Raw genomic sequence first — 144,179 nt, 5'->3', positions numbered from 1 at the left:
ATGAATGCACCCCTGATCACATGCAAACAGTTCACTTTCACAGCAACATACAAACAAGTTGTTGTATTCCTTCCCGCATCTTGCACTCACCTTTTCCCTCTGCTTTATATTCAATGCACAACACATCAGCTGTCTGTGACCAGGTGAAATAACCTTTCCAAGCCGAACCTTCATATCATAATCGCTACACACAGAATACATTGTTATCACCATATGAGCTAAAGTAACATCATAGTCAACATAGCTAATAGAACTAACGCGTTAGTAAATCTGCTACAATCATGCAGTACAGTCAGTAAGCAGTTTAGCAGTTACACCAGCCTCCCGATGTTTTAGCCGGGTGTTTGAGTAGGCTAAACTAGCTAACTGCATTTGCCAGCTAAGCGAGTGAAAGTAAAATAAAAAATTTAAAAATACCAAATATAATTAGCTCTCTTGCGCCTCCATTTTTTAAGAAATAGATTTGTTAAACTGTTCAACTATTGTCTTTCTCTCTCTTTGAGTCAATTACTGACCACATTTGATGCACTGCACTGCTAGCTAGCTGCAGCTTATGCTTTCAGTACTAGATTCATTCTCTGATCCTTTGATTATTGGGTGGACAACATGTCAGTTCATGCTGCAAGAGCTCTGATAGGTTGAGGGATGTCATCCGGAAGTTGTCATAATTATTCTGTAAGCCTATGGAACGGGCTGAAAACCATGAAGTTAATGTACCCAGAGGAGGACGGAAGCTAGATGTCCTCCGGCTACATCATGGTGCTACCCTACAGAGTGCTGCTGAGGCTACTGTAGACCTTCATTGCAAAACAATGTGTTTCAATAAATTATGTCGTAACGTAAATATATTTAGTATAGTTTTATCTAAAAAAAAGTATGTTTCACCTATTTTTATTATTATGAAATTCACTGAGGAGTATGGTCCTCTCCTTCCTCTGAGATATATATATATATATATATATATATATATATATATATATATATATATATATATATATATATATATATATATATATATATACACACACACTACATGCTCGTTGAACATCTCATTCCAAAATCACGGGCATTAATATGGAGTTGGTCCCCCCTTTGCTGTTATAACATCCTCCACTCATCTGGGAAGGCTTTCCACTAGATGTTGGAACATTGCTGCAGAGACTTGCTTTCATTCAGCCACATGAGCATTAGTGAGGTTGGGCACTGATGTTGGGCGATTAGGTCTGGCTTGCAGTCGACGTTCCAAAGGTGTTTGATGGGGTTGAGGTCAGAGCTCTGTGCAGACCAGTCAAGTTCTTCCACACTGATCTCAACAAACCATTTATGTATGGACCTTGCTTTGTGCACAGGGATATTGTCACGCTGGAACAGGAAAAGGCCTTCCCGGAACTGGTGCCACAAAGTTGGAAGCACAGAATCATCTAGAATGTCATTGTATGCTGTAGCATTAAGATTTCCCTTCATTGGAACTAAGGAGCCTGAACCATTATTCCTCCTCCACCAAACTTTACAGTTGACACTACGCATTTCGGCAGGTAGCATTCTCCTGGCATTCGCCAAATCCAGATTAGTCCGTCAGACTGCCAGCTGGTGAAGCGTGATTCATCACTCCAGAGAACGCATTTCCACTGCTCCAGAGTCTAATGGCGGCGAGCTTTACACCACTCCAGCCAATGCTTGGCATTGTGCATAGTCAACTTAGGCTTGTGTGCGTGCGGCTGCTCGGACATAAAAAAAAACATTTCATGTAGCTCCTAAAGAACAGTTCTTCTGCTGACGTTGCTTCCAGATGCAGTTTGGAACTTAGTGAGAGAGTTGTAACCGAGGACAGACTATTTTTAAGCGCTTCAGCACTCAGCGGCCCTGTTCTGTGAGCTTGTGTGGCTTATCACTTCGCGGCTGAGCTGATGTTGCTCCTAGATGTTTCCACTTCACAATAACAGCTCTTACAGTTGACCGGGCTGCTATAGCAGGGAAGACATTTGACGAACTGACTTGTTGGAAGTTGGCATCCTATGACGATGCCACATTGAAAGTCACTGAGCTCTTCAGAACGGGCCAATGTTTGTCTATGGCGATTGCATGGCTGTGTGCTCGATTTTATACCTCTGTCAGCAATGGGTGTTGCTGAAATAGCCGATTCCACTAACTTGAAGGGGTGTCCACCTACTTTTGACCATGTAGAGTATATATAAAATGTATAGTTTGTCCCATACAACTGCCTGAATGGCACTACAGCGCTACATTGTAACAATCAAAGTAGTGTTAAAAAATAGTATCAAAAGGCTGGTCCACACACAGCATTATCACTGTTGCTATCACATTATCACTGTAAGGATATGTTGTCAATCAAAATAACTCATTTGCTTCTGTCTATGTGACGGAGTGGAAATACCGCCCCATCCAGGTCGCTAAACTCACAGCCCTATGCACCGTAACAAAACATATCAAGAAGCACCATCAATACCACTGATTCAAAGAAAGCAAAGGCATTTCTAGATCCAAGGCTACAGTACCTCAAGGTCTCAGTAAGGCAGGGCAATATACTTAGCCATCCGCTTCATATAGACCATGTATGGTGGACTGTGATGTCATTTTTGCCTCATTCCTGTAGACCAGTGCTCATTTATAGATGTGAATCTATCGATCTCAATTGTTATGCAGATAAAGGCATGTAAACTCATTTTAATGTATGTAGTTCTGTCCTTGAGCTGTTCTTGTCTATTGATGTTCTGCATTATGTATTGTTTTGTGTGGACCCCAGGAAGAGTAACTGCTGCTTTTGCAACAGCTTATGGTGATCCTAATAAAATACCAGATAAGATGTACGCCTGCAAAATAACTGAGTAAGGCAGGTAGCCTAGAGGTTAGGTACTTTGGGCCAATAACCGAAAGGTCTCTGGTTTGAATCGCCGACCAGGTGAAAAATCTGTCGATGTGTCCTTGAGCAAGGCACTTAATCCTAATTGCTGCAGGGTCGCTGTCAATAATGGCTTATCCCTGACCGTGACACCACTCTCAGGGGGAGAGTGGGATATGCAAAAAAATTCTAATTCACATGCATATAATACACAGTTGTACATGTGTGAAATAGGACAAATGTAAGCACTCACCTATTATAATGAAAAAAAAGAAACATACATGGATATGATTTTTGTCAAACACCATTTATTTCCTCCGTCACTGATTAACTTTGGTTTTATCAAAGGGCGACAGAATGTCTTGCTTTCTAAGTACAAACCCTTATCAGCGATGGCCATACAGCCTGCGACCTTCCCACACCTCGGCCTTTCAACTCAAACGGTTTGTTTCATGTCTATCAGATACTGAGTTCTGTCCCCAAGTTCTGTCCCCTCCTCAAACACCTGACATTATTCACAAGGCCCTACGTAGCACAACTCTGCTGAGATACAACTTACAACCCTTTCTACCCTTTCTATTCGCCATCTATCATACGCATATTGGCAAATATGATACATAGGCAATTTTTGGGGCAATATTGTCAATCAATGACGTGAAAATAAATCTTCCATTGAAAACTAGTAACTTTAGATATCCATCTCCCAATGAAAATTGCTGTCACATGGCCCCCCTGCTTTATGCAATGGCTTGGTACTAATGTGAAGGGATGTACTAAGCCGGTACATCCATGTATCAGATACAAGTAAAAACGACTCTCTGTATTGGTCCTGGTGAACTGTGCTGAACAAGCAAGCACTTACATCATCCGATGTGCCACCTATCAGGAGTGCATTATTATAGGTGTCTAGTATTATCTGCGAGGCCACCGAATATTGCTGATCGTGTTTACTTTCTAGTATGAAAAACAGGCCACATCACAGCAAACTGCAGTAAGGAAGGAAGACAAGCCACCATTTTTATGATTATGTTGAATAACACCACACCCCTAAGGCCTATTATTGGTGCTCAGAATAAAGAAACAAACAGTTTTTAACCTATGAGATTATGAGGTAAACGATTGTGTTAATGTTCAATATTTGTATTAATAAGCTTCCATTTAGTCTCGGGACCATTTAAATTAAAGTGGTAATCGGCAGTAGAAACAATAAGAAAAGCAGACTCCCCGCACCGGTAAAAAACTGAGGGATGGGGCTAGAGAATTATAACCACTCAAATTCATAGACAGAGCTATGGATGACCATCCATGATATCAAAATTATATTTTAACCATGTTTTGAAGCTATATAGTGTTTGTTTACATTTAATTTGTTGACAAACATTTGATTAAATCAAGTTTATATTTTGGGTCCTGATGGGTTACGACAGTTGAACTTAGCTTATGAGGCATTTATGTTATATTCTTCAAGAATCAATGGGTACATATCATTCATTTAAGTTAAAACAATTGATGTAGCTGATTTCACTTTTAAGGATACAAGATACAGGAGGTCATCCTATGGCAAAAGTGGTCACATGACAGAAACCACAATAAGAACCGCATCGCACTTTCACGAACATTCAGTATGAAAGTAATATAATTTCATTGAGTAAGAAATGTTATCATAACATTACAGAAACACAATCGCATCACCAATTAGGAATCGGTGGCAGCAGCACACGCGGGTTGTGTGATAAGGATTGATGGAGAAATGGAGGGCTGGATAGAATGATTGATTGAGGGACCCCCGCTCCAATCCTTTTTTGGGTGACCTTGCCCTCTTGGGGGTTAAACTAATTAGCCTCTGCCTCTCTGTGACCCCTGGTGACCTTTGGCTTGAAAGGCAGTAGAATTGAAAGATGACCACAGGCCTGGTATCAGTGGCCTTCTGTTGACCAAACACACACACACACACACACACACACACACACTCCACAGCTATTAACTGGTCAATACAAGGGAACTGGAAATAGGCGGACGACACCCAGGTGTTAGGGCACGATGTTTGAGCTGTTTGCCCTCCCTTTAATTGGTTGGTGAAGAAGTGTGCCGTGTAGTTTTTTTTTATGGTGAGATTGAGACTGTCAAGATCTCTTATAGAATATTGCTCTAAAACATTAACCTAAAATGAGTACGAGCACTTTTTTTAAATTTCACTTTAAGCTCTGAATTCGACCAACACCTTCAGCCTGCTGAGTAGGGCCTGGGTTTTTCCTTTCCACTCTAGGTCATTGAAGGCACTGTCTCTTCCCACAAAACAAAGGCTTAAGCCATACTGATCAACACATTCCCGTCAGGTTAAAATAAAACATTGTGTGCCAAGAGATTGACTGCAATCCTATCCTCCGGTCCTGTTTGTGCCTCTGCATGCTTCACTGCACTGTAACTCACTTTAAATCCGCCTGTAACTCACTGTAAATCCGCCTGTAACTCACTGTAAATCAGCCTGTAACTCACTGTAAATCAGCCTGTAACTCACTGTAAATCAGCCTGTAACTCACTGTAAATCCGCCTGTAACTCACTGTAAATCAGCCTGTAACTCACTGTAAATCAGCCTGTAACTCACTTTAAATCCGCCTGTAACTCACTGTAAATCCGCCTGTAACTCACTGTTAATCAGCCTGTAACTCACTGTAAATCAGCCTGTAACTCACTGTAAATCAGCCTGTAACTGCCATAGCTCCTAGTGGAGCAAATGGCCCCTTAAACAACACAGCCAAACTACAAACCCTGGGCCAGATCTTGAAAAGCTGGTCCATTCTGTTGCTGTATTTCCTCCGGAACGGCTTCTGTGGTGCCTGTCATGGTCATTACAAAGAGGCCTGCCTATATCACTATTTGAGGCACCAGGCATTAACCATAACAGATTCACTATCACTTCCAATTGAAACTATCAATTACATTTTTTCAGTTGGCATTTCGATTTTTCAGTTTTACTCTGGTCCCTTCAGTCTCAATGAGCTTGTATCCCCTCAATAGTCAACTTGTCTGCTCTACTCAACCAGGCAACGGTTTCTTGTGCCCAAGATACTGCATTTACTATGTGGTCCTGTGTGGCTCAGTTGGTAGAGCACGGCACTTTCAAAAACAGGACTGTTGGTTTGATTCCCACCAAGGCCTCCCATACTTAAACGTATGCACGCACTACTGTAAGTCGCTTTGGATAAAAGCATCTGCATGTATGTTATAATACTTTGATGAATGGCAGACAATAGGCATTTCCATCTGTTAGCCCTCTATAACTGGAACAGCATCCATTTCTCTTACCTCAGTTCAAACTGGAATGGTAGGTTGGTGAAAAGAATTTCCAAGTATTCCATTCTATCTGAACCTTTGTACTCTGTATGGCCGAAATAAAAACACTATAGCTTTAAAAAAAAAATGGGGTGTGACGCCTGGCTTTTGCGATAGCTCTAGTTTAGCCAAAAAATGTTTACCCCACTGACACAATTACTACTTTTTTTCATCCATGCTAATTTGGTAAATGTATGTTTATGCTGGTTGGAAAAGTTTTTTTTGGAATTGTTAGTTAGATTACTTGCTCGTTATTACTGCATTGTCGGAACTAGAAGCACAAGCATTTCGCTACACTCGCATTAACATCTGCTAACCATGTGTATGTGACAAATAAAATTTGATTTGATTTGATTTGAAAAGATAATAATTGACTTGTTCCATCTTTTTTGAAGGACTACATCCATAACACCTCTCTCATGCATTGTGCATATAATCATCCAATAATTTCATAGCATATTAAACCAACCCATTGATTTATGTGAAATTAGGTACTGTATCGAATTCAGGGGGTAGCCTGAACATCTTGACCACGTTGTAAATTGTTGTGCCAATTTAGCAGGAATGAGGTAGATACCACATTTATCAGTAAATAACGTATTGTAAGTCAAAGTCTGCTGTCAAATAAAATGCTACCTAGAAATGTCCTAAACATTTTAGTGTCACATTTGCGACTGACCACTTTATGTTATATCAACGGGTTAATATTTTGTAAGTTGTTCGTTACTTTGATTTACGTATAGTATTACATCAGCGAGATTCAGTACATTTTCATTTGACCTAGTATTACAGTATATATTACAGCCAAAGAGAACTGGAATTATCTTCACAAGTCAAATAATTGTAATATCAAGGCATGATAAGACTATGAAGATTCAAATATGTGTCATTTTACAATTGTAACTGGCTGCAATTAGAAGTGTTCATATTGATTTGAAAAAGAACCCATGTAAACCTAAAAAAATATACACAAATCAGATTGACACACTAATGAACTATATTGTTGAGGGATTATCAATTAAAGAGAGAATCACAACTACTTCAGTTAACCTTTTGGCATGAGGTAAGCAATACCACATGCCAGCCATTCATACAGTATATCATTGAAAAGTTTCCATTAAATTAGCAAACATTTACGAGATGAAAGAAAGTGGGGAGAATAGAGATGGAAAGAGGGAGAGATGGAGGAGGAAAAAAATAGAAAGGGGGTACCTCTTGCATGCATTGCAGTGGAGTGGTGTGGCAACAGCCCGGACAGGTGTATTGCTCCAGTACTCCATGGCAACACTGATTCAGACAACGAGAAAGAGACAGAGGGATAGAGAGAGGGGTAGGGAGCTAGAGGAAGGGAGGATGAGAGAGGACGAGAGAGGACAAGATATACAGAGAAGAAGGGGGAAAAAACAAGAAGTCTTCCAGCCGCGGTCCTTGATGCTTCTTCTCTACTGGCAGCTTGGCTGAGAGGGAGTGGTGGGCAGTACCGTAAGCTCCCCCCTCCTCCTCCTATCTCCTCCATTGGCTGAAACCCATTGCCTGTCTGTGTGTTATAGTGCAGCAGCGACTGAGAGCAGCCTCCTCCTCTCATCTCCCTCCAACTCCTGAGAGGGTGAAATGGCAGGAGGGCTGGGAGGTAGTGACTAGTGACTACTGTCTGGGCAGTAAGCCTGCTAATATCAGCCCTATCCCTTTCTCTATTATTGGTGCTCTCTCATTAATATCTGTTCCTTGGCCACCCTCTGAATGGACATAGTACTGTACTGACTAGATACACTATGTATGTATGGAGGCATTTCGGTGTGTGTGTGTGTGTGTGTGTGTGTGTGTGTGTGTGTGTGTGTGTGTGTGTGTGTGTGTGTGCACGCACATGTGTGCATGTGACTGTGAATGCCAGTTAAAAAAGAGGAAGAGATAATTTGTATCATTTGAAATGTCACTTCATGCAAGGTCTCCACTCTCTCTCTTTTCACTCTTTCTCTCTCCCTCCTTGCACCCAGGCCCAACTGATCTATCCTTACATTAATCTTTCTCCTGCTTTATTGGATACATGCCGCAGGATGGGTATTGATTTCCCCCTGCTTTCTTTTCATCTCTCCTCTTCTCTCTGAAGAGTTCATAGTGTGAGAGGGACACTAAAAAAAATACATGATTACAAAATTACAGAATGGATGGGACGCAAGAGAGAACATTCCTTTTTCTTCAAAGTACTGTAAGATGAGTACTGTAACCACGGGGCACCTTAAGAACTCCACTGGCATCATTATAAAAGCTACCAGAGTAGACAACAGTCCTAACCTAAAGAGATGCTGTAATTGAACTTAACCAAAGAAGACAAACAATATTTGGAGTTGTTGCAGAACTGACCTGTACGTGGGTCAATAGGTAAAAAACATGGTCTCCCTAAAAAAAATCTTTCACTAATATTACTGTATAAAATCAGTGATTTCCTCAAGGAATGGTTGTAGACGTGTCCCCAGAAATCAATCCTAACTGACATAACACACCCACGTCAAACCGCACCCCCAAGAAGCAATATCTTGTTTTTCATAATGAGTAGCAGAAAAGCCCAGGCAAAACCGGTCAGTTCAGCCCCCCTTTAAAGTATTCAAACAGGGCCCACCTGCAGGGCACAAACTGGTTGAATCAACGTTGTTTCAATGTCATTTGTCAAAATATTGTGACTTGGAATCTACGTAGAAAATGCATTCGATTGGAAAAAGTAATTATTGTAAACTGTTGTTTTGAGGGTGACATTTTCAACCACAGGATTATATCATCATGGTAACCAAATGTCAACATAAACAAACCTATGTAAAATTTGGACCTTAAAAACATCAGATTTTGTCTGTATATACACTAGCAGAAAAAAAACTAAAGGCTGGGCAACAGCTCCTACTTGAGAAGTGATCTATCTACAGCTACCCTTTGGTCTCCCATCCAAGGTTTTAAACAAGCCCTGCTCATCTATGATATTTTTTTACTGACTTTTACCGATGTGCTATCGTGAGAATGCTCGACGAGAGAGCTCCACTTAAACACGGAATAGATTCACTGTTGCTATTGAAGTCATTCCAAAGGGTAGGTTTATCAACAGAGCAAATTACATTTGACCATACTTTATCAATCATCAAACTTTATTTAAAAAGGCCCAGTGCAAGTCAAAACTGTGATTTTCTGTGCTTTGTATATACACTGCTCAAAAAAATAAAGGGAACACTTAAACAACACAATGTAACTCCAAGTCAATCACACTTCTGTGAAATCAAACTGTCCACTTAGGAAGCAACACTGATTGACAATAAATTTCACATGCTGTTGTGCAAATTGAATATAAAATTATAGGCAATTAGCAAGACACCCCCAATAAAGGAGTGGTTCTGCAGGTGGTGACCACAGACCACTTCTCAGTTCCTATGCTTCCTGGCTGATGTTTTGGTCACTTTTGAATGCTGGTGCTTTCACTCTAGTGGTAGCATGAGACGGAGTCTACAGCCCACACAAGTGGCTCAGGTAGTGCAGCTCATCCAGGATGACACATCAATGCGAGCTGTGGCAAGAAGGTTTGCTGTGTCTGTCAGTGTAGTGTCCAGAGCATGGAGGCGCTATCAGGAGACAGGCCAGTACATCAGGAGACGTGGGGGAGGTCGTAGGAGGGCAACATCTCAGCAGCAGGACCGCTACCTCCGCCTTTGTGCAAGGAGGAGCAGGAGGAGCACTGCCAGAGCCCTGCAAAATGACCTCCAGCAGGCCACAAATGTGCATGTGTCTGCTCAAATGGTCAGAAATAGACTCCATGAGGGTGGTATGAGGGCCCGACGTCCACAGGTGGGGGTTGTGCTTACAGCCCAACACCATGCAGGACGTTTGCCATTTGCCAGAGAACACCAAGATTGGCAAATTCGCCAATTCACCCTGTGCTCTTCACAGATGAAAGCAGGTTCACACTGAGCACATGTGACAGACGTGACCGAGTCTGGAGACGCCATGGAGAATGTTCTGCTGCCTGCAACATCCTCCAGCATGACCGGTTTGGCGGTGGGTCAGTCATGGTGTGGGGGTGGCATTTCTTTGGGGGCCGCACAGCCCTCCATGTGCTCGCCAGAGGTAGCCTGACTGCCATTAGGTACCGAGATGAGATCCTCAGACCCCTTGTGAGACCATATGCTGATGCGGATGGCCCTGGGTTCCTCTTAATGCAAGACAATGCTAGACCTCATGTGGCTGGAGTGTGTCAGCAGTTCCTGCAAGAGGAAGGCATTGATGCTATGGACTGGCCCGCTCGTTCCCCAGACCTGAATCCAATTGAGCACATCTGGGACATCATGTCTCGCTCCATCCACCAACGCCACGTTGCACCACCGACTGTCCAGGAGTTGGCGGATGCTTTAGGTCTGGGAGGAGATCCCTCAGGAGACCATCCACCACCTCATCAGGAGCATGCCCAGGCGTTGTAGGGAGGTCATACAGGCACATGGAGGCCACACACACTACTGAGCCTCATTTTGACTTGTTTTAAGGACATTACATCAAAGTTGGATCAGCCTGTAGTGTGGTTTTCCACTTTAATTTTGAGTGTGACTCCAAATCCAGACCTCCATGGGTTGATAAATTTGATTTCCATTGATAATTTTTGTGTGATTTTGTTGTCAGCACATTCAACTATGTAAAGAAAAAAGTATTTAATAAGAATATTTAATTATTTCAGATCTAGGATGTGTTATTTTAGTGTTCCCTTTATTTTTTTGAGCAGTGTATTTCCACACTATGAGTTTGGAATAATACTGTGAAATCGTGAAAATGATGATAACGCCCTTTTCGTGTAAGAGCTGTTTGAAAAGACTGCCTGAAACCTGTTTTGGTGGGATGGACTGCCTGGTGACATCACCAGGTGCTAAATTAGTTAATAGACCAATAAGAAAGTTCCAAACCTCTTTGCCAATATTAGCTAGTTTTCATTTCTCCTCCTCAATCAGACTACTCCCAGACTGTCCTAACTACATTTTTGTTTGAGAAATTGCTCTTTGCTAAAAATATATTTTTGTTTCTTTTCGACCATTTTAATTGAAAACAATCACAGTAAGGTACTTAAGTTTTACCCCTGAAATTATTTGGTATTGAGATCAAAACAGCTACATTGGACCTTTTTAAAGTACATTTAAAGTTTGATTTGATTTAGTCCTATTCTTTAACTTTCTTTAACGTGAATTATTAATTTGTAAACAAACTGGAGTCAGACTGAGTCAGTGGCACAGAACTTATCCAAGCAAAATAAAGATATCCTTCAAATGTGGATATGACGCTGAATCAACGTGGAAAACTGATTAGATTTGCTAAAAGTCATCAACGTAAGGGGATTTTGTATTTTTTTAAACCAACTTTTATCCTAAATTCAATAACAGGGTGAATTTTCTTTGTTGAATTCACGTTAGTTGAAAACTCAACCAAATGTTAATGAAAGCTAGACGTTGAACTGACGTCTGTGCTCAGTGGGTTGGTTCTACTATTAGATGAAGCACAATGATAACACAGTAATATGTTGTATAAATAATTAAAATATCTGACATTGTATTCCCGTTTTAACTTCACTGTGCTTTTAAATGGTTGGAAGTGCAGTGACGGACATTTGGGTGACAACTAAACCAAAAATCAGAAATTGTTTTTGGAATTTGGTTGTGCTTTTAGATGGTTGAAAGCATTATGATAACACATTGGAAATGCAACTATCTTTTTGAGTGGGTGAATATAGGTTGCAATATCATTGATCAACTTCTCAACCAAATATTACACAATTATCCACGTTGAAATGACCTGATGTGCCCAGTGGGCAGATTTATCAAATGTGTTGTCAAATCTGGCACCATCATCAGTGGTGTAGTGGAGGGTAAACGCATATATACTCTGTTTATGCACCTTTTTGATTTTGCACAACCAATTGTTTTTACCACTACATCACTGACCACAACACTGTGTGGTCGGGCGAATCTGGCAATAGCATCAAATAACCAGTCCCCTTGCATGGTAATAGGATGTAAATGTAATCCACTTTGAGAACTGACCCCTTCACATTTTGGCCCTTCATCCTATCCTAACTCCCTCTCCCCCAGCTGAGGGTCCCAGTTGTCCGGTGACCCCCAGCGCTCTTGGCCCTGCCCCCAGGACCCAAGGGTCGTCCACTGAGAGGGCACGTGTGCCGGGGATCCCCAGGGACCCCACCCTGGGTCATATGGAAATCACTGCAGGGACCTCCAAGTCCCATGGCTGTTACATAACAGTCGTGACAGTGCAAAACAAATGCTGCATTCCGCCATTTTATTTTGGTCACCATGTTTGCTCTGTGTCGTATTTTGATGTATGGAGGAATCTGGAAATAGTGCCTCTGATGTACAGATGAAATGTTGTCATTTCAGGACATGATACTAACAATATTTGGAGTTACTGCAAACATTAATGCCATTTTGATGAAGGAAAAGTAATAGTGTGAGAGCACAATGATAATGGTTCCCCTTTTAAAGGTCCATAGTCTATATTGTAGATGTGACATGGTGGTACATGACTGCATTTGTCCGTCTCATACATCCTATAAGGTGATGGTCACTGCTCTCAATATCATTTCAAAGGTATCAAAGGTAACCATAGTCTTATATTTTGGATTGGCATTTTAAGCGCTTTGTGTGTTTTTGTGCTCAGTTGGCATAGCCTAGTGTTTTTCTTGGACAATCACCAACATTTGATTTGCAGCTTTTAGGAAAGCAAGCTGTATATCATTGCTTTGGCTATGTTGGGGATTTTCAGGTAAACTGGTGAAATATTTTGGGACACACATCAGGTAAATAGGTCTTTCCAGCCCCAAACCCAACAACTACTTCTGTCGCACCACAGAGCAACTGAAAAGTGCCAGCTACACAATCCCTTTTGGAGATTTTGGGATGACCCTCGGCATGAAATGTAAAACATGCCAATATCGGGAACATTGACTTCCAATCGTTTTTGGTTACAAAATGCTAAAGTTAGCAGGTGGTGACTGTCTCTAGGTAAACAAACTCAAGGTGATTGCGTTGTGTCCATGTCTGTATATAGACTGCTTTCAGGGAGAGGAAACAAATAAGTAATTTTGTAAATTCAGTGAACTATCGCTTTAAAGTGAAACAGGGACAGAGAGGTTGAAGAACAGAACAGGGGGCCGCTGGTGGACGTGACACAACACCACCGCCTGGAACGCATAAACGGCTTCCTCGATTCCCCCCTTGACAGGCGCATTAGGACACCTGACTGCACCCCTTTTTAGTAGCCCACGCAACAATGGCTACAGAGATAGAGGCAGGGAAGGGGGTGTTGGCTGTTGTTGGAGGACCCCTGAGCACGGTGAGGAGCACAAAAGAGAAGGCGGGGGGGATTACACGCTGCGCACACTCCACCATCTGCCGCCAAGCTGGTTGGGGATTGTGGGGTGGAAGGCAGGGTTGCGTGTGTGTGTTTATTGGGGTCGCTCTGCCCTGTACGTGTTAGCCCGGGCCAGCGACAATACCTTAGTCTCCTCCAAATTAGACAGGACCCCTCGCGGGGTAATCTGCGGGAGACAGCCAATTCGTTCTTATTTCCTTGTGTTTGCTTAGTGCCCTTTTGGTAATTAGTGAAATTACTTTGTCTGGGCCAGATTAGGCGGCACATGTAGCACGCTTCTTCTTCTGACTATGACCTAAATGGAATCCTATTCCCTAGATAGTGTACTACTTTTCACCAGGGCCAGGGAATAGAGTGCAATTTGGGACGAACTACTCTGTTTCTCTCGTCTCTCCCTGAGACTCATTGTCCAGTTAGTCTGATTAAGATGCTTCATCAAGGGTTAACAACTGTTTTGTTAAAAATTCATCTCTGTAATCTGTAAATTAGGGTCACTACCACCGGACTTGCAGGTTTTCTTTGAAACATTAGACTTCAAATGGTTAAATCATCAATTGGACTTCTGTGTTTTTTACACCAATATTGAACATAACAAGTTAGCGTTGGCATTGCTACAACGCCAATGGAAGGCAACACACAATCAAAACGTATTGAAAGAGAGAATTCCTGCCACTTTTGGACACTGTGTAAAGACAAGCAGCAGATAGTAATTGACTACCCCCATTAAAATATACTATAGTTTACTATGATCTAAATAATGTAGTATTAATATATATATATATATATATATATATATATATATACACAATATATTGTTTACTGTTTTAGCAGACATGACTGTAATATACTATAGTATTCACTGTAGTGTTTTAGCGTACATGACTGTAGTATACTGTAAAGAGCAGGAATAGGCTTTTGTAGGCTACAGTCCAAGCTATGTCTTCCAATGGTGTGATTGCTGTTGGCATCCAAAGATTATCCCATTTGAATAAACGCTTGGAGGTAAGGATGACAGCAGTTGTGTAGTTTACGGCGATATGGATATCCCTTATTATTGATATCTACATAGCGCATTGATATGAATGACACTGCTGCTCTCTCATTTAGCTATTTGCGCCTTACAGATTGTGGTTGTTGTGGATGGCTGTTTACAAATCCTAAATGTACACTACCATTCAAAAGTTTGGGGTCACTTAGAAATGTCCTTGTTTTCCATTAAAACATGCATGAAATTAGTTGCAAATGAATAGGAAATATAGTCAAGATATTGACAAGGTTATAAATAATGATTTTTAATTTAAATAATAATTGTGTCCTTCTAACTTTGCTTTTGTCAAAGAATCCTCCATTTGCAGCAATTACATCCTTACAGACCTTCAAATCAAATCAAATCTTTGGCATTCTAGTTGTCAATTTGTTGAGGTAATCTGAAGAGATTCACCCCATGCTTCCTGCAGCACCTCCCACAAGTTTGATTGGTTTGATGGGCACTTCTTACGTACCATATGGTTAAGCTGCTCCACAACCGCTCAATAGGGTTGAGATCCGATGACTGTGCTGACCACTCCATTATAGACAGAATACCAGTTGACTGCTTCTTCCCTCAATAGTTCTTGCATAGTTTGGAGTTGTGCTTTGGGTCATTGTCCTGTTGTAGGAGGAAATTGGCTCCAATTAAACGCAGTCCACAGGGTATGGCATGGCCTTGCAAAATAGGGTGATAACCTTCCTTTTTCAAGATCCCTTTTACCCTGTACAAACCTCCCACTTTACCACCACCAAAGCAACCCCAGACCATCACATTGCACCATGCTTGACAAATGGCGTCAAGCACTCCTCCCGTATCTTTTCATATTTTCTGCCTCTCACAAATGTTCTTCTTTGTGATCCGAACACCTCAAACTTCGTTTGTCCATAATACTATTTCCCAATCTTCCTCTGTTCAGTCTGTGTTCTTTTGACCATCTTAATATTTTATTTTTATTGGCCAGTTTGAGATATGGCTTTTTCTTTGCAACTCTGCCTAGAAGGCCAGCATCCCAGAGTCGTCTCTTTACTGTTGACATTGAGACTGGTGTTTTGCGGGTACTTTTTAATGAAGCTGTCAGTTTAGGACTTGTGAGGTGTCTGTTTTTCAAACTAGACACTATAATGTACTTGTCCTCTTGCTCAGTTGTGCACCGGGGCCTCCCACTCCTCTTTCTATTCTGGTTAGAGAAAGTTTACACTGTTCTGTGAAGGGAGTAGTTCACAGCGTTGTACGAGATCTTCAGTTTCTTGGCAATTTCTCGCATGGAATATCCTTCATTTCTCTGAACAAGAATAGTCTACGAGTTTCAGAAGAAAGTACTTTGTTTCTGGCCATTTTGAGCCTGTAATCGAACCCACAAATGCTGATGCTCCAGATACTCAACTAGTCTAAAGAAGGCCAGTTATATTGCTTCTTTAATCAGGACTACAGTTTTCTGCTGTGCTAACATAATTGCAAAATTTTGTTCTAATGATCAATTAGCCATTTAAAATGATAAACTTGGATTAGCTAACAAAACATGCCATTGGAACACAGGAGTGATGGTTGCTGATAATGGGCCTCTGTACGCCTATGTAGATATTTCATAAAAAATCTGCCGCTTCCAGCTACAATAGTAATTTACAACATTAACAATGTCTACACTGTATTTCTGATCAATTTGATGTTATTTTAAATGGACAAAAAAAGTGACTCCAAACTTTTGAAAGGTATTGTATATTTGATAATGGTTGAATTCAAGAAGTTTAAGCTGCCTATCAATTATTGTTTTTGAAACCAGGGGACAGACAGTGAAAAATGTGCTCTTGCATCAGCTGCATAGTGCAGATCCGAATGGAATAAAAGTAGGGCTTTTATTACTCCTTCTAATTCATGCTGATAAAAAAATAATACATCCATAGGCCTAGTGGACACATGCTCAAACTCATACACTTTTGATAGACTTAAAAGGGGCAATCTGTAGTTGCTACATCCAGTTTTGGACTTATAAATTATATATATTTAATGTAAAGATATAACTTAATCATATTATTATAGGTAGTAGAAAGCGATGGGTTAGAAGAAGCCTACATAAGCAACCCATAAAGTAAAATTTAACATCCATGTGTGGCCAGCTATGTACATTTTAACAGTGACTTATCCTGCAATAGATGTAACATACATTTTTGTCTTCTTCTAATGCCTCTTTTAAGGGGAAAGTAATCTAAAAGTAACTCAATGTAATCAGATTACATTACTGAGTTTGGGTAATCTAAAAGTTCCGTTACTGATTACAATTTTGGACAGGTAACTGTAACGGATTACATTTAGAAACTAACCTATCCAACCCTGACTGTAGTATACTATAGTTTTCACTGTAGTGTTTTTGTGGACTTTACTGTAATATTTACTGTAGTGATTTAGTGGACATGACTGTAGTTAGTATACAAGGTTATTATAGTAAATTAAAACAAAAATTGGAAAAACTATTTTGTAACTGTCACGCCCTGACCTTAGATATCTGTTTTTCTATATATTTTGGTTAGGCCAGGGTGTGAATAGGGTGGGTACTCTATTTTTTTGTATGTCTAGGGTTTTTGTATGTCTAGGGGGTTTTGTATGTCTGTTGGCCTGATATGGTTCCCAATCAGAGACAGCTGTTTATCGTTGTCTCTGATTGGGGATCATATTTAGGTAGCCATTTTCCTCATTTGTGTTGTGGGATCTTGTCTATGTGTAGTTGCCTTAGTGCACATCAGTAACTTCACGTTTCGTTTGGTTGTTGTTTTGTTCAGTGAGTTTCGATTTATTAAAATTAAGTGGAACTCTACTCACGCTGCGCCTTGGTCCGATCCTTACGACGAACGTGACAGTAACCTAAAAAAACATTTGAACAACTAAAACAATACTAAAACTATTATATTTGACAGCAAATCTAACAAATAAAACATATAATAAATTATGTTCAGTTTTAAATCTAATGCGGTTTTCTAACTTTTTTGTAACGGGGTTTTCGAACTTCTGATTCTGGCGAGTAAATGCTGCCAGTTGATGGCAAATAGACCTAGTGTGTGCATCACTATCACTAGCTATCACCAGAGAGGAAGAGGCAAAGCAAGATTATTACCTGTGCCCAAAATCTTTCCCCTTGAGATAAGCAGACCTTTTTGCATGGAGTTCCATGAGTGTGAAATTACGTAAGGCTTATTTGAGTAAGGTTAGCATGTTACAAACATACTGATATAACTGATGAAGAGGATATGTGTCTGCACCAGGTACTCTCACTACTGGTGTCCCCCAGGGCTAGATTCTAGGCCTTCTCCTCTTCTCTCTATACATCAAGTCACTTGGCTCCGTCATATCCTCACATTGTCATCGCATAGCATTGATAGGAGAGACACTCTACTTTTCTCCTTCCCCCTTCTGACACCCAGGTGGCGACACGCTTCTCTGCGTGCCTGGCAGATATCTCAGCTTAGATGTGGGCCCATCACCTCAAGCTCAACCTTGACAAGACGGAGCTGCTCTTCCTCCCGGGGAAGGCCTGCCCACACCAAGACCTCTCCATCACAGTTGACAACTCCACTATGTTCCCCTCCCAGAGTGCAAAGAAACTTGGTGTGACCCTGGACAACACCCTGTCGTTCTCTGCAAACATCAAAGAAGTGACTTGATCCTGCAGGTTCATGCTCTAAATCAAATCAAATCAAATTGATTTATATAGCCCTTCGTACATCAGCTGATATCTCAAAGTGCTGTACAGAAACCCAGCCTAAAACCCCAAACAGCAAGCAATGCAGGTGTAGAAGCACGGTGGCTAGGAAAAACTCCCTAGAAAGGCCAGAACCTAGGAAGAAACCTAGAGAGGAACCAGGCTATGTGGGGTGGCCAGTCCTCTTCTGGCTGTGCCGGGTGGAGATTATAACAGAACATGGCCAAGATGTTCAAATGTTCATAAATGCCAGCATGGTCGAATAATAATAAGGCAGAACATTTGAAACTGGAGCAGCAGCACAGTCAGGTGGAAGTTGAAACTGGAGCAGCAGCATGGCCAGGTGGACTGGGGACAGCAAGGAGTCATCATGTCAGGTAGTCCTGGGGCATGGTCCTAGGGCTCAGGTCAGTTGAAACTGGAACAGCAGCATGGCCAGATGGACTGGGGACAGCAAGGAGTCATCATGTCAGGTAGTCCTGGGGCATGGTCCTAGGGCTCAGGTCCTCCGAGAGAGAGAAAGAAAGAGAGAAGGAGAGAATTAGAGAACGCACACTTAGATTCACACAGGACACCGAATAGGACAGGAGAAGTACTCCAGATATAACAAACTGACCCCAGCCCCCCGACACATAAACTACTGCAGCATAAATACTGGAGGCTGAGACAGGAGGGGTCAGGAGACACTGTGGCCCCATCCGAGGACACCCCGGACAGGGCCAAACAGGAAGGATATAACCCCACCCACTTTGCCAAAGCACAGCCCCCACACCACTAGAGGGATATCTTCAACCACCAACTTACCATCCTGAGACAAGGCCGAGTATAGCCCACAAAGATCTCCGCCACGGCACAACCCAAGGGGGGCGCCAACCCAGACAGGATGACCACAACAGTGAATCAACCCACTCAGGTGACGCACCCCCTCCAGGGACGGCATGAGAGAGCCCCAGCAAGCCAGTGACTCAGCCCCTGTAATAGGGTTAGAGGCAGAGAATCCCAGTGGAAAGAGGGGAACCGGCCAGGCAGAGACAGCAAGGGCGGTTCGTTGCTCCAGAGCCTTTCCGTTCACCTTCCCACTCCTGGGCCAGACTACACTCAATCATATGACCCACTGAAGAGATGAGTCTTCAGTAAAGACTTAAAGGTTGAGACCGAGTTTGCATCTCTGACATGGGTAGGCAGACCGTTCCATAAAAATGGAGCTCTATAGGAGAAAGCCCTGCCTCCAGCTGTTTGCTTAGAAATTCTAGGGACAATTAGGAGGCCTGCGTCTTGTGACCGTAGCGCACGTGTAGGTATGTACGGCAGGACCAAATCAGAGAGATAGGTAGGAGCAAGCCCATGTAATGCTTTGTAGGTTAGCAGTAAAACCTTGAAATCAGCCCTTGCTTTGACAGGAAGCCAGTGTAGAGAGGCTAGCACTGGAGTAATATGATCAAATTTTTTGGTTCTAGTCAGGATTCTAGCAGCCGTATTTAGCACTAACTGAAGTTTATTTAGTGCTTTATCCGGGTAGCCGGAAAATAGAGCATTGCAGTAGTCTAACCTAGAAGTGACAAAAGCATGGATTAATTTTTCTGCATCATTTTTGGACAGAAAGTTTCTGATTTTTGCAATGCTACGTAGATGGAAAAAAGCTGTCCTCGAAATGGTCTTGATATGTTCTTCAAAAGAGAGATCAGGGTCCAGAGTAACGCCAAGGTCCTTCACAGTTTTATTTGAGACGACTGTACAACCATTAAGATTAATTGTCAGATTCAACAGAAGATCTCTTTGTTTCTTGGGACCTAGAACAAGCATCTCTGTTTTGTCCGAGTTTAATAGTAGAAAGTTTGCAGCCATCCACTTCCTTATGTCTGAAACACATGCTTCTAGCGAGGGCAATTTTGGGGCTTCACCATGTTTCATTGAAATGTACAGCTGTGTGTCATCCGCATAGCAGTGAAAGTTAACATTATGTTTTCGAATAACATCCCCAAGAGGTAAAATATATAGTGAAAACAATAGTGGTCCTAAAACGGAACCTTGAGGAACACCGAAATTTACAGTTGATTTGTCAGAGGACAAACCATTCACAGAGACAAACTGATATCTTTCCGACAGATAAGATCTAAACCAGGCCAGAACATGTCCGTGTAGACCAATTTGGGTTTCCAATCTCTCCAAAAGAATGTGGTGATCGATGGTATCAAAAGCAGCACTAAGGTCTAGGAGCATGAGGACAGATGCAGAGCCTCGGTCCGATGCCATTAAAATGTCATTTACCACCTTCACAAGTGCCGTCTCAGTGCTATGATGGGGTCTAAAACCAGACTGAAGCATTTCGTATACATTGTTTGTCTTCAGGAAGGCAGTGAGTTACTGAGCAACAGCCTTCTCTAAAATTTTTGAGAGGAATGGAAGATTCGATATAGGCCGATAGTTTTTTATATTTTCTGGGTCAAGGTTTGGCTTTTTCAAGAGAGGCTTTATTACTGCCACTTTTAGTGAGTTTGGTACACATCCAGTGGATAGAGAGCCGTTTATTATGTTCAACATAGGAGGGCCAAGCACAGGAAGCAGCTCTTTCAGTAGTTTAGTTGGAATAGGGTCCAGTATGCAGCTTGAAGGTTTAAAGGCCATGATTATTTTCATCATTGTGTCAAGAGATATAGTACTAAAACACTTGAGCGTCTCTCTTGATCCTAGGTCCTGGCAGAGTTGTGCAGACTCAGGACAACTGAGGTTTGGAGGAATACGCAGGTTTAAAGAGGAGTCCGTAATTTGCTTTCTAATAATCATAATCTTTTCCTCAAAGAAGTTCATGAATTTATCACTGCTAAAGTGAAAGTCATCCTCTCTTGGGGAATGCTGCTTTTTAGTTAGCTTTGCGACAGTATCAAAAAGGAATTTCGGATTGTTCTTATTTTCCTCAATTAAGTTAGAAAAATAGGATGATCGAGCAGCAGTAAGGGCTCTTCGGTACTGCACGGTACCGTCCTTCCAAGCGAGTCGGAAGACTTCCAGTTTGGTGTGGCGCCATTTCCGTTCCAATTTTCTGGAAGCTTGCTTCAGAGCTCGGGTATTTTCTGTGTACCAGGGAGCTAGTTCTTAATGAGAATTTTTTTTAGTTTTTAGGGGTGCAACTGCATCTAGGGTATTGCGCAAGGTTAAATTGAGATCCTCCGTTAGGTGGTTAACTGATTTTTGTCCTCTGGCGTCCTTGGGTAGGCAGAGGAAGGGCATCAAGGAATCTTTGTGTTGTCTGTGAATTTATAGCACGACTTTTGATGTTCCTTGGTTGGGGTCTGAGCAGATTATTTGTTGCAATTGCAAACGTAATAAAATGGTGGTCCGATAGTCCAGGATTATGAGGAAAAACATTAAGATCCACCACATTTATTCCATGGGACAAAACTAGGTCCAGCGTATGACTGTGACAGTGAGTGGGTCCAGAGACATGTTGGACAAAACCCACTGAGTCGATGATGGCTCCAAAAGCCTTTTGGAGTGGGTCTGTGGACTTTTCCATGTGAATATTAAAGTCACCAAAGATTAGAATATTATCTGCTATGACTACAAGGTCCGATAGGAATTCAGGGAACTCAGTGAGAAACGCTGTATATGGCCCAGGAGGCCTGTAAACAGTAGCTATAAAAAGTGATTGAGTAGGCTGCATAGATTTCATGACTAGAAGCTCAAAAGACGAAAACGTCATTTTTTTTTTTGTAAATTGAAATTTGCTATCGTAAATGTTAGCAAATGTTAGCAAATGGTCACTAGTGTAGCCAGGAGGTGAGGCCTCATTTAAAACAGTAAATTCATCAGGCTTAAGCCATGTTTCAGTCAGGCCAATCACATCAAGATTATGATCAGTGATTAGTTCATTGACTATAATTGCCTTTGAAGTAAGGGATCTAACATTAAGTAGCCCTATTTTGAGATGTGAGGTATCATGATCTCTTTCAGTAATGACAGGAATGGAGGTGGTCTTTATCCTAGTGAGATTGCTAAGGCGAACACCGCCATGTTTAGTTTTGCCCAACCTAGGTCGAGGCACAGACACGGTCTCATTGGTGATAGCTGAGCTGACTACACTGACTGTGCTAGTGGCAGACTCCACTATGCTGGCAGGCTGGCTAACAGCCTGCTGCCTGGCCTGCACCCTATTTCATTGTGGAGCTAGAGGAGTTAGAGCCCTGTCTATGTTGGTAGATAAGATGAGAGCACCCCTCCAGCTAGGATGGAGTCCGTCACTCCTCAGCAGGTCAGGCTTGGTCCTGTTTGTGGGTGAGTCCCAGAAAGAGGGCCAATTATCTACAAAGTCTATCTTTTGGGAGGGGCAGAAAACAGTTTTCAACCAGCGATTGAGTTGTGAGACTCTGCTGTAGAGCTCATCACTCCCCTAACTGGGAGGGGGCCAGAGACAATTACTCGATGCCGACACATCTTTCTAGCGGATATGCACGCAGAAGCTATGTTGCGCTTGGTGATCTCTGACTGTTTCATCCTAACATCGTTGGTGCCGACGTGGATAACAATATCTCTATACTCTCTACACTCGCCAGTTTTAGCTTTAGCCAGCACCATCTTCAGATTAGCCTTAACGTCGGTAGCCCTGCCCCGGGTAAACAGTGTATGATCGCTGGATGATTCGCTTTAAGTCTAATACTGCGGGTAATGGAGTCGCCAATGACTAGAGTTTTCAATTTGTCAGAGCTAATGGTGGGAAGCTTCGGCGTCTCAGACCCCGTAACGGGAGGAGTAGAGACCAGAGAAGACTCGGCCTCTGACTCCGACTCGCTGCTTAATGGGGAAAACCGGTTGAAAGTTTCTGTCGGCTGAATGAGCGACACCGGTTGAGCGTTCCTACAGCATTTCCTTCCAGAAACCGTGAGAAAGTTGTCCGGCTGCGGGGACTGTGCCAGGGGATTTATACTACTATCTGTACTTACTGGTGGCACAGACGCGGTTTCATCCTTTCCTACACTGAAATTACCCTTGCCTAACGATTGCGTCTGAAGCTGGGCTTGCAGCACAGCTATCCTCGCCATAAGGCGAGTACAGCGGCTGCAATTAGAAGGCATCATGTTAATGTTACTACTTAGATTCGGCTGTTGGAGGTCCTGACGAATCGTGTCCAGATAAAGCGTCCGGAGTGAAAAAGTTGAGGAAAAAATAAATAAATATATGAACGGTAATTAAAAAGTGAAAACCGTAAAGTTGTCAGGTAGCAAAACAGGTTGGCAACAAAACGCACAGCAACTCGAAAACAAGCCTGCAAGTTGTGACCGGAAATGACGTCCTATATCTACAACAGTGGTCACCAACCTTTGAGTCGAGATCACTTTCTGAGTCAAAATGCAAACCAATATCTATTGCTTAGATATTTTTTTAAACTTTAGCCTATGCATCATTAACCTATTAAAAACAGTTCTGTAGCAATAAAGTTTGTAGTAGGCTATATGCCCAATACATTATCACTGCATATCTGCTATGCTTGAATTTCCCTGCCAGTGTTGTTCTTCTCAGATCATTTTGAAATGATTATTTAAAAAATGTAGGTAGCCTATATGATCTTACTTGTAATAGATAATTTGTTGTATTACTTTTCAGGCACAGCTGAATAAACATAATCATTTGCTATTTGTATTATTTTACTGGACTGATCTGACGGCCAGTTTGAGAGAAGGGAGAGAGCAGGGGCGAGGCTGCACCCGACTTAGTCTCTTCACTCTACCTCCATCCGCATAGAAAAAGGGGACACTGTCTTCCAGCTGATGGCAAAATTCACATCGCACTGCATTATTTCTGCCTCATGCACCAATTCATGTTGTTAATCCGATGTCCAGATAAAGTGAAATATTACTCAATATAAAAGAGACGAGCACCTAATAATAACATCGCAATATCAAAACACTTTGCTATAGGCTACTCATTCATTGCAGCTGCAGTGCTGATTGTAGTGCATTTTATGGCTTACAAAAGTTTTGAACAACGTGTTGACAGTGCTGAAAAACAATTTACATGAACTTACTCATAAAAACAGCAGTGTTTGCTGTATTTGTTCAGTCTCTCTCTAGTCATGGTTTTAAATCATTTGAAATCTCACATTATCGACTTTGCTGTGCGCTCAAGCCTTATTTTTAGAGTCTACGGCTCTAGGAAGCTGTGGATACATTGTGATCTGAGCTATCTGATTAGCCAGCAGAGGGCCTGTAGGTGCACTTGATTTACTCTCTGTACCTGCTGGGTAGGCAGAGTTCTACCTTCAGACATATGAAATGGTTCAAAATGGGAACACTTTGCCTTCCCGGCACTAGGGCTACTGAATCAAGTGCACCTACAACTATTTAAAAAATAGGAAAGCAAGGCTTTATTCATCGTTGTTTGTTTTTTACATAAATGTTTGGTGATCGACTAGGAATGCCTTGGAGATCGACCAGTTGATCAGTTGACCATTCTCCGGAAGAAAGGCTGCCTGGAAGCTACTCCAGCTTCGGCAGGACTCCCTCAGTGTGGCAGAATATGCAGTGGATTTCCGCACATTGGCAGCTGAGAGTGCCTGGAACCAGGAAGTGCTGTTTGACATGTTCCTACATGCAGTCTTGGAGGAGGTCAAGGACGAGCTTGCAGCCCAGGAATTATCGATGGATTTCGATTCCCTCATCGCCTTGACCATCAGGATCGATGTGTGCCTACGGGAACAACAGAGGGAGAGGAAATTTGATTTTGCTCGCCCGTCCAAGGATTCCACCTCACCTCCGAGGCATCCCAGACGTCCCCAACGGCCCCGTTGCTGAGAGAACCCGAGAATACCCGAGGTTCACAGAGTCGCTGAAGATGGCTGAGTCACAGTTTCCCGAGCCTGTGCAACTAGGCAGAGAAGGGTTGTCTCCAGCGGAACGGCTATACAGGCTCAACACTAAGAGTTTTGTGTCCATGCTAACCGGTAGGAGCGAGTACTCTGATGCGCCATATGGACAACTTTTCTGATTCCCTTACTTTCACTCCGTTTCATGTCATTCTGCTGTGTGGAAACCAGTCGAAATCTCTCCGGGTTCTCATCGACTCTGGGGCAGATCAGAGCTTTTTGGACTCTACACTGGTTTCCGAGCTGGGCATCCCCACTCAGCCCCTCTCCATTCCCATGGATGTTTGCGTGTTTGACGGGCACTCTATAGGCCGGTGTCAGGGAACACAGGGAACACAGGGAAGGAACAGGGAACACAGCAAGGATATCCAGTACCTGCTCATTAAGTTTCCTCAGATTCCCATGGTATTGGGATTCTCCTGGCTACAGCGACAAAATCCCCTCATTAAACTGGTCTACTGGTGCCATCATGGGCTGAAGCCCATTCTGCCACGCCCATTGCCTGAAGTCAGCACAACCTGCCCCAGGACGTCTTCCTGGGGGCTCAGAAGGTGCACTCGCTGCCATTCCCGCAGAGTACCAGGACCTCCGGGAGGTGTTCAACAAGGCCCGGGCCACTTCACTTCCGCCGCACCGACCATATGACTGCGGGATTGACCTTCTCCCTAGCACTACTCCGCCCTGGGGACGACTGTACTTTCTGTCGGGACCAGAGACCAAGGCAATGGCGATCTACATTGGGGAGTCCATAGCTGCACCCGTGCATCAACTACCGAGGTCTCAAAGGCATAACAGTGAAAAACCGCTACGCTCTACCCCTCATCTCCTCAGCCTTCGAGCCGCTCCAGGGGGCCACCGTGTTTTCCAAGCTGGATCTATGGAACACTTACCACCTGGTGTGGATATGGGAAGGGAAAGAGTGGAAGACCGCCTTCAACATGGCCAGCGGTCACTACAAGTATCTGGTCATGCCATTTGGCCTTACCAACGTCCCTGCTGTTTTCCAGGCTCTGGTTAATGATGTTCTCCGCGACATGTTGAACTGGTTCGTCTTTGTCTACCTAGATGACATCCTCATCTTCTCCTGCTCCACCCAATTACATGCGTTCCACGTCCGACAGGTTCTCCAACACCTCCTGGAGAACCAGCTGTTTGTAAAAGCAGAGAAGTTCGAGTTCCATCGCTCCACCATCCCTTTTCTGGGTTACATCATCGTTGCAGGGAGTGTACAAATGGATCCCGGGATGGTGAGAGCAGTGGTGGATTGGCCCCAGCCTACTTCCAGGGTGCAGCGACAACATTTCCTGGGGTTTGCTAACTTCTATCGCCGCTTTATCCGGGTTAACAGCACCCTGGCTTCCCCCATCAGCACACCTCACCCAAGGTTCCGTTCACGTGGTCCCCAGCTACTGACCGGGCGTTCCTGGAACTCAAACATCGCTTCACCACAGACAGCTCCCATCTTGGTTCACCCTGACCCATCCCATCAGTTTGTGGTGGTGGCCGACGCTTCGGAAGTCGGAGTGGGGGCTGTCCTGTCCCAGCATTCTGCCCTGGACCTCAAGCTACATCCCTGTGCCTTCTTCTCCCATCACCTCAACTCCACGGAGAAGAACTACGATGTGGAGAATCGTGAGCTTCTCGTGGTGAAGATGGCATTGGAGGAATGGAGGCACTGGCTGGAGGAGGGGGGGACATCCGTTCATCGTGTGGACCAACCACAAGAACCTGGGGTATCCGCTCTGCCAATTGCCTCAATTCCTGGCAAGCACAGTTGTTCACACGGTTCAAGTTCTCCCTGTCGTACCGGCCGGGATCCAAGAATGTCACGCAGGATGCACTGTCACGCCGCTACAGCCCCAAGACTACTACCCCGGAACCCGAGACCATCCTTCCCATTTCGTGCCTGGCGACGGCACTCAGCTGGGGAATAGGGAAGCAGGTCCCTGAGGCACAGCATTCCCAGCCGAACCCCACGGGGGGCCCTGATAACCGGATGTTCGTTCCAGAGGCCGTCCGCCCCGTGGTCCTGGAGTGGGCTCACTCCTCCAGGCTTGCCTGCCACCCGGGTTCCCGTTGGACCCTGCCTCTTGTACGGCAGCGCTTTTGGTGGCCTACCATGGTCCCTGACGTGTCCGCATTCGTCGCCGCTTGCACGGTTTGTGCACAGAACAAGACTCCTCTGCAAGCTCCAGCTGGTCTCCTCCAACCTCGACCTGTCCCTCAACCTCCCTGGTCTCATATCTCCCTGGACTTTGTCATGGTCTTTCCCCATCTGATGGCAACACCGCCATCCTGATCGTGGTGGATAGGTTTTCCAAAGCTGCCCTCTTCATTCCTCTCCCCAAACTAGCTTCTGCCAAAGAGACAGCCCAGCTTCTGGATCCATGGTATACCAATAAATATGGTCTCCGACCGGGGTCCTCAGTTCTGGTTCCAATTCTGGAAGGTGTTCTGCACCCTCATTTGTTCGTTGGCCAGCCTGTCCTCTGGATTCCACCGCCAGTCCAATGGCCAGTCGAAGCGAGCCAACCAGGACCTAGAGACTAATCGGTGCTGACTGGTCTCCGCCCACACCACCACCTGAAGCCAGCAGCTTGTATGGGTTGAATACGCCCGCAACACCCTTCCCTGCTCTGTCACAGGCCTATCACCTTTTGAGTGTTTCCTGGGATATAAGCCCCTGCTCTTCCAGAGTAGGAAGAAAAGGTTGGCATACCTTCTGCCCAGATGTTTGTCTGCTGTTGTCGTCGTACTTGGAGGAGAGCCCGGTCAGCCCTCCTCAAGAACACCTGCAGGTATCGATAACAAGCAGATCGCCACCAGACCTTGGATCCGCTGTATCGGCTACGGCAGAAGGTATGGCTGTCCACCCGGGATCTGCCCCTCCGGGTGGAATCTCGCAAACTCTCCGGACAGTTTATCGGCCCGTTTCCCATCTCCAAAGTCATTAGCCCCTCTGCTGTTCGTCTTCTGTTGCCCCATACCCTTCGTATACATGCTACCTTGAAATGTTCCAGATTGACTGACCTTCATGTTTAAAAGTCATGATGACTGTCGTTTCTCAAATCAAATCAGACTTTGTCACATGCACCAAATACAATAAGTGTAGACCTTACCATGAAATGCTTACTTATAAGCCCTTAACCAATAGTGCAGTTCAAGAAGATTTAAGAAAATATTTACCAAATAAACTAAAGTCAAAAGTAATACAAATTAACACATAACAATAACGAGGCTATATACAGGTTAGTTGAGGTAATTTGTACATGTAGGTAGGCGTGAAGCGACTATGCATAGATAATAAACAGCGAGTAGCAGCAGTGTACAAAACAAATGGGGGGGCATTTGATTAATCTATTTGCTTATTTGAGCTATTCTTGCCATAATATGGAGTTAGCCCTATTTGGTAAAAGACCATCTTCTGTATACCACCCCTACCTTGTCACAACACAATTGATTGGCTCAAACACATTAAGAAGGAAAGAAATTCCACAAATTAACTTAACAAGGCACACCTGTTAATTGAAATGCATTCCAGGTGACTACCTCATGAAGCTGGTTGAGAGAATGCCAAGAGTGTGCAGAGATGTATTGCTCACATACACATGGTTAGCAGATGTTTTTGCGAGTGTAGCTTGTGCTTCTAGTTCCGACAGTGCAGCAATATCAATAAGTAATCTAACAATTCCACAACTACCTAATACACACAAATCGAAGTAAAGGGATGGAATAAGAATATGCACATATAAATATATGGATGAGCAATGACCGAGCAGCATAGACAAGATGCAATAGATGGTATAAAATACAAAATATACATATGGGATGAGTAATGCAAGATATGTAAACATCATTATTAAAGTGGCATTAATAAAGTGACCAGTGATCCATTTGTTAGAGTGGCCAATGATTTCAAGTCTGTATGTAGGCAGCATCCTCTCTGTGTTAGTGATGGCTGTTTAATAACAGTCTGATGGCCTTGAGATAGTCTCTCGGTCACAGCTTGATGCACCTGTACTGAACTCGCCTTCTGGAGGGTAGCGGGATGAACAGGCAGTGGCTCGGTTGGTTGTTGTCCTTGATGATCTTTTTGGCCTTCCTGTGACTGCTGTAGGTGTCCTGGAGGGCAGGTAGTTTGCCCCCGGTGATGCGTTGTGAAGACCGCACTATCCTCTGGAGAGCCCTGCGATTGTGGGCGGTGCAGTTGCGCTACCAGGCTGTGATATAGCCCGACAGGATGCTCTCAATTGTGCATCTTTAAAAGTTTGAGGATTTTATGTGACAAGTAAAATTTCTTCAGCCTCCTGAGGTTGAAGAGGCGCTGTTGAGCCTTCTTCACCACACTTTCTTTGTGAGTGGACCATTTCGGTGGACCACACTACGAGTGCCCTCACCTCCTCCCAAAAGGTTGTCTCGTCGTTGTTGGTGATTAAGCTTACTACTGTTTTTTTTCGTCTGCAAACTTGATGATCGAGTTGGATGTGTACATGGCCACGCAGTCATTGGTGAACCGGGAGTACATGAGGGGTCTGAGCACACACCCTTGTGGGGCCCCAGTGTTGAGAATCAGCGAAGTGGAGATTTTGTTTCCTACCTTCACCACCTGGGGGAGGCCCGCCAGGAAGACCAGGACCCAATCGCACAGGGCGGGGTTGAGACCCAGGACCTCAAGCTTAATGATTATCTTGGAGGGTACTATGGTGCTGAATGCTGAGCTGTAGTCAATGTACAGCATTCTTGCATATGTATTGCTCTTGTCCAAATGTGATAGGGCAGTGTGCACTGTGATGGCGATTGCATCGTCTGTGGACCTTTTGGGGCGGTATGCAAATTGCAGTGGGTCTAGGGTGACAGGTAAGGTGGAGGTGATATGATCCTTGACTAGTCTCTAAAAGCACTTCATGATGACAGAAGTGAGTGCTACGGGGGCGATAGTCATTCAGTTACCTTTGCCTTCTTGGGTACAGGAACAATGGTGGTCATCTTGAAGCATGTGAGGACAGCAGACTGGGGTGGGGACAGCAGACTGGGATAGGGAGAGATTGAATATGTCCATAAACACGCCAGCCAGCTAGTCTGCTAGTCTGGGCCAGCAGCCTTGCGAGGGTTAACACGTTTAAATGTCTTACTCACATCGGCCACGGAGAAGGAGAGCCCACAGTCCTTGGTAGCAGACACGCAATGGCACTGTGTTATCCTCAAAGCGGGCAAAGAAGGTGTTTAGTTTGTCTGGAAGCAAGATGTCTGTGTCTGTGATGTTACTGATTTTGTTTTTGTAGTCTGTGATTGTCTGTATACCCTGTCACATACGTCTTGAGTCTGAGCCGTTGAATTGTGACTCCACTTTGTCCCTATACTGACATTTCACTTGTTTGATTGCCTTGCGGAGGGAATAACTACACTGTTTGTATTCGGCCATATTCCCTGTCATCTTTCCATGGTTAAATGAGGTGGTTCGCGCTTTAAGTTTTGCGCGAATGCAGCCATCTAGCCACAGTTTCTGGTTAGGGTAGGTTTTAATAGTCACAGTGGGTACAACATCTCCTATGCACTTCCTTATAAACTCACTCACCGGATCAGTGTATAAATGTATATTATTCTCTGAGGCTACGCAGAACGTGTCCCAGTCTGCATGATCAAAACAATCTTGAAGTGTGGATTCCGATTGGTCAGACCAGCATTGCATGGTCCTTGTCACGGGTACATCCTGTTTGAGTTTCTGACTATAGGAGGGGAGAAGAAAAATGGAGTCGTGGTCAGATTTGCTGAACGGAGGGCGGGGGAGGGCTTTGTATGCATCGCGGAAGTTAAGAGTAGCAATGATCCAGTGTTTTGCCAGCCCGGGTACTACAATCAATATGCTTATAGAAGTTAGGTAGCCTTGTTCTCAAATATGCGTTGTTAAAATCCCCAGCAACAATAAATGCAGCCTCAGGATATATGGTTTCCAGTTTGCATAGAGTCCAGGGGAGTTCCTTGAGGGCTGTCGTGGTATTGGCTTGAGGGGGGATATACACGGCTGTGACAATAATCAATGAGAATTCTCATGAGATTATAGGGTTAGCATTTGATTGTGAGGAATTTTAGGTCAGGTGAACAGAAGGACTTCAGTTCCTGTATGTTGTTACAATTAGACCATGAGTCGTTAATCATGAAACATACAGTCCCGCCCTTCTTCTTCCCGGACAGCATATCCTCAGAGAGCCACGTTTGTGTGAAACCGAGTATGTTACAATCCCGGATGTCTTTCTGGAGAGCATCCCTTGCCTTAATTTCGTCTATCTTGTTATCTAGAGACTGGACATTAGCGGGTAATATACTCGTAAGCAGTGGGTGGTGTGAGCACCTCCGAAGTCTGACCAGAAGGCTGCTCCGTCTACCTCTTCTGCGGTGACAATGTTTTGGGTCAGCCTCTAGAATCAGTTTGAATGCCTTGGTTGGTTTGAGCACGCCCAACAGTCATGTATGCTTAAACGTACTTGTATGCTAATTGATTATGTTTCTTAAAGTGACAATCAGCAGTTGAAACAATAATAAAGCGTTCTCCTCACCCCTGTTTCGTAAAAAGCTGGGGACAGGTCTGGAGAAATGTAACCACTCTCAAATTCATAGACAGAGCTATGGATACAAGGACTGACCGTCAAGCCTCCTCCTAAAACCCAATTGTAGGAGATGACCCAAGGTTCCTCGCCTAAGACCCCCTCCGATGGATTTTGCGAAGGATGCGACAGGAAGTTAGGAGTTGAGCAGAGATAATGATAATGGCGATGGAGGGGATGGCTGCCGTTCTACAGGCTCCTAACCAACTGTGCTATTTTTTGTCTTATTTTTTTTGCATTGTTCGTAACTTATTTTGTACCTAATGTTGCTGCTACCGTCTCCTATGACCGAAAAGAGCTTCTGGACATCTGAACAGTTATTACTCACTTCGAACTGGATGAAGATGAGCCGAGATAATGATAATGTCCCTAGACCCACTGCAATTCGCATACCACCCCAACAGATCCACAGATGACACAATCTCAATCGCACTCCACATTGTCCTTTCCCACCTGGACAAAAGGAACACTTATGTGAGAATGCTGTTCATTGACTACAGCTCAGCATTCAACACCATAGTGCCCACAAAGCTCATCATTAAGCTAAGGACCATGGGACTAAACACCTCCCTCTGCAACTGGATCCTGGACTACCTGACAGGCCGCTCCAAGGTGGCAAGGGTAGGCAACAACACATATGTCACGCTGATCCTCAACACTGGGGCTCCTCAGGGAGTGCGTGCTTAGTCGCCTCCTGTACACCCTGTTCACCCACGACTGCATGGCCAAACACGACTCCAACACCATCATTAAGTTTGTTGATGACACAACAGTGGTAGGCCTGATCAGCAACAGCAATGAGATAGGGAGGAGGTCAGAGACCTGGTAGTGTGGTGCCAGGACAACAACCTGTCCCTCAATGTGAGCAAGACAAAGGAGCTGATCGTGGACTACAGGAAAAGGCGAGCCGAACAGGCCCCCATTAACATTGACAGGGATGTAGTGGAGCGGGTAGAGAGTTTCAAGTTCCTAGGTGTCTACATCACTAACAAACTATCATGGTCCAAACACACCAAGACAGTCGTGAAGAGGGCATGACAAAATCTTTTCCCCCTCAGGAGACTGAAAAGATGGGTCCCCAGATCCTCAAAAGGTTTTACAGCTGCACCATCGAGAGCATCCTGGGTCATCATAACTAGCTAGCCATTTCATATCGGTTACACTCACCCCCCTTTTGACCTCCTACTTTTCCGCAGCAACCAGTGATCCGGGTCATGACACCAATGTAACAGTATAAATTTAGTCCGTCCCCTCGCCGGGCTCGAACCAGGGACCCTCAGCACACATCAACAACTGACACTCACAAAGCATCGTTACACATCGCTCCACAAAAGCCACGGCCCATGCAGAGCAAGGGTAACCACTACTTCAAGGTCTCAAAGCGAGTGACGTCACCGATTGAAACACTATTAGCGCGCACCACCGCTAACTAGCTAGCCATTTCAAATCGGTTACATTTGCACTGCATTTTTCAACAGACTGACACTCACAAAGGCCACCATTGTTCCTGTTCCCAAGAAAGCTAAGGTAACTGAGCTAAACGACTACCGCCCCGTAGCACTCACATCCGTCATCATGAAGTGCTTTGAGAGACTAGTCAAGGACCATATCACCTCCACCCTACCTGACACCCTAGACCCACTCCAATTTGCTTACCGCCCAAATAGGTCCACAGACGATGCAATCTCAACCACACTGCACACTGCCCTAACCCATCTGGACAAGAGGAATACCTATGTGAGAATGCTGTTCATCGACTACAGCTCGGCATTCAACACCATAGTAACCTCCAAGCTCGAGACCCTGGGTCTTGACCCCGCCCTGTGCAACTGGGTACTGGACTTCCTGACGGGCCGCCCCCAGGTGGTGAGGGTAGGCAACAACATCTCCTCCCCGCTGATCCTCAACACTGGGGCCCTACAAGGGTGCGTTCTGAGCCCTCTCCTGTACTCCCTGTTCACCCACGACTGCGTGGCCACGCACGCCTCCAACTCAATCATCAAGTTTGCGGACGACACAACAGTGGTAGGCTTGATTACCAACAACGACGAGACGGCCTACAGGGAGGAGGTGAGGGCCCTCGGAGTGTGGTGTCAGGAAAATAACCTCACACTCAACGTCAACAAAACTAAGGAGATGATTGTGGACTTCAGGAAACAGCAGAGGGAACACCCCTATCCACATTGATGGAACAGTAGTGGAGAGGGTAGCAAGTTTTAAGTTCCTCGGCATACACATCACAGACAAACTGAATTGGTCCACTCACACAGACAGCATCGTGAAGAAGGCGCAGCAGCGCCTCTTCAACCTCAGGAGGCTGAAGAAATTCGGCTTGTCACCAAAAGCACTCACAAACTTCTACAGATGCACAATCGAGAGCATCCTGGCGGGCTGTATCACCGCCTGGCACGGCAACTGCTCCACCCTCAACCGTAAGGCTCTCCAGAGGGTAGTGAGGTCTGCACAACGCATCACCGGGGGCAAACTACCTGCCCTCCAGGACACCAACACCACCCGATGTTACAGGAAGGCCATAAAGATCATCAAGGACATCAACCACCCGAGCCACTGCCTGTTCACCCCGCTATCATCCAGAAGGCGAGGTCAGTACAGGTGCATCAAAGCTGGGACCGAGAGACTGAAAAACAGCTTCTATCTCAAGGCCATCAGACTGTTAAACAGCCACCACTAACATTGAGTGGCTGCTGCCAACACACTGACAATGACACTGACTCAACTCCAGCCACTTTAATAATGGGAATTGATGGGAAATGATGTAAATATATAAACAATGCTACCTTATATAATGTTACTTACCCTACATTATTCATCTCATATGCATACGTATATACTGTACTCTATATCATCGACTGCATCCTTATGTAATACATGTATCACTCGCCACTTTAACTATGCCACTTTGTTTACATACTCATCTCATATGTATGTACTGTACTCGATATCAGCTACTGTATCTTGCCTATGCTGCTCTGTACCATCACTCATTCATATATCCTTATGTACATATTCTTTATCCCCTTACACTGTGTATAAGACAGTAGTTTTGGAATTGTTAGTTAGGTTACTTGTTGGTTATTACTGCATTGTCGGAACTAGAAGCACAAGCATTTCGCTACCCTCGCATTAACATCTGCTAACCATGTGTATGTGACAAATAAAATTTGATTTGATTTGACTATGCACCCTGCACTATCATCCCAAAACTGCACATTGCTCTTTGCACATCTCTTATATGCATAATTTAGCTTATTTGTTTACATTTTTTGTAATTTAGCAGACACTTTTATCCAGAACAATTTACATGGGCAATTAGGGTAAAGTGCCTTGCTCAAGGACTTGACAGATTTTTCACATTTGGCTTGGTTACTGGCCCTACACCCTTTCGGTTACTTAACCAACGCTCTTAATCACTAGGCTACCTGCCGCTCATAGTGTTCATAGTGTATACACATACCATATGTGGTTCTGTGGAAATTCTGCATCTATATATACTTTTTGTCTATATATTGTGTTTATCGTCTGTATATTCTGTTTATTGTGGCAGCACCATTTCACAGTGAAATTCCTGTACATGCAAATTTATTAGGTGAATGAAGATGATTCTGACAACCTGTGATTAGCTCGTTTATCATATGTCAGTTTATATTTTTATTTTGGACTGGTTATGTACTGGATTAACGGTAGCAGGTAGCAGATTCTCCCTTTTGTGTCTTCATATAATTCAAAATCTCCAGTTTGCTGCGCGTGGGTTTCATCCCCTAAATATTGGCTCCTGCCTGCAATTAGTGGACTCGTTTTATGGTGTTTTCTAGAGCTGACTGTCTACTTTTCGTTTTGCTGGCTAACCAAGTAAAATAAACTAGCTAAGTTTAGCAAGTACATTCCACTCAACACAAGGTATAGTATCAAGCTGCTGGGTTTCACAAGTCGTTCTACGCTTATTGCTCAACCCAGCTAGCTAGATAAACTTGAAACACAGAAGGCTCTTAATAGCCAATCGCAACACTAGACTGGTCAATGGCAGGATTTTTTTAGTTCGTCCATCACTCCAGTAAAAGTGACTAATCGTAGGTTTCTAGACACGCAAACGCCTGTATACCCACCATCTGCCTGAAATCCAAACCCAAAGGTTCTAAGACTTGAGAGAGAGCAATTTGAGAAATTGAGAGCTTGACAATGACAGTGACTATAGCTGGTGGACAATGTAATGTGTTCCAATTTTTTGGGAACAAGTTTGAATCATATTGCTTACAGTTCTATATGTACTGTTTAAGACATTTTTATTTTGGATCTGTGACAATGATCCTCTGCTCAATCAAAGCCACACTTGCAAGCTCCCAAATGTAATTTGCGCTCTTGACTGAGGCGGGACCAATCCTCTGCTCGCTCGACTGTTTTCTTCTCTCTCTCTCGACTGAATGTTTGCTCGCGCAATGATGTCTCATCTTGCTGGCGCGCGCCATCTAGTGCACGTTCAACTTCTGGATCGGATTTGACACCATAACGGAGCAGCAAGAAGAACTGCCCCTCCCTACCGTTAGGCTATGCTCAAACCCGACACCCCAACCCGAGCACTCCGTTCTGCCACCTATGGTCTCTTGGCCCGAAATAAAAAATTCAATATAATATATATATTTTTAAGTCTTTCATGAACGAACAATCACACTCCCCCCCCTTACTAGCTCTGACTTTTCTGATAGGTACTTTATTGAGGAAAAATGTACTTACTATTACTGATATGTGGTTGTCTCACCTAGCTATCTTAAGATGAATGCCCCAACTGTCGCTCTGGAGAAGAGCATCTGCTAAATGACTAAAATGTAAATAAGTGGACACACGTGGTATTCTGCAACTTTGAGAAAAACAACTTAATTGCGCCTATTGTTCACACATCTGCCCTCTCATTGGCTAGAATGGTCCCACCTGATCATGTCTCCTCCCGAAATCCGAGGCAGAGATAGTAGAGAAAGCGAGACACCCGCAAAAAACTTTTTGAACGGGCCCACTCTGGTTTGCTTATTGCCCTCGCCCCGAGGATGGGGTGCCCCAGTGCAAAACATCTCACTGGCTATTCTTTTCTGGTCGGTGCGGGGGCAATAAGCAGACCAGAAATCGGGTTGAAACTAAACTGATTTTCAAACAAAAATCTAAAAATGAAGAGAAATAAAAACTAACAGAAAATTACAAAACGAGAACCTTGGTAGTATTTACTGTAGTGTTTTTGCAGACTTTACTGCAGTATTCACTGTAATATACAATAGTGTTCATTGCAGTGTTTCTGCAGACATGACTATTATACTATGGTATTCACTGGAGGCTTTTTGCAGAATTTACTGTATTATACTATAGTATTCATTGGCACAACCTGTTCTAGTTGAGGTGTTCCCACTCATCTAACAGTAACTGGCGTAGTCGGGTAGTTGTGTCATTTGAGCTAACCCTAGTCTGTAGGTGTACAATATACTACAGTCATGGCTGCAAAAACACTACAGTGAATACTATAATAAAAAATATAGTAATACTTCAGTATTTGGACCATAGTATACTATAGTATTTATTTTTACATGTGGGTTAGCTGTAAATGTGTAACATGTTTTAAACTAGGACCACAATGGAAATAAATTGTTATTCCCAACAAATATTCGAAATGTATTATCCAGATGTGGATGAATTCTTTTTTTAAATGGTCAAATGAAATCAATCAATCAATCAAGGGATACTACAGTGTGAAGTTAAGTATAGTATACTACAAAATTCTATAGTACACACTACACGATCGAGGGGGAACCTCAGAGGAAATCCCCAACATGAGCTCCCCAAGGACAGCACATTTAAATCGAAACGGCATCAACAAAGACAGTAGTAAATCGATAAAAAAATTCTAAAGTAAGCACTATGTGATCAAGGAATGTTACAGTGTGTAGTATATAGTATTCTATAGTATGCTACAACTTATTATAGTAAGCACTACACAATCGAGGGATACTACAGTGTTTAGTATTCTATAAAATTATAAAGTAAGTACTACACATGATCAAGGAATAGGACAGTGTGTGGTGTAGTATTCTATAGTTTACTACAAAAGTCTATAGTAAGCACTACATGATCGAGGGATACTACAGTGTAGAGTATAGGATTCTACAGTTTACTACAGAATTCTATAGTAAGTACTATAGTAAACTAGTATTTTTTTTGTGGGCTTTCTCGCATGGCCATGAAGTTCTCTACTGTAATGGACAGTCTCTCCACAGCAGCGGTGACCTCACCATTATTGTTACACTCAACACACACACGCACTCACAATGGACTTAGGGTCAGGGGCTCTGAGAGTCACAGCATGATACCTCAGCCATGGGGAAGAGCGTATTCTCTTGGGAGTGTATGGTTTTGAGCCCCCAGCGGCCCTGTCACGCAAGGGTGGGATTTGGCTCTTCTGATTTAGGAGAAACAATTGAGGCAAGACAGTCTAAAATAAACAACCTTTTTTACCATCACTGACTTGTTGCCAGATGGTTGTGGTATTTGTTCCAATACACCCCACAGAAACAAAAAATGTTTTAATAATTAAAATGAAATTACTATTTTACTATGTAAAAAAACATTTCTAATTTTTATGAATGCAAAGAAAAATTGAACATCAAAATGTGTTGGAAAATACACTACATGACCAAAAGTATGTGCTCACCTGCTCGTCAAACATCTCATTCCAAAATCATGGGCATTAATATGGAGTTGGTCCCCCTTTGCTGCTATAACAGCCTCCACTCTTCTGGGAAGGCTTTCCACTAGATGTTGGAACATTGCTGCAGGGACTTGCTTCCACAAGAAAAGGAATGTGGTCGGGCACTGATGTTGGGCGATTAGGCCTGGCTCACAGTCGGCGTTCCAATCCCTCCCAAAGGTGTTAGATGAGGTTGAGGTCAGAGCTCTGTGCAGGCCAGTCAAGTTCTTCCACACCGATCTCAACAAACGATTTCTGAATGGAGAATCGTCTAGAATGTCATTGTACGATATATATTTAAGATTTCTCTTCACTGAAACTAAGGGGCCTAGCCCAAACCATAAACAGCCCCAGACCATTATTCATCCTCCCACCAAACTGTACAGTTGTAACTATGCATAGAGACATGTAGCGTTCTCAGATTCGTCCGTCGGACTGCCAGATGGTGAAGTGTGATTCATCACTCCAGAAAACGCATTTCCACTGCTCCAGAGTCCAATGGCTTTACACCACTCCAGCTGACGCTTGGCATTGCACAAGGTGATCTTAGGCTCGTGCAGCTGCTCGGCCATGGAAACCCATTTCATGAAACTCCCGACAAACAGTTGTTGTGCTGACTTTGCTTCCAGAGGCAGTTTGGAACTCGGTAGTGAGTGTTGCGATTCAGCACTCGGCAGTCCCGTTCTGTGAACTTGGCTCAGCAATTGTTAATCCTAGTCATTTCCACTTCACAATAACAGCACTTACAGTTGACTGGGGCATAGACATTTTACGACTGATGTTGTAAAGGTTTATTTTTACTGCTCTAATTATGAAGGAAACCAGTTTATAATAGCAATGAGGCACATCGGGGGGTTTTGATATACGGTGTCCCGTCAGAAGGAATGGACCAAGGCGCAGTGTGCATAGAGTTCCACATATTTTAATAAATAGAAACTCATCAAACAAAACTAAACAAGCACAAACAAAACTTGACATTCTGGACTACTCACAGGCAGCTACACAAACACAAGATCCCCCAAAGCACAAAGGGGAAATGGCTACCTAAATATGATCCCCAATCAGAGACAACGATAAACAGCTGCCTCTGATTGGGAACCATAACAGGCCAACATCGACATATAAACGCCTAGATGACCCACCCTAAATCACACCCCGACCTAACCAACATAGAGAGCTTTTATTCTCTATGGTCAGGGAGTGACATACGGCCAATATACCACGGCTAAGGGCTGTGTCCAGGCACTCTGCGATACGTCGTTCATAAGATAACAGCCCGTGGTATATTGGCCATATACCACACCTCCTCGGGCCTTATTGCTTAAATATACACTACCGTTCAAAAGTTTGGGGTCACTTAGAAATGTCCTTGTTTTCCATGAAAACATACATGAAATGAGGACAAGGACATTTCTAAGTGACCCCAAACTTTTGAACGGTAGTGTATATGTTAAACAAAACAAATAACTGCAAAGTTAAACAATCCATATAACTCTATGCACAAGGACTACTTTTAACAATTCCTACTGAAAATATTGCACAACACATTTACTTGAAGAACAGTGCCGATGCAAAGATTGGTAACATAATGACGGTTTGTGCTGTCTTTCTGTTACCAAACTTTGCACCTGCACAGTTCTTCAAGTAAATATGTCTTGCAATATTTTCAGTAAATATTTTCACTTTTCAGTGGAAATTGTTAAAAGTAGTCATTGTGCATAGAGTTGTATGGTTTGTTCAACTTTGCAATCATTGTTTTTTGTATACATTTTAAAGAGAAAAATCTGAGTCTCAGTGTCACTGTTATCATGGAGTTTTATTCGATTCTTGTTTGTTTTTCACTTTTTCAAGCGCTTTTGAGAATTTTTGCAATGAAAAGTGCTATAGAAGTTGAATAAATGATTAGTATTATTATTTGGGTGAAAAAATATTCTGCCCCAACTGTGTCTGTAGGGACATTTGACACTTGCCTTCTTTGCATCTGCACAGTTCAAGTAAATATGTTTTGCAATATTCTTCAGTGAGGCCGGAAACAGGCAAGCAGCAATACACTGCCCTCTGCTGGACAGTTTAGGGATGGGAAACTTTGATGGGGTGAGGGCCCCAAAAAATCTGAATTTATCATGAGGGGCCGCAGTGGCTCACAGGTCTGCATGTCCACAACTATAGAGAGAAATAGTAATGGTGTCTTTTTGTAGGCACTATCTCTGCCATGGTTAGTTGGACAAGCCTATTGGGAAATTAATGGCATTATTGTAGGGTTTTTTGATAAACATTGAAAATAAGGTCTGTGGAAAATACAGGCGTAGGAGATCTTATACGTTTTGTCTTATGAGAATCTTCATTAGCTAACGTCACTTTTTGTGAATTTTGAAGCATTTATGTAATTTTAAAAAGCACCTAAAGGCTTAATAATTATAATTCATAAAGGTGATGTTAACTGACTGATGTCATCTCACAAATCTCCTAAGCCTGTGTTAACCACAGACCCTATTTTTGGCGTTTATCCCAAAACCCTATTTTTTTCCCCATTCATTTTCCCCATATGAATAGCTGAACGAACCAGAGGTATATCTGAACTCAGGATAAGACCTAGATGCAGACAGCTAGAGTCACAGATGTGTATTGCCCCAAACAGGAGGCAGGAAAAGACAGGTCAAGGCAGGCAGAGGTCCGTAATCCAGGGCAGAGTCAATAAGGTACAGAACAGCAGGCAGGCTCGGGGTCAGGACAGGCAGAGGTTCGTAAACGGGTCAGAGTCAGACAGGTACAGAATGGCAGGCAGGCTCGGGATCAGGGCAGGCAGAATGGTCAGAACCGGGGAAACTAGGGAACAGAACTAGAGCACGACAGGCACATGGGAAAACTGCTGGCAGGCTTGATGAAACAAAACGAACTGGCAACAGACAAACAGAGAATACAGGTATAAATACACTGGGGATAATGAGGAAGATGGGCGACACCTGGAGGGGGGTGGAGACAAGCACAAAGAAAGGTGAAAGAGACCTTGTCACACCCTGATAACTCATTTCTGTTTTTTTAGGACTACAAGCTGACGAGCTCTATAACCACACATGCAGTCAGAGGTTTTTGGGGGCCCTAAGTGTTTCTCAGTATTGTATTTTTCAGAAGAAAACAATTGACGTTTTAGAGTTAATTTCATGCAATTCTATACATTTTGGCATGAGGCAGAGAGAAAATGTTGCAGTTTTAAAGTTTTACACATTATGTAATTCACTCATATATACACTACCGGTCAAAAGTTTTAGAACACCTATTTTTACTATTTTCTACAATGTAGAATAATAGTGAAGACATCAAAACTCTGAAATAACACATATGGAATCACGTAGTAACTAAAAAAATGTTAAACAAATTAAAACATATTTTATATTTGAGATTCTGCAAATAGCCACCCTTTGCCTCTATGACAGCTTTGCCCCACCGCCCTGAATGACGGGACAACACTGTGGCCAATATACCACGGGTAAGGGCTGTTCTTTGTGGTATCTGGCCAACAAGACAGCCCTTAGCTGTGGTATGTTGGCCAGATACCACAAAGAACAGCCCTTAGCTGTGGTGTAAGAACAGACCTTTGTTTGGTGGAGGGGGGCTTACCTGTTTTGCATGTCATTCTGGCATTAATGCGTGTCACATATACAATGTAAAAAAAAAAAAATGGCACTAAAGCTGCATACAAACATGGTCTCTTTTTTGCTTTCTTGAGTAAGGCAGCTCCAAAAGGCAGGTGTTTCAGCTTAGCTCTGTGCTTTCTGTGGTGGTGGCGCAGCCAGCGGAAAATACAGAGCATAGGGGTTGGTAAAGTTATTTTGTTGCGCCGTGATTGGCTCAGTGTTCTGTCACTCATGGGGACACTACTTCACCGCAAAATCTACGGGGAGAGCTCGAAAATTCAAGCGTCTTGAGTGCTGCTATAGTGTTACATTAGAAGGACCCATCCAAGAAGGCTCAAGGTCATTGGCCACAGATAAAATTACGTCAAATCACGTTATCTACCGTAGCTTGATTGGACTGATCATGTCAACATCATACTTTCAAAATCTCAGCTAGCAAGCTAGACAAGCAGTCATCATCACGAATCACGTCGACAATCTACTGGCAAATCCTTTTCAATCCTTGTCATATGAAGATAAATTATAGCTAAAACGTATCAGTGTTCATCTGCCATTGGACATAAACATTACACAACAAGTTGGAAATTGCAAATTCAACAATGAGTGGTTTGGAAGGAATCATTGGCTAACTGCAAGAGTTGCAAACCAATCACTAGCCTGCTATTCAGTGGGGTGGGTGTGTGATCGAAGTCTGGGTTTAAGGGTCTCTTTTTCCAAGCTTAAAAGGATAAACACTCAACACCATGTGCCAGAGAAGGTTGAATACATTGGCCATGCTGTCAATCCAGTGAAGGAAAAGCAGTCAGCAAGTGCTCAGCATATGTGGGAACTCCTTTAAGACTTTTGGAAAAGCATTCCAGGTGAAGCTGGTTGAGGGAATGCCAAGAGTGTGCAAAGCTGTCATCAACGCAAAGGGTAGCTATTTGAAGAATCTCAAATATAAAATATATTTTGATTTGTTTAACACTTTTTTTGGTGCCAACGTGATTCCATATGTGTTATTTCATAGTTTTGATGTCTTCACTATTATTCTACAATGTAGAAAATAGTAAAAATAAAGAAAAACCCTTGAATGAGTAGGTGGTCCAAAACTTTTGACCGGTAGTGTATACTGTAGCTGAAAAAAAAGTAATACTAAGTGTATCTTGTGTAGTAAGCTGTTAGTAGCCCATGTGCCTCACCCTAATAAGTTGGTCACTTTCCCCCTCATACCTTAGCCTATTGTTCTGATTTGGTGGAACATATGTAGCCTCTAGCCTGTTTTAGAGAAATGTAATCATCAAATATTGTAAGAGCTTTCAGTGTCTGCTTGTATGGCCCCTTTATTAATCCTACGTTTCTGACTTGGTGTACTGGGAGAACACTGTAAGAACGGTCCATGTTCTGAATTCTGTCACTGTACATTTCAAAAGTGCTGAAAAAATTGTTATATTGACTAAGCCCATCCAAGCTCACTCATTCATGTTTTAATCGAAATTACAGATTGCCTCTTATCCACTCGTTGTCCCGTTATGCCATAGTTGGTACATCTAAATTGTCAGTAGAAACCACATTTGTTTAAACAAGTCAGCCATATCAGCTATACCAAGCAATGATAAGGATTCATTCCATGGTGCTGAAAAGAAAGCTCTGCTGTTGGGACAGTTTTATGTAGGCCCTGGGCACCGTTTGTCACTGTTATAGTGCAATTCCTATATTGTGTTGTTTAGTGGCTTTGCTGCCATGCATCAAAAAAAGGGGATTTTGCCCCACCGACATTTACATGCTAAAATCACCACTGTATTAGTGAGATGTGCTATTCCATTTTGTTTCATTATTTTAATGAAAATAAGATACCTGTACTTTCGCTTTTAAGAGTTAATTACAAAAAATATATAAAATAGATTTGAACATACTAATCTATGGGGGGGACTGTAGCTACTTATTTCCCTTCATGGTAATGTTTAGGCAAACAAACTATCATCCACATACCAATTTTTTTTTAAAACCAAAATGTGCTTTTTTGTGTGTCAGCAATTGGTCATTTCTCTTTTTTTTTTTTGGAGGGAGGGGGGGGCTAGTTACCCCATATTACTCTATATTACCCTATATTAATCTGACTATCCACAGTCACATGCACATATTATGGTGTGCATGTAACCGTGCTCACTTACTGTGTAGCCCTGTAGCAGTAGCTTGTTAAAATGGCCAATGAAGAAAACGTATTGAAGTTGAACAATTTCAGACAGCGGTACTAATTAAAATATAATTTAAACTTTTATTCAAAGCAGCGCTTTTATTTTGAAGGCACAAAACCGGAAGTCATTGTTTTATTACTACCAGCAGCAGGCAGTAAACGTTTAGAAAATTCGAATCATTTCAGCAAGAACAGTAGAGGGGCAAAGTCAACTCCGAGATCTCTGAGCTAGTAACTAACTATATTTTCATTTCGAGACGGTAAGAAATATTGATTATGTTGCGTTTTATACATGTTCTAAAGGGTTTTAGAAGAACAGTAACGTTAAGACAGGCCGTGCTATATCAATAATATAGTCACAGGAAAATGGCGTCGGGCCATCCATTTACCTGTGACTATATTCATCATATTGCACGGTCATATGTGTACTACTATGAAATGTGAACAACATCTACCTTAAAGATAACAATTTTAAAAAACGAAGATTCTTTTTATTTTATTAATCTGCCCACTGGAGAGCGCGTTTTGCTAGACCTAGAACTGTTCAAAACAAAGACCTTGTTGCTATGCTACAAAAGCATGGAATGTTTTCACTAGGAACCAAACGGGAGGGGCCTACCTGAATTCGTCCAATAGAAACTCTAGTTTTTGTTGCAAAACGTTTCCCGTTGCAAAATGTTTTTTTTCAGTTATGACTGCTGAATAGACTCCAAATGTTGCTGGCTGCTAGCAGTCTTCTTCATTTTTCGTTTGTTTGACATTTTTTCCATTGCCATTTATTAGGATATCCTATCCTATGTGATGTGTACCTTTGCCTGGTTCAGTTGGATGACAGTGCTCTGCCCAGCTATCTAATTTGTAGTTTTATATTTGCTAATTAGCTGACGTTCCCCTGGACTGAAGTTAGAACCCCCTGCCCAGTTACTGTGTTGCCTTTTACAGTATTTACATGGCTTGTTAGCTAGATGTCTAACTATCTAGCTAATTGTGGTAGTTGGCATGACTAAACTGCTTATCATTTCTCTCTCCAGATTTTAAAAGGGATTAAATGTCAGGATCACTGTGTATACAGTGTCAGACACAAACCACTGTGTTTAGTAAGACCTGCAACAGTTGTTTCTTTAACCACCCAAAAGAGAAGAAGTTGTTACAAGCAATGAAGAAGTATGATTACGAATGGGGACACAATGATTGCGCCCACTATAATAATAGCTCTCAGATATTGACTTCCACAAAAGTATTGGTAAGTGTTCCCCCTCCCCATATAACAATGTTAAACAATAATAATAATAATATTTTTTCAATTCTAGGCTAGCTACTACTTTAAATCTGAATGTCTGATTCTGTGTTTCAGCTCTACAAATTACACACTCTAGGATTTGTTCCCCTTCTCCTGCTTGGAAAAAGGAGACAGGGAACAAAACATATCGATATGGATTCATTTTGCCCTCACCCCCAAGTCATAAAAGAAACGGGCTCTATTGAAACATTGAGAAACATTTATTTAGGTCTTCTGAATGGTAAGTGTACCTCATGTTCTATGTTTTTTTTATTTTTTAAATATTTTATTTTAGAAGGATTTTCTTTTACAATTTATTACTCAAACTCCGCTGCCAGACATAAAGTAGAATATTGCATCAAGGAAAGATTCACCCATGTTGAATGTTATTTTGTATTTGTGCATCTGAATGCTGTTTTATCAATTCCCGGGGTCATTTCATGTTTTTCATGTGTATCTGAGCTATGCAATATGATGATATAACGTTAGAAATCTGTGAATATTTTCTTTAAGTGACAACTATGACAGTTACAATAACCATTCATACCTCTATCCAGAAACGGAAACTAAATCTTGATTTGATTTATTAGGATCCCCCCCATTAGCCGATGCCAATGGGGACAACTATTCTTACTGGGATCCGACACACAACAAAAAAGACATTACAGACAAAATACTTTACAATTTACATACGTTTATTGAGAAATCTGTTGGGGGAATAGTCTTGTAAAAACAAATATTTTCCATGTTTATGGTGGTAATAATTTTTGATAGCCATCTTTGGAAGCAAGGGGGGTGACTTGCGTTTTGTGATTTTTTTTTTTTTTGGGGGGGGCAGCCACCATACCAAACATCAGAGCCTGTTGTTTCTCCGTAGGATGATTTTAAAACAGTCTCTGAGCCGCCGACGAGTGCAAGTTCTGGGTTAGGTTCGGTTCAATGGCCCTCTTCTATACCTTCTGAATACCACAAAAGTCATGGACCCTCTGAGGCTTTACATCTGTCACACAGTGGGAAGACCTGGGGTTAAATTCTATGTAGTTTGGTTTTGCAAAGTATGTGCTACTTTGTATCAATTTATATCTGACATTGAGGGAACAAGAGTGAAATTCTAGACAGGGCTTCTCCCCAGATATTGTCTGAGATCTCAATATTTAACTCTTTAGCTACCCTAGGTCTCCTTGGGGTGACTAGTAGAGGCCTCTGTATAGTTTGAGAAAAAGGAAACGGACTGTGAGACGAGGTGTTTTGAGTTGAGAGGGAACTTTAGCGGGTAACCAAAATAAATGTTGTACAGGGAGGGGAGAGTTTCAAAATGTTTATTCTTCCCTTAGTGTCTTATGTGTAAATAGCATAAGAAATGGCAGAGTTCAAATGTGTTCTGTAAATGGTTGAATGATGCAAATTGTTTATATGTTATAATATGGCCAGTCCCTTCTCCCCCCCCACTCAACAAATACCTTATCAGACCTGGATGGAACAAAATAATAATAAAAACATATTGATGTGTATACAGAGGTGTTTATGGTGCCTAATACGTTTCTCAAACGAAAGGTATTGCCTGTCAGTTTGTTTAGGCACTCTGCTTTGCTCCCGGGTGGCGCAGCGGTCTAAGGCACTTCATCTTAGTGCTAGAGGCATCACTACAGACCCTGGTTCGATTCTTGGTTCAATCCCGGGCTGTATCACAACTGACCGTGATTGGGAGTCCCATAGGGCGGCGCACAATTGGCCCAGCGTCGTCCGGGTTAAGGGAGGTGTCTGGCTGGGGTAGGCCGGCATTTTAAATAAGAATTTGTTCTGACTTGCCTAGTTTAAATTATTTTTATTTTTTTAAATGCATGGCTTGGAAGAGAGGATTTTGTTGCGGTCTTGACATCAATATTTTGCCACAGGGGGGCATTGGTGTCCAATTTATCGGGGAAATTTATCAGCCCAGTATTAATGTTTTAAAGATTGGTAGTCCTAGGCCGACATTTTCCTTGGGCTTTTGTAAGTGAGCTTTACAAATACGATGGGATTTATTACACCAGGCAAATTACATGCTTGTGGAGTCCAATGTTTAAAATGTAAAAAATGAAGAGGTAAGAAAAGATTAAAGGAACCTGGGAAGAAAAACCATTTTTATGGCATTAATGAACCCCATGTATAGTCAGTATTTTCCAGATCTCTATGTTTTGTTTAGTCTTTGTAACCATCTCACTGTAGTTAAGCTTGAAGATGAGCTTTGGGTTTCTCGGTAGTGTACCTCATGTTTCTTTATTTGACATGGAAATAAAAGCTTCTGATGCTCATTGTAGTGATTATTTGAATAACTATCATTCTTTATAATGCAGTCACACTCGGCACCGAGTCCCAATGTCAGTGCTCCCCAGTGTCTCCAGAGCCAGATGGGACCCCCGCACCAGCCGAGGTAGAGGGAACACCTACAACTGTCGATCCAGTGGGAACCTCAGCATCGACAGAGCTACACAGAATACCCACACTAATCAATCCAGTGGGAACCCCTACAACTATCAAACCAGTGGGAACCCCTACAACTATCAAACCAGTGGGAACCCCTACAACTATCAAACCAGTGGGAACCCCTACAACTATCAAACCAGTGGGAACCCCTACAACTATCAAACCAGTGGGAACCCCTACAACTATCAAACCAGTGGAAACCCCTACAACTATCAAACCAGTGGGAACCCCTACAACTATCAATCCAGTGGGATTCCCTGCACCAACCAATAGAGACCGAATCCCCATATCTTTACAACTGAACCTAATCCCCACACCAACAGAGCCAGGCAAATCCTGCACACCAGCCATTCCAGTGGGAATCCCTACACCAACCAATCTAGTGGGAACTCCTACAGCAATTGATCCATCAGGAACCCCTGCACCAACTATGCCAGACGGAATTCCCACATCCATCAGCCTGTACAACATCACCACACTAACTAAGCCAGGCAAACACTCCACATCAACCAAAACATTGGGAACCCCTTCACCAATTAATTCAGTGGGAACCCCTGCACCAGCCGAGCTAGACGGACTCCCCACACCGACAGACCCAGGCAAACCCTCCACACCAACCAAGCTAGATGGAATCCCCACATACATCTGCCTGAACGGAATCCCCACATCCATCTGCATGAACGGAACCCCCACACCAATACAGCCCAAAATCCCCAGACCAATACAGCCCAAAATCCCCAGACCAATACAGCCCAAAATCCCCTCACCAACACAGCCAGGCAAACCCACACAAAACAATCCAGTGGGAACCCCTACACCAATGGATGAAACCTCTGACTCCTCTGAGCCCCAGGACCAAGAAATGCAAAGGCCAAAAAGAAAAATGTGGAGAGGTAAGCATTAGGAGCCGGTTACCCTGACAGAGTAATCCGGACCTAAAAGCATGCTCCCTTGGGAATCTCTAATGAAAGTGCTTTTTAGTCCCGGATAAGGAAAGAGGCTTGATTTATTATTTTTTTGGGGGGGAAAGTGTCACATTGTATATTTGCAGTTCTCACCCGTGTGCCATTTATCACACAGATGGAGATCTAATCGGAGCTGAAGCTGCAACCACTCAAGCACAAAAGAGAATAAAAACGACAGGTATAACTAATATATTTAAATTGATTTAGGCTTAAGGTTCTGTACAATCAAAATCTACAGTTTTGTACAGTTTTGTATTGTGGTGATGTGCCACATCATCATGATGCATTTTACAACACACTTTGCTATATTTTGACAACTTGATTGCTGACATGCAAAACAATTTGGAACTATCCACAGTGCACCAATGAAGAAGAAAAAAAGCAACTAAATATTTTTGAATAATCCACTCAATTAATACTATAACTGGAGCTGAAACATAAAATAAGGATTGTATCAATAATTTGCTATCATATAGCTTTGACATGTAGATTATAAAATTGACATTTTCATTTACAACAATATTAAATAGTTTTACGGTCCTGTGTTTTTAAGCTTTCAAATGATATTTAAAACAAACGTATTATCTTTATTAGTGACAGAGAGAGTGGTATTTCATGATAGACTAGGGAGTCCAAAATGGGAAAACTGAGCACCTCTATCCACTGTGGTTGGTCATTCAGGTCCAATATTCACATCCTCATCATTTCTACTATGAGCATGTGCATATAAAGTTTGATTTCAATACAAAAAGGTGATTAAGTTAATATGGAATAACCTCAAGGCTACTTCATCACTTTCACTCTCAAAAGTATCACCACAGACAAAATATATCAGATGCGTCACTGGTGGTATAAATCTGAAGCATCCGTTTAGAACTTCCACTCACCACCAATATGTTGAGAAGAACATGCAGTATCTTGAGCGCAGAATTTGTTTTGCACTCGCTGCAGACTGCTATATCACTCTGCTAATACATGACTATTAAAGGGCCGTGCACACTTTTTAAAAACCTTTCATTTCGATTGAAAATATTTGCTTTATTCAGATTTTTCAGGGGATGCTGTCTGACAGACTCCATGACAGGATGACAATTTAGTTTTTTTGGTTTGGTTTCCTAGAAACAAGGGTGGCTCATAGTATCGATTTGGCTCAACTTACCCCACTCTCCTCTGCACTAAATGTTGTAGACTTGATGCTTTGCCAAAGTTTCAAAAAACGTTGTTTAGAAGGAGTCCAAGGGCGAATTGAGTTCTTGCGCGCACACACACACACACACACACTTCCCTAACAGAAATATGCAAATACATGACAAACTGTGCTAATAGTATCTTGCTAGCTCGTGCTTAGCTCTGCCCATCTCCTTGCTTGTTCTGCCCACTGTGCTTCATTTACTCTCATTGTAACTAATGCAGATGAAGAGTCTTGTGTTAGTTAAAAGTATATTTGGTATCACTGTGCATTATTTACATTCTGTAACATCGCAACTAACATTGTAACGGCTACCCAATAGATGAATATGCAAACATAACATTTTATTTATTTGATCTGTTTGTAGAAGAGTGGCTGAACATGGATACGGAGAGGCCCACGGTGTCAAGACATGCAGAGGTAGACACTGAAGTATTAGATCAGCTAGAAAAACACAAAGGTAATTGATTTCACTCTAAAAGGTATCACTGTGTGCATTTTCTACGTTCTGCAACATTGTAAAGGCGTCCGCATGCTTCCCAGTCAAAACAGTTCGGAAGAGTTTGACATTTTTGTTTGATTTGAACTTCGGTGAGGGTTTTTTCAGCTGTTCGGGGGCGCAATTTTTCTTTTTGTTTTTCCTTAATTAAGGCAAGCCGAAGTTTGTAGCTGAAGTCTACGCCCCTTCGGTGATTGGTCAACAATAGGGATTCTTCAATAAAGTATTTTTTTAGTCATTCACCGAGAGACGACTCGTTTTGATGCAAACCTTTCATGAAGAAATACTGCACCAAACGTCTTAGTTAGATGTAAAATTGTGAGACTAAGATCTCTGCAAAAACATCAAAATGAATGAGATTTCTTGAGTTATTTTAGATTCACTGACTGTTTTGAGGAAGCGTATACTGGCTGTGGCATCTCAAAATGGACAAACTGTACTGTCGCCAAACAGTACTTTTGCCGTGTTTTCTCGGTTTTCAAGCAAAGGTCATTTTAAGGGAGTATGCGAGCACTCTAGTTCGCCTAGCCACCAGCCGAACTGAAGCATGCTGATGCCTTAACAAAACATTGTCAGAGTTATCTCATGGATGAATTTGCGAACATAACATTTGATTAATTTGATCTGTTCATAGAAGAGTGTCTGAACATGGATACGGATAGGCCCACGGTGTCAAGACATGCAGAGGTAGACACTGAAGTATTAGATCAACTAGAAAAGAGCAGCATTGTCCAAGCAACCAACAAGCAAACTTTGTGGGCTATAAACTGCTTCAAAGACTGGCTGGCAGAGAAACAGATGATAGTGGATTTTTCAACCATTGAGAAATCTGAAATGAATGTGCTCTTGCGAGATTTTTACTGTTCTGTTCGAAGGGGTAAAGGTGGGGAGTATTGTATCCCGAGCTATATCGGAATCCGGGCTGGCGTGAACAGATTCATTAACCTCCCTCCCCTTAGCAGAGCCTGGTGCTTGATGAAGGACAGTGAGTTTACCTCCTCTAATAATGTATTTATTGGGGTACTAAAGAAAATCAGACGAGAGGGCAGGGACAAAACTACCCATCCTAAGGTGATTAAAGCACAAGACCTTGAGATTCTTCAAAACTCTCCTGTGCTAAGCCCCTACACACCAAGAGGGCTAGTCAACAAAGTGTGGTTTGATATCCAGTTACACTTTGGCCCCAGAGGAAAGGAGGGCAATAGGCGGCTAACGCCACAGTCGTTTGTAATAAAGTACGATGAAAACGGAGCAAAATATGCAACGATGACTTCCAGCGAGGAAAGACAGAATCATAAAGATGCAGAAGAGCAGAACTGGCAGAATCGCTGTGGAATCATGTTTCAGAACCCTGGTAGTCACCTCTGTCCAGTCGCCTCCTTGGAGAAGTATCTGAGCAAGATCCCATCAGATGCCACCGCCCTCTACCTCCATCCTAAGAAGATGGTCATCACCAGTGACAGAATATGGTATAGCCAGGAGCCAATGGGATTCAATTACCTTTCATCAATGCTGCCCCGACTGTGCCAGGTTTGCTTTTTTTCCCCCGTAACATAATTACGTAACATTTTAATATTTGCTAAATAGCTAAGTTGTACTCATAACTCAACCTGTTGTTGATACTTGGCTTACTTTTCTCTATCACTCGCTCTCTTTTTCTCTCTCTCTAGGAGGCTGGTACATTGGAAAAGTACACAAACAACTGCTTACGATCTTTGCGCGAGATCATGTCTGTCAGCACACTGATAGTTCCTTGAAAAGTTATTGAAAACCTTCAATGGACAGAAAGAGATGTCAAATAGGCTCACTGAGTCAAGGCAGTGACACACTTCAGTTTTACTTCCTACCAGCGACATTGTTTTGGTCTTATACGCAAACGGAGAGCTTGCCAAGATATACAGTCCTCACCATATCTATATGGACTATGTTTTTTGAGGCTAAGATTTAAATTTTTTTGCTCTATATTCCAGCATTTTGTATTTAAGATGAATGAGGCGACAGTCCAGAATTTAACTTTTTGAATTCAGATTATGTTTTAAGGTATAGATTTTGTTTTGCGCTGAGACTTCACTTTTCAGAATTGTAAAGCATTTTAAGCTTTCTTTTCACCAACAAGTTTTACTCTACTGGAAACTGTTTAACCATAATCATCCATTTAGGAAATCTTAAGTTTAGGGGGGGATCGCAGCAATCGCAGGATAATAGGGCGGATAGATTTTTGTATGTATGAAATATATATTTTTTTTGGTGACTGGAAGCAATTTGATGTGATACTTCCTAGATCTGTTTTTACATGTGTAGAAATTTTTTTCTACCACACTATGTCTACACCACTTTGTAGACCATCTGTTTTGGCAAATGGTCATACAGCGGTTTTAACTAATTTAATTGTACCCTTCACATAGAAGTGATATTTCCCTTATTTACTAGATCTATTATTTAAAGGTTATGTACCAACTATCTAAAATTACCCGTATCCCCTTAAATTCAAGATTTTGAACTATGTATGCCTCTTTCTCAGAAAGAAATGGAACTTGCAAAACAATTTTGCAAGCTATAATGATAGTGCAGCAGAACCTGTTAAGGGTGCTTGAGAGTTAAGGTAGTAACAAGAAGTGTGGAAAGCCAGATGAGCCAAACATATGTTGCGGGAAGGGACAAAAGGCCCAAGAGACGTTGTAAACCATAGGGAACCAGGAGTAAGACTGCACCGAGAGAACATACGGGGTGAAACAACTTCATCTGAGGGCTGAGAGCATTTTAATGTCGAATATGAGTAATAACAAGTACATGTATCCTAAAGTCTGTAGGCATAGTGAACTTGATTACATTATAATGTTGGCCTACATGCATAATTGTAGCCCACTTTTCCTTCCCGGCACTAGGGCTGCTGAATCAAGTGCACCTACCGCTAACGGCGCAAAACAAATCAAATAAATAGGAACGCAAGGCTTTATCAGAATTTTTAAACCAAACTGTACTGTCTTGGGCTTTATCGTTGTTGTTTTTTTACAGAAATGCTTGGAGATCACGATCGACCTGTTGGTAGCCACTGTTGTAGCCTTTTATTTGCGAGGCACAAAGGAGCATAAATTGAAATAACTTGCCCCGCTATAGATTTACCGTTTCTCAGTAAGGTAGGGCAAAGACCTGCAAACTACTAAACCTGATAATCTTCCAAATGTAGCACACTGATGAGAAGAATCCGTAGTAAAACCCGGACTCGAGGATAAACTGTCTAACAAAATGAATAATTAGACATTCGAAACCACCTGTAACCATGAACAAAATTGTTGGAATGACCACACAAACTGAAATTATCATTCATGGGCTACAGGCAACCATAACTTGAAGTTGAAAACCACGAATCAGAATTTATATATTCCAGTTGCTACTGGGAGGAGAATAACCATTACGTGTTGAACACACCGACAGTGTATTTGCATTTTGGTACACCAGAATTACATTAATTTCCAATGAAACGCTGCGTTTGCGTTGCAGTGCAGTTTTGTTTATGAGAATGAATGAAATACCTAGAGTGATGAGTTCGGCAGTCAGGTCTACTGAGTTTATAAAGCATGGATGAAACTTTTCTTTCATCACCGAAGAACCCTTTAATAAAATGGCAGTGCTATTGCAAAGTAGCCTACATGCATAATTGTAGCCTAACGTTAGAATGTAAAATCTGAATGGCTATGCCTGGAGACTTCAGGATGCATGTTTTACTGATTGCTATACAATACTGATCCATGCTTGCCGGCAATGGAGTGTCAGGAAATGTAGAAACGGAAGATCCAAGTTCAAGTGTAAATATCCATCTGGTTAGCTTTAGGCTTTTGCACTCAACATGGAAATATAATTGTTGTGATTTGAAGTTGTATTGAAGAATTTATTCATGTAACACACCGACAGTGTTATATTACGATGAGCTATAATATAATCACTAGGCCTATGCTTTGCATGCAGACTGTTAAAGAATGTGACGATGAGTAACAATGAATGTTGTCAGATCGATATAAGCATTAATTAATTACCTAAAGATTTGGATGTATCTCTGTGCACTTCCTGCAAAAGAAAGGTTGACACTAGACAACATTTTGTTTTACTTTTTATTATATAATTAAAACCAAAAACATAATTGAAAATTAAAACATATAATCTACTAGCAGTGAAGCCACTCAACATTTTACATTACATTCAGCCATCTAGAGCGACTCACAGAAGCAGCCTGGGTCAAGGCCCTGCTCAAGTTCAAAAACTGGGACCCGAACCAGCGACCGATCAGCCACTGGCCCAAGCTCCCAACTGCCAGGCCACCAGCCCTCCAAGATCCCCCACAGTTCCCCCGAGAGCTGCTCCTAAAACCATCTGAACCCCCCTTATTTACATGTGTGTGTGGGTTTGAATCCAAGTGTGTGTATATGCATGTGTACACGCGTACAAAACCTGCGTAGCATCAGCCTCAGGCAACCAGGCATTACATGTAACAACGTTGCCCCTCACTGTCATTCAAACATCCATTTTTTTTTTTATTTTAATCTTTAACCGTCATTCTATCCCCCACCCAGCAACTCTACCACTTGTCTCCAAATTCACATCCCAACCCTCGGCTTCCCACAGTCCATCCCACCTATCTGTGCTGGCCAACCTCTTCTGATTTCTACGCATCATATGTATTTCAACTATGCTGTGATGTTTAACATACAATTTGAATCTATGTAATAGAATAAAATCTACAGATTGCGCGTTGAAGATAAATACTTTTACTAAGAGTATTAGTAATTGTCTGACCAGGTCTCTCCAGATCTCCCAACAATGATATTTCTAGGGCCAATTTTAGATTGCTATGCTTTTTCGCCCATTCCTGATACCAGAAACGGGCTACTTGAGGATAATACCAAAACAAATGGTCTATTGATTCTGTATCCTCTGCGGTGCTGCGATTGATTGTATGCCCCAAATATTCAACATTTTGTTGTTGGCAAGAATTTATATAATAATTGTAACTGAAAAGCATGACGTGTCTAATCTTGTAGTTTTATGTATCAACTCATACACCCTGTACCATGAAGTCGGTACATCAAAAATCTCTTCCCAGCTATTTTGCTGTCTTTAAGGCACATGATTTGATGATTTCTATTGAGCAGACAGACTATTTCCCTACCTCCTCCCCCTGCCACCTCAATCTTTTGGGGAAATGCTGTAATCAATTGGTTGTAATCTTGGATTGAGCAGACCTTCCCATACAGTTCTGAAAACTCCATGAAAGACATTACTCTACTATTCCAATTTACAATATAATTTAAAAATAACCTTTTCCATAAATACAGGTATTTTATCAACCAAAACAATTGAGTTCAGCCATAATATTTGTTGTGAGAACAACTATCTTTTCAGGGGGATGAAATTGTAACCAGCTTTGCAATGCTTGTTTGAAAAAGAGACATACTTTGAAAGGATGAAATTTTCAATTAATCAAAAATGAGAAATGGCAATCTGCACAAAAGGCATTTTTTAAACTATGGATAAGCTTTTCATAGTAATCTACTTGAACTATTTAGGGTTCAAGTAAAACTTGTAAGTGAAACTTTTAGATTGTGGTTTCGTGCTTTTATATTTAATCATCTCAACCCACCCAGTTCATATTTATTATATAGATAGGCACGCTTTATCTTGCCTCAGATAAAGCAAAATATTTTTTTTGCTCAAATGATTTGAATTTATTGTACACTTAACTTTTCTGGACTAAAACTTATCTAGATCTTCAATGAGTCATTGCAGGGATCTAGCTTGCGGACTTAATATAAAACTTGAGTCATCGGCATACATGGACTCTTTTGTTTTTCATTCTTATTTCTAATCATCTGTTATTTGATCTGATTTTAATAGCTAGCATTTTAAATGGCCATAATGAATACATATGGTGACAGCGGACACCCTAGTTTAACTCCTCTTGACAATTCAAAACTTTGAGAAGTAGCTGCTATACACTACTTTTACCCATCTTACAAGAGACTTATCAAAGGCCTTTTCAAAATCTGCTATAAATACCTTGCCTGGCTTCTTAGATGTTTCATGTTCTATTATTTCTAGTAGTTGTTGTATATTATCTCTAATGTATTGTCAATGTAAAAAAAAAAAATGCCTGATCAGCAATGAACAATACCTGGTAAAATCTTTTTCAATTCTGAGTGCTATACATTTCGCTAGTATTTTTGCATCATAACATTGACGTGTAAGAGGCCTCCAGTTTCTATAGATGGACTGGATCTTTATTTTTGCCACCTGGGTCTTGTTTTAATAATAGTGAAATCAGACCTTCCTGCTGAGTACCTGACAGACTACCATTTCTATAGGAATAGTTAAAACAAGCTAATAAGAGATTTGTGTGTGTTTGTATATACAGTGTGGCAAAAAAGTATTTCGTCAAAAAGATGAGCGAGGCCTGTAATTTTCATCATAGGTACACTTCAACTATGACAGACACGATGAGAAAAAAATCCAGAAAATCACATTGTAGGATTTTTTATAAATTTATTTGCAATTGATGGTGGAAAATAAGTATTTGGTCAATAACAAAAGTTTATCTCAATACTTTGTTATATACTCTTTGTTGGCAATGACAGAGGTCAAACGTTTTCTGGAAGGTCTTCACAAGGTTTTCACACACTGTTGCTGGTATTTTGGCCCATTCCTCCATGCAGATCTCCTCTAGAGCAGTGATGTTTTGGGGCTGTTGCTGGGCAACACGGACTTTCAACTCCCTCCAAAGATTTTCTATGGGGTTGAGATCTGGAGACTGGCTAGGCCACTCCAGGACCTTGAAATGCTTCTTACGAAGCCACTCCTTCGTTGCCCGGGCGGTGTGTTTGGGATTATTGTCATGCTGAAAGACCCAGCAACGTTTAATCTTCAATGCCCTTGCTGATGGAAGGAGGTTTTCACTCAAAATCTCTCGATACATGGCCCCATTCATTCTTCCATTTACACGGATCATGTCCTGGTCCCTTTGCAGAAAAACACCCCCAAAGCATGATGTTTCCACCCCCATGCTTCACAGTGGGTATGGTGTTCTTTAGATGCAACTCAGCATTCTTTGTCCTCCAAACACGACGAGTTGAGTTTTTACCAAAAAGTTATATTTTGGTTTCATCTGACCATATGACATTCTCCCAATCTTCTTCTGGATCATCCAAATGCTCTCTAGCAAACTTCAGATGGGCCTGGACATGTACGGGCTTAAGCAGGGGGACACGTCTGGCACTGCAGGATTTGAGTCCCTGGCGGCGTAGTGTGTTTCTGATGGTAGGCTTTGTTACTTTGGTCCCAGCACTCTGCAGGTCATTCACTAGGTCCCCCTGTGTGTTTCTGGGATTTTTGCTCACCGTTCTTGTGATCATTTTGACCCCACGGGGTGAGATCTTGCGTGGAGCCCCAGATCGAGGGAGATTATCAGATGTCTTGTATGTCTTCCATTTCCTAATAATTGCTCCCACAGTTGATTTCTTCAAACCAAGCTGCTTACCTATTGCAGATTCAGTCTTCTGAGCCTGGTGCAGGTCTACAATTTTGTTTCTGGTGTCCTTTGACGGCTCTTTGGTCTTGGCCCTAGTGGAGTTTGGAGTGTGACTGTTTTGAGGTTGTGGACAGTTCAAACAGGTGCCATTAATACAGGTAACGAGTGGAGAATAGGGGAGCCTCTTAAAGAAGAAGTTACAGGTCTGTGAGAGCCAGAATTCTTGCTTGTTTGTAGGTGACCAAATACTTATTTTCCACCATAATTTGCAAATAAATTCATTAAAAAAAAATTTTCTTCTCATTTTGTCTGTCATAGTTGAAGAAGTGTACCTATGATAAATTACAGGCCTCTCATATTTTTAAGTGGGAGAACTTGCACAATTGGTGGCTGACTAAATACTTTTTTGCCCCACTGTATGTGTATATAACTCAACAAAAAAAGAGAAGTTCCTTTTTCAGGACACTGTCTTTCAAAGATAATTTGTAAAAATCCAAATAACTTCACAGATCTTCATTGTAAAGGGTTTAAACACTTTCCCATGCTTGTTCAATGAACCATAAACAACATGCACCTGTGGAACGGTCGTTAAGACACTAACAGCTTACAGATGGTAGGCAATTAAGGTCACAGTTATGAACACTTAGAATATTAAAAGAGGCCTTTCTACTGACTCTAAAAAACACCAAAGGAAAGATGCCCAGGGTCCCTACTCATCTACGTGAACGTGCCTTAGGCATGCTGCAAGGAGGCATGAGTACTGCAGATGTGGCCAGGACAATAAATTGCAATGTCCGTACTGTGAGACGCCTAAGACGGCGCTACAGGGAAACAGGACAGACAGCTGATTGTCCTCGCAGTGGCTGAGAGAGGCTGGACTGAGGGATTGTAGGCCTGTTGTAGGCAGGTGCTCACCAGACAACCGGCAACAACGTCGCGTATGTGCACAAACCCGCCGTCGCAGGAACAGACAGGACTGGCAAAAAGTGCTCTTCACTGACGAGTTGCAGTTTTTCGTCGAAGAAATTAGCGATACACCGAGAGCCTGTACTCTGGAGTGGAATCGATTTTGGAGGTGGAGGGTCCATCATGGTCTGGGGCGGTGTGTCACAGCATCATCGGACTGAGCTGGGACACATTATTCAATTTCTGTTAGTCACATGTCTGTGGAATTTGTCCAGTTTGTCTCAGTTGTTGAATCTTGTTATGTTCATACAAATATTTCCACCTGTTAAATTGGCTGTAGTATCATTTCTATTGCTATCTACAGTACCTGTACTATTAGTTCATGTATTTCCCTTGTTAGTCTCGTCTCTTTAGACAGAAACTGCTTTTTATTATTGATGAATATTGAATGGAATGACCTCCTGAAGGTACATTTTAAAGGTATCCCAAACAATAAGTGGATTTGCTGAATCTCTACTGTACTGGGAAAAATTCAGTTAGTAATGATTTTGTCTTAGTTAAGAACATATTGTCCTCCAGTAGACTTTGATTAAATGTCCAATATCCCCGTCCATGTGGAAATTCTGTAAGAGTTATGTGAAGGCCAATTAGATGATGATCCGATTCTCTCTCCTATCAATACTAATTTAACGTTTGATTGATGCAAAATCGAAAGAGACAAGAACGTAGTCAAGATGACTAGCTTGATTAAGTCTCCTCCATGTGTATCTCATTAGGTAAGTAAGGGTTTCTTAGTTTCCAAATATCCCCTCTTTCTTAATGTGTCCATAATATTTGTGATATCCTTGAGAGCACGGTGATGATAGTTAGTACAGTGATTTCCTTTACGGTCCATTGAGTCTCCCACCATAATGATTTGGTGTAAATATTTTCAAAGAATTATAGATCATCCTGATTTGGACCATATAGATTATATGAGCCAAATCTATTTTTCATTGACTTTAATTTTTAAAAGGATCCATCTTCCTTGCGAATCATTCCTGACTATTTGCACATTCGGATCAACATTTTTGTTAATTAATATCACACCTTTTGAGCTCCTTTGTCCATGACAGAAAATGTTCACCACCCTGTTCCTTTTTCCACGCAACTTCATCTAAGTATGTAGAGTGAGTTCCCTGTAAACAGTATGTTATATTCCTTTTAGCTACGTAAAGACTGATCTTTTTTCTTATGTGCTAAGCCTTTACAATTATAACTGGCTATACTTATTTCACACCTTACCATAACTAGGTACTATTCTCAGTCTACATTTACCATAATTAGTGCTTGTAAAGTTACTGCCATTAGAGGTATGATATTTTTTTTATTTTACCTTTATTTTACTAGGCAAGTCAGTTAAGAACAAATTCTTATTTTCAATGACGGCCTAGGAACTGGGTTAACTGCCTGTTCGGGGGCAGAACGACAGATTTGTACCTTGTCAGCTCGGGGATTCGAACTTGCAACCTTCCGGTTACTAGTCCAACGCTCTAACCACTAGGCTACCCTGCCGCCCCATTTCAAATGTCAGATGTTTAGAATTCAAGAAAGAGGTTCTAGCTATATATTTTTTTATTCCCTTGCCTGTGAGCCAATGCCACAGATGTTAGAAAATTAAGTCAAGATATTATGTGTGTAGTAGTTGTGATATTGGATGTGAGAGTGTGTATGAATTCTGGATAAGAGTAAGAATATATAATGTGTGATGTCTGAATAAATAATAACCCGGCCAATTTCTGTGGCTGAGTGTATGTGTGTAACATGAAGTGAGTATTGCCTTAATATTCAGGATAATAATTGTAATCTATATCATATCACCAGCATAGTTGCATCATTATACAGCATTTCCATAGCAATTGCCGTTTCACATGATTATGAGAGACCTTTGCTTTGCTATAGAGACGGCTTCACTACATTACAAATGCTTTTCACTGTAAGGTCTACCTACACCTATTGTATTCTGTGCATGTGACAAATAAAATTTGATTTGAACTCAAATCTTTGAAGTTGTTGCGTTTTATATTTTTGTTCAGTGTACTGTAAATGAACGAGACGATGTGGATGACAGCAAGTAAGAGAACATGGGTAAGCTTGTTATCAAGGCAAAGGGTGGCTACTTTGAATAATCTCAAATATAAAATATATGTTGATTTTTAACTTTTTGTTTTGTTTACTACATGATTCCATATGTGTTATTTCATAGTTTTGATGCTCACTTATTCTACAATGTAGAACATAGTAAAAATAAAGAGAACCCATGGAGTGAGTAGGTGTGTCCAAACTTTTGACTGGTACTGTATATACTGTATATACGTGCTTTTGACTGGTACTGTATATACGTGCCGTGTCCAACCAGTCCAACCATTTCAGAGTTTCCTAGTTCCAACTAGCACACGAATGCCGCATGACATTAAGCGAGGGGAGAGATATGACACTATAGAGTACCACAGCGTGAGTCATATCCATAAAAATCACCTTGTCTGAGAGACATTTCCATGGTTATCAGGACGACACGCCAGGGTAAGCCTACACGAAACACAGCACTTATTTTAAGTTTCTCTAAAATCCCCTATGGAAAAAATCAATGGTGGAACCATTTCCCTGTTTCACCTCTAGCTTTTGTGGGTATTATGACACCACTGGGGCTCTATGCTGATAACGTTTGTAACCTCTAGCATATACATTCCCACTATGCATGTATAATAGGAAACAAAGTAAATTATATTGTGCTAACTGTATTAAGTTAAAGCAAGCATTCAGACCAGCCTTTTTGATTGAACTTCCCTAAACTACATTACATTGTACCTGGATTTCGATGCTACTGTGGACATCCCTCTTTTCAATATGCTGTCAGGGGGGTGGTAGAAGCCACATCCCAGCACGGTGAAACAAGGAGGAGTTTATTGTTGCCAGGTGGGATTAAGCTGCGGTCACAATTTTGTGGGAAATTGGTATTTAACATATGATTGGATGAATCCATTTGAAAGGCCCTCCAACTGGTAATTACTGGGAAACTCGTTTATCATCGCCAATGGGTGGGTGGATGCTTATGCCTCTCATATTCTAGTCGGAACTAGGAAACGCTGAAATTTACGATTTGCTAACTGGTTGTAGTTATACATATGCTGCTTTCACCGAATTAGCAACTCGGAAATGTCCGTGTTTTCTAGTTCCGACTAGCATGTGAACGCGCCTTAAGCACCCACTTCTATCACATGCCTAGTTAAATAAAATAAAAAATTAACATGCTCAACTCTGTTGTTGACAAAGGAAAATGACCTCTATAACCAACCTGCACTCAGGGGTAGTAAATGTAAATCCGGAACATTCCAATTATTATATGTTACGTTTAGTATGTAATCTATTAATTTGTGGATGTCCATCATCAATTTCGTATGATATATTACAAATTACAATTCATATGATATGTTACGTTTCACAAAACATATATGTTACGAATTCTGATTTGTTGTTGATAACCTTAGCTAGGTGGCCGGTGTGGCTAATGCTAACATTAGCTAGGTGGCTAACGTTAGCTAGGCTAGAGGTTAAAAGGTTACGAGTTAGGTTAAAGGGTTAGCTAACATGCTAAGTAGCTAAAAAAGTTGTTGCAAAGTTGCTAATTAGTTCAAATGTTAAAGTTTTCCGTGATGATATTTGAACGGTTGCGAGACTTTCGCGGTATACGCCTACCCATCCACCCTACTTTAGTTTTTGCCTTAAAGGTGCAATATGCAGAAATCGCTCTGCCTTTACCTGGATGCTAAAATTCTAATAGTTCGTCTAATTTCAGTTTGTGACAAAACAAGCAATGTAGAGAATCATTTGACATCTAAACCACTGTGAAATATCTTTTCAAAAACCCCAAATATAGTATTTTCACCTTTTTGAAGCTGGTGTATAAAAACTGAAAGTAAATGATACAAAAAATTATGAACGGGAAGCATTGAAATAGCGCACTTAAAACCCATCTACCTCTTCTTAGACTTGTTTTCAATGAGAATGACAGATCTATAACTCATATTACGTGGATGTGTACACAGAGCATGTGTTGACCAAAAATGCAATCACTGACATTTTCAACCTGTCCCTGACCCAGTCTGTAACACCTACATGTTTCAAGCAGACCACCATAGTCCCTGTGCCCAAGAACACCAAGGTAACCTGCCCAAATGACTACCAACCTGTTGCACTTTGAAAGGCTTGGTCATGGCTCACATCAATGCCATCATCACAGAAACCCTAGACCCACTCCAAGTCTCCCCTATTTTCCTCTCTGTTTCCCTATTTTTGTTCTCCTTTATCCTTGCCATTATGTTCCTTTTTTGGTTAATTTTTTTTCCCAGTTTCAAACTTGCACAATACCAAAAGTTTTCAGAAATCCAACAGATCCACAGATGACGCAATCTCTACTGCACTCCACACTGCCCTTTCCCACTTGAAAAAAAGGAACACCTATGTGAAAATTCTGTTCATTGACTACAGCTCAGCATTCAACACCATAGTGCCCTCAAAGCTCATCACTAAGCTAAGGACCCTGAAACTAAACACCTCCCACTGCAATTGGATCCTGGACTTTCTGACGGGACGTCCCAGGTGGTAAGGGTAGGCAACAACACATCTGCCATGCTGATCCTCAACACAGGGGCCCCTCAGGAGTGCGTGCTTAGTCCCCTCCTGTACTCCCTGTTCACCCACGACTGCGTAGCCAAGCACGACACGAGCACCATCATTACATTTTCTGACAACACAACGGTGGTAGGCCTGATCACCTACAACTATTAGATAGCCTATAAGGAGGAGGTCAGAGACCTGGCAGTGTGGTGCCAGGACAACAATCTCTTCAACGTTATCAAGACAAAGGAGACGACTGTGGATTACAGGAAAAGGAAGGCAGAGCACGCCCCCATTCTCATCGATTGGGCTGTAGTGGAGCAAGGTCGAGAGCTTCAAGTTACTTGGAGTCCACATCACCAACAAACTATCATGGTCCAAACACACCAAGACAGTCATGAAGTGGGCACGACAATGCCTATTCCCCCTCAGGAGACTGAAAAGATCTGGCATGGGTCCTCAGATTCTCAAAAAGTTTTACATCTGCACCATCAAGAACATGGTTGCATCACAGTTTGTTATGCCAACTGCTTGGCATCAGACCGCTAGGTGCTACAGAGGGTAGTGCGCACGAACCAGTACATCACTGGGGCCAAGCTTCCTGCCATCCAGGACCTTTATACCAGGCGGTGTCAGAAGAAGGCCCTAATAATTGCCAATGACTCCAGCCCCCCTAGTCATAGACTGTTCTCTCTGCTACCGCACGGCTAGTGGTACCGGAGCGCCAAGTCTAGGTCCAAAAGGCTCTTTGGAAGCTTCTACTCCCAAGCCATAAGACTCCTTAACAGCTAATCAAATGCTACCGAGACTATTTGTATTGACACCCCTTTTTCTTTTTACGCTGCTGCTACTCGCTGTTTATTATCTATGCATAGTCACCCCCGCACATTGACTCGGTATCGGCCCGCTGTATATATCGCCTCGTTATTGTTATTTTATTGTGTTACTTTAAAATATATATATATATATTTAGTGAATATTTTCTTAACCAACAATGCAGTTTTAAGAAAAATAAGAGTTAAGGGCTTGTAAGTAAACATTTCACAGTATTTGCCACGTGAAAAATCGGAATTTGGTCGCCCAAAAAGTTTACAATGTTACGGATAGTTTAATAAGACCGGGCCACTATAATAGCATGTTCGGCAGTTACATGCAACAACAAATGAGTATTCATAAAAACGAATCTGTTCATATATTTTTTGTAGTCCAATGTGCATGATAGCTCTAGTTTTAAATTATGGTTGACGCAGCTTGTTTGCCATTAGCCAATCAGCGTTTCTCAACGAGTTGAACGCATGTGAACGCACACAACTCCTATATACCGCTTCACAACTGATGATTACCACCTTCCCTCTTGGTTATGAACGCAGCACTATTATATTCGCAGATCGCGTCACTCGAGTTTGGGTTGGGTTGCAGTCGTTTGTTAATTCAATTGATAGCTTTCCTAGTGGGCAAATGCCCGTAAAGATACACATTCGTCTAAAAATGTTAGTCTTTAATAGATAGATTAAACATGGATTGAAAATTGGATTTAACAGTGGACTATTTCTGCCGTTCTATTATTCACGGCTGCATATTTGTACAAAACCTTTGTTGGGCCAAATGGCCATTTCGATCAGGTGGCCACCGGACTAATCCTGAGAAATTATTTCAAGGGATAGATAGATCGTTGTCATTGAGAAGGGCATTGTTACAATACCCCTGCAACAGGTCTCCAGTAAAGACGACATCAATAATTGTGTAACAGGAGAATGTAAATTAGAGAGGCACTCGTGCGTATAATACACGGGGGCGACAGAAAAAAGGAATAAACTTGATCTGATGTCACTGCTCTGTTGGGTTATCGAATACGTGAGGGATTTGATATCCTCGAATCGAAGATAGCAATAGCCAACGTTGCATGCGATACGGAGCCAATATGATGCCGGTGAGTTATTTTAACAGACTACATGTTCCTTTGATGTTATGATTAATATTTTGATTAGACAAGACAGAATTGTTTAGAATGTGCCCTCTCTCCTTGGGCTATGTTTTATCTAGTTCCTCAGCCTATAGCATCTAGTTCTCTATTATATTGAGACAAAGGCAGGATCTCCACACACAATCTGAGTAGGTTTTTAGCACACTGACAATCAACATGTTGCTGGCAACAGTGGCATACAGTGTAAACAATAGCAGGTTCTGTAAATACTGTATATTTTTGTCATTTAGCAGATTTATGGGAGCAATTAGGGTTAAGTACCAAGGCAATGTCGACAGATTTTAGACCTAGTCATGTCAGGATTCGAACCAGCAACGTTTCGGTTACTGTCCCAACGCGCTTAACCGCTAAACTACCTGCCGCGCTTGTAGCCTTCACTTTTCAATTAATCCCTGGCTGCATTAATGACTTTCAGTAAACCCAGTCTTCCAATCCAGGGTAATAATACAGGACAGGATTGTTTGTAACCTTACGTTTGAATACCCCACATCTTGGCGAATTATGGGCTTCCTTGACCAGAGTGTTGTATGCAACATTAGGGTGATTAACAATAGTGGAATCGTAGGTTTGCCTTCAAAATAAAAGACCACCATTGAAACTGATGAAAACCGATAAACATTGTGGAATCATTGTACTAGATACTGCTAAACAAAGATGGAGTGTTATATAAATTCAACAAAATACAATAACTAGTTAATTTGACACAAAAGTAAAAATCAGTTGAAATTGCACTGCGGATGTATAGACTTCAGAATTGCACTGGGGGCATACATATATTTTTTATATTTAACCAGGCAAGTTGGTTTAGAACAAATTCTTATTTACAATGACGACAGTGGGTTAACCGCCTTGTTCAGGGGAAGAAATACAGATTTTTTTTACCTTGTCAGCTCAGGGATTCGATCTTGCAACCTTTCAGTTACTGGTCCAATGCTCTAATCACTAGGCTACCTGCTGTAATGTTTGGATTCCAAAGCTATACGATACTACAGATAGCAAGTTAATTATCTCATATCTCGGAAAAGATGTGTAGTGTTGTACTTCTTGTTGATGAAATTCGTGCTAATGTTAAGTTTTTGAGTTTTTACCGCCTATAGACTCATTCATTCCTTGACTGAGAGCGCTTCTTGTCCCAGAATCGCCCAGAATGCACCTCATGGCCCATTGACGTAGCATGGGCAACGTTTCCCATCTCAAAGTATATCTGCCGTTGCGAATGTCAAACTCCACTCTGTGAGGCACATCGATCTGCAGGTTAAGATTGTTGACTCCTAAATTGATAGTGCAGTTTGTTTAGGCAATTTTACAGCAAACTAGCTTCTTTACATGCTGATATTTCTTTGGTATTATTGTGTGTAGCTACGTTTGCTAGTTAGCTATCTAGCCAGACAGTCAGCCCATAGAGAGCATTGCATTATGGATTTTATAAACGACTTGAGATGCCACAGATTTCCACTAATGATTTTCATTATTGCTACCAACCTTACTATAATGCCAAAGTTAGACATTTGTTCACAAAAATATTGTTTTCACAGATTTGTTTTTTGAAAACTGTAAATTTAAAGGAATGAGTGGTTTGGAAGGAAAAATCCACTCCAATCTCACCAGTCAACCTACTATCTGTTTATTGAACATGTACAGCCTTACCTATGGATCCTGGGTTCATGAAATGGGGTTCCAGCCTACTCCGTGACACTCACAGATTACAATTCTAAAGAGTATGCACAAATATTAGTGTCGTAGCGCTTATTGTGGGACTTTATTTTCTCTAGTTTCATCTGTTTGCATCAGTTTCAATGGCAGACTTTTATTTTGAAGGTGAACCACCGATACCACTATTGTTGCTCATGCTAATGTGGTTCAGAAATTCCATGTGTTCTCTGAATGTCTAGCTATCAGGTTCTGCTTTCCTTATCATACCTTATGACATTTCAGAAATTAAAGAATGGTTTAAAATCATGCAGCATGCATATGAGGTTAACTGCCAGTTAGGCTACTACACCTTATTTAGCCAGAAAAACTTAAATGGACCACACACACACAAGTAAAATCCCAATTTAAAGGTTTGTGGTTGTCTGACACAAACTAAGTGTATTCTGTCCATACACAACATTGTTGATAACATGGTGATAATGTTTTTGACCATTGCCTTTTTGTGTATGGACAAAATAAAAAACCTGCCTCCCGAGTGGCACCGTGGTCTAAGACAGTGCTTGAGGGGTCACTACAGCCCCAGGTTTGATCCCAGGCTGTCACACAACCGGCCGTGACTGGGAGTCCCATAGGGTGGTGCACAAATGACCCAGGTTAGGGGAGGATTTGGCTGGGCAGGATTTCCTTGTCCCATCACTCTCTAGTGACACCTTGTGGTGGGCCGGTGCCTGCAAGCTGACTTCGGTCTCCTGTTGGATGGTGTTTCCTCCAACACACTGGTGCGGCTGGCTTCCGGTTAAGTTAGCAGTGCGGCTTGGCAGGGTCATGTTTTGGAGGAAGTATGGCTCTCGACCATAGCCTCTTCCGAGTCTGTAGGGGAGTTGCAGCGACGGGACAAGACTGTAACTACCAATTGGGGAGAAAAAAAGCTCCTAAAAATGTAAACTGTTTGTGCCCATTGAGAATAGCCTATTTCACTTATGGAAAGTCATAATTCATCATTACATGCTGACCACACCGCTCACGTCGCAAAATAAATGTACACATACATGTTATTCAATCATATCCCAGAACAAATTGGCTAGCAACACCAATCAAGCTAGCTAAATTGCCATCAATGTTTAATGCTTTTCGACCTGTCCCCAAATTAATATAATTGGTTCAGAGCTTTTGATACTTCAACCTGCGTGTCGTGATCAAACTATCATTTTATTATGGATTTTTTGTTGTTGATTTTGACCCCTTTTTTCTCCCCAATTTCGTGGTATCCAATTGTTAGTAGCTACTATCTTGTCTCATCGCTATAACTCCCGTACGGGCTCGGGAGAGACAAAAGGTTGAAAGTCATGCATCCTCCGATACACAAAACAACAAAGCCACAATGCTTCTTAACATTCAACCCGGAAGCCAGCCGCACCTGGCAACCTTAGCGTGCACTGCATGCGTGTTCCGTGGTCCGTGATGAGTCAAGGATATCCCTACCTGCCAAGCCCTCCCTAACCCGGACGGTGCTTCGCCCCACGGACCTCCCAGTCGCGGCTGGTTACGACAGAGCCTGGGCGCGAACCCAGGGTCTCTGGTGGTGCAACTGGCAGTACAGCACCCTTAACCACTGCGCCACCCGGGAGTCCACAATATCATGGATAGTCAGTCCTTGAATCCATATCTCTGTCTAGCTTTTCACCAAAACAGAGACAGGGTGTCCGCTTTGTTATTGTTTCAACTACAGATTCTAGTTTTAAAGGTAAAAAAGCAAATAAGACAATTTTTTAGAGAAATGTATGAAAATAAATTTAACAATAGTTTGACAAATCGGTAAGCTTTGAAATAATATCAAACTCAATTGTTGATATTTTTCAGTGATAAAGATATGGATGTCTCATGGTAAATTATGCAACATGGGTCAATTTCGAGCGCCTCTATCGCCTGAATGTTTTGTCATTCATGTCCAAAAAGTCACTTTTTGACCACTTCTACCGTGGGAAAATGTGAATGGAAGGTTTCGTTCAAATCAAAAGGGGTGCTGTCAAAAAGTGATTGAATTCATATAGAACATCCCAGCTTACAAAATGTAACCCTTATTGGGATTTTCTTTATACAACGGGTGGTTCCATCTGACTGCGCAATCCACTGTCTCACCTGCCCAGTCAGGCAATTTATAAACTTGCCATTGACTCCAGGTAAATGCACATTGGAGTGCAAACTGTTTAGGTGCAGATGATGCATACTTTGGTTGAGTGCACCCATTCATAGCAGTCTCAGGCCCTTACATCGAGAGTAGAATGTATACAATGCATAGTCGTATGAGAGGTAGTGTGAGCCTCAAATCTTACCCCACACCCAGAGCATGACTGCTGTAACCAGTAAATAAGAATGTCTTCTTAACCGACTTACCTAGATAGATAAATAAATACAAATAAAAACCACTCTTGGGTTTGAGACTTACAAGATCGTCTTTGTGTGCTGCAAGAAAGTGACTGAATTTGTTTATAAAACTGTACTATGTGAAACAAAATACAAACTAACATTCATATAAATTGAAACAGGCTTTCCTGCATTGCTCTAATCTTTGTCAGTCGTAACCTGGATAGGTTTCTATGTTTAGATGTTCCATGTGGTGGGTGCAGTGTTCCACACACAATGGGCACAATGGTATTCTATTATTAGCTGGTCTGCAGAATGGTAAATCCAGATATTATCTAAGCTCTTGAGTGTGTCACTTGTTTGGCTCCCTTGAGGTCCGGTGTTTCCAAGTGAGGATTTACTGTCCTTCTAGTCCTTGGACATGGTAGAGTACATGATTATTACTGTGTAACAATATACCTGAGTGGTGTGTAAATTCGAGCCAACATGTCATCCTCAACAACATCTAAACGTTTTCCCCATTCTTGTTCAACCAGACACTGATCTTTAAAAGCAATCTTGACTAATGAGTGGATGACATATCTTGACAACAGTTGAACCTAGTGAAGAAGAGGACAGTTGCCTTATCAGTTGTGTAATTTTGCTAGTTAAACATGGGTTGGAAAGTAGACACAAAACAAGAAGTACAGCTATTTGAAGAACAATGACCCTGCATTGTTAAACTGTAATGACGGTGAGCGAAATATAACTCAGCATGTCTGTTTGTTCCTCTTGGGAGCCCTATAGTGTTGGCCCAACATCTTGTGTTTCTTTATATAGGTTGAGATCCTGGAAACTTAGTGTTAGCCCTGGTGGAACTCATAAATGTGGTGCTTAGGCTAAATCTATTTCAGGCTGTTCCATCATGTGGTTATGTGAACGGAGAATAGATTTTTACTCAACTTGCAAGGACCTCCTATCTTCAAGTGATTATTTAGCATAGTCAGGGGTGGTACAGATGGGGGTAAATAAAAGATTAGTTTATAGGCTACACCTAACTTTGTTTTCTTGTTCCAAATATCATTGATTACTATTGTTAAACTCATCTCACACCTGAGGTTACAGAGTGCCTTTGCAACTGTTACCACTGTGACCAGTAGCAACCACACAGACAGACACATACATACACACACTCTTTCTGCTGCTACATTTAGGCTACTTCTAAATTCATTAGGCGATTATTCAAAAGTACTGCTCCATGGCTGTGGTGGAGATTTACAATGACATTTCCCATTGTCCCAAATGCCTATGTCAAAATGTAAACATTTCAGCGACTGGGTTGTGTTTGCTTTCACCCAGTACTGTTTTTCTGCTCCCAGAGTAACGCTCAGCACAGTGGGGGTTGGGAACAGGGGGAGGGTTGCTACTGCTACGCTGATTCAATAGTAAAGTCACGTGAGCTTGGCCATATGGCCTGGGTCCAGGCCGCAGCTTAAAAACATTGGGAGCTGACCGGCGGTGGCGGCTCGCAAGCCTATCCCAATCTGCCAACATTTTATTAAAGATCCACACAACCACAAGTCAAGGGTTAGTGCTAATATATTTTTTTAAAACATGGAATGGAGAAAAGGATACCGCTTTAACTGAAAAGGTCCCTGTTTCAAGAGGGAACACAACAGTACTTTGAAGTTGGAATCCGTAGGATGGCTTTGCCCCGATGATGCATGTATTGACAGATGCTCATTTGTTGTATGCTGTTATTGGCTTGAATAATTAATGACTCCAGTGGGTTGGATTACTCCTGTAGCTTGTAACTGCCATCACAGCAAACTTGACTCTCTATTTCCAATTAATTAGCTTTCAATTTGTGTCCGTCATGGTATATCGACAATTCACTCAACCTGTTTAACCAAATGTAATGGTCAGTTGGTCCGATAACAACTTGCGTGTGTCATTTCAACTTGTTCTCTTCCCATGCCTACTTTTGAGCACTTCAGCATTTTTAGCACCACAGCACAATGACTCACCAAGAATGAATGTCACAAAAAAGGTTATTTTGATTTCCTCAAGGCGTCTCATGCAAAGTTGTTTTTTGGAAGAAATTTGCAGGCGCAAGAAGGGCTTTGTCAGTAATTAGATTTTGGATTAAGACCACCATCCATGATTCATTTAGTCTATCCCTATCAACAGTGATGTTGAAATTTGTTAAGAGAATGTGTTATAGATTCTCTAGTCCGAGTCATCGCGGTCAAATACCTGACGCCTATGTTTATGTCACCTAATAACAGAGGAACAATTTGCAATTACAGCTAATCTTTCCAAAGATCTCATAGCACTTAGCTCATCACCTTATTCTCCACCAAATAGAATCCCTATTGCTAATGACGTTTGTTCTCAGTCACACTGATGCGCAATTAATGAGAAGCTTAGCCTCATCGATCTCATTAGATGCCCCACACTGTGAAACATTTTATTTTATTTTTTACCACAGACTAGACCTCGCAGGCCAATGTCTGATCAGAATAGTGTTAAGTTGCCCCAGACACTCATCATGGGTCAGTTTTGCATTTTTAGGATTGGGGGAGGGGATGCTGATCCTACATATGTACTTAGGGGAAACTTCACCCCCAAGCTATCTGATCTGTCTGAATAGAAGGGCGATGTTGTGTTATTAGGGCTGCTCCCATACGCAAAGTCAAAGTGCTCTGCCTTTCCCCTGTGTGAATCAGGGGAATTGTATTCAATCAATCCGCCTGCCATAAGTGTTTATATAGAATCTATCCATAGAATTAGAATGGATTGTTTTCAATTCCATTGTGGCTTTATTAATACAACTACTGCCTATGCACACGTCTTATTCTGAAAACTGGAATTATCAGTATGTGGGGGCTACCTGGAATACAGTGTAGCCTAAGGGACAAATTCTCTAACAGGAAGTAAAGTATTCTATTCTACTTCTGGTTCTCCAAGATATACCGTGGAGTCTAAAATTATTGACACCCTTGATAAAGTTTAGCAATAATAACTGTATAAAATAATTTGTACTAATACAATTGCTTAGAGAAAGAGATTTTGTTTAACAAGTCATATTATTTTTTAGGTAGGGGTGAAGTTTATTGACACCCCTAAAGATTCTTATAAATACAAATAGTCAAAAGTTTAGTATTTGGTCCCATATTCCTAGCACGCAATGGCTACATCAATCTTGTGACTACAAACATGTTGGATGCATTTGCAGTTTGTTTTGGTTGTGTTTCAGATTAGTTTGTGCCCAATAGAAATGAATGGTAAATAATGTATTGTCACTTATTATAAATAAGAATAGAATATGTTTCTAAACACTTCTGCATTAATGTGGATGCTACCATGATTATGCATGATCCTGAATAATGAGTGAATAATGAGTGAGAATATTAGAGGGGCTGGAGGCTGCATTTATTGTAGCTGGGTATTTTAACAAAGCAAATTAGAGATCAATGTTACCTAAATGTTATCTGCATATTGATTGCATGACACAAAGGGCTAATACTCTCAACCACTACCACTCTAACTTCTGCGACGCATTCAAAGCCCTCCCCTGCCCTCCCTTCGGCAAATCCGACCACGATGCCATCTTGCTAGTTCCGGTTTATAGGTAGAAACTCAAACAGGATGTACCAGTGACGAGAACCATTCAACGCTGGTCTGACCAATCGGAAGCCAAGCTCCAAGATTGTTTTGATCACGCGGACTGGAATATGTTCCAGTCGGCCTCGGAGAACAACATTGATTTATACACAATAAATAAGTGCATTGGAGATGTCGTACACACTGACTGTTAAAACCTACCCTAACCAGAAACTGTGGATGGATGGCGGCATTCGCAAAAAACTGAAAGCGCGATCCACCACGTATAACCATGGAAAGAGGTCTGGGGATATGGTTAAATATAAACAGTGTAGTAATTCCCTTCGCAAGGCAATCAAACAAACAAAATGCCGGTACAGGCATCCCTTCGCAATTCAACGGCTCAGTTATGAGACGTATGTGGCAGGGTCTACACGAAATCACTGACTACAAAAACAGCCACATCACGGATACCGACGTCACGTTTCCAGACAAACTAAACACCTTCTTTGCCCGCTCTGAGGATAATACAGTGCCACCGGTGTGGCTTGCTAACAAAGACTGTGTGACTTACATGAGAAATAGATTTAAACGTGTTAATCCTTGCAGGGCTGCTGGCCCACACGGTATTCCTATCCGCATCCTCAGAGCATGCGCAGGCCAGCTGGCTGGTGTGTTTACGGACATATTTAATCGCTCCCTATCCCAGTCTGTTGTCTCCATATGTTTCAAGATGGCTAGCATTGTTCCTGTACCCAAGAAGGCAAAGATAACTGAACTAAATGACTACTGCCCCGAAGCCCTCACTTCTGTCATCATGAAGTGCTTTGAGAGGCTAGTCAATGATTATATCACCTCCACCTTACCAGCTACCCTAGACCCACTTCAGTGGACTTTCTGATGGGCTGCCCCCAGGTGGTGAAGGTAAGAAGCAACATCTCCACTTCACTGACCCTCAACACTGGGGCCCCGCAAGGGTGTGTGCTCAACCCTCTCCTGTACTCCCTGTTCTCCCACGACTGCGTGGCCATGCACGCCTCGAACTCAATCATCAAGTTTGCTGACGACACAACAGTAGTGGGCTTGATCACCAACAATGACGAGACAGCCTACAGGGATGACGTGAGGGCATTCGGAGTGTGGTTTCAGCAAAACAACATCTCACTCAATGTCAACAAAACAAAGGAGATGATCGTGGACTTCAGGAAACAGCAGAGGGAGCTCCCCCCTATCCACATCGAAGGGTCAGTAGTGGAGAAGGTGGAAAGTTTTATGGTCCTGGGCGTACATATCACGGACAGACAGACAGTGTGGTAAAGAAGGCACAACAGTGCCTCTTCAACCTCAGGAGGCTGAAGAAATTCGGCTTGTCACCAAAAGCGCACACAAACTTCTACAGATGCACAATCGAGAGCATCCTGGCGGGCTGTATCACAACCTGGTACCGCAACTGCACCGCCCTCAACCGCAAGGCTCTCCAGAGGGTTAAACTTGGTTGTGCTGCTGTCTGCACAACGCATCACCGGGGGAAAACTACTTGCCCTCCATGACATCTACAGCACTCGATGTCACAGGAAGGCAAAAAAGATTATCAAGGACAACAACCACCCGAGTCACTGCCTGTTCACACTGCTATCATCCAGAAGGCGAGGTCAGTACAGGTGCATCAAAGCTGGGATACAGAGATTGAGAAACAGCTTCTATCTCAAGGCCATCAGACTACTAAACAGCAATCACTAACTCAGAGGCTGCTGCCCACATTGAGACCCAATCACTGGACACGTTAACAAAATGGCTTAAGAACAACAAAGTCAAGGTATTGGAGTGGTCATCACAAAGCCCTGACCTCAATCCTATTGAGAATTTGTGGGCAGAACTGAAAAAGCGTGTGCGAGCAAGGAGGCCTACAAACCTGACTCAGTTACACCAGCTCTGTCAGGAGGAATGGGCCAAAATTCACAACTTATTGTGGGAAGCTTGTGGAAGGCTACACAGAATGTTTGACCGAAGTTAAACAATTTAAAGGCAATGCTACCACATACTAATTGAGTGTATGTAAACTTCTGACCCACTGGGAATGTGATGAATGAAATTAAAGCTGAAATAAATCACACTCTGTACTATTATTCTGATGTTCCACATTTTTAAATAAAGTGGTGATCCCAAGACAGGGAATTTTTACTAGGATTAAATGTCAGGAATTGTGAAACTGAGTTTAAATGTATTTGGCTAAGGGGTATATAAAACTTCCGACTTCAGCTGTAGGTAGTTGGGAATTGTTTGATTATTTGTTAGATATTACTGCACCGTTGGAACTAGAAGCACAAGCATTTCACTACGCTCGCGTTAACATCTGCTAACCATGTGTGTGTGACCAATAAGATTTTAATTTTTATTTGATTATTCAGAATCATGGTAGCATCCACGCTAATGTAAAAGTGTTTAGAAACATATTATATTGTTATTTACAATAAAAGTGACTAAAATGACACAATACATTAATGACTATGTTTTGTTTAGCTTTTTTTCTCCCAATTTCATTACGATCTTGTCTCATCGCTACAACTCCCCAACGGGCTCAGTAGAGGTGAAGGTCGAGTCAGGCGTCCTCCGAAACATGACCCGCCAAACCGCGCTCCTTAACACACGCCCGCTTAACCCGGAAGCCAGCTGCACCAATGTATCGAGGAAACACAGCTCTGCTGATGATCAAAGTCAGCTTGCAGGCGCCCGGCCTGCCACAAGGAGTCGCTAGAGCGTGATGAGCCAAGTAATGCCGCCCCAGGCCAAACCCTCCCCTAACCCAGACGACGCTGGGCCAATTGTGCGATGCCATATGGGACTCCCAGTCACAGCTGGTTGTGACACAGCCTGGGATCGAAGCCGGGTCTGTAGTGACGCCTCAAGCACTGCGATGCAGTGCCTTAGACCGCTGTGCCACTTGGGAGGCCCCACCATTCATTTCTATTGGCCACAAAATAATCTGAAACAAAACCAAAACAAACTTTGAAGAGTCACAAGCTCTATGTAGTCATAACTTGCTAGGTATATGGGACCAAGTACTACTACACTTCTGACTACTTTATTTCTAAGAATCTTTAGGGGTGTCAATCATTTTAACCCCTACCTTTTTGAGACTTGTTATACAAAATCTCTTTAAGCAAATGTATACAATTATATAATTTCGCAAAGGGGAAAAGATTTCTGAGGGGAAAAGAACATTCCCCTGTTCTGTTAAAGGCTTGATCATCCACTGCAAGTATGCATCCAAAATGGTAACCTTTTCCCTACATAGTGCACTACTTTTTACCAGATCCCTATGGTTCCTGGTCTAAAGTATTGCCCTACATAGGGAATATGGTGCAATTTCGGATGCAGGCCAAGAGCCAGCAATGATAGCTCCCCTATACATTTGTGTATGGAAATACAAGTGTGCTACTTTGCATGTAATTTGATATTCTGCCGAATTGTTTAAAACAAGTCTTACAAAAGCCATGCATTCAGTGAGTGGTGCCAAGCAAACAGGGACATGCCAAGGAATTAGCATAAGCCCCCAATGTTCACGGCCCCTTTTTTCAGAATTGTAGTTGTAAATAAAGTATAATTATCTTTTGCTCATTATTTAATGATATTTGGGCATTTTCACAGCATTTTTAGGCCTTTTTAGACATCAACTTTTTTTAATGAGCCTTACCAAGTAGGGTGCACTTCATCTCTGATTGTCCTAGATGGCCTCAAGGCTCACTCAGATCTCCCAATGTGCCTACTGCTTCCCATAGCCCTTGACCTATGTGATAAAATGACTGCCCAGTGCAGTGAAACAGAAAATGAAAGCCTACTTCTCTTCACTTTATCAACCTCTGACACCATGCCCCACTTCTGTACCGGTTGAAGCATGGGCTTCCTTAAGACGTGTATTTAGTCCAACGTTTTCATATTACCACTAAATAAATTAATACATTAGTGTACGTGTGGTTTGGTTGATGAACAGCGTTAGTTTAAATACATTTGCTGTTGAGAAGTGTGGTATACAGAGGAACAAGCTGGGATCCACATTTTTCTTTAAGCAGCTTTACAAAGACACAAATAGGATTCAAATCAGCTATATACTGTTAAAGAGCGACTGCCTTTTAAAAAGCAATGCATCCCCTTGCAAATCCCCTATGTGGCATTGATAGGAGTCAAACAGTTATTCTAGTGTACAAAATGTAAATACGCAAATTTTGGTCATAAAGTCAGTCTCGTTTGGAACATCTGTGCGTCACAATGGTTATTTGCCACTCCCCAATGTGTGCATGTCTGAAGGGAGGCCGGAAGTTGGGAAGTGGTCTTTGCGGACATTAATTATCTTGTTTTCTGCAAACAGGAAGTTCTCTGGCTTTGCATGATGATGTCATATGGCGGAGTCTACCTTTAAGAGGGCACATGGCCATGATGTTATCCTAACTCTAATTGCCAGTCTGTGGATTTCTTGTACTCCTAGCGTGACTAGGACAGAAAGGCAGTCAGTCATATCCCCAGCTGTAGTCCGATCCAGTGCCCAGATTGAGAGCATATTTTAAGAGGACAAAAAAAGCCTCTTTTTAAACCTTTAGTGCACAGCTGCTTCAAACCGGATACTTGAATTGGTGCGTGAAGTGTCAGCTGGCAAGCTTGTGCCACGGTTTCACAAATGTAGGATCAGTCGGCATTACGAGTGTTTTAGCATTGTTACGTGTCTCTCAGCCACTTCTGTTAAATGCCAGATGTTTGTGGCGGATGTGGAAGGCTTTATTATTTTATACTGTTGCCTCAGAATAATTATGTTTCTCTCCATAATCCGACTGTGCTTGACATCATAGATTTATCATGAATGGGTTCAGGCTTGAACACCTTTGACAAATTTCAGGAAATTGGTAGACAGCTCAGTTTGACAAATAATTTGAAAACCAATCAGATTGATAGTTTAGTAAGTTCTAAATCTCCTGATTTTATATGGATTATCTCCAAATTATAACTGGTTTTAGGTATTGGTTTCCGGAATGGAAGGTGCTGTAGGTTGTTAGTGGGAACGTAGTGCTGCAGCGATGGCAGAGTCTACAGGACAGCTTCCATGTTACTCTCAGGATGTGTCCCACATGGCACCTCATGGACCTGGTCAAAAGTAATGCACTAGGGAAAAGGGTGCCATTTTGGGATGCATCTTCAGTCTAAAGCCCATCTGTTACCTCAGTGATATAGACCTTTCAGGCCCCATGCCAGACCACCACTACGAAGCAACAAGTCAATGATCGCTTCTTGCATCCTCTATACCTTTGGGCAGCGGAGCGTGTTTGGCTTGGCCTGCTATTTATGGTGCGAAGAAATTGCTGACTTGCACTTGGCTCTATAACCCTTTATTGTCCCCCATATACAGTTGTCACAGTGGCTGGCTGCAGCGTTTGCGCATTTGAAATGAAACCATTGACCTATGTAGAATCTTGTGAAAGGTCAAATTCACAGAGCCTGCCCCCGTTTCTTGAGGACCAGTGTCCTTGACAGTGTTGCCTCTTCATCATGTTTTCCTTTTCAGAGACTGGAGCTTGGCTCTATTGGAATTTGAGACCCAGTTTTCTCTTTGAAAAAATGTTCAGAACTGCATTCGCCCCTTTATAATTCCAGAGGGGGTTCTGGAGTAGTTCCCAGACTGTCCCCATTCTGTCTTTGGGCTGGCTCACTCCAGATGTTGAAGCAACGCCATTATTATTTGTGGAATTCCCTGTGGTAACTTCTATGTAAAAGGACCCATAAGCACAACATGTGAAGTTCATAGGACCATGTCAAATTGGTTGACAAATGAAAGCCACAAGTCTATTTTTGAGAAATTAAGGCATATATGCATTTCAACCATTTTCCATCCTCAAAATTAGGAATAAACACATTGTCAGACAGATGGAAAAGGGGTCTTAGAAAACATCTACCAGAAAGTCTTAAAAGGTATTAGAAATACATCAAAACACAATCATGTTGAATTAGACCCCTGCCAACTGATATCAACACAAAAAAAAAATGCCACAGGCAACAATTTTAACTATTTTCTTAGTTACAGTTCATAAAAGGAAATCGGTCAATTGAAATACATTTCTTAGAACTCTATGGATTTCACATGACTGGGCAGGGGCATAGCCATGGGTGGGCCTGGGAGGGCATAGGCTTTATTACAGACAGAAATACCTGTTGTTTAACCTGTACATTTTAGTGGCCTTTTGTCTCCAGCACAAGGTGCACCTGTGTAATGATTATGCTGTTTAATCAGCCTGTTGATATGTCATACCTGTCAGGTGGATGGGTTAAATTGGCAAATGAGAAATGCTCACTAACAGGGATGTAGACAAATTTGTACACACAATTTGAGAGAACATATTTTTGTGCATATGGAACATTTCTGTGATCTTTTATTTCTGCTTATGAAACATGGGACCAACACTTTACATGTTGCGTTTATTTTTGTTCAGTATAGTTTAGGATAACCTTTTCTGTCTTCTGTAAGTTTAAGAAACATTGCCATGTGCCTTCAAATTCCGTTACCAAAAACCCACATATCTTTAAGATATTTTCTAATTTCTCTCCTTCATGAGCAGGGATAGATTAAGAAATCATACGCTTTGTTTTTTAAATAGGCCCCGCCAGTTAATTAGTGTTTTTACTGATATCGATTTTGTTTCATGAATTATTAAGGGATTGAAACTCAAATCTGTTACCAAATCGGTAACAGAATGTCAGAAAAATTGGTAACGGAATGTCTGCATTTGAAATGGTACAATGGGAAATCATAATAGTCACAAACAACAGTTGCTACTGTTCTCCATTTTGCTGGCGTACTATGTTCAGCTGATAAATGTTTTCCTTTCTCCTTCTGTCGTCTGGTTGTCAGAGAAAGAGGAAGAAAAGTCAGGACAACCTCTCTTCTCTCTATCTCTAACGTAACCTCTCCCGGCTCTTATTGACACCTCCCCATGAGCCCCCTCTCTTTAAATTCTTTATTTGGTCACGGACACCCATGTTTCATACGTTTGGACACCACAGTACAGTAAACAAAAGTAGAGAATAATTCAGCACAGTACAGTAAATAAAAGTAGAATATATTTCAGTAGAGTAAGGTACAGTACATTACCCTATAATGTACTATACTCTACTATATTTACTGTGTTCTGTACTGTACTCTACATATCTCTACTGTGCTGTACATTGATGTCCAAACTTGTGAAAAATGAACGTCTTTGATTGGTTCAGATTTGTTCTAGACCAACCACATTTGGTCTTGTTTGGTGGTGGAGCTCAATAAAATAATAGCCAGTGTGTAGAATAATACCTCCATATGCAAATGAGGATATTGCACCTTTGTATACGTATTTAGGGTGAATGACCTTCATATCCAAAATTATGCATTTCTGTGTAGTATAGATCAAGGACCAATGATGAAATTCTGTTGCCTCAATTCTGTTACCGGGTGTAAATCCACTTCACATTCAATAACCAAAATAGATTTTTTTCAAATTCAGGGTGTCATGTCTGCAGAAAGAATGGGATGTCAGCTATCTCTGAGTCTTAATTCGGAGCAGATTTTTAAGTGTTTGGAAATGTGGTCACAAACTGAGGGAGATTTAACTGAAATTCTGTTACCAAACTTCCAGTAAATGTTTTATTTTTTATGTTCATTGTAATTTCTTAAAAGTAGTCCTTGTGTGTAGAGTTGTATGGTTTGTAAACTTTAAATCAATGGTTTTTGTTTGGCATACATTTTAAGTAAAAAATATGAGTCTCAGCCCAATTCCGTTACCGTGGAATTGCCCCTATTAGGAAAAAAGACCACACTGACAAATGACTCCCTGTAAGATTTTTGGATCCAAAATAGACATTGACCATCTGTTTGTTTTCGAATAGAACAGGTACCTAATGTGCTACTTACTCTGTTCTCACTATTTTTGCGAGTCCCCCACTGCGATGGGTTTTCTAAATTGGCTCAGTCTTTGTCTGGGGTTGGACCCAGATGTTCTTTTAACAGGGTTTCTCATTCTATCATATTGTACACAGCACCAATGTCAAGTAACACTGTTCTAATGGTCTATTTTTCACTGTGTCTTAGATGTTCCTCACCGTGTACCTCAGCAACAACGACCAGCATTTCACAGAGGTGCCCGTTACCCCGGAAACCCTGTGTCGTGATGTGGTGGAGCTGTGCAAGGAGCCCGGGGAGGGAGAATGCTACCTAGCTGAAATGTGGCGAGGTTCAGGTGAGTTTCAGAACGGTTCTTACTCCGTCTTCTGCAGTAAAAAGAGACTGAAGTAAGTAGGAGAGGAGTGCTAGAAGGGCATGGGCCCTTCACCGTAGTCATGTGTGAGACTGTGGTATTACTGCTAGACCAGACAGGACATATCCTGGCTAACTTTTAACGGCAGTGTTAACTCTAGGTTTATGTTAAGGAGGGCTGCACTCATCAGTGTTGAACTGAATGAAACCAATCGAAGGGCAAAGTTTTCAGTGGTGGGTAGGAGTAACCCCCCCCCCAAAAAACTGTTCCATTTCACTCTCTAGCCCCTACAGCTTCGATGTTCACTAATCTTAAAAGTGATGTAATAGGTGAAAGCAGTACCACTATCCCGTCAGATGTGAACACCTGAAGGGTAAGAGGCAAGGGACCAAAATGGAACCGTGCCTTGGACTCAAGAACCGCTTACTCAGGCATCTTTCTTTGTCACACCAGAACGCGCCATTAGTGACGGAGAGCGAATGCTGGACGTGCTCCAGCATTGGGGACAGCAGAGGGGGGAGGTTCGCTTCCTCCTGCGCCACGAACGGGCACCCTGCAGAGAGTCAGGTGAGAGCCACAAACACACATTTATCAATGCCCATCCCCCACCAGTACCCTGGATGTTAAATAGTGTGGTAACTGAATGTGTCAAGTGTAGCCTGAAAAATGTGGAAGCCTGGGTAGTCAGGTGTGTTTACTGACTGTTATGTGTGTGGTGTACACAATGTTCTATTCGTCCTATATTCCGTTACATTTGAGCCAAAGTTAATACAGCCGGCTACTATTCTAACTGGCAGACACATTTCGTTGTCCCCATTGTTGGGATGATGAATTTCAATACAATTGTTACCATATTAGAGTTGCTACATGGCCACAATTGGATTTGAACTATGTCACATGTGAAGTAAAAACTCAAAATAACAAAGAAAACATGTGTGATGAGATTGTATATCTTCCTGTTATTTGGTGACGCATGTGGTTTTGACCATGGCACAATGCCAAGCATTCTAAACGTTGCTGAGATAATTCAAATCTCCGTGATCTCTTGCGGCTGCTGGGGACATTGTTATTTAACAGGGTACACTCTCATTTTATGTCTTGCCTGCATTCTCTCAGGCCCAAAGGTCACCCAGGATTTTTCTGACTGTGACTGCGTCCCACATGGCCTATGGGCCCTGGCCAATGTTGTGCACTATAAGGAATAGGATGCAGTTCATGATGTAGCCTGTGTGGTGGTGATGATATGCCACGGGCACTGTCTGTGACTAACCTAAGCAATGCCAGGCCACCCAGTGTGCCACATGGCCCACACATACCAAGACGTATGTAAATGCCTGGCAGAAAGATTCTTCAGCCGTCCTTAATCCTTCTTTTGCTACTTTTGCGTTCTTTTCTATATTTTGTATATTTTATATGAACTTACCATAACCCAGTGGCACTATTGTCACAGCGTCCGTTGTGGTTGTTGGTTGTAATAACACAATCCAGTTTATGAACACACCCCCATATGATGTAGAATATGGAACACTTTAACACACTTTAAAGGTGCTACACATAGGATTTGTATTTTATTTTTGCATTTTAATTTCAGAAAATGTACATAATATATCTGCAGTAATAGTGAAATGACAGTTTCGCAGTATTACTGACCTGCCAGTGTTGTGATTGGCTGTGATTAGGGTTGCATATTTTGGGGAATATTCAGAGGTGGAAACTTTGTGGGAATATATGCAATTTAATACTAATTCCATTGTCACGAACCGGCTCAAAGCCCGTAACAAAGGGAGACAACGCGGAGATAAGGAGTAACAAAATATATATTTATTAACTAAAGCAACTAAGGAAAATATACAATGGTGTGTGTAATCAGTAATCAGTAGTATAAGTGAGTGTTTTGCATGCATGAATGTGATAATGCAGGGTGTTGAAAGGTGCCAAAGCAAACAAACAAAAGGCCACCAAGAACCACAACACAATCTACAAAGGCGTCTGCATGGAGAGAGTCTCTTCCATGAATGTGGAAGAGGTCTATTTATCCTGGGAGACACCTGGCCCAGGTGTTTCCCATGAAGCTGACGACCCTCCCAACTCCGCCCACCGGCATCCTAATAAGGAAACAAGAACAAAGACAGAATATGGCAGACAGAGTGGGAGGGTCGTCACATCCATATACAGTGCCTTGCGAAAGTATTCGGCCCCCTTGAACTTTGCGACCTTTTGCCACATTTCAGGCTTCAAACATAAAGATATAAAACTGTATTTTTTTGAAGAATCAACAACAAGTGGGACACAATCATGAAGTGGAACGACATTTATTGGATATTTCAAACTTTTTTAACAAAGCAAAAACTGAAAAATTGGGCGTGCAAAATTATTCAGCCCCCTTAAGTTAATACTTTGTAGTGCCACCTTTTGCTGCGATTACAGCTGTAAGTCGCTTGGGGTATGTCTCTATCAGTTTTGCACATTGAGAGACAGAAATTTTTTCCCATTCCTCCTTGCAAAACAGCTCGAGCTCAGTGAGGTTGGATGGAGAGCATTTGTGAACAGCAGTTTTCAGTTCTTTCCACAGATTCTCGATTGGATTCAGGTCTGGACTTTGACTTGGCCATTCTAACACCTGGATATGTTTATTTTTGAACCATTCCATTGTAGATTTTGCTTTATGTTTTGGATCATTGTCTTGTTGGAAGACAAATCTCCGTTCCAGTCTCAGGTCTTTTGCAGACTCCATCAGGTTTTCTTCCAGAATGATCCTGTATTTGGCTCCATCCATCTTCCCATCAATTTTAATCATCTTCCCTGTCCCTGCTGAAGAAAAGCAGGCCCAAACCATGATGCTGCCACCACCATGTTTGACAGTGGGGATGGTGTGTTCAGGGTGATGAGCTGTGTTGCTTTTACGCCAAACATAACGTTTTGCATTGTTGCCAAAAAGTTCAATTTTGGTTTCATCTGACCAGAGCACCTTCTTCCACATGTTTGGTGTGTCTCCCAGGTGGCTTGTGGCAAACTTTAAACGACACTTTTTATGGATATCTTTAAGAAATGGCTTTCTTCTTGCCACTCTTCCATAAAGGCCAGATTTGTGCAATATACGACTGATTGTTGTCCTATGGACAGAGTCTCCCACCTCAGCTGTAGATCTCTGCAGTTCATCCAGAGTGATCAATGGGCCTCTTGGCTGCATCTCTGATCAGTCTTCTCCTTGTATGAGCTGAAAGTTTAGAGGGACGGCCAGGTCTTGGTAGATTTGCAGTGGTCTGATACTCCTTCCAATTCTATATTATCGCTTGCACAGTGCTCCTTGGGATCTTTATGTATCCAAATCCGGCTTTAAACTTCTTCACAACAGTATCTCGGACCTGCCTGGTGTGTTCCTTGTTCTTCATGATGCTCTCTGCGCTTTTAACGGACCTCTGAGACTATCACAGTGTAGGTGCATTTATACGGAGACTTGATTACACACAGGTGGATTGTATTTATCATCATTAGTCATTTAGGTCAACATTGGATCATTCAGAGATCCTCACTGAAATTCTGGAGAGAGTTTGCTGCACTGAAAGTAAAGGGGCTGAATAATTTTGCACGCCCAATTTTTCAGTTTTTGATTTGTTAAAAAAGTTTGAAATATCCAATAAATGTCGTTCCACTTCATGATTGTGTCCCACTTGTTGATTCTTCACAAAAAATACAGCTTTATATCTTTGTTTGAAGCCTGAAATGTGGCAAAAGGTCGCAAAGTTCAAGGGGGCCGAATACTTTCGCAAGGCACTGTAAATGTAGATGTTTTTTTGCATTGGGATATATTTACCATATATGGAGACAGAAACATAAACCTTTTACCTCATCATAAGTAGACATAATTGCAAATTACAGGCCTCCCGGGTGGCACAGTGGTTAAGGGCGCTGTACTGCAGCGCCAGCTGTGTCATCGGAGACTCTGGGTTCGCGCCCAGGCTCTGTCGTAACCGGCTGTGACCGGGAGGGCCGTGGGGTGACGCACAATTGGCCTAGCATCGTACGGGTTAGGGAGGGCTTGGCCGGTAGGATTATCCTTGTCTCAACACGCACCAGTGACTCCTGTGGCGGGCCGGGCGCAGTGCGCGCTAACTAAGGTTGCCAGGTGCACAGTGTTTCCTCCGACACATTGCTGGCTTCCGGGTTGGATGCACTCTGTGTTAAGAAGCCGTGCGGCTTGGTTGGGTTGTGTATCGGAGGACGCATGACTTTCAACCTTCGTCTCTCCCGAGCCCGTACGGGAGTTGTAGCTACTAAAAACAATTGGATACCACGAAATTGGGGAGAAAAAGGGAGAAAATGTTTTAAAAAATTATTATAATAATTGCAAATTATTCCATCCTTCCAATAGAAATAAAATATATATATTTAGTTACGAATTGAACGTTAATTAAATGAGTAGACTCTTCCCTTTCTTTTGTTGTTCAGTGAAATCATGTGAACATTGAATGATCTCCAATGATCCCATAAAGTTTTATATGTTTTGGTTGTCTTCCTCTCAGGCTTCCATGTCTTCTCCCTGGACCTCCTCAATGAACATCAGACACTGAGGCCTCATCTTCACTGTCACTTTCCAACCTTGTTGAGGATGGCTCGTTGTCAGGCTCAAAAAGCCTCAAATTTGCCCGGATGGCCACCAATTTTTCAACCCTTGTATTGGTCAGCCTGTTGCGTGCTTTGGTGTGTGTGTTCCCAAACAAGGACCAGTTGTGCTCTGAGGCGGCTGTTGTTGGTGGGATTTGGAGGATGATGGAGGCAACAGGGGAAACAGCATCAGATCCACAAAGTTTGTTCCACCAGGTGGCTGATGAGATGTTGTCACGACTACCATATTGCATCTCCATCCCAAAGCCCTTGCTTGGAAGTGTTACTTCGCCAGACTGCCAAGAACCTGGCCCTCATCCAGGCCAAGGTGGCGAGACACAGTAGTGATGAAACCATAGGCCTTGTTGATCTCTGCACCAGACAGGATGCTCTTGTCAGCATACTTGGGTCTAACATGTACACTGGAGTGTGTATGGGCTTCAGGCAGAAGTCTTCATGCTTTTTGATGTATTTCAGAACTGCAGTTTCCTCTCAGAGTTTAAACATCAGACAGGATGGCATTGTCTCTCTCAATCCGTGCAATAGCTATTGCTACACGTTTCAGGAGTTTCAGGCTGCTTACCACTCTCTCCCAAAATACATCATCCAGGAGGATCCTCTTGATGGGGCTGTCCATATCGGCAGACTGTGATATGGCCATTTCTTGGAGAGACTCGTTTCCCCTCCAGGAGACTGTCAAACATGATGACAACACCACCCCAACGGGTGTTGCTGGGCACCTTCAATGTGGTGCTCTTATTCTTCTCACTTTGCTTGGTGAGGTAGATTTCTGCTATAACTTGATGACCCTTCACATACCTAACCATTTCCTTGGCTCTCTTGTAGAGTATATCCATTGTTTTCAGTGGCATGATGTCCTTGAGGAGCAGATTCAATGCGTGAGCAGCACAGCCAATGGGTGTAATGTGAGGGTAGGACTCCTCCACTTTAGACCAAGTAGCCTTCATGTTCGCAGCATTGTCTGTCACCAGTGCAAATACTTTCTGTGGTCCAAGGTCATTGATGACTTCCCTCAGCTCATCTGCAATGTAGAGACCAGTGTGTCTGTTGTCCCTTGTGTCTGTGCTCTTGTAGAATACTGGTTGAGGGGTGGAGATTATGTAGTTAATTATTCCTTGCCCACGAACATTCGACCACCCATCAGAGATGATTGCAATACAGTCTGCTTTCTCCATGATTTGCTTGACCTTCACTTGAACTCTGTATCCAGCAAATGAGTAGATAAAGTATGTCTGGTTGGAGGGTTGTATGCTGGGCGAAGAACATTCAGAAATCTCTTTCAATACACATTGCCTGCGAGCATCAGAGGTGAACCAGTTGGATAAACAGCATTTCTCTGACTACGTTCCTCCATTGAGTCTTAAAAACTTCTGATTCCAAGATGACCGTGAGCTGTTGCTATCGAGGTGTCTGATTCATAATTTTCACCTCGAATAGAAGTAGAGGGACTTTTGTCAGAGGTTGCTTGTTGTGTGCACTGAGGGAACTTTATGCACTTGGCCAGATGATTCTGCATCTGTGTTGCATTCTTCACATATGATTTGGCACAGTACACAGCTTTTCCTTCTACATTAGCTGCAGTGAAATGTCTCCACACATCAGATAGTGCCTGTGGCATTTTCCTGTAAAGATGAGAATAAAAACAAGTTAAAAAAACCACATAGAATTCCATGTACAGATAAATAGTTAAGCACTGAGATTAAACAACTCCTTTGTAAGATACTGGTGAATTAATACTCCTCAGTTAGCAGGCTCAAGCAAGCTAAAACCCACATGGTAGCAGAAACTAACTGGCAGAAATTGTTAACATGTTAGAAATTATTTAAACACACTTTGCTGTAGGCAACTATTTACTAGTTAACAAAAATTCATATATGTCATAAAATATATTCACCCCACCCAGTATTGTAATCAAAACTTACCAAAAAGCAAGTAGTCTTTGGCTCAGACAGTATAGTAGTGTGGGATCAATAGCATCTAATTGGTGTGCAAGATCTTGATAATCAGCTGTACATATGGTTGAAGAATACTCTGTGCATGCAGAGGGTTGAAATTCCATTGACTTGGGGAAAGTTTAACCAAAATATGCCACAATACCTAGAATTGCCTTATGTGTATCCCACAAAAAAGGTTCACTGTTATAAGCCAGCTTTTTGATGAATTTAAGCAAAATTGGCTAAATTTACCGGAAGGTTTCCGACCCTTTACAACCCTAGCTGTGATATTCGCTTATTGATTTCTCCTGACAGGGCGGCATCTGTTGTCAAAATGGGAAAGCTGTTTTGATTTTGTGGCTGTGTTTAGCGGAAATCAGGTCAAGCGGCCAATGTAGAAATTGCTCTGTCAATTCCTGGGTGCTAAAATTCGACACTGTTCACTCAATTTCAGTTTATGTGAGAAAACAAGCACTGACTAGTGTAGGGAATCATTGTACCATCTACATCGCTGTGAAATATATTTCATAACAAAAAAATTATAGTTTTTATAGCTGTTTGATGCTGGTGGACCACGACCGAAAGTAAACGGCTCAAGCGTGAGTCTCCGGGGGACATTTGTTTTGAATGCAGCCTAGTGCTGTTGCAATTCACCTAGATTCCACATGTGTAAGCACCTTTTTAAACAACTGCACCTTGTAGTCTGAGATAGCATGCTAACCATTAACCGCCCTCTCAGCTGGGGTGTATTCATTATGGAAACCATTTACCATTTTAAGAACCAAACGGAAGCAAACAGAGTAAAACATGTTTTTATTGGCCAAATTCAGGTAGGTCCCTCTCCGTTTGCTTCCATTTAAGAACCGCTTTGCAACAGAATTGGTGTCATGAATATGCCCATCCTCATGGTTAAAGTGAGCCCAAAGGGAACAATACACTTTACTTTCATTGCTGTGATCTAGGTTTTGTGCTTGTTATTTCTCCTCAAATATCTGCGTTGCGTTTTCATGTGACGATTAGCCAAGGTCATGTTCTTTTCAATGGTACCACTATGTGATGCCCCTTCATAACTTAGTCCTTTATGTCACTTGAAAACAACAGAAAGCCCTTTCTTTCTTAACCCAAGGCTCTCTGTCAATTTGAGAACCTTGTGTAGGTCCATGTGTTTGGGTTTCTAGTTGCTTGGAATGACGGGCCCCCTACGCAGGACTAAGCCGTATTACGCAACAGAGCAGTGCAAGGGATATCACAGCACAAAGGCTTTATTATTTGTTCTCGGGACACGATTGTAGTCAATTACAACCAGTCTGGCTCGGCTCCCTGTTTTGCTTGTGCTGTTATTACCGTATAAGGTGTAGGATTTGGGTTGTATAACTAATAAGCCTGAGTTGTGGACCCCCAAAGAGCTTATTGAAGGGATCAGCCTTGTTGTTCGGCCTTTTTTGGTTACCCATATAAGCTGTTCGCAAAACAGCATTGCATAACCGTCAGACACTGGCACGGGAAGAGCAACTGTGTGGACGAGGCCTGGTTCTTTTGGCTGCTCCACCAGTTATTACATAATGAGCAGTTCTACAACTCATGCTTGTCCTTTTCATCCTGTATCTTCAGAGTATGACCCGTATTCATGGCGCAGTGCTCGGGGGTCTTGTGTCGGTTTTCCGGGTCATGTTTGTTCAGTCTTTGGTCATAAACCGACTGTAGTACACAAACAAATTGGCGCCCCCTTTTTTAACAGAGATCCCTCCGGATGTGGAATTTTCCCAAAATAGCAATTAGCTTCTCACCTCTTTTTACAATTCCCATGATCAGTTGTGAAGCAAATACATGTCCCTCTCCAACAGTTAGATACAAACACACACACACACACACTCCCAAGACAGCTGTATTTTGTCTTGTATAGGTGGATCAAGGGTTTCCGATCACTCAGCCAAAAGGAACATGGTCATGGTCCCTGTGGACCGTTGCATGGAAAATGGGGTGAGTGAAACTATTTTACAACATTACAATGATGAAAGGTGGAAGCTGGTGGTTTAATGGTGTGGTGTGACACGTTCTTTGTCATTATTGACCCCCGCCCAGGTGGCACCGCCTCGCATGGACATCACCCTCTCGGAGCTGCAGGAGATGGCGTCACGGCAACAGCAGCAGATCAATTCGCAGCAGCAGCTCCTGGCCTCAAAGGTAGGGCAAGACATTGGCCATGTTGGAGAGCATGATACGTTGTGGGTAAATTTTGACTGACCGACTTGGCTATAAATAATCATCAGTAATTATTTATGATGCAAGGGGATTTGTAGATCCGTGCAGTCGATGTCAAACAAGCCCATTGACTCGTTTGGCAGAGAAGCACCGCCACTAAATAAGGTCAAGACATGTAATTCTTTACCTCGTCTCATGATAGGCCTGTATGGCAGGGCTCTAGATGAGACAATGTCCAATTAAAAAAAAAAAAGAAGTTGTTTCTTTCCCTTTCTTACCAATGCTTATTAGCTTGACATAGGCTTCCAGTTGAATAGCCTTGCTCTAGCGTCTGGTTCCTCTCGAGGTTTCCTCCTAGACAGTTCTTCACACGGTCCCCTCTGCCTTCTCTTTATTAAGCTCTAATAATAAAGGCAAGTATTTTTCTTTAAAGACATGGGAACGTTTGTGTGACCTTTTACACTGAGTTAGAAGTTTACAAAGGCTACAATAGAGAATGCTAACCTCTCGCCATTACCGGTAACAGCGAAGGTTAGCATTTAAGTCATTAAGCTAACGCTCTTATCCAGAGCGAGGGGGCTATCATCTTTGTGCTTTTCCATGTGACTGTATAGGTGTTCAGAAACATCTTCTATTCTCGCATGCACTAAAAGTGACTCCAGAATGACAATACAATATTCCGTATTTAGTTACTATTGGGCAAGACATGATACAAAAGTCACCCAAAAACAAACTGCAAATGCTGAGTTTGTATATAGTCACAAACTTGATGTGGTCTTTGTGTGCCAGGGATATGGGACCAAATACTACTACTTTGACTACTTTAATACACCGTGGGTATTATTAAAAACTTGAATCTGAACTTGAAAGTGTTTTCTTGTTTGGTCGGCTAGGAGCAGCGTCTGCGCTACCTGAGGCTGCAAGAGCAGCGGCAGCAGCAGGCGTCAGAGCAGGAGAGACTACGTCAGCTCCGTGAGAACGCTGAGAACCAGGAGACCAAGCTGCGGCGGGTGCGGGCCCTCAAGGGTCAAGTGGAGCAGAAACGCCAAAGCAACAGCAAACTGGGTTAGTGCCAAGGGGGAGGGAGGAGTCGGACACTCGATGAAGAGGTTTTTTCCCCCAACTTGACACACTCGACATTGCTTCACACGAAATGCCACTGTTTTAGCTGGTTGGCTTTGGCCTACAGCGTACACCCAGCTAACTACTTTGGGGTCAAAAGAAGATTCCAGGTTTTAGTTTCCAGAATATTTTTTTTGTCCAGTTTTCTGTGTATTCCGAGAATGTACACCTGACAGTTATGGGAACGTTGTGTATTAAGGTTATTTATTTGGACATCAAAAAACTATTGAACCTGAAGGTGCAATTTTGGGGGGAATGTTAGCTAAAACATTTCTCAATCATTTAAAAGAAAATGTGCCATACCAGACGTTCGCAGAACATGTTTAAGATAAAATCTTGAAGTTAACGGAACATTTAGATTTTGGTTTGAACTAACACATCATTAGCATTCTCTAAATGTTACTTTTCAAGTTTGACTAACATGTGTGTCCTTCTGTCTGTGTGTGTGCATGCTTGCATGTGTTTGTTGATTTGCGTGTGTGTGTGTGTGCCTGGCCATATAGTGGAGGAGATAGAGCAGATGAACGGGCTGTTTCAGAGTAAGCAGCGCGAGCTCCTGGTGGCCGTCTCCAGAGTGGAGGAGCTGAGCAGGCAGCTGGAGACCGTGAAAAGCGTCAAGGTGGAGTCTTCTCATGACGGCCCGAGCTCCGCCGGCGAGCTGGAGCGTCTTTACAAGGAGCTGCAGGTAAGAAAAGATCATATTAGCCTGCTTCCACACAAGTTTCTTTTTGCGGCATTTACAGGTAGACTCTGCAAAAATACATCATGAACACAGCGGGACGAGAAACATACACTATATGACCAAAAGAATGCGGACACCTGCTTGTCGAACATCTAATTCCAAAATCATGGTCATTAATATGGGGTTGGGTCCCCCCCTTTGCTGCTATAACAGCCTCCACTCTTCTGTGAAGGCTTTCAACTAGATGTTAGGAGATTGCTGTGGGGACTTGCTTCCATTCAGCCACAAGAGTTCAGGCACTGATTTCAGCATTAGTGAGGTCAGGCACTGATGTTGGGCGATTAGGCCTGGCTCGCAGTTGGCATTCCAATTCCCATAGGTGTTCGATGGAGTTGAGGTCAGGGCTCTGTGCAGGCCAGTCAAGTTCTTCCACACCAATCTCGACCAACCATTTCTGTATGGTCCTTGCATTGTTCATGGGGGCGTTGTCATGCTGAAACAGGAAAGGGCCTTCCCCAAACTGTTGCCGCAAAGTTGGAAGTACAGAATCGTCTAGAATGTCATTGTATGCTGTAGTGTTAAGATTTCCCTTCACTGGAACTAAGGGGTCTAGCCCGAACCATGAAAAAGAGCCCCAGACCATTATTCCTCCTCCACCAAACTTTAGAGTTGGCACTATGCATTCGGGCAGGTAGCGTTCTCCTGGCATCTGCCAAACCAAGATTCATTGATCTGACTGCCAGATGGTGAAGCGTGATTCATCACTCCAGAGAATGCGTTTCCACAGCTCCAGATACCAATGGCAGGGAGCTTTATACTACTACAGCCGATGCTTGGCATTGCACATGGTGATCTTAAGCTTGTGTGTGACTGCTTGGCCATGGAAGCCCATTTCATGAAGCTCCCAACGAGCAGTTATTGTGCTGACGTTGCTTCCAGAGGCAGTTTGGAACTTGGTAGTGAGTGTTGGAACCAAGGACAATTGATTTTTACGCACTACGTGCTTCAGCACTCGGTGGTCCCGTTCTGTGAGCTTGTGTGGCCTACCACTTCGAAGCTGAGCCGTTGTTGCTCCTAGACGTTTCCACTTTGCAATAACTTACAGTTGACCAGGGCAGCTTTAGCAGTGCAGAAATTTGACAATCACTTTTTGGAAAGGTGGCATCCTATTATGGTGCCACGTTGAAAGTCACTGAGCTCTTCAATAAGGCCATTCCACTGCCAATGTTTGTCTATGGAGATTGCATGGCATGTGTGCTCGCTTTTATAGACCTGTCAGCAACGGGTGTGGCTGAAATTGCCTGACCCGCTAATTTGAACGGGTGTCCACATACTTTTGTATATATAGTGTATACCCCAGAATAAAACTGCTGTCTCTGAAGTTTTCTTAGAGCTTTTCTCAGAACTCAGTAGAGCTTAGTTTGCCTCGGCTTAGTTCGGCTCAGTAGTGGGAAAAGCTCTATACACACACAAAGCTGACTCTAGCTCTTTCTCTCTTCTCCCGATTTAAGCTGAGGAATAAACTGAACCAGGACCAGAGTGCCAAGCTGCAACAGCAGCGTGAGAGCCTGAGCAAGCGCAACCTGGAGGTGGCCACCATGGACAAGCGAGTGGCCGAACTCCGCGAACGCCTGTGGAAGAAGAAGGCAGCGCTACAGCAGAAGGAGAACCTGCCCGTGAGTCAAGACGAGGTTAAAAGTTCAAAAGCTTTATTGTTCCCTTAATGCAGTGTTCAACAGACATCAGCTCCACGTTTATTGGAACTAAGCTGAGGAGTGGGTCCAGGGAAATGTATCACCAATACATAGACCGAGCAGTCCACGAGATCAATGTGATGTGTGCAGGAGTAATCTTTTACTCCTGCGTCCCTACATCAGGGACTGGCAACTTTTATGGGGGTGGATGCCACAGAAAATCCAAACTTATCACGAGGGTCCACAGTGGCTCAAGTGTCGAGTACCCAAATCCATACTTTTGGGGGCACTTAAGTGAAATTTTGTTGCCCCCCCTCACCATGCAAGTAAAATGTTTTAGCAGCCCCCTGACTGAGTTCCTAAAAACATTGTTTTTGTTATTATTATTGTTATTATTATTATAATATGTATATATTTTTAATGGAAAATGGTCCGCGGGCCTACAAAACCGCGGGCCACCCATCCCTGGCCTACATAGGGTAACATTACATATAAGACTCATAATAGGATATTATTAAGGCTCATACTAATAAAGCATCATACCTGCTAACTTTAGATAAAGTGTTACCCAAACATTCTCCAGGTCCCCACAAAGAGCCAGGCCCTGCAGCCGTGTGGCCCCTCCAGGGTGGCGGCTGTGGGCCCTTACATCCTGTCCTCCACCGCGGCCCCAGGGCCTCCGGTGCCCAGCCGACAGGAGCTCCTGATCAAGCCTGCCTACCCCGACGGCACCACGACCTTACCAATGCCAGACTCCTCCATGAAGGCCCCTCCTAGACCGCTTAAACCCTACTCAGGTAAAAACGTTGTTTCGTTATGGATGATTTTACTTTGTGTGGTCAATTGCGATTTTGTGTGTTTGTGCAAGTGAATGCGTTGGCTGTGTGTTAGTGTGTGTAACTGTGCAGTAGTAGATTGTGTACATCATCTATTTGCCTTTTGCAATTCAAGTGCTCTTTCCATGTGTTAACACTTCTCCACGCTCTGACAGGTTTCCAGTCATCCAAGATGTCCAAGCTGTCCGACTGGTCCAGCTCCAGTGCGGAGTCCAGCGGCAGTCATCATGGCATGTCCTCTACTCTGCCTCGCATGTCCAGCCTCTCCTCACAGGGCTCAGGTATCTTCCTTCGACTTGGCTAGGAACCAGGGTTGGGGTCAGTTCCACTGCATGAATGAACAAATCCGAATAGAAAAGAATGGGCAATTTTGAATTAAAGAAGGGGAATTCTTGCAAAGGCCATATTATTTCGAAATGAATGTCAGGTCACCCCCTGAGATGTAGCATAGTGTTTTATTAAACTGATGCTTGGAATATATTCAAAATAAAGACTGGTTACAGTGATTGTGATGTGTATTTGATTCTTAGCATCTTGATAATGTTCGGTTAATGTTCTTATGTGGATGTTATATGGTCTGTATAATGTTCTAATATGGCATGGATGTTATATGGTCTGTATAATGTTCTAATATGGCATGGATGTTATATGGTTTTGATCATGTAAATGTCATATGGTTCAGATAATGTTCGGATGTGGTTTCCTCTGTGGTTACAGGAGATGCCGAGACCCTCAAGGACCAAAAGGGGCGTCACATTTCTATGTTTGACGCCCCTCCTCCCGTCCCCTCACGGAACAATCAGAGCAGCGAGGACCTCTTGAGGGATGCCCAGGTACTGCACTGATTTTCAGAAGCATTTTTAGGAACCTTTTTTTTTTTTTTATATAACTAGGCAAGTCTGTTAAGAACATATTCTTATTTACAATGATGGCCTACCCCCGGCCAAACCCCAGACAACGTTGGGTCAGTTGTGCGCCACCCTATTGGACTCCCAATCATGGCCGGATGTGATACAGCCTGGAACCAGGGACTGTAGTGACACCTCTTGCACTGAGATGCAGTGCCTTAGATCGCTGCGCCACTCGGGAGCCCATACAGCATCCACAGAGGCTCAAGGGTCATACAGTATACTTAAAAGATGCTCCCTTGCTATGTTTCTCCCTACCGGACTTCCTTTCTTGTTAGAAATGATCACAGACCCACAGAGAATGTGGTCAGAGAGATATAGATTATTCCACTCTCCATTGTTTAGCTTTTTCCAAAAATGCCTGATTAGTCAATGAAGCAGCTTCAATGTATTTTTGATATACAGGGTTAAATTGTTTTTTAGTTGGAGATTTGATTCCTTTATGGCCCACATATGTAATACCGGGTATGTGTGTGAACTGTCAGTTGCATTGGATAAAAACAGCTGTTAACTGACATTTGTTGCAGTGATATTACTATGCATTTCATTTTCATCATACTGTGTATGTTACGGTCTTTTTGACTCAATAGGCTGGTGGTAAGGCTCTGGGCAAGGTGCCACCTCCTATCCCTACCAAGCCCCCGACCTTTAGCAAACCGCCCTACAGCACAGGCACCTTCCCGGGCAAGGCAAAACCGTCCGCCTCCCTCCATCTGTGTGCACCTCCTCCCATCCACAGCCACACCCTGCCTCTGCCCCCCAAGCAGGAGGCTCCTCCGGCGGCCACGGTGCGCCCCTTCACCCCCGATCCTCCAGAGTCCACAGTGGCCGTGCCTGTCCTCCAGAAGCCACAGACGGTTGCGGCCTCCTCCATCTACTCCATGTACACCCAACAGCCCAGGACAGGCGGGGGCACTCTGACACGCACGCAGCCCAGAGGTGAGAGAAGGAGCCATGGGCTACTGTAGTGTCTTGGCTACTCCTGTGACTCCTGGATCTTTACTCGGTTACTAAACTGAGTAATTTGGTAAAATCATTCTGCATTTTCTGTTTTGCAAAATACCTGCCTTAAATGTCCCTACTTACAGCCTTACTCTTTTAAAAGATGTAATGGGGATTGTGTTAGCGTGCTCGATTGTTTTATTGCTATGAAGCAGCTTGCTTGATCCCATTCACACGCATTGACCATTCACTCTTTCTCTGATAGTGTATGGAAAGCCAGTCATCCCAGGCAGTGGGGGGCAGCAGTTGCTCCTTCAGGACTCCATCTATTCGGGGGCCGGCGATTTCGAAGTGGACCAGGGGGGTCCCGGTCTGGCGCCTCCGGCCCCTGAGAGCCAGGGGGGCCAGGAGACAGAGCGGGCCCCTCGTCCCCTCAGCCCCACCAAGCTCCTCCCCTTCATCTCGCACCCCCACCGGCACCCTAGCGACGCTGACCTGGAGGCCCTGCGCCGCCGGCTGCACCATGCCCCGCGGCCCCTCAAGAAGCGCAGCTCCATTACAGAGCCTGAGGGCCCCGCGGGGCCCAACATCCAGAAGCTGCTCTACCAGAAAACCACACTGGCAGCCATGGAGACTGTTGTGGCGTCTCCCTACGAGGGTGGAGGAACATGGAAGGAGGCCGCCAGTGCCGTTGGATCCCGAGACCGCACGGTTATGTCCCAGGTTTTTGCCGCCGCAGCGTCCCTCGCCGAGACAGAGAAAGACGCACAAGTGCCTCCACCTCAGCCGCCCCGCTCGCCCATCCCAGAGCCCTCTTCCTCCTCCAGCCACGCACTGCCCCAGTCGCTGGAGGAGGAAGAGCCAGAGCCCTGCCCCCCGCCCCCCCATCAGACAGAAGCCTACCTGGAGGAGTACCCACCCTACCCGCCCCCTCCATACCCCAGCGCGGGGGAGCAGGACCTGGGGGAGGACACCCTCAGCATGCAGGCTCCGGAGGTCACGGGACAAGTCACTCTGCCACCGGTATGTAGCCACACCCACACACTGTGTCCAAATGACCCATACTAGCATACTACATAGTATGAATTCATATTTTAGCCAAACATACTAAAAGGTGTGCTGGTGTAGATATTTGGGGTACATGGATGGTGAGATATTTGGTATTGGGGAAACCATTTCAATTGATGTATTGTTTGTGTGACATGTATAACAAACAGTTGAAGTCGGAAGTTTACATACACTTAGATCATTCATTAAAACTTGTTTTTCAACCACGCCAAAACTATAGTTTGTTAACAAGAAATTTGTGGAAAGTCTGTTAGGACATCTACTTTGTGCATGACACAAGCCATTTTTCCAACAATTGTTTACAGACAGATTAATTCACTGTATCACAATTCCAGTGGGTCAGAAGTTTACATACACTAGGTTGACTGTGCCTTTAAACAGCTTGGAAAATTCCAGAAAATTATGTCATGGCTTTAGAAGCTTCTGATAGGTTAATTGACATAATTTGAGTCAATTGGAGGTGTACCTGTGGATGTATTTCAAGGCCTACCTTCAAACTTGGTGCCTCTTCACTTGACAAAATTGTGGACCTCCACAAGTCTGGTTCATCCTTGGGAGCAATTTCCAAACACCTGAAGGTACCACGTTCATCTGTACAAACAATAGTATGCAAGTATAAACAACATGGGACCGCGCAGCCGTCATACCGCTCAGGAAGGAGACGCGTTCTGTCTCCTAGAGATGAATGTACTTTGGTGCAGAAAGTGCAAATCTATGCCAGAACAACAGCAAAGTACCTGGTGAAAATGCCGGAGGAAACGGGTACAAAAGAATCTATATCCACAGTAAAACAAGTTCTATATCGACACAACCTGAATGGCCGCTCAGCAAGGAAGAAGCCACTGCTCCAAAACCGCATAAAACTGCCAGACTACGGTTTGCAACTGCACATGAGGACAAGGATTTGGAGAAATGTCCTCTGGTCTGATGAAAGAAAAATAGAACTGTTTGGCCATAATGGCCATTGTTATGTTTGGAGGAAAAGGGGGATGCTTGCAAGCCAAAGAACACCATCCCAACCGTGAAGCACGGGGGTGGCAGCATCATGTTGTGGGAGTGCTTTGCTGCAGGAGGGACTGGTGCACTTCACAAAATAGATGGCATCATGAGGGGAGGAAAATTATGTGGATATATTGAAGCAACATCTCAAGACATCAGTAGGGAAGTTAAAGCTTCGCAAATGGGTCTTCCAAATGTACAATGACCCCAAGCATACTTCCAAAGTTGTGGCAAAATGGCTTAAGGACAACAAGGTCAAGGTATTGAAGTGGTCATCACAAAGCCCTGACCTCAATCCTATAGAGAATTTGTGGGCAGAACTGAAAAAGCGTGAGAGCAAGGAGTTCTACAAACCTGACTCAGTTACACCAGCTCTGTCAGGAGGAATGGGCCACAATTCACCCAACTTATTGTGGGAAGCTTGTGGAAGGCTACCCAAAATGTTTGACCCAAGTTAAAGGCACTGCTACCAAATACTAATTGACAATGTAAACTTCTGACCCACTGGGGATGTGATGAAATAAATAAAAGCTGAAATAAATAATTCTCTCTGCTATTATTAAGACATTTCACATTCTTAAAATAAAGTGGTGATCCTAACTGACCTAAGACGGGTAATTTTTACTAGGATTACATGTCAGGAATTGTGAAATACTGAGTTTAAATGTATTTGCCTAAGGTGTATGTAAACTTCTGACTTCAACTGTATACACCCACCTGAGGATCTGTCTTTTTCAGCCATCTGTGTTTGAAGGGTGTACTATCCACTTGTCACTAGGGCTGTTGCGGTGACCATATTACCTCCACATCGGCAGTCATGAGTGATGACGGCAGTAAAATTCCATGTGACCGTTGAGTCATGGTAATCTTCTCTTATGCACTCTGGACATGCGTTGGTAGTACCCAACTCCCTAACGACCATCAAGTCATAATGGCCTGGTACTCAGCGCTATGTTCCTCTAACCACTCTGACATCAATGCAAACACAATGGAAAATCACATAACACTTATCAAAACAGTATCATGCTTTTAAAATTCACCTCACTGTGATGATCAATTTGAAGGAGTTCAACAACTGGTCAAATTGACTGGAAAACATGGTCATTCTGGATATTGTTTCAAAGCCTAACACAACAAAATCGACAGCTCTTTCTGAGGTGATGATTAATTCAAATCCCCCGTACGCTTATTAGAGCTTATGTACAGTTGAAGTCGGAAGTGAATACAGTGAATTATAAGTGAAATCTGTCTGTAAACAATTGTTGAAAAAATTACTTGTCATGCACAAAGTAGATGTCCTAACCGACTTGCCAAAACTATAGTTTGTTAACAAGATATTTGTGGAGTGGTTGAAAAACGAGTTTTAATGACTCCAATCTAAGTGACTAAACTTCCGACTTCGACTGTGTACGCATAACCTTTATATGAACCCAAGCCACCCCCCACCTCATTCCTTTCTCAAGCGTGCAGAGGGCTGTCAACAGTGAGGGGCTGTCAACAGAAATCTGTTTAGTGTGAAAACATGTTACGATCTATGTTCCTGAACATATTTCAATTGGTTTCCCAAATGAAGGAACAGGGTTGGATAGCTCATGGCATACGGAGTTTGGGTGGAATATTACCTGTTGCGCAGCGAGAGGCTGCATGCTCCTCAAATAGTGGTTGATGCGTGGACTGAAATAAGTGTTATAAGCCCAGACTTTTCTATATGCAGTCCTGTGTGAAAGCAGAGTTTTGATGGTTGCCGCTAAAAATAGGAGGTTCCCAGCTGCTACTATATTTATTTTCAGCTGCTCATATTAAGCACATGCTCCACCATAAATCCAGAGTAGCCTGCCCGCCATGGCAGGAAAGCGGCCTACATTCACTATTCGAGTGCAAATGTTTTTTCCCCTGTACCTGGCCATTTGGGGCCATTCTAAATCTAAACTCATGTTACATACAGTACCAGTCAAAAGTTTGGACACCTACTCACCTATTCATTCCAGGGTTTCTCTTTATTTTTTTACTATTTTCTACATTGTAGAATAATAGTGAAGACATCAAAACTATGAAATGATGCAGTGACCAAAAAAGTGTTAAACAAATAGAAATTTTCCTCATTGACTGACCTTCATGTCTTCACTATTATTCTACCTTCATGAACTTTCAAAGTTATTGAAATTTAAAGTAATGATTTCTCTTTGCTTATTTGAGCTGTTCTTGCATAAACATGGACTGTGTGTGTATATATATTTCAATTTAGATGCACTCTTTCTCTCCAACCCTTACATCTGTTATGGTTCGACAGGAAGACAAAGTGATGGGGGTAATAAACCGCTCCTCCTCACTTAAGGTGACCTGACTTCAACCCCCTTGATGCCTAATCCAAAGCTCTCCACCCGTATCACCTATAGCACTCCGGTGACTGCCTCCCCTCTACCCAGCACATTCCAAAGCCATCTGCCTCCTACAGATAACCATTAACTTCTGATGTAAAAACCAGTCTATATCACTCCTCCGATACTATAGTATTACTCCTGATGTATCATGTCTCTAGTATAACAATGTTCCAAGTTTAACCCAGAATCTAACAGCTCATACGCATTAGGGAGGAAAGAGATACCACAAATTAACTTTTAATAAGGCACACCTGTTAATTGAAATGCATTCCAGGTGACTATCTCATGAAGCTGGTTGAGAGAATGAGTGCAAAGCTGTCAAGGCAAAGGGTGACTACTTTGAAGAATCTCAAACACTTTTTTTGGTTACTACGTGATTCCATGTGTGTTATTTCATAGTTTTGATGTCTTCACTATTAATCTACAATGTAGAAAAAATGGTAATAATATAAAGAAACTCTGGAATGAGTAGGTGTGTCAACTTTCTTGACTGGTACTGTATTAGTAGAGATGAGATTAAATTGAGAATAGTCTGGTGGGTGAAAATATGATCACTTGATGAGAGAACAGCATGTGCAGTCTGAGGCAAAGAACAGAGCGTAAGCTTTATTTGCAACTTTTTCAAATCATCAATAGCCTATCATGCAGCCCATCTATGTTTTGATTTCTAAGACATTAAGGTTTGTATCATTCACAACTAAAGTTATCAAAACTCTAAATCTAGTGCATATTCACTTCTACGCTCAACATAGCCACTTCATATGTGCGGAAAAGGAAAAATATAATTTCTATTTGATTTATTTTGTTATGTTTCAGCCTTATTCTGAAATAGATTTTTTCAATCTACACACAGTACCCCATAATGACAATGCAAAAAAACGTTTTTTTTTAGACATTCTTGCTAATTTATTAAAAAATATATATATTCCACAGAATGTGGAAAAAGTCAAGGGGTCTGAATACTTTCTGATGGCACTGTAAATGTTATTCTTCTTACTATAAAATCATGTAATACTGTGTAAAATAATAGCATGGGAATTATAAGCATATCTTGTTTTCTAAATGACAGCCTATGTCGCATAGCCAGATAACATACATAGACCAACTCATTCTGTTCTTCTGAAATACATTTTCATAAGCCGCATCAATGGCTTGTACTCTTGGAGACCTGGAGATGCTAAACGTGTTTAATTAAACTATCAATTACCGTGAGACCTGCAGACATTTGCATGACAATAACTGTCAACATTTCGTGACCGCCACAGCCCTACTTGTCACTTAAATCCCGTTGGATTTATTGTTTTCATTTTACTCCTGCAACTCTTTCATGCTTGTGCCTGTAGTTGTATTTTCTCTTAACATTACGACCGTGGAAATGTTTGTAATGACCTGTCAAACACACCCCGGTAATGGCTGAAATGGGCTCAGTGGAATACACGGTCTTTCTGTTGACTCTATAAGAACACTAAAGCTTCGTCTGGGATTTACACACCGTCTCAACACTTACATCACAATAAAGAGTACATAAATATGACTTTATTTGGATGGGTGTTCATTTTTTGTGGAATTGAAAAGTAATCATTTAATGCAGTTGGGAGGTCAAAAAGAAAGTTAAAATGATAACAAATAAGATGCACTGAAACGAAAGCAACTTCCGAAAATGAATATTTGGATTGTAGTGATATTATGTCTGATCTCGCAAGCAATGTAAAGTATGTTTAGATAGGTGCATTCTAAAGCCAAGCATGTTGATTTTTTTTTTTATACGAGGGTATCCTGCTATTGACAGACTTGTTGAACTATGCAAGAGTACGTGACCACAGTAAATAATGAAGCAGTCTAGACAGTGCAGGTAGGCTAGACTGAGCAAGTGTTTGGTGGTTTCAGCCCTGTTCCACCCCTTTATGTTAATGTTACATATATGCAAGTACACCCAGTGTATTTATGCAAATTATGCACATCATTAATTTTCTTAACACTTTGAAAAATAAATACCTGATACAATAACAAAATGTATATTGGACAAACTGAATAACTGAACTGCATTCATTATTTGTCCGAGCCAGTAAAATGATTTATGTGCTTTAATTCAGTCAATATCTGATGGATAATACAAATTCGACAAAGTTTAGAGGATCTTCGTCCAAGTGTTACATTTATTATAATTCATTTTAAAACCTTTTAGCAATTTCGATGACCATAGCTAACAGATGCATCATATTGTGAAACAGAGACAGCCCTCACTCCTCTCCTCCTACTCTCCTCCTGCAGGGCAAGAGGACCAACCTGCGGAAGGTCGACTCGGAGCGCATCGACCACGGCATGCGGGTGAAGTTCAACCCCCTGGCCCTGCTGCTGGACTCATCACTGGAGGGCGAGTATGATCTGGTCCAGAGGGTCATCTATGACGTGAGTAGTCCCACTCCTTTTAATTGAAGAGATAGTATAGTGTTGAGAAGAAAGGTAGGGTGGGGAGTCAAAGGGTTGTTGGCCGGATTCGAACTCTGTGATGTGAGTTTTACATCATTAGCCCTCCTAATTTCAATGTCAATACCTCAGACGACTCTTCCAAGCAGACGTCCCATAAGCGAAGGCTTTGCAATGCTGCTGCAAGTAATACTTAAGTAGTACTCTTAAGCAACTACAAACGCTGGTCTACGTCCATCAAAAAGCTTAGCTTAGAAGTTGCCCTTAAGCACATTTATAGGACCTGCTAAAACATACCCAAATCCTAACCTCAACCATGTTGCACTTAGGCACATATTTAAGATCAGCTAATCCCTCCCCAAGTCCTAACATCAACCGTAAGGGGTAAAGACAGATAACTGACCTTGTCTAGGAAATGTCTTGAAGCATATTAACTTTGTGCCTTATAGGTGGATGACCCCAGCCTGCCCAATGACGAGGGCATCACAGCCCTGCACAACGCCGTCTGCGCCGGCCACACCGAGATCGTCAAGTTCCTGGTGCAGTTTGGCGTGAACGCCAACGCCGCCGACAGCGATGGCTGGTGAGTCATTGTCACTTTACAGTGGCCATTGTCACGTTACAGTTGCTGTTGTCTCTTTACAGTAACTTTACAGTGGTTGTCACTTTACAGTAGCCAATGTGACTTTACAGTAGCTTTATCAAAGCTGTTGTCACCCCCGGTTATTCTCTTTTTATTTCTCCCCTCCTTCACTCCCCCACTCTCCCTTACCCATCATCTTGCTCTCATATCCTCCAACTCTCCCACCTTGTTCCCTCTTATCTCTTTCTCCCTCTGCCCTCCTCTCTACCTCCCTCCCTCTGTCCCCACCTCTCTACCTCCCTCCCTCTGTCCCCACCTCTCTACCTCCCTCCCTCTGTCCCCACCTCTCTACCTCCCTCCCTCTGTCCCCACCCTCTACCTCCCTCCCTCTGTCCCCACCTCTACCTCCCTCCCTCTGTCCCCACCTCTACCTCCCTCCCTCTGTCCCCACCTCTACCTCCCTCCCTCTGTCCCCACCTCTACCTCCCTCCCTCTGTCCCCACCTCCCCCTCTACCTCCCTCCCTCCCTCTGTCCCCTCCTCTCTACCTCCCTCCCTCTGTCCCCACCTCTCTACCTCCCTCCCTCTGTCCCCACCTCTACCTCCCTCCCTCTGTCCCCACCTCTCTACTCCCTCCCTCTGTCCCCACCTCTACCTACCTCCCTCTGTCCCCACCTCTCTACCTCCCTCCCTCTGTCCCCTCCTCTCTACCTCCCTCCCTCTGTCCCCCCTCCTACCTCTACTACCTCTGTCCCCCCTCTGTCCCCTCCTCCTCTACCTACCCTCTCTCTGTCCCCTCCTCTCTACCTCCCTCTCTCTGTCCCCTCCTCTCTACCTCCCTCTCTCTGTCCCCTCCTCTCTACCTCCCTCTCTCTGTCCCCTCCTCTCTACCTCCCTCCCTCTGTCCCCTCCTCTCTACCTCCCTCCCTCTGTCCCCTCCTCTCCTCTCCGTGTCTCTCTCCCAGGACTCCGCTGCACTGCGCGGCCTCCTGTAACAACGTGCAGGTGTGTAAGTTCCTGGTGGAGTCCGGGGCTGCTGTGTTCGCCACCACCTACAGTGACATGCAGACAGCGGCAGACAAGTGCGAGGAGATGGAGGAGGGCTACGCACAGTGCTCCCAGTTCCTCTACGGTGAGACCGCTGGTGTACTCTGACTGGAGGCAAAGCACAAACATTATTTGCTCAAAACACTGTGCGCCTATTATTCTTTTTCCGTTTTGCACTCGACCCCTCTGCTTGTTTATAAAATGTAGCTACCCTCACCTACTCTAACTGACGTTCGTCCTTCCATAACATGTTTTAGCAGATATTGAATTTGAACAGCTTGTTCCTGACAAGGTGGGTGGGATTTTGTGTTGATGCAGGTGTACAGGAGAAGATAGGCATCATGAACCGTGGGGTGGTGTACGCCCTGTGGGACTATGAGGCCGAGGACGACGACGAGCTGGCCTTCCAGGAAGGCGACTGCATGACTGTGCTGCGGCGCGAGGACAAGGACGAGATGGAGTGGTGGTGGGCCCGCTGCGGAGACCGAGAGGGCTACATTCCAAGGAACCTGCTAGGGGTGAGCAGAAGAGAGGGGGGGACACTAGCCTGGCCACATGTGCTCCACCCCTAGTTCTTACGTCCTAGGCACTCCTGTAGATCTGAAATGTTATTTATTTGATTTATTTCACCTTTATTTAACCAGGTAGGCAAGTTGAGAACAAGTTCTCATTTACAATTGCGAACTGGCCAAGATAAAGCAAAGCAGTTCGACACATACAATGACACAGAGTTACACATGGAGTAAAACAAACATACAGTCAATAATGCAGTATAAACAAGTCTATATACAATGTGAGCAAATGAGGTGAGATAAGTGAGGTAAAGGCAAAAAAAGGCCATGGTGGCAAAGTAAATTCAATATAGCAAGTAAAACACTGGAATGGTAGATTTGCAATGGAAGAATGTGCAAAGTAGAAATAAAAATAATGGGGTGCAAAGGAGCAAAATAAATTAAATACAGTAGGGAAAGAGGTAGTTGTTTGGGCTAAATTATAGGTGGGCTATGTACAGGTGCAGTAATCTGTGAGCTGCTCTGACAGTTGGTGCTTAAAGCTAGTGAGGGAGATAAGTGTTTCAAGTTTCAGAGATTTTTGTAGTTCGTTCCAGTCATTGGCAGCAGAGAACTAGCAGGAGAGGCGGCCAAAGAAAGAATTTGTTTTGGGGGTGACTAGAGAGATATACCTGCTGGAGCGTGTGCTACAGGTGGGAGATGCTATGGTGACGAGCGAGCTGAGATAAGGGGGGACTTTACCTAGCAGGGTCTTGTAGATGACATGGAGCCAGTGGGTTTGGCGAAGAGTATGAAGCGAGGGCCAGCCAACGAGGGCGTACAGGTCGCAATGGTGGGTAGTATATGGGGCTTTGGTGACAAAACGGATTGCACTGTGATAGACTGCATCCAATTTGTTGAGTAGGGTATTGGAGGCTATTTTGTAAATGACATCGCCAAAGTTGAGGATTGGTAGGATGGTCAGTTTTACAAGGGTGTGTTTGGCAGCATGAGTGAAGGATGCTTTGTTGCGAAATAGGAAGCCAATTCTAGATTTAACTTTGGATTGGAGATGTTTGATATGGGTCTGGAAGGAGAGTTTGCAGTCTAACCAGACACCTAGGTATTTGTAGTTGTCCACGTATTCTAAGTCAGAGCCGTCCAGAGTAGTGATGTTGGACAGGCGGGCAGGTGCAGGTAGCGATCGGTTGAAGAGCATGCATTTAGTTTTACTTGTATTTAAGAGCAATTGGAGGCCACGGAAGGAGAATTGTATGGCATTGAAGCTTGCCTGGAGGGTTGTTAACACAGTGTCCAAAGAAGGGCCAGAAGTATACAGAATGGTGTCGTCTGCGTGGAGGTGGATCAGAGACTCACCAGCAGCAAGAGCGACCTCATTGATGTATACAGAGAAGAGAGTCGAAGAATTGAACCCTGTGGCACCCCCATAGAGACTGCCAGAGGTCCGGACAGCAGACCCTCCGATTTGACACACTGAACTCTATCAGAGAAGTAGTTGGTGAACCAGGCGAGGCAATCATTTGAAAAACCAAGGCTGTCGAGTCTGCCGATGAGGATGTGGTGATTGACAGAGTCGAAAGCCTTGGCCAGATCAATGAATACGGCTGCACAGTAATGTTTCTTATCGATGGCGGTTAAGATATCGTTTAGGACCTTGAGCGTGGCTGAGGTGCACCCATGACCAGCTCTGAAACCAGATTGCATAGCAGAGAAGGTATGGTGAGATTCAAAATGGTCGGTAATCTGTTTGTTGACTTGGCTTTCAAAGACCTTAGAAAGGCATGGTAGGATAGATATAGGTCTGTAGCAGTTTGGGTCAAGAGTGTCCCCCCCTTTGAAGAGGGGGATGACCGCAGCTGCTTTCCAATCTTTGGGAATCTCAGACGACACGAGAGGTTGAACAGGCTAGTAATAGGGGTGGCAACAATTTCGGCAGATAATTTTAGAAAGAAAGGGTCCAGATTTTGCAGCTCTTTCAGAACATCAGCTGAACGGATTTGGGAGAAGGAGAAATGGGGAAGGCTTGGGCGAGTTGCTGTGGGGGGTGCAGTGCTGTTGACCGGGGTAGGAGTAGCCAGGTGGGAAGCATGGCCAGCCGTAGAAAAATGCTTATTGAAATTCTCAATTATGGTGGATTTATCAGTGGTGACAGTGTTTCCTATCTTCAGTGCAGTGGGCAGCTGGGAGGAGGTGTTCTTATTCTCCATGGACTTTACAGTGTCCCAGAACTTTTTTGTTTTTGAGTTGGTGTTGCAGGAAGCAAATTTCTGCTTGAAAAAGCTAGCCTTGGCTTTTCTAACTGCCTGTGTATAATGGTTTCAAATGATGGGATCGGTGTAAGAAATATGGCAAAAATCATAGGCAGGGTGAAGAGCAGTCAATTTTGGAATTCAGCAGTAGTGTCTGTCTGGAGGCTGCAGCTCCATATTGTATTCAGAGTAGTGGTTTAGTATAGGAAAAGTGGACATACACATATCCATTGGTTTTGACCAGGGGCCATTTCCACAAAGCGTCTAAAAGGAGGAATGCTGATCTAGGATCTGTCCATATACCGTAAAACTTCCATTAAACGCTGGGCCTCCAACAAACGCCTGTCTCTTCTAATGGCCGGGCATCACAAAATAAATGCCAGTCTCTATTAAATGTAGGTTCAAAACAGGGTAATTTACCAGTAGGTTATGCATGCACGCATTCTCTCGTACTGCTCCACTGGGATTTCACAGCATCTCTACCAAAGAGTTCAGAATTGTTTTTCAAACCTCTCTCTCTACCTTGTGCTGGATGATTGATCCCAACCTGTCAAAGTGCAATAATTCTGTCTGTTAGCCAGCGAAAACAACTGACCACCGTGTTGTTTTTAGTTGAACCTTTATTTAACTAGGGAAGTCAGTTAAGAACAAATTCTTATTTAGAATGACAACCTAGATAGAGGTTGGATATTCAACAGACATTCGGCTCTATGGGGCTAGTTAGAGAGATACAGTACCAGTCAAATGTTTGGACACACCTACTCATTCAAGGGTTTTCTTTATTTTTTACTATTTTCTACATTGTAGAGTAATAGTGAAGACATCTAAACTGTGAAATAACACATATGGAATCATGTAGTAACCAAAAAAGTTTATTGTATATTAGAGATTCTTCAAAGTAGCCAACATTTGAATTGATGACAGCTTTGCACAGTCTTGGCATTCTCTCAACCAGCTTCACCTGGAATGTTTTTCCAACGGTCTTGAAGGAGTTCCCAGCCCTCCATAACGCTCCTTATTGGTCAAATAGCCCTTACACAGCCTGGAGGTGCGTTGGGTCATTGTCCTGTTGTAAAACAAATAATAGTCCCACTAAGCGCAAACCGGATGGGATGGAGTATCGCTGCAAAATGCTGTGGTAGCCATGCTGGTAAAGTGTGCCTTGAATTCTAAATAAATCAGACAGTGTCACGATCACACCTCCTCCCTCATGCTTCACGGTGGGAACCACACATGTGGAGACTACCCGTTCACCTACTCTGCGTCTCACAAAGACACGGCAGTTGGAACCAAAAATCTCACATGTGGACTCATCAAACCAAAGGACAGTTTTCCACCGGTCTAATGTCCATTGCTTGTGTTTCTTGGCCCAAGCAAGTCTCTTATTATTGCTGTCCTTTAGTAATGGTTTATTTGCAGCAATTTGACCATGAAGGCCTGATTCACACAGTCTCCTCTGAACAGTTTTCCACCGGTCTAATGTCCATTGCTTGTGTTTCTTGGCCCAAGCAAGTCTCTTATTATTGCTGTCCTTTAGTAATGGTTTATTTGCAGCAATTTGACCATGAAGGCCTGATTCACACAGTCTCCTCTGAACAGTTGATGTTGATGTGTCTGTTACTTGAACTCTGAAGCATTTATTTGGACTGCAATTTCGGAGGTGGGTAACTCTGAACTTATCCTCTGCAGCAGAGGTAACTCTGGGTCTTCCTTTCCTGTGGCGGGCCTCATGATTCAGTTTCATCATAGTGCTTGATGGGTTTTGCGACTGCACTTGAAGAAACTTTCAAAATTCTTGACATTTAAAGTAATGATGGACTGTCTTTTCTGTTTGCTTATTTGAGCTGTTCTTGCCATAATATGGCCTTGTCTTTTACCAAATAGGGCTATCTTCTGTATACCACCACACCCTTGTCACAACACAGGTGATTGGCTCAAATGCATTAAGAAGAAAATAAATTCCTCAAATTCACATTTAACAAGGCACACCTGTTAATTGAAATGCATTCCAGGTGACTAACTCATGAAGCTGGTTGAGAGAATGCCAAGTGTGCAAAGCTGTCATCAAGGCAAAGGGTGGCTACTTTGAAGAATCTCAAACACTCTTTTGGTTACTACATGATTCCATATGTGTTATTTCATAGTTTTGATGTCTTCACTATTATTCTACAATGTAGAAAATAGTAAAAAATAAAGAAAAACCCTGTAATGAGTAGGTGTGTCTAAACATTTGACTGGTACTGTATATCCAACTTCCAACCTCAAACTAACTGTACCACAATCCACTTTGCCGCTTTTGTAGCCTAACATTTGCAGTGTGTTCTAAAAGTAAGTGTTTTAATTAGCAAACAGGACTGCCGGTGAACTTATTAATGACAGTAGCTTTTTTTAATCAACTTGTAGAGCTGGAAATTTGATTATAACAGTGTGAGCTCTGCGTTTTTAAGCAAATAAACACCTGGGCGCTTAAAGTTATCCATTATGGCAAATAAAATATCAAAAGTCCTACTCTGAGATGTTGTGAATACTGGCCCGGGTGCTGGGGGTCAAAGAATATGTTCAGTGAAAAGCAGGGGTGCAACTTTCACTGAGCGATCCAGTAGGCTATTTGGAGTGTTTATCCAATTGGAAAAAATATTTATAATAATAATTATGTCACCCCCACTTCTAAAACTGAAGTTGTGCCCATGGGGAAAAGTATAAAAGTGCAACTTTCAATCTATTTTGGGAAGAAATTACCCTTGAGGGTCTACTTCTCTGATTAGAAGACTGGTGAAGACCTAACATTTCTTAGTCCCGCATGCCTTGTGAAGACCTACCAGCTCCTTGCGTAACCCCCTTGACAAAACCTTTTCTGCCATTTCACATAACGGAGATAATCCTTTATCTGGCAAGAATTAATAGATTTCTTTAACTAGTGGGGGAAATACTGTCACTTAAGAATGTTATGTAATAATGCTGAATCTAAATTGAGACCATCTAAATGAGAATCTCAGCCCCCTGCTTACCATAGTTGTATGATCTTTAAAAATGGTATTTTCTTCTTCTTAGCTGTATCTGAGGATCAAGCCACGGCAGAGGAGCTTGGCTTAAATTATATCGGCTCACGTTCCACCCTACTCGCTGACAACAACTCCGACTTGAAGAAGTTGAAGAACATGAAGTTACTTTAGAAAGGTGAATGAAGAACTTTAATAGTCCAGCACTACATTTCACGCTTCTGGTCATTTGGATGTCAAAGTCAAGCATTACACATCAATCTTTTGTTCTTTTGGACCTGTCTGTGAAGGACCATATCATGCTAAATGGTTTTCAACCCATGTATGGATAATATACACATGGTCATGCTGTTTCCTTTTCACTGCAGGAATGTATACACCGTGCAACATTTGTAATGGACACTTCTGGACAGTGTTTTTTTGTAGACGTGTGATTTTCTGAGCAGAATCAATTTGTTAGGGTTTGTAACTGTGGCAGTTGGAAATGTAAAGCTTTTTCTACGTCATGGCATTTTCCATAATCTTACTATCAGGTTATCACAAACAGTCTTGCTGTGGGTATACAGTGCCTTCAGAGAGTATTCATACCCCTTGACTTATTCCACATTGTGTTATAGCCTGAATTCAAAATGGATTACATTTGTTTATTTCTCACCCCATCTACACACAATACCCCATAGTGAGGAAAGAAATGTTTTGTATTGAAAATGAAATACAGAAATATCAAATTAACATAAGTATTCACACCACTGAGTCAATACATGAAAGAATCACCTTTTGGCAGCGATTACATCAGAGTTTTTCTGGGTAAGTCTCTCTCTAAGAGCTTTGCACACCTGGGTTGTACAATATTTGCACATTTATTATTTTAAAAATTCTTCAAGCACTGTCACATTGGTTGATCATTTGTAGATCGCCATTATCAATTCTTGCCACATTTTTAATCCGATTTATGTCAAAACTGTAACTAGGCCACTCAGGAACATTTGATGTCTTCGTAACCAACTCCAGTGTATATTTGGCCTTGTATTTGAGGTTTTTGTCATGTTAAAAGGTGAATTTTTCTCCCAACGTCTGTTGGAAAGCGGACTCAACCAGGGTTTCCTCTAGGATTTTGTCTGTGCTTAGCTCTATTCTGTTTATTTTTATCCCAAAAAACTCCCTAGTCTTTGCCGATGACAAGCATACCTATAACATGATGCAGCCACCACCATGCTTGAAAATATGAAGTGGCATTCAGTGATGTTGGATTTTTGCCAAACCTAACGATTTGTATTCAGTACATAAAGTTCATTTCTTTGCCACAAAAAAAAATACTTATTTAGGCTTGCCCAAACAAAGGGGTTGAATACTTATTGACTCAAAAGCTGAAAAGCTTTTCATTTGTAATTAAAATAATATTCACTTTGACGTGTGTGTGTGTGTGTGTGTGTGTGTGCGTGCGACACAGAATCTGTTTAATCCATTTAAAATTCAAGTTGTAACACAACAATGTGGAAAAAGTCAAGGGGTGTGATCACTTTCTAAAGGCACCGTAGTTCCACCTGGATTTGAAGCTCTAATGTTGTGGTGGAGTTACTTTGTTTTCCTATGAATGTCTATTTTTCAATGTTTTTGTCGAACATTTTGTGTGTAAGTATTGTATGTAGCCTGGCATGCTGTGCTAGTAATGAATGTTGAAAAGCACAAGCTTCAAGGGCCTTTGCTCAACATCATCTCCTTATCCAATCCTTCATATCTTAAAGGGCTGCTCAATGTTATTCCCGGAGAGGTACTGTCCTGTATGTTTTCGATCCAACCATAATCTAGCCCATCCTATTCACAACAATTAGGTGGTTGATAAGCTGAAGCTGGTTAGTTACAACTGCGGTTGGAGCGAAAACAAACACGCATGAGGGTAGCTCTCCAGGAACGGTTGGGCCGCCCTGCACGTGGACCAGACAGAATATGACCAGCATTATTTTGGTTACACGTTATAACTTTCATGATTAAGCCATTATAATCCTTTATAAATGCCTAATAATTAATGTAAATAGTCATATTAATAGTATGTAGACCCTTTAACTATTTATACATCTTTAGCTTATTCATGAAAGTCATTTAAAAGTGTAAACACATTTTATTAATGGAATTGAGTCATTTAAACCAGTGACATTTCAAAATGTTGCTTTTAGCTAAGCTGCAAAATGCACATTAAATGTGTTCTGTGAACAACCTGTGACCATCAAGCCAAATAAGTTCAGCTTTTAAAGTCAATAAAAATATGCAAAAATACTTGTCTTTTGATGTTTTTTTTATGGGGAAAGGTGTCACGATAAAACATGTTTTAATAGTATTTACACAACCTTGATGCAATGCATACACATACTGCAAACTTGCCACGTGTCTCAACCAAAGAAGCTAATAGCTGTAATATTATATTTATTATAATCTAAAAGAAAAGTGCTCTGCATGCTTTCTGTATATTTCTTATGACCGCAAACATGTAAAGATCAGCTGATACTTGAATAAGCAGCATATATCAGTGGTCACCGAGACCTCAATATGCATCAACACCATGACAAATTGAATCCCGTGTTTCACTACTGAGCACCTTACAGCTCTACGGGACGTAGTCCAGGAACCTCTGGCGGACTCAAACATGCAGAAGCTATTCCAAAAATACAAAGTGCAAAATCGACAACTCTCACAAAAATGTTTGTGCTTCAAAATGGTATTTAGAAGTGGATGTACATTACATTCAATGCTTTAGTTATAATTGCACACAACCTCGTAAAGGGTGAGGGATAAAGTCTAGAGTTCAATAAATATTTGTCATTTAGGAGTCCATTTAGTCTGATTTTTAGATTTTCACAAGTCCCTATTAAGCATGCAGACTCCACATGGGTATCTAGCTGCACAAAGCTGCCTTGTACACAGACAAGCCTGAAGCTATGACATAGACAGCATTGGGTTCAATGGGTTGACATAACAGGGTAACAAAAGCGGCGTCTCTACTATGGAAATCATCACTTGATACTTGCCCCTATATTTCTTTCAGAACGGGTTTGCAATGCAACATTCACTTGACTACGCCAAGCATCTCAACTCTGCTCATTCTCAACCCTCACACATTATTGCTGCCCTACACAGACTTAGTTGAATTTAACATTTAGAAAATTAGCATGGCAGCATTTACGGTCGCCACTTATTTGCGTCACCAAAATGGGCAGCACGTAGTCTACTTTTCCTTAATACTAATCAAGACGAATGAAGTGCAGAGAGTAAACCACAATATTTTAGAAAAAGTATGGAAGGAAACTTGCATTCAAAAGCATGGTAGAAGAGCTCTTCCTTTTGCAGACCGGATCACCACTGGTCGACTTCCCTGCTTTCCACATGCTTTTGAAAGCAATGCTAACTGATACAACCTATTTACACTAGCATCGCTACATGCTCCAAAAATGCTAGCCATTCTGCACATTGATAAATAACAAACTTAACGACAACACCTTAGGTCAGGGTTTCCCAAACTCCCCCCACGGGTGTACGCTTTGTTTTTTGCTCTAACACCACACAGCTGATTCAAATAACCAAAGCTTGATGATGAGTTGTTTAATTGAATCAGCTGTGTATTGCTAGGGCAAAAACCTTTGCGTGCACCGGGGGGGGGGGGGCAGGACCAAGTTTGGGAAAACCTGCCTTAGGTAAGTTGACAATGAGCTAAAACTTTTGAAAAGCCAACTATCCCTTTAAACCTCCAAAGGAGGGGTATGCTGAGTATGTTCCACATCGTCCAGGGGGGAGGGGGAGGGGGGCGCATGTTCAGGAGAGTTTATAATTTCCTCTCCTTTCTCCTCCTCCTCTATTTCTCTATCTGGTTCTGGTCGTGGATCTGGTTTTGGTCATGCGAGTCGGGCAGGAGGCTGGTGACGTGGCCGATGCCCTTGGTCACGCCCTCCCTGAAAAGCAGCTTGGCGCCCATGCGGAGGTACTCGGGGTGTTTGATGAAGCGGAAGCAGACCACGGCCCTCTCTCCTGTGCGCAGCTCCTCCTGGTGGTGAAAACAGGGAAGGGCACACCAAACGGTTTGTGTTGACTCATAAAGCAGCAGGGCCACAATCAGTAGGTAGACGTTGCTGATAGAGCTGACCTGATTCCTCTTCCTCTACATGGCAGAGTGGCATGTTTGTACTATGTAATAAAATCTCTATCTGAACATTGCACAAGGTTTCATTTCTGGTATAAAAAAATATTGACCTTGTACAAATGTCTAAATACTACAATGTATGAAGGATGCTGTATAAAAGAAAAAGGAGTGTATACTTAAGCAATAAGGCCCAGGGGGGTGTGGTATATGGCCAGTATATCACGGCTAAGGGCTGTTCTTATATCACGGCTAAGAGCTGTTCTTATGTACAACGCAAGGCAGAGTGCCTGGACATAGCCCTTAACTGTGGTATATTGGCCATATACCACAAACCCCTGAGGTGCCTTACTGTTATTATAAATAGGTTAATGAGGTAATTAGAACAGTAAACAAGTAGTTTTGCATCATACCAGTGGTACATTTAAACAATAAGGCCCGAGGGGGTGTGGTATAGTGCCAATATACCACGGCTAAGGGCAGTTCTTACGCATGACGCAATGCGTAGTGCCTGGATACAGGCCGTAGCCGTGGTATATTGGCCATATACCACAAACCCCTGAGGTGCCTTATTGCTATTATATATTGGTTACCAATGTAATTAGAGCAGTTTAAATAAATGTTTTGTCATACCCGTGGTATACAGTCTGATATACCATGGCTATCAGCCAATCAGTCAATCAGCATTCAGGACTCTAACTACCCAGTTTATAATTATTATTACAAAACTAACCTTTCCATGCAGGCACTCCACGGTGGCCGTCTGTCTTACGTTCCCCACGTGCACGGTCACTTGGAAGCCCCGACGGAATGTTTTGGCGTGGAAGAGAAGGACGATGGCCGCCTCAAACTGCCAGCAGATGGTGGGGTTCATCTTCGGGCTGACCATCACCATACCCTATTCAACACACACACACACTCACCAATAAGTACTTTGGGAAATGGGAAAGGAACAACCATTGTGGAAGTGATTTTAGAAAACAGTACACTGCATTTTGACTACATATGATTTGTGAGTTGTTTGTGAGTGTACGTGTGTATTATATTGTATTATGAGTGTGCATGGACATTGAGTCAGATTGTTTCAAGGACCAAAATGTGTTTTTCACTGACAGCTATCAATTTAAAATAATAACTTTATTTATAGAAGAGAGAGAGAACAAAGAGAGAACAAAAACATAGTAGGCTACACAGACCTCCTACCTATACTTGAGATTTCACATGTAACACACAAAACAGAGGACATATGACAGTATCATAACCATGAGCAGTTTGTGCAGTCGTCTTGTTTCCAAATGTGACCCTGCAATGTTCAGTCAGATTAAGGGATGAGATTGGCAGAAAATAGAAAATGGGAGGGGAAACTCTAGTATCTTATAGATAAAAGTCGTGAAAATTCACATCTGGGCACATATGGTGCGGGTGTGTTGTGGCTGAACCCTCTGACCTTACGGAGCAGCGAGCGGTCAAAGTTGCCGAGGGCCAGTGTGGCGGCTTGGCCGGCTCTCAGCACCCTGCAGGCCGAGCGGTTCCTATGGATGCTGCCCACCTTCAGCCTCAGGAAACGGCCCTCGTCCGTCGGGCCAACCACCAGCCTCTCCCCCTCACGACACACCCCACTGTCCGCGGGACAAGGGAGGAAAAACATATTATGATATGTCAAAGTGGAACTCTCCAGGGCAAATCATTTTTAGCAGCGCTTCAGGGATACACCGTTTGCAGTACATCGACTTCTATTGGTTTTTGATTAGCTAAAAGCTTAATTGAGCAAATCCTCTAAAAATATCTTTAAAAAAAGCCCAACAAAGTCACCTATAGATGTGAACATGATGCACGAAAAATGAATAATAATTGGTAACATGACATGAATGGGATTTGTGCTACAAATGCTAAAACGTTAACACTTGGAAACAGTGCCAGGGAAACTAACCCAAAGCAGGATTGCTGTCAGACCTTGTCCATAGACAGCTTACAGGGTAAGGAGACCAATATGTCATTTTGTAATTTGGGTGAACAATCCCTAGAACAGTGCTAAATCAATCCATTATCATTCATTCATGAGTTTCAATATGACTTATGGCCAACTGACCTGTAGAGAGTTCCTCCCACTACTGTCCCCACATCTGGCACGGTATATATCTCATCTACCTATATTCACAAGCAGAGGAATTAGGACGTCTATTTTGCAAGCGTTGATGCAGAATAAGGGTGTGAATCTGAATGTGTGAAAGTGCATGTTCACATCTCGTATGTATGCAATGTATGTGTGGGGGTATGTTCTGTTATGCGTGTGCATGAATGCATGTATGCGTTCGGATGGGTTTGTAAAGAGTGTGTGTATGTGGGTAATATATTAGTTGTTTGTGCACAAACGCGTGTGCATGTGTATTATTGTGTTAGTTGTGAGTGTGCGTGGACACACACAATGTCCATGCACACACATCATTCACACAATAATTGTATCCGTTAATGTGTCTGGGTGTAGTACCTGGAACTCAGTGAGTTGCTGCATGAGCTCCTCTTGCTCCTTGCTGTTGCTGAGAGGAGGCAGGATGTTGAAGAAAACCTTAAGCAGGTCCAGACTCTCTCCAGACACGCTGGACAGGGTGAAGATGGGTGTGATGCTACGGCATAAAGAGTGGACATGACTTTTACAACCAGTATATAACCTAAAAATAACGTCAGAAAAGGCGTCATAATGGTGTCATTCAGGGTAAAGAAATTGGCTTGGGTAATCGTAACGTCATTCTCTGGGTGTCAACTGGTTATCTGGTTGAGGAGACATCGGATAACCAGATTACAACCAGGTAAAGACATGTTTTTCATGGCTACATCAAGTCATAAAAATGTCATATTTTGGATGTTATCTGGTCAGATAACCAAATAACAACCAGATAGACATATGTTAATGGTTGCTCAAAAGATGTCTAAAAAACTTCTCACCTGGTTATCTGACTTCCATAAAATGTGTTTACACCTGGGAAAATTGCATCATTATGATGTCCCATGCCAAATTCTGCCCACTAAGATAGTTAGTCCCTTGATGCTTAAATGGGTGTATACACCCAACTAGGCCTGGGAATTGCCAGGGATCTCACAATATGATATTATCATGATACTTTGGTGCCGATACGATATGTATTGCGATTCTCACAATTCGATATGTATTGCGATGTGATGCAGCAATTTTATTGTGATTCTATGTTCCAAACTTATTTCTAACCATATGTCTCCTGCAGAGGGACAAGCGAGAGCCATGAGAAAACAAGTTTTGATCAATCATGGAAATAAAAGTGCTAAAACAAAATTGGCTCCCTATTTAAAAAGATGGAGAACAAAAAAGGAAAAATACTGGAGTTTTGGTGCAGCTATCGCAAACAATAATATTGAGATATTGTCAAAACAATATGATATATCGTCAAAAATAATATCCCAATATGTAACTGTATTGATTTCCCCCCCCACCAATACAAAAAACGTTGCCATACATGCTTGCTAAGTCAATTCCCTTCTAGTCACTCTGGACTAAGGCCTATGTGGTGTATATTGGGTTCTGAATCACAATTCTAGTTTCCTTATAGGTCTTTTCTCCTTTTCAGCAGCTACCTGGAGGATTGAGCGAACTGCTGGGCGGCTGTGACGGCGTCATCCGGGCTGGCCACCACCATCGGCACTTTGTTACAGCCAGGCAGCTTGAGGACATGCTCCAGCTGGCGTACTGTGCGCTCCACCGTGCCCTTGGCGCACAGGTCCACCTTGCTGACCACGATAAAGATGGGTACCTTTAGTGCCATGGCCAGGCCCAGGTGCTCCCGGGTGGTGCCAGCTAAGGGGGAGAAAATCATATCTGGTTGGGTCAGTGGTAGGGTCGCAAAACTCCCAGTAATTTCTCAAAGTTACCAGACTTCAGAAATGTTGGTAACTTTGGTAATTTATACTTGAGTAGAAAAAAATGGTGTCAATGTTGTCCATGAGTTTCTAGTAAATAGACCATATGGTTCAGGAGAAGATTTATGGAAAAACATCTAATCAACAAGGACCTCATTTGCAATTAACGCCCTCTTTGTAACACTAGTCAGTGGTCACATACTGTAAGTAGTCAAACGCACATCACTTTTCATAGCTTTCTGGGCCAAACAAATCCTGTAGAAGTTAAAAAGGCCGGCACAATCTACACTGTTATTATAGCTATGTGATCAAGCTTACCTATGCCTGTGTTGGCGCTGACCACCAGCATGGCGAAGTCTGGGCAGTAGCTGGTGAGGCCAAAGATGGTGGTTTTCAGGTACTTGTGGTGGCCGGCCAGGTCAATGAAGGTGATCATCTTAGAAGAGCTCTCACAAATCTCCTCGGCTGTACGGGAGTCACTGTAGTTCACCACCTTCAAAAGCCACATGAGAGGAAGTTCAATTAACTTGTGTGTTGTTACACTGTTTTTATGGCTTAGTAACAAATGGAAGGTGTTCAAAACATGTGTGTGCTGTTACATAGTTTTTTGTGTTATTACACTTTTTTGTTATATCAGTGTAGTTTTTGAGGAATAAGTTTTTTTTATTTTTTATAGTCTTTGCTCAAAGGAAGGGAAAACTCGTGTGTGTTTATCCTTCCTTCTTTATCTTGTTACCTATAAGACGCTGTTACCCACCTCCCCTTTGCTATTGAAGCCCAAAATCTCAAAGCTGATGCTTGATGTCCTGCCCGTTTGGATCTCATGAAGGTGCCTGAAGAGGTTGAGGCGTGCCCGGCCTCGCCCGTTGTCCAGCTCGCCTTGCGTCAGCACGCCCAACAGTGTGGACTTCCCTGAGTCCACGTTTCCCAGTACCGCCACACGCAGGTCCAAGAACTGCTCTCATACACACACAAGAGACACTGCAGTGAAATTACAGCAGATTGACGTGGCAGAAATCCTTCATTATATGTACAGCTTACCATTGACCATTGATTGAGTGCAAAACAAGAGAGTCACTCTCCTTTTGCATTTTAATGCTTAATTGACTGACAGAAAATAAACAATGGGAGATAGGTGAGGAGGAGGCAGTGAGAAGTGAATTGAACCACAGACTCCAGTGGGGAGTTGCATATGTGCAAGGAGCCAGGAGTGTTACAACTGGATCACGTCTCAGCACACAGTCAGCCCTTCTACTCTATTCACTCTGTAGTCCATAGGCTAGCCTTACTTTTGAGATTTGTAATTTGGGTGAATTGTCTCTTAAATAAGACAAGGTGCTATTTAATCTCACCTGTTGGTCGTCTGGAACTTTTCGGACAAGAACCTCTGCGATTTTCCGGCAGTTTCTGTCCAAGTCGTAATCCACCTCTCTTTCTCGTAGAAGTGTGATGTCAGCACCAACCCTGGTGAGGCAGAGATAGCACATTTCTAACCAACACCCACCAAACTGAGGGGCAACTGTTAAATACAGTAACAATGGAAAACTGTCAAATTAGACATTTATAAACTAGTTTCTTCAAGATTCAATGGGTATAATTGAAATGACCATGGAGCTGAAGAAAGTATCCCAGATTGTGCCTTTGGTGATGTTTGCAAAAAAGGTAGTGACATACTTCTCTGCCATCCTCCGTAGGGTCTTCAGCGAGGCTCTCATGTCTCCCTCTGACAGTCCGACAAGCAGGCCATTGTCTTCCACCCCAATCTGATACACCGCCTCGCCCCGTCCCTCTTGAAGACGCCATTTTAACTGGGTGGCCAGGTGCTCAAAGCGGTATTGTGTGGGGTTCACCAGCTTCAGCTGCAGTGAAGGTAGAGCACGGGACAGCACTTCACCACCAACAAGTGTCCAACAAGTTAACCTCGTGTTTGAGAGCATATACATGGATGTGTTTTGACTTTTGATTACTAGCTACAGGTGAAAGGGAAGATGACATACAAAAATAAAGAAATGTATACTAGTACCTTATATTCAATGTTTCCCTCTTCAGCCTGAGAGAAACAGAGGGATGGACATGTTTTGAAAATGTGTGCCTGTACTGTATTTTGACAGACAAGCACACACCCCTGACTAATGTACTTCTACCACAGCAAGCTATCACTACAGTATTTTACATCTATGCACCACCAGGGGAACAATGTATCTTGCAACATCATGGAGCTGCCAAGCTGCTCTCTTGCAGCTAGTCACAACATTGTTATGTGCGAACGCCAGCTGTTGATGTCAACAAACAAACAAATGTCCATTCCCTGCTTATAACAACGTTACATATGGCCAAAAAGTGTCTTACCATGGAAAAGCTCAGGCGACACCATCTGCCAGATGCTAGCTAAAATAATGTCCGAATTTGGAAATAGCTAGGCTCTGGCTAGTCTAGCATTGGATAACATCGCTAGCTAGCTAACTAACATGAACTTGATAGCAAGCTCCAGCTAGCAGTAGCTGTACATCTGCTACAGTAGTAGCTAGCCAACTTACCTCCGGTGGTAAATACGGTGGGGTTTTGTTGGTCTTTGTCTTTTTATTCCTCCGTCTCTTTCTTCTCTTCCCTTTTTTTGAACGCGTTTTTTTGGACGTCATCCTTCTCCCATTACCTGAACTGGGTCCTTGCAAATTAGATCTAACATTAGGCAAATTTGATCTAACGTTAGCGACTGTACCAACGCCAGTCCCGCCTGATATTCGCGCATCCATCACGAGAATGAATTAGCTAACGCGAACCCACACTGTTTCTGTCAGTAAGAATATAACGGACTTAAAGTTTTACGTCTGCAAATGAATCAATACACATACATATGGGCTCAGAGTGGGTAGCTAACGCAATCGGTCCAACTGAGGCTGGCCTTCTCTCCATCACTTGCCTTCTACTAGTCCAGGTTCCCCAAATAGCGGCCCGCGGCCCGATTTATATTATATTATTTCTGCTACAAATGTTATACTATTATTATTTGTTCTAATTGTTGGACATACAATGTTATAAACACCAGGAAATCAGCTTCAAGTTATTTTAATTTTGGAATTCTGTTCCCAAATTATCACACATAATAAAGAGAGATTTGATCTCAAATAAATGTAAGCAAGGTTTGGAATGATTCCATTTTTTTGTTGTCAAATATGATATCTGCTTGGGCTTCTTGCAGTCAATTTGCAGTCTAAAAATTATGTTCTGGTCACCAACCATCAACAAAAAAATCGTCCCGCTGCTAAATCTTGCAGATGATCCCTGCGGACTGTAAAAATAGGTTGACGCTCCTGCCTCAAACGAGCCTCCACCACTAGTATCCGTGTGATCTGGGGTTTTCCTTCAGGGTTTGCAAAAGTTACCAGAATCACAATGTTCAAATTGGCTATATGGTAAAAAAAATATTACATTTTTTACTGTGGTTTTCGGTCTTAATTTAAGATTAGGCACAAGGTTAGCAGTGTCGTTAAGGTTAGGTTTAAAATGTAATTTTAAGAGAAAAATTGTAGAAATAGGCGGGGGACTTTGTGGCTGTGGTAACTAGTGACGACTGGAAGGAAGGACCTCCCGGATCGCTTCCTGACCAACGGGTCAGGTCAGAGATACCTTTGAGGAGATGCGAAACTCAATTGAAATCGAATTAATCCCCATTGAGTACGTTTCCCATGTTAAATCAATGGGTCAATGGGTCGCAAGGTGCATTCTGGGCGATTCAAGGGGTAAGAAAAGCTCTCCCTCAAGGAGTGAATGGGAGCTCAAAACCCCAACATTAGCATGAATTTCGTCAACAAGAAGTACAACATTGGAAATATTTTCCAAGATATAGGATAATTAACTTACTATCTGTAATATTCTATAGCTTTGGAATCGTGACATTAGGTACTTTCGAGGAAAATAGGCACGTTTCTCGACTCCTATTTATTTTAATTTTATTTTTTTAAACAACATTTATGTTTATTAACAACAAATCAATACATAAAGCACATGAGGGAACACAAGCATACATAGGTTACAAACAATGGACAATCGATCTAGTGGGTACAATATCACATTACAATTACACAAGGACCTTAAGGGACATACATATACTTACAATTCGAACAGCTTTTTTGTTAGTAGAGCATTTAACCGTCTTAATTTCTTTTTGTAGGGTAAGAAAATGTGGTTTTCTGTTTGTAAATGTACATTTGTGTATATGAAATTTGGCCAAAAGAATAATGAAATTAATTACATAAAAATGTTTCAGCTTATTTCTATCTTATGTTAAGAATCCAAACAGTACATCTCTCCACAATAGTGTAAAATCTTCATAAATGTGTTCAATTATAAACCTACTGATGTCTTGCCACAGTTTTCTTACATGCATACAATGCCAAAAAAGATGCAAAACTGTTTCTGGGTGGGCATTACAAAAGGAGCAATTTGAGTTGATGTTTTCCTTAAACTTCTTCATATAGTGGTTGGCAGAATACTATTTATGAATCATTTTAAAGGAAACTTCCTTAATTTTGTTAACAAGTAGGTATGTGTGTGGCAACATCCAAACTTTTTTCCAACAGATATTATCAATAAATCCATGCCAATAAGGCATGACATAAGGTATAGATACAAACCTTGTTTCAGCAGGATGTTGTATCTCTCTGTTGTTGAATGGACCAAAAGAGAAACAAATCTTTCCTACTGATGAGTCAACAGGGTCAATAGAAGGTAGGCTCTGAGGGTCAGGTCTTGACACGTTCCTGAATAACATAGCAACACTTGAGGGAATGGCATCTAAAACAATTGCAAAATCTTCAGGTGTTACAGGGACCTTGTAAAGCGATAAGAATTCCTTATAACTGAGTAAAAGACCCTCTGCATTTACCAGTTGGCTCACCAATAAGATATTATTTCAGAACCAATATTCTAAAAACAAATAACTATTTTTATACAATATATCCCGATTATTCCATATATAATATCTGTGTGGAGAAAAATTGTGTTGATAAATTAAGGACCATGATAAGAAAACCTGCCGATGAAAAGCAGAACGTTTCACTGAAACTTTGTCAATATTATAATTGCAAAACAACATGAAGTTAAGGCCACCAAAAGTAGAGAAGACATTATGAGGAATACAATTCCAGATAGAAGTGGGTCTTCTTGGGAATTGTTTTATCCAATTGATCTTAAAATTATTATTTAAAGTAGTAAAAGTCCATAAAATGCAGTCCACCATTCTCATAAGTGTTCATTACAACATTTTTCCTAATGTAATTGGGTACGGTTTCTCCAAAGAAAGTTGAAAAGCATCTGGTCTATCTCTGCTTATTTTACTGTCAAGATAGGCACGTTTCTCGACTCATACCCTGGAGAAGGGATTGCATGACGATTAGTTTAGCAACCGCGTGACGCAACATGATAACGTGAACGCGATTGGTCGACAGTCTGTTGGGTGGGGTGTTTGCACCTACAGTTTTGCTTCTGTACTGCAGTTTGACTGACGTCCGGTCCAGAAAGACAATTTCTTTTGACTGCCAGAGTCCGATTTGAAATTTCCTTATAAGACATTTCAGTCACCGCCTTTGTGGACAAAACATCAATTGAATTATTCAAAATATTTGTCGCTGAGGCAAAATCTTTTTCCATCACTCACTGCCGAAGATATGAACATTTTATTTTCATCCAATGCCTGCCATGTTGCATTGCTCCCTGTGCGCACTGGGTGCTAGTGCGCATGTATGTGATGTTTGCACTCCCGGCCCGCTCGTTAGGCAGCCGCCATAGAGCAGATTGACGAGGGCGCCATTTTCTGAGCTAAACTGACCAAGACGCTCCTGACGCCGCCCTTTGATAAACAGTGCCCACTTTGTCAAAGGCAAGGGACAAAATATTTTGCTTGTCCATTCCCAGCGCGCCTCTCCAGGGTGGTGTTGAAGAAACGCATCTCTGCAGCGCTACACCAACGTTCCGTCAATTTTTTTTTTATCTGACTTAAATCATGTAGCACATATAGGATATGGTAGAGAGAGTATGTGGCCTTTTCTGTAGCCTACAGGCTGGAAATTAAATGTATGACAATGTAATGAGAGGGACAATATTAACAAACAACATATCCTAAAGACAGGACAGGTCAAAGTAAAATGGACAATATTGAATGGACGATCACAACTGTTGTGCAGGACTTTCACCACATTGTCATGATCAGAGGGTTCAAATTTGTATCCATACATTTTTCACAAACTGATCATAGCAAAAAAGAAAATACTTCTGCATTTCCTGCTGAGTAAATAGGCTGACGATAACTTCTGATAAAGTTGGGTAGCTGATATTCAGAGCTTAAATAGCCAAATTGATTAGTCACAGGAATCAGGACTAATAAATTCAATGCAATGGCCTGTTTTTACAAAGGGTGGGCTGTAGTAGGCTTACACCCCAGTAAGCATGAGCTGACTTCTGTCTTGTTTTGGTGTTTTACAAATGGTAGGTTTTCCACATTGATGGACATTCATAAAATAACATTTCAGACAACACTGTAGGCTACACCTCAGTATGGACTGACCGACGCTGACGCCTTTTGGACGTCTTTTTTAAGTGCAGTTCAGGACTGGCCTTGATTTCCACATTCACAGACATTGGTTTTTGGTTTGGTCTAGACCAAATCTGAACCAATCATAGACGACTATGATTGGTTCAGATTTGGTGCGGGTCCAGACTGGCTTTGATTTGGGCCAAGGATTAAATGACTTATTTTCAACTTTCATTCAGAACCAAAATTGAGCCTGATTTCAACATCCGGGGATCTCGCCAATGGTGGCAGAATGGCAAGGATCGGCCGTGGATGTTTGTCTGTGTCAACTGAATGTTACATGAATCTATGAATCTGCTTATACTAACGTGAGTAGATCACCAACAACTGTCAGGCATCTTGGATGCAGTCTCCAGTTCTTTATACCTCAGTGTGTGGGAAGAGCCTCCAACTAATTGAACTGAATCATGTGCATGATGGCACACAACGGAAAACATTTATAGAAATTTGCAACGGAAAATGAATATAAGTGTTTCTTATTGGACAAGTCCAGGTAGTTCCCCTCCCTGTGTCAGTCAGTCCCTTTTCTTCTATTTGGTGCTAAATTACCACAACCTTCCTTGATAACAATGGCCACATGAGCCAGGCACTGCACAAATTCATTCATTCATTTGTCCTAATAAACCAAGAGTTAATGCCCAGCTGTTAGATAGTTGAGATTATTTATAGATTACAGTTAAATCAATGGTGTAAGATTTTTTATCATGAAATGGAAATAGTTGGTTGTGTGCAAGTTATAAATACAAAATCTTTGTCCGCAGGCACCATGGTCATGATATATTGGAAAGCCTGGCACCCCACGGCGAATTCGCTGAAATGTGGGATAAATTCGCTCCGAAGAAAGAGCGAGAATCCCTGAGGGAGGTCATCAGCAAACTCAAAGCTATGGCTGACCAGTGACACGAGCCTACCAGACGAGCTAAATGCCTTTTATGCTCGCTTCGAGGCAAGCAACACTGAAGCATGCACGAGATCACCAGCTGTTCTGGATGACTGTGTAATAACTGTAGTTTAACTGTAGCTTAACTGTGTGATTACTGTAGCTCTCTGTAGTTTATGTGAGCAAGACCTTTAAAAAGATCAACATTTACAAAGCCGCGGGCCAGATGGATTACCAGGACGTGTACTCAAAGCATGCATGGACAAACTGGCAAGTGTCTTCACTGACATTTTCAACCTCTCCCTGAGTCTGAGTCTGTAATACCTACATCCCTCAAGCAGGCCCCCATTGTCCCTGTGCCCAACAAAGTGAAGGAAACCTGCCTAAATGATTACCACCCAGTAGCACTCACGTTGGTAGCTATGAAGTGCTTTGAAAGGCTGGTCATGGCTCACATCAACAGCCTCCTCCCAGATAACCTTGGCCCACTCCAATTTACCACCCCAAAAGATCCACAGATGACACACTGCCATTTCCCACCTGGGCAAAAGGAGCACCTATGTGAGAATGCTATTCATGGACTAAAGCTCATTGTTCAACACCATAGTGCCCACAAAGCTCAGCAATAAGCTAAGGACACTGGGACTAAACACCTCCCTCTGCAACTGGATCCTGGACTTTCTGACGGGCCGCCCCCAGGTGGTAAGGGTAGAAAACAACACATCTGCCAGGCTGATCCTTAACACTGTGGCCCCTCAGGGTTGTGTACTTAGTCCCCTCCTGTACTCCCTGTTCACCCACGACTGCGTGGCCAAACACGACTCCAACACCATCATTAAGTTTGCTGACGACACAACAGTGGTAGGCCTGATCACCGACAACGATGAGACAGCCTATATCGAAGTCAGAGAACTGGCAGTGTGGTGCCAGGACAACAACCTCTCCCTCAATGTGAGCAAGACAAAGGAGTTGATCGTGGAATACAGGAAAAGGCGGGCCGAACAGGCCCCCATTAACATCAATGATGGGGCTGTAGTGGAGCGGGTCAAGAGTTTCAAGTTCCTTGGTGTCCACATCACCAATGATCTATCATGATCCAAACACACCAAGACAGTCATGAAGAGGGCACGACAAAACCTTTTCCCCCTTAGGAGACTGAAAAGATTTGGCATGGGTGCCCAGACCCTAATTTCTTTTTACAGCTGCACCATCGAGAGCATCCTGACCGGTTGCACCACCGCCTGCTATGGCAACTGCTCGGCATCTGACCATAAGGCGCTACAGTACGGCCCAGTACATCATTGGGGCCAAGCTTCCTGCAATCCAGGATCTATATAATAGGCGGTGTCAGAGGAAAGTCCATAAAATGTTCAGACTCCAGTCACCCAAGTCATAGACTGTTTTCTATGCTACCGCACAACAAGCGGTACCGGAGCGCCAAGTCTAGGACCAAAAGGCTCATTAACAGCTTCTACCCCAAGCCATAAGACTGCTGAACAATCAAATGGCCACCGGACTATTACATTGACCCACCCATTTGTTTTGTACACTGCTGCTACTCGCTGTTATTGTGTTACTTTTTATTATTTTTTACTTTAGTTTATTTGGTAAATATTTTCTTAACGCTTCTTGAACTGCACTGTTGGTTAAGGTCTACACTTGGTGTATTCAACACGTGACAAAGTTTGATTCAATTTTTTTATTTGACCCCTTAACCTATCCAGTGGTGTGAAATACTTAAATAAAAATACTTCAAAGTACTACATAAGTAGTTTTGGTGGGTATCTGTACTTTACTATTAATATGTTTGACAACTTTTAATTTTATTTCACTACATTCCTAATGAAAATAATGTACTTTTTACTCCATACTTTTTCCCTGACACCCACAAGTACTTGTTACATTTTGAATGCTTAGCAGGACAGGAAAATGGTCCAATTCACACACTTTTCAAGGGAATATTCCTGGTCATCTCTACTGCTTCTGATCTGGCGGACTCACTAAACACAAATGCTTCATTTGTCATTTATGTCCGAGTGTCTCCCTGAGCCCATGTCCCAGACAGACAGAACAGCAACACCAGCAGAGCTACAGCACCCCTCATTCTAAAAGAACACCTCTACTGAAATGATGTAGTCTAGGGCTCAGTGCCCTTTCTTATACAAACACAGCTTGGGTATCGACTGCATGAGAATTTAACACATCTTTGACAGAAAGAACACTCTGAGAGAACATTGCCGAAGATGACCTCATGTCTCTTATATCTGATGTTCCTTACAGCGGTGGAAGAAATGGACCTGTGTTTGGTCTCTCCCCTTCCTGTTCTGACCTGTGTGGCAGGCTGGCAGCCTTTATGGCTTAGTCATCCAAAGTAAACAAAGGGAAGCAAGACAACTTTCAAACACATTGACAAGTGTTGCTTCCAGTGCTCATAAAGGTAGACTTACATAGTAATGAAGAATGGCTTTTCTGTATATAGGGCATTCAAGCTATGTGTATTGTGTAATCGTGTAGGATGTGTAATAGTTTGTCTGCCATTCTAAATGTAAACACTTATAGGCCTACATCAAAGGCACTTTTAAAACCATGGGGAAATAAAGTATACCAATGTGTTCCTACTACTAAGAAATATGACAAATTAAAAGTAAATTAAATCAAGTAAAAAACAACACCAAAACTCCCTTTTCAACATCATTTATTAACCTCTTAATTAATCAGTAGATCTTGACTGTGGTGGCCAAAGGATTATTGAAGATGTATAACATGTAAAACATACTAAAGGAGTTCAAAGACTGTGAATCAAAGTTTAAATGTCAAGCTTCAAATATTGTGTTTGTGTTGACAATACGATGCTTTTAAAGAATTGTAGATGTATGGTGGTGATGCAGCAGCACGGTTAGTTCATTCCAGAATGCTTTGACAAACTTAAATTCCAAGTCCATGTCAATTACACTGGTCCATCAGAAGGTAGCTTGGAGTCGGAAAGGCAGAATGTGGGACATCAAGCACAACAAAATGGCAGATCATAGTCTGAAAAGAGAGAGACAGACATCATCAGATACTTGAATATTTTAGGGCCAGTTTCCTTGGCCCTGATGAGCTTATTCCTTGACCAAAAAGTAGAATCTGCACTGAAGGTGCTTTTTAGTTCAGGACTAGGTTTAATCTTGGTCTGGGAAACTGGCGAATACTGTGTATATCGTAAAAGCTCAGGTAATCGTATTAATATATACTGTAGGCTAACTATTTACTTCAAGGTGAATGGTGATTTAGCAGGTAAAGTATACATTACCTTGAGATTCGGAGAGTTCTGCAGTCTGCAATCAGCCAAGTTTACATTGGCTTCGTTCTTACACACAGTCTCTCCCACTTTGACAGTCATATTGTGCTTCACCCGAGCAGGAGGGTAAATCTAAAAGTCAACAGAAATATTTACATAAGGTGAATACTTTAATCTACATTTGTACTTTAAATATTCTCATTCAAGTCTAGTGCCAAATCCGAGGACTTAATTACAATTTTAGTTCAATTAGTGATTTAGTATTTTTTCAGTTCAGTTAGTTCTGAAGAATTTAAAACTATTATAAAACAAATAAAATTTTATTGCAAGTGGTGTGCAAGTGTGCAGTCTACAGACCTGTGGTGTGGCAGATAGAATGTCGACGACCTTGTACGCAAAAGCATATTTGTTCATGCGATTATGAAAGTCAATGGCAAAGTTGGCTGCCTCTGTGACACCAGAGCCGTAGGCGTACTGTCCGGACTTGTCCCCCAACACACAAGAGATCACTGTGAGTGCCACAAGAATTGTGCACAAAGCAGTCATCTCTGTACCATTCAAGTCTGTGTAAGAGAGAGAGCATATCTTTGACACACTTTGCCTTTAGAGATTTGTTCTATTTTTCATTCTTTAAGACAGGCCAAGTAAGTGTATATGAGGCATCAGGACTAGCTACCTTTTCAGGTTTTGAAACAGCACGTATTGAACAATGGAGCAGGTTGAGAACAGGTTTATCTTCAATATAGGAATATCGTCTGAGAGAGAGTTCAGCATATTTTCTGATAAAATGACATTGTAAAAATGTGCGCAGTATGTTGAGCACTTAGAAATCAACAAAATACTCAGCCCGGATAAGACATCCCTGAATTATGAGACACATGATTGCAGGTGGTTAGGTTGTTGGATATAATGCCAGTCAAAAGCAGACCTAGGCATTATACAAACAAGCTGGCATTTAGAAACTGGCATGAAATATTCAATATTTGCTCTGTAAAATATGTTCTGTGTCAAATAATAACATTGTTTAAAATGTCTTAACAGAAACCATATGCTACTGTACATCTAAACAGGAAAAACATGCTCACCTGCAAGCTGCCTGAATGCTGAGTCATCTTCTAGCAGCTATTCTACTTTACCCTGGTGAGAATATGCCGTCCCCCTCTTTGCTCAAGCGAATTATAGCATCAGTGACTCTCTTCCACTTTCACATCTATTGTGTTCAGCTGGCCCTGAATTCCAATGATTAATCATTTCCACAGAGGTGATTCACCACTACTGCTGCAGCAGACTGCAACTTGTTTCTGTCTGCTTCCCTTGACCAGTTGGCATCGAGAGAGAAAGCAGAACAACACATTTCTTGCTGGATGATGCCTCAGGAGTCCTTTATTTACTGTATAACCCAACGCAATTACTTTCTGTCCTCAGGGTTAGGTTTCACAAAACCAGGAAGTGACCTTTGACAGTATACAGCTGAGCTCAGTGGAAGCCACTCCTACTCCTCAGAACAAACAGTTGTAACTTATACTGACACTCCGCTGCTCAGACTGTTAGTTTGTGTATCAACATGGCAGAGGCCATAGACTTGATCCGTTTTTCAATCTGGATCTACCGGGGTGGCAGGTTAGAGCTCAAGAGCGTTGGGCCAGTAACCAAAAGGTTGCTGGATCGAATCCCGAGCTGACAAGGTAAAAATCTGTCGTTCTGCCCCTGAACAAGGCAGTTAACCCACTGGTCCCCAGTAGGTTGTCATTGTAAATAAGAATTTGTTCTTAACTGACTTGCCTAGCTAAATAAAGGTTAAATTAAACAATAAAAAAATACTGAAGGATCCAGTGACCATTCCCTGTGGATACAGCTTACTTGAAGGGTCGGTCCACTTAGATAATTGAAGTAGAAATTTTGCACCAATATGTAACTTTTAAAAGCCCACATGGAAAACTCAGAAAATCTGCATTTTGACATGTCCCTCCTCATGTTTTTCCAACTTATAGTAAGATTTTAATCCACTTAAACTAAAAATGTTGGCAATTTCTTTTCACCATCATTGTAAAGCCCTAGTTCCTTTGCTTTTACAAAGTTTTCTGAAGATTTGATGGTTGAGTAAGCTTGGGAGGAGGTCCTGAGTGAGTGTGTGCATGTGTGTTTGTGTGAGAGAGTGAGTGTGTGGGTGTAGATAAGAAGATAACTAGAATATTACAAGATGTTTGTGAACAAAAGTCTCAGTGATGTTATGTCACTAAGAATAAGTTTCACTGATTCTTCATCTCCACTAGGACCGCCTTTATGGGATGGCAAAGTTGGGAATGGACCCCCCACATAGAATTAGTCAAGTTATTATTATTTTCTTCTCACAGACAGCTACAGCTAGCTTCATTGAGCTTGAGTTTATTTTATTTTTACAGGGACAGTGCACAGTAATCAACATTTCAGTAAAAGTGCCGGTTTTAGCCAGCCGGCTAATTTTTCAACCACAGTCCCTGGGCAGGTTATTAAAAACAATTACACGTTTTGGTAGTGGCGCAATTGTTATGCTCGTTGATGGAATGAGTGGACCAAGGTGCAGCGTGGTAGGCATACATCTTAATTTATTAAATGAACACCGAAAAACCAACAGATACAAATGAAACATAAAGTTCTGGGCTGCTCACAGGCAGCTACACAAAAACAAGATCCCACAAACTAAGGTGGGAAAAAGGCTGCCTAAGTATTATCCCCAATCAGAGACAACGATAGACAGCTGCCTCTGATTGGGAACCATACCAGGCCAAACAAAGAAGTAGGAAAACTAGATTACCCACCTTAGTCACACCCTGACCTAACCAACATAGAGAATTAACAGGATCTCTTAGGTCAGGGCATGACAGCAATGATTAATTATAGCTAGTTGGCTAAGCTTTGATCAGCATGGGTATCCGAAAATAGCTGGGCACTGCCAAGAGCAAAAAAAAACTGGAGGACCACCATGTCGAGACTGATGCTGAGCTCACCTAGCAGCTTGCTAGCCTGACCACAGAGGACGAGGAGCCTAGCAGCCAATGCAATACCCACCCTTCCCCCCGTGCTGCCTGCTGACCAACAAGATCAAGAAGAGCCATGGCCTAGCACCAGCAGCACGAGAGTATGATCACAAGCACCTGCACCTCTGTTACCCCAGCCACTAGCACCTCACTACCTTGGTGATGAGGAGCCAGTACAGGTTTGTCTTGACACTTACTCAATACTTTTTCAATGTGTGTAGCTCCCAGTACAATTTCTTTAGGAAACCCACGATGGCTGCAGAGTACACTGGGAAAAATTTGAAATGACTTCTTGATCAGAGATAGACTGGCCACTTGGCCACGGTGTCAGTCATTTTGAAATCAAGTGACAATATCACAGAGATGCTGGGTGAAATCAAATCTACTTGTGCATATGGCACAGATGTGAGACTTGAGGCCACAGGCTTATTGAAAGCAGTGACAGAGACACGTTTTTTAAAAGTTGACTCACAAAATCCTGGGGCTCCTCGACCTTCCTAACAAGTTACTGCAGTATGAAGCTATTGATCTGCACACTGGTGTCAAACTTATACGTACTGCGGACGAGTGCGCTGAAAAATCCTTGGGAGGCACGCCAGGAGGCACAAGCACACCAGCTCCAAGCAAACGACAGAGCCTCACGAGTAAAACTCTGCAAGAGTATGTAGTTGAAAGAACACTGGGTCAGCCTGTTGATAGAGAAGAGAGGGAGTGTAAATGACTGTTCTTGAGCACTTTAGATGCCGTGCTGGGGGAAAGGGCATCACGATATAGTGAAGGAAATAGTCAACTGGTGGGAAGCTCTTATGTGCCATGGATCCTGAGAGCCCAAACTGTTTGGATGTGAACATGGTCAAGCCATTGTTGGATCTAACCAAAACTGAACCAGTGGAAGAGGAGTTTATTGTGGCTTGCACATTCTTGTAAAGTGAAATTGCAACCACAGCCAGCAACAAAACAAATGTACCACGCTCAGTGTTCTTCAGAGATATTGCGGGCCTTTGTCAGTAATGCAGACTGCGCTATTGGTACTGCAACATGGATTAACATTTGGGGGCATTTACAGCAATGTGTAAAAATTCCTTCATCGTTAAGAACGTATTCAGTGAACAGACACAGCTTGTTCAGCTGGCATTCGAGAGGGAACTGACAACAAAATTTTGTCAGGAAGGAGAATGTAATCAGAAACTTCTCATGATGTTCAGCACTTCATCAAGGAGGCTGCAGCTCTTCTAAATGGTACGTTACAACCTTTATGGCCCTGGCCGCCATGCCAGAAATTAATAATTCATTGGTTTTCCCTCATGGAAGCCTGATTGTTTGGCATATTTTTATATGCAATGTAGGCCTTTAGGCCTTTGCTTTTTACTTCAATGCATGTTAGATTTATCTGTGATTTTTAATGTCATTGCTTGCTTTTGCAACTCTAATTGCTGTTGATAGATAAACTATTCTTAACCTTACAGCATACGATGACATTCTAGACGATTCTGTGCTATCAACTTTGTGGCCAGAGTTTGGGGAAGGCCCTTTCCTGTTTCAGCATGACAATGCCCCCGTGCACAAAGCGAGGTCCATACAGAAATGGTTTGTTGAGACTGGCCTGCACAACTTGACTGGCCTGCACAGAGCCCTGACCAAAACCCCATCAAACACCTTTGGGATGAATTGGAATGCAGGCCTAATCGCCCAACATCAGTGCCCGCATCAATGTTCCAAAACCTAGTGGAAAACCTTCCCAGAAGAGTGGAGGTGGTTATATCAGCAAATGGGAGACCAACTCCATATTAATGCCATGTAATCAGATGTTCGACGAGCGGGTGTCCACATACTTTTGGTCATGTTGTGTACTATGGGGGAGACGCACTCTCGCAACTTCGGTTGAAGGATATACAATCCCGCTGGAAGTCCCGCCTTCAACAGGTGATACGCGTGAGGCTCGGATTCATTCCATCAATTATTCATCTCGGTGTGAAAAGGAACTATTCAGGCCACTAAAACAAACAATTGGAAAGCAAGCGTTTCACATTGCGCCAACCTAAACTTTCCTGTAGTGGTAGAGTGTGCTCACCCCCTGGACGTTGTGAGCTGAATTTTGTACTTGTTCTCATAATCCTTCTAGTCACAAACAATTAGTTATTCTTCAATTTGCTGGTGCAATGAGTAAAATGGCTAAGAAAACGACAAAGATAATGACGGTCAAGTTGGGTTCGGGGTGGAGATCAACCCCAAGTCATGCGGTTATAGTACTTCTCTGAAAGATGTGTGCATTGTCACGTAATGCGTACAAACTCCCTGGAAGGACGTGTAGAATTCTTAAGGAAGCTTGGAATTACTGATGGCGACTTTCCTTTCCAGGATGCCGGTACCTCGGCTGGGCCGAAGAGCAGGAAGCGGAGATGGATAGGGTGGTCGAAGCAAATGTCTTGCCTGTCTGGGTGTGGGGTATGCGGTGGCTGCCCACGCCCAACCCTGCTCTTGTGCATTCTGTCACCGATTATGGTAGGCTACAGGAAAGAGAGAGAGGGAGCGGCTAGGTTTGGTGGGTAGCCCCCGCCGCCTGTGTCTGCCACGGTCAAGCACAGCTTGACTCTTCCCAGACTTGTTGATGAAGGGCCCCACCTCAGTGATCTGTTCCTATGTGGTTTTTGAAACCGGGCTAACTAAAATAAGCACTGTGTAGAGTGCTAGTCAGGTTGGCTACTCAACGAGGCGTTATCGCTATTACTAGCTATTCCTTCCTCCCCACAATGTAGTTGCTGAGGTAGCTCTCTTGATTATTATACGTAGCGTTAAGTCGCTTGGTTATTCTAAAATGGGGCCGTGCAGCGGTCAAAGAGGCTAGCTAACCTAGCTTCGACTAAAATACCTTCTGGCTAACGTTGGCTAGCATGCCTAACTTACGGCTAGTGAAACTTATTAGCTTTCCCCCCGGCGTTATGGCAACCCCATTCCTATTTTTTTCAATTCCTGGAGTTGGAGGGAGTGGAGGAAGCAGGATTTGCGGGCACCTCCAATGAGGAAGCAGCCCCCGAGCACTTGGCTGGCGTACCCCCTGAGCGAGTGGTCTTGGCACGGGTCTGAGTGACAACAGTGCCCCCACGTTCGGTTACGGTCTAAAAGGGATACTATGTCAGCCATTGCCAGAGCCCCCTATGCCTGTAAAGGGACCGGGCTTCATGCAGGCTATACACTCTCATGGAAGCACGAAAGCTGCCCTCCCCCAGTTATCCTGCGTTCCACGGTATTCACATGGTTCAAGGGGTATATCAATCTCCCCAGGGTGAGAGTAAAAAGTTGGGCCTCTGTCCACAAGGGGAAGCCCCTCCCCCATAGGTGGCTCATTACTGGGATTCATTGCTGACTTCCTGCCTGTAGCTCACTAGTCCCTATAAGATGTCTAGGGATACAGGTTATGGGCTCTATAGACATTAGTTGTTGGTAGCAGAGTCAAGGGAATGAGCAGGGTTGGACTTGACCATGCTATTATCCCACAGTCTCTGTGTTTCATATGAGCCCCGAAATGAGCTGTCTGTCTCCAGCTCAACACATTTCATTCCTGGGAATTAGATTCAATCACAAATCACACCTGTCTCCACCTCCACAAAACATTTCTAAAGCATGTGGTACTGTGTTGGGTGCCAGATGGTTACCGGCACGCATCTTACAGCCTTAAACGAGTGAGGCTTGTTGTGACAACAGGACCCAAAAGTGGCACTGCCAATCGGGGTACGTCACTGATTGCTGTAGCCCCATGGACCCAGAGTGGGCAGGATTGTAGGCCATTATAACCCTTTCAACCGAGTTCCACAGTGTTCACGGCTGTCAAATGTGTTGCGTCTCCCACATGTGAGTTCGATGAAAAGTGTTTCCTTCTTCACATTCAGACACAGGATTGTCAAGAGTGGTGGAAGTGGACAAAGAATCTCTCCCAATACACAAGGTGGTGTCCTGCCCCTTCAGATGGCACTTCACTGGAGTTTTGCCGCCTGCTTCGACCAATGGCATGCATGCAGTGTCACCCTGGATCATGCAATCAGTGAACTCAGGGTGCAGGCTACCATTTCTTGTGCATCCCCCATGCTTCTGCAGCATCTTTTCTGCCCCTCCCAAAATATAGAATTTGTAGATAATAGGCCCTCTTTCTGGGACTCACACACAAACAGAACCAAGCCTGGCCTGTTGAGGAGTGACAGACTCCATCCTAGCTGGAGGGATGCTCTCATATCTGTGAACAAAGACAGGGCTCTAACTCCCCTAGGTCCACAATGAGATAGAGTGCAGGACAGGCAGCAGGCTGTTAGCCAGCCTGCAAGCTTAGTGGAGTCTGCCACTAGCACAGTCAGTGTAGTCAGCTCAGCTATCACCATTGAGACCGTGTCTGTGCCTCGGTCTAGGTTGGGCAAAACTGAACATGGCGGTGTTTGCCTTAGCAATCTCACTGGAATAAAGACCTCCTCCATTCCTGCCATTGTTGAAAGAGATTGTGATATCTCACATCTCAAAATAGGGCTACTTAATGTTAGATCCCTCACTTCCAAGGCAGTTACAGTCAATGAACTAATCACTGATCATAATCTTGATGTGATTGGCCTGACTGAAACATGGCTTTAAGCCTGATGAATTTACTGTGTTAAATGAGGCCTCACCTCCTGGTTATACTAGTTACCATATCCCCCGCGCATCCCGCACAGGCGGAGGTGTTGCTAAAATTGACAATAGCAAAAAAACAAAAAAAACACTGCGTTTAGTCTTTTGAGCTTCTAGTCATGAAATCTATGCAGCCTACTCAATCACTTTTTATAGCTACTGTTACAGGCCTCCAGGGCCTGTAAGCGTTCCTCACTGAGTTCCCTGAATTCATATCGGACCTTGTAGTCATGGCAGATAATATTCACATGGAAAAGTCCACAGAGACACTCCAAAAGGCTTTCGGAGCCTTCATAGACTCAGTGGGTTTTGTCCAACATATCTCCAGACCTACTCACTACCACAGTCATACTCTGGACCTAGTTTTGTCCTGTGGAATAAAGGTTGTGGATTTGAATGTTTTCCCTCATAATCCTGGAGTATCGGACAACCATTTTTATTACGTTTGCAATCACAACAAATAATCTGGTCAGACCCCAACCGAGGGGTCTGCTGCAGTCGTGCAGCTGCTCCAGTTTCAACAGTTCTGCCTGCGGCTATGGAACCCTCACCTGTTCACCGGACATGCTACCTGTCCCAGACCTGCTGTTGTCAACTCTCTAGAGACAGCAGGAGCGGTATAGATACTCTGAATGATCGGCTATGAAAAGCCAACTGACATTTACTCCTGAGGTGCTGACCTGTTGCACCCTCTACAACTACTGTGATTATTATTATTTGACCCTGTTGGTCATCTATGAACATTTGAACATCTTGGCCATGTTCTGTTATAATCTCCACCCGGCACAGCCAGAAGAGGATTGGCCACCCCTCATAGCCTGGTTCCTTTCTATGTTTCATCCTAGGTTCCAGCCTTTCTAGGGAGTTTTTCCTAGCCCCCAAGCTTCTACACTTGCATTGCTTGCTGTTTTGGGTTTTAGGCTGGGTTTCTGTAGAGCATTTATAATTCACTTATAATTCACTGTATCACAATTCCGGGTGTCAGAAGTTTACATACACTAAGTTGACTGTGCCTTGAGAATTATTTTTACAATTTACAAACGCCTGAAGGTACCACGTTCATCTGTACAAACAATAGTACGCAAGTATATACACCATGGGACCACGCAGCCGCCATTCCGCTCAGGAAGGAGACGTGTTCTGTCTCCTAGAGATGAACGTACTTTGGTGCGAAAAGTTCAAATCAATCCCAGAACAACAGCAAAGGACCTTGTGAAGATGTTGGAGGAAACGGGTACAAAAGTATCTATATCCACAGTAAAACGAGTCCTACATCGACATAAGCTGAAAGGCCACTCAGCAAGGAAGAAGCCACTGCTCCAAAACCGCCATAAAAAAGCCAGACTACGGTTTGCAACTGCACATGGGGACAAAGATTGTAATTTTAGGAGAAATGTCCTCTGGTCTGATGAAACAAAAATAGAACTGTTTGGCCATAATGACCATCGTTATGTTTGGAGGAAAAAGCGGGAGGCTTGCAAGCCGAAGAACACCATCCCAACCATGATGCACGGGGGTGGCAGCATCATGTTGTGGGGGTGCTATGCTGCAGGAGGGACTGGTGCACCTCACAAAATAGATGGCATCACGAGGAGGAAAATAATGTGGGTATATTGCAGCAACATCAGTCAGGAAGTTAAAGCTTGGTCACAAATTGCTCTTCCAAATGGACAATGACCCCAAGCATACTTCCAAAGTTGTGGCGATATGGCTTAAGGACTCAAAGTAAAAGTATTGGAGTGGTCATCACAAAGCCCTGACCTCAAAATTTGTGGGGAGAACTGAAAAAAACGTGTGCGAGCAAGGAGGCCTACAAACCAGACTCAGTTACACCAGCTCTGTCAGGAGGAATGGGCCAAAATTCACCCAACATATTGTGAGAAGCTTGTGGAAGGCTACCCGAAACATTTGACCCAAGTCAACCAATTTAAAGGCAATGCTACCAAATACTAATTGAGTGTACTTAAACTTCTGATTGACTGGGAATAGGATGGAAACAATAAAAGCTGAAATAAATCATTCTACTATTATTTTGACGTTTCCTATTCTTAAAATAAAGTGGTGGTCCTAACTGACCTAAGACAGGGAATTTTTACTAGGATTAAATGTCAGGAATTGTGAAAAACTGAGTTTAAATGTTTCCAACTTCAACTGTATGTGCCCTCAGCAAGCACCTCTTAGTCTACAAACTCAGAATGCTCATGATCCGCCGGCTGTTGCAGCCGTTTGGCTGGTGGCGGCGGAATTGAGGGGTCAAAGAATGTTACACACATCCATGCTACCGTCCTGTATTCAGTCTCTAGGGTTCATAAGATAAAGAGCTATGTAACTCCATCTCTCAAGCTAGACTCACTCAAGTATCGCGTTTTCCTGTCCGGGTTCCGGCTCTGCTTAGCAGAATTTGGGCTGGGTCACACAGTGCGTTTTCGCCAGTGCCTTCAACTACTGGGGTTGATGGCTCTGTGATGGAAGTCGTATCCATGGGGCTGTTGTTTATACGACCCTTCCAACTCTGAGTACTAGTCACTCTCCTGGATGCATCTCGCAGCCTAAGCCCCCATGGGCTGTGCTGTACAAAAAAAACTCAATTAGGGGGTATAGACCCAGATGTTACACATGACCACTATGGGCACATTGTTAAAAACAAAACTTGAGGTAAACCTTTAACGTAAATGTTTTTGGTGCTTCTTATTCTGCACCAGCAGTCTCTGCTCGGAGGAATAGAGGTCCAGGGGAACCAGTTGAAAATCAGTAATCAATGGGTAAACATGGTCCAAAATCTGAGTAGACGAGCCACGCCTAGTGGTTCGTATGTAGTTGTTTTGAAAAAGCCTCAGAGTCAGAGTGAGTTGTTTGGAACAATTGTCATAGGTGATTGGATTAACAACATCACCTACTCCATGTAGGCCCATATGAATCTGACTATTGCTGGTTTTGCCCTTCTTTCTACTGATGTTCAAAATCTTAAAGCTGTTACAGCCAAGCCTGGCATTAGACTACATCCTGGATAAGGAGAGGGGATATTGCAGGGCCCTAAATTCTATATCCCCCACTGAATGTGTTAAGCTTCTCCCTGACTCCTCTGACAGAATTAACACAGTTGGAAGAATTAACACAGTTGGCTGACACCTACACCCCCACAGGATGAGACTCCAGGTTCCCGTTTGGGTTGTAGAAAGATAAAACTAGGACATTTTGGATTTAAGTTGTTTTCCATTTTAGTCCCAATTATTGGCCCTTGTGCTTGTTCTGCTGATTTGCACTTGTGTATTCTGTGAAGCTGGCAAATGTGTACTTCATAAGGCTCTGCCAGGCAAGTTTATGCTTCATATTCCTCATCCCCCAGACCCTTATTTCTATCCTCAATCTCCTGAGGATCGCTTGTAATCTAATGCACCTTTTATGGATGATTCTTATAATTACTATGCTTGAGTTGCTTTGCTTTTGGTGGCCTCAAAGGGGGGAATGAATAGGGTTAAACCAAGGCCTCATACCTTTTAAAGGGTTAATACATTGTGTTATGATAAACTGTAAGGTCTCCTCTTTCAGGAGACCTCTGTGTGTGTGTTAAAACCTGTTTTTGAGTATTGTGACCTTCAGAAACTATCAGAATGCGTCTACATTCAGACTCCTGTCTGGGATCCCACCATGGTTATCTGGTTTTCTGAGAACACAAGGCTGCCACAGACCAGCCACCTGTCAAAAGATGCTTACCCTCATTCACCTTGTTATGACTCAATACTTGTGATGAAAGGTCAAACCCACTTCTGAGCTTTTAATTGCTGATAAGATGGTTGCTGCTGTCAGGGGGAGGATAGACTTATTAAAATGTTGTTGCCAGGGAAACTCACGCAATGAGCACTGGGAGAGGCTATATGAGTTACAGGATGTCTTAGACATTTTGCAGAACTTGGGGAGAACTATCATATACTGTTATACTGTACTCTGTACCATCTTCTGCTTACAATTGTATTACTAAAGGAGTATTTTAATACTCAAACAAAGAGTCTGTTTCCTTTCCATTACTAATGTACAGTTGATGTCGGAAGTTTACATACAGTACACTTAGGTTGTGGTCATTAAAACTCGTTTTTCAAGCGCTCCACAAATTTCTTGTTAAGAAACTATACTTTTGGCAAGTCGGTTAGGACATCTACTTTGTGCATGACACAAGTCATTTTTCCAACAATTATTTACAGACAGATTATTTCACTTAGAATTCACTGTATCACAATTCCAGTGGGTCAGAAGCTTACATACACTAAGTTGACTGTGCCTTAAAACAGCTTGGAAAATTATGTCATGGCATTAGAAGCTTCTGATAGGCTAATCAACATAATTTGAGTCAATTGGAGGTGTACCTGTGGATGTATTTCAAGGCCTACCTTCAAACTCAGTGCCTCTTTGCTTGACATCATGGGAAAATCAAAAGAAATCAGCCAAGACCTTAGAAAAAAAATTGTGGACCTCCACAAGTCTGGTTCATTCTTTGGAGCAATTCCCAAATGCCTGAAGGTACCACGTTCATCTGTACAAACAATAGTACGTAAGTATAAACACAATGGGACCACCCAGCCATCATACAGCTCAGGAAGGAGACGTGTTCTGTCTCCTAGAGATGACTTCGGTGCGAAAAGTGCAAATCAATCCCAGAACAACAGCAAAGGACCTTGTGAAGATGCTGGAGGAAACAGGTACAAAAGTATCTATATCCACAGTAAAACGAGGCCTACATCGACATAAGCTGAAAGGCCGCTCAGCAAGGAAGAAGCCACTGCTCCAAAACCGCCATAATAAAGCCAGACTGCGGTTTGTAACTGCACATGGGACAAAGATCGCACTTTTTGGAGAAATGTCCTCTGGTCTGATGAAACAAAAATAGAACTGTTTGGCCATAATGACCATCTTTATGTTTGGAGGAAAAAGGGGTAGGCTTGCAAGCCGAAGAACACCATCCCAACTGTGAAGCACGGGGGTGGCAGCATCATGTTGAAGGGGTGCTTTGCTGCAGGAGGGCCTGGCGCACTTCAGAAAATAGATGGCATCATGAGGAAGACAAACGACCACTCTAGGTGATCCTGGGTAAAGATTGCCGCTTCCCACCTTTGGAAGATCTGTTTTGCAGAAAAAGGTTACAGCCAGAAAGGTTAACATCAGTATTCAAAACACTCTTTCTTAACCACGTCTCAGTAATGACCAACACATCTGGAATAGAGCTGCAAACCCACAATTTCAATTGATCCATTTTAGGTAATACACTTCTAGTGTTAATGTGCAGAATATCCAGGATTTTACGAGAGCAGAAATCAGTAAAGCAGATATCAGAGCACAAGTCAGAATTGGGGCTAGCAACAGTAGATGGGCCAGGGTGTACATGCACATTTCCAAATATCATCAACAGTAATATAATCAAGGCATGGCAGAAGACAGGGAGAGCTCTGCAGTGCTGATTTATAACATTTGAATGTGCATTAGATGGCAACAAGATCATATTGTACAGAAATTTCATCAGGTAACATCAATCCAAAGCCGGTGAGAGGGGGTTAGTCTGTGTAACCAATTGAGAGTCAGAGTCGAGTGTGGGAACAAACATAGTCTGTCCCCCGGTTGGGTAAACAAGAAAGTTCATAGACAACAAAGCATGCAGGAGTCATGAGGCAAATAGCAAAATGCACAAGAAAAATATATATAATGACTTGGGGCTAGCCATTTTAAGTTCAGAGTCACTCGCCCCAACAGTGCCTGTGTGCTGGAGGCGAGCGAAAGCTCGGGAGAGAGGGTGAGTGTGGTGGGGGTACCTGTACCAGACAGGGGGAGACAAGCCAGGGCAGACGGTGAACAGATCGCCAGGTGGAATCCAAGCAGCAGTGCAGCAGGCTACAGGAGTAGGTGTCACACCCACTTGGGAGAAGCTTTTATTTCTGGAGGCAGATTTCTTGTAGATAATGCCAGTGGATGATCTCTGAACAGCGGGAGAGGGCTTCAAAGGCCTCTGGATTTGGGTGGATAGCCTGTGAGACTCCTGCCATTTGTTGGGCTCAAAGGATTCAACACCTCAGTGCTAATTGAAGTTGTATCCGGTCTGTTTCAGTTCCAGGTTGGATGGTGTCCTGAACCCTCCGCGGCTTGTTTGCCAGAGCACCCTCTGTATAGCTTGGAAAAAGGCAATTTTGGTAGTAGTAATTATTGGGTGTACCTTTGCATGGGGTGGTGTAAGTTTCCTTTAACAATCAGTCTTCCAGATAGATGACACAGGAACCTTGGTATAAAATCTTTAGTAATAAAATGCAATTGCAGATATAGATTCACATACAGAATAGCTCAGTAGTCAATAGTAAAGATCTGTTTGTCGAAACAGAAGACAACACTCTTTATACAACCTACCGTCAATCATACCTTAATATTGTTGCATTGGATTGGATGAGATACAAAGTATCTAAGATGAGAAAAACATGTCTAGACTATCTCGGCCTTGAGCCTGTGTGACTATCAGAAGGTGCAGGCAGTTCTCAGCCTGGGAACTAAAGCAGTACAGCTCCATTTAACCAGTACTTTTCCATCATTGCTCATTGCAAGCATACAAAGGTTATCGCATATATACAGTAATCATGGCATTGGTGTAGCCCCACACCTGACCCTCAGGGTAACCCGCAACATAATCCTTCCAGTTAATTATGTCTAAAATGAGTTTGTAGGTTTGGGGTTTTGATCGCGACTAAAGGTTATGCTGTGGAGGGAAGCAATCCTGTATATGTCCTGGCCGAAAAATCCAAGTTTATCTAACTCCAAATCTGTTTTTTTTGTTGTTTTTTTTACATTTTGAAAAATGCAAGAGCTCACATGCAGCTGTGTCTCTCTCTCCCCCTTTATGATGCGGCCTTCA

The 144,179-nt window shown here is 42.6% G+C and overlaps 4 protein-coding genes across 9 annotated transcripts; 2 read left to right on the top strand and 2 right to left on the bottom strand.

Moving 5' to 3' along the window:
- Positions 1–44,457: 44,457 nt before the first annotated feature.
- On the top strand, positions 44,458–54,887 carry LOC112266189. The gene is made up of 8 exons (XM_024443645.2): positions 44,458–44,584; positions 45,356–45,567; positions 45,679–45,844; positions 47,940–48,962; positions 49,150–49,212; positions 50,591–50,683; positions 51,357–52,252; positions 52,393–54,887. Exons 2-8 carry the CDS (start codon positions 45,373–45,375, stop codon positions 52,477–52,479), a joined length of 2,523 nt encoding a protein of 840 aa, XP_024299413.2. The 5' UTR covers positions 44,458–44,584; positions 45,356–45,372; the 3' UTR covers positions 52,480–54,887.
- Positions 54,888–61,595: 6,708 nt separating this feature from the next.
- Positions 61,596–111,541, top strand: LOC112266200 (apoptosis-stimulating of p53 protein 2). 6 transcript variants are annotated; one of them, XM_042301612.1, is made up of 18 exons: positions 61,596–61,706; positions 81,491–81,638; positions 82,110–82,223; positions 90,120–90,196; positions 90,299–90,400; positions 91,312–91,483; positions 92,044–92,225; positions 93,734–93,898; positions 94,479–94,713; positions 94,908–95,033; positions 95,470–95,585; positions 96,251–96,599; positions 96,868–97,625; positions 103,322–103,459; positions 103,927–104,060; positions 105,025–105,191; positions 105,425–105,624; positions 110,919–111,541. In XM_042301612.1, exons 2-18 carry the CDS (start codon positions 81,491–81,493, stop codon positions 110,958–110,960), a joined length of 3,225 nt encoding a protein of 1,074 aa, XP_042157546.1. In that variant the 5' UTR covers positions 61,596–61,706; the 3' UTR covers positions 110,961–111,541. The 6 variants fall into 6 exon arrangements, with proteins under 6 accessions (XP_042157546.1, XP_042157543.1, XP_042157523.1 ...); XM_042301609.1 differs by lacking the exon at positions 61,596–61,706 and adding an exon at positions 62,125–62,185; XM_042301589.1 differs by lacking the exon at positions 61,596–61,706 and adding an exon at positions 65,157–65,730.
- A 1,424-nt stretch (positions 111,542–112,965) lies between these two features.
- Positions 112,966–122,271, bottom strand: gtpbp2b (GTP binding protein 2b). The gene is made up of 12 exons (XM_024443662.2): positions 121,418–122,271; positions 120,904–120,930; positions 120,555–120,739; positions 120,233–120,344; positions 119,638–119,835; positions 119,199–119,373; positions 118,599–118,818; positions 117,481–117,616; positions 117,082–117,140; positions 116,440–116,611; positions 115,726–115,890; positions 112,966–114,899 (listed from the first exon to the last, which is right to left on the bottom strand). The coding sequence occupies exons 1-12, from the start codon at positions 121,631–121,633 to the stop codon at positions 114,711–114,713; spliced, it is 1,854 nt and encodes a 617-aa protein (XP_024299430.1). The 5' UTR covers positions 121,634–122,271; the 3' UTR covers positions 112,966–114,710.
- Positions 122,272–129,027: 6,756 nt separating this feature from the next.
- On the bottom strand, positions 129,028–131,239 carry zgc:194981 (uncharacterized protein LOC561073 homolog). Its single transcript, XM_042301582.1, has 4 exons — positions 130,715–131,239; positions 129,987–130,192; positions 129,642–129,761; positions 129,028–129,379 (listed from the first exon to the last, which is right to left on the bottom strand). Exons 2-4 carry the CDS (start codon positions 130,173–130,175, stop codon positions 129,293–129,295), a joined length of 396 nt encoding a protein of 131 aa, XP_042157516.1. The 5' UTR covers positions 130,176–130,192; positions 130,715–131,239; the 3' UTR covers positions 129,028–129,292.
- Positions 131,240–144,179: the final 12,940 nt, after the last annotated feature.

This window comes from Oncorhynchus tshawytscha, linkage group LG02, assembly GCF_018296145.1.
Source record: "Oncorhynchus tshawytscha isolate Ot180627B linkage group LG02, Otsh_v2.0, whole genome shotgun sequence".
Classification (NCBI taxonomy): domain Eukaryota; kingdom Metazoa; phylum Chordata; class Actinopteri; order Salmoniformes; family Salmonidae; genus Oncorhynchus; species Oncorhynchus tshawytscha.
The sequence above is the reverse complement of the archived record's forward strand: the minus strand, read 5'-3'. Positions and strand labels throughout refer to the sequence as shown.

Coding starts and splice junctions, on each gene's coding strand:
- LOC112266189 (XM_024443645.2), top strand. CDS start 45,373: ATGTCAGGATCACTGTGTATACAGTGTCAGACACAAACCACTGTGTTT. Junction 45,845..47,939: donor TTATTTAGGTCTTCTGAATG/GTAAGTGTACCT, acceptor TTTATAATGCAG/TCACACTCGGCACCGAGTCC. Junction 50,684..51,356: donor TCAGCTAGAAAAACACAAAG/GTAATTGATTTC, acceptor ATCTGTTCATAG/AAGAGTGTCTGAACATGGAT.
- LOC112266200 (XM_042301589.1), top strand. CDS start 65,704: ATGCGATACGGAGCCAATATGATGCCG. Junction 90,197..90,298: donor ACCGTTGCATGGAAAATGGG/GTGAGTGAAACT, acceptor ACCCCCGCCCAG/GTGGCACCGCCTCGCATGGA. Junction 95,034..95,469: donor CCTCTCCTCACAGGGCTCAG/GTATCTTCCTTC, acceptor CTGTGGTTACAG/GAGATGCCGAGACCCTCAAG.
- gtpbp2b (XM_024443662.2), bottom strand. CDS start 121,633: ATGGATGCGCGAATATCAGGCGGGACTGGCGTTGGTACAGTCGCTAAC. Junction 120,931..121,417: donor CACCGTATTTACCACCGGAG/GTAAGTTGGCTA, acceptor TGTTTCTCTCAG/GCTGAAGAGGGAAACATTGA. Junction 119,374..119,637: donor GCTTCAATAGCAAAGGGGAG/GTGGGTAACAGC, acceptor TGGCTTTTGAAG/GTGGTGAACTACAGTGACTC.
- zgc:194981 (XM_042301582.1), bottom strand. CDS start 130,175: ATGACTGCTTTGTGCACAATTCTTGTGGCACTCACAGTGATCTCTTGT. Junction 129,762..129,986: donor TTCTATCTGCCACACCACAG/GTCTGTAGACTG, acceptor GTTGACTTTTAG/ATTTACCCTCCTGCTCGGGT. Junction 129,380..129,641: donor AGAACTCTCCGAATCTCAAG/GTAATGTATACT, acceptor CTCTCTTTTCAG/ACTATGATCTGCCATTTTGT.